This window comes from Arvicanthis niloticus, chromosome 24 (assembly GCF_011762505.2).
Source record: "Arvicanthis niloticus isolate mArvNil1 chromosome 24, mArvNil1.pat.X, whole genome shotgun sequence".
Taxonomy (NCBI): domain Eukaryota; kingdom Metazoa; phylum Chordata; class Mammalia; order Rodentia; family Muridae; genus Arvicanthis; species Arvicanthis niloticus.
Window position 1 is genome coordinate 31,354,818 of NC_133432.1, and position 139,650 is coordinate 31,494,467.

General features: G+C 52.8%; 4 protein-coding genes across 22 annotated transcripts; 2 read left to right on the forward strand and 2 right to left on the reverse strand.

Moving 5' to 3' along the window:
- The first annotated feature begins 26,797 nt into the window (after nt 1-26,797).
- On the forward strand, nt 26,798-34,974 carry Lfng (LFNG O-fucosylpeptide 3-beta-N-acetylglucosaminyltransferase). The gene is made up of 8 exons (XM_076923522.1): nt 26,798-27,313; nt 31,320-31,368; nt 31,713-31,812; nt 31,901-32,054; nt 32,141-32,226; nt 32,553-32,718; nt 33,636-33,721; nt 33,842-34,974. The coding sequence occupies exons 1-8, from the start codon at nt 26,885-26,887 to the stop codon at nt 33,906-33,908; spliced, it is 1,137 nt and encodes a 378-aa protein (XP_076779637.1). The 5' UTR covers nt 26,798-26,884; the 3' UTR covers nt 33,909-34,974.
- A 6,398-nt stretch (nt 34,975-41,372) lies between these two features.
- Ttyh3 (tweety family member 3) lies at nt 41,373-68,251 on the reverse strand. Of its 2 annotated transcripts, XM_076923523.1 has the most exons (15): nt 67,904-68,251; nt 55,343-55,512; nt 54,938-55,049; nt 54,606-54,826; nt 54,181-54,276; nt 52,995-53,067; nt 52,677-52,752; nt 51,594-51,649; nt 51,038-51,130; nt 48,889-48,981; nt 48,563-48,699; nt 46,388-46,561; nt 45,701-45,776; nt 44,440-44,540; nt 41,373-42,990 (listed from the first exon to the last, which is right to left on the reverse strand). In XM_076923523.1, the coding sequence occupies exons 1-14, from the start codon at nt 68,024-68,026 to the stop codon at nt 44,460-44,462; spliced, it is 1,581 nt and encodes a 526-aa protein (XP_076779638.1). In that variant the 5' UTR covers nt 68,027-68,251; the 3' UTR covers nt 41,373-42,990; nt 44,440-44,459. The 2 variants fall into 2 exon arrangements, with proteins under 2 accessions (XP_076779638.1, XP_076779640.1); XM_076923525.1 differs by lacking the exon at nt 44,440-44,540 and having other exon boundaries at nt 67,904-68,249.
- A 2,450-nt stretch (nt 68,252-70,701) lies between these two features.
- Nucleotides 70,702-121,554, reverse strand: Iqce (IQ motif containing E). Of its 17 annotated transcripts, XR_013107139.1 has the most exons (27): nt 121,400-121,553; nt 119,416-119,463; nt 116,874-116,919; nt 113,921-114,049; nt 113,285-113,419; nt 112,058-112,128; nt 109,497-109,610; nt 109,340-109,390; nt 107,517-107,587; nt 105,578-105,650; nt 105,198-105,247; nt 102,917-103,080; nt 101,503-101,558; nt 99,837-100,066; nt 96,997-97,101; nt 96,307-96,397; nt 94,266-94,436; nt 93,218-93,241; nt 90,581-90,700; nt 90,112-90,233; nt 89,295-89,395; nt 87,747-87,830; nt 84,882-85,082; nt 84,185-84,333; nt 81,205-81,343; nt 74,202-74,897; nt 70,702-72,199 (listed from the first exon to the last, which is right to left on the reverse strand). XR_013107139.1 is itself a non-coding variant. In XM_076923528.1 (25 exons), the coding sequence occupies exons 1-24, from the start codon at nt 121,433-121,435 to the stop codon at nt 84,206-84,208; spliced, it is 2,421 nt and encodes an 806-aa protein (XP_076779643.1). In that variant the 5' UTR covers nt 121,436-121,553; the 3' UTR covers nt 80,542-81,343; nt 84,185-84,205. The 17 variants fall into 17 exon arrangements, 8 of the variants coding, with proteins under 8 accessions (XP_076779643.1, XP_076779646.1, XP_076779644.1 ...); XR_013107138.1 differs by having other exon boundaries at nt 70,702-74,897; XR_013107140.1 differs by lacking the exons at nt 70,702-72,199; nt 74,202-74,897 and adding an exon at nt 80,542-80,724.
- A 2,137-nt stretch (nt 121,555-123,691) lies between these two features.
- Nucleotides 123,692-138,837, forward strand: Brat1 (BRCA1 associated ATM activator 1). Of its 2 annotated transcripts, none has more exons than XM_076923526.1 (14): nt 123,692-123,847; nt 124,590-124,733; nt 128,948-129,102; nt 130,658-130,805; nt 131,697-132,093; nt 132,247-132,366; nt 133,984-134,075; nt 134,262-134,380; nt 134,454-134,640; nt 134,831-134,904; nt 136,162-136,264; nt 136,398-136,496; nt 136,708-136,883; nt 137,550-138,837. In XM_076923526.1, the coding sequence occupies exons 2-14, from the start codon at nt 124,607-124,609 to the stop codon at nt 138,243-138,245; spliced, it is 2,493 nt and encodes an 830-aa protein (XP_076779641.1). In that variant the 5' UTR covers nt 123,692-123,847; nt 124,590-124,606; the 3' UTR covers nt 138,246-138,837. The 2 variants fall into 2 exon arrangements, with proteins under 2 accessions (XP_076779641.1, XP_076779642.1); XM_076923527.1 differs by lacking the exon at nt 123,692-123,847 and adding an exon at nt 123,854-123,999.
- The last annotated feature ends 813 nt before the right edge of the window (nt 138,838-139,650 follow it).

Consider the following 139,650-nt stretch of genomic DNA (forward strand, 5'->3'; position numbering starts at 1 on the left):
GCTCTCACCACAGTTCTAAGTCTTTAGTCCCCAACAGCTTCCAAACTAGCACAAAGCTCTGTGTGTGTACCTGTGTGTACCCAAGGAAGGATAGAATTCCAGGGCTGTGGAGCCTGAAGCTGGGTTGGAGAACCCCAGGTCTCTGTCCTGGGGTAGCTTTTGTCTCTGTCAGAGCATACATTTGCAAGAAAAACTTTTGTGGCTGTGGTACACACCTACAATCCCAACACTGGGCGACTGGGCGGTAGAGACAGGAGAATCAGAATATCAGAATAGACTTCAAGGCCCCATGTGAAGAATACAGGGAGTAAATAAGACCCTGTCTCAAAGAGGAAAAAAAAAGGAAGATGTCTCAGTAGGTAGTTCACGGAGAGAACTGACCCCTGACCTTTATATGTGTGCAAGGCACTCATCACACATATTATGCACAATAAAAATATTTTTAAGTGGCACTAATCTACCATTGCCCTTGGGCCTCAGTTTCCCCACAAGGACACAGCTTCTGGCAGAGAGCCATGACCACAGTTGTCAAGGTTTCTTTTGCTCCCACAAGAGCCTCTGCCCTCCTCCAACTCACGAAAGAAAGCATCCACCTAGAGGTCCCAACAGAGGCTACTGCTGACCCAGCCTGGCTCTCCACACCTCGGATGCTCAGCTCTCGCCATTCGGAGACTGAACTGCTACAGCTCTCCCAGCCTTGCCTGGTGGCTTTCCAGAGCCAGGAGGGAGGGACTCTGACCGGAGATACAGCCAGATGGCTGTAATCCTGCATCAACAGGGGCTTAGACACCTGCTTGGCTCCTTCCCTGTCACTCTGGCCTACCAAAGCATTCCAGGGCATCTCAACTTGCAAGGGGCTTTCCCCAGCACCGCAGTGGAGCCTCAGGGCTCTGTCCCTCCCCCACTGGTGTGCATACCATGCAACCTCAGAATAAGGTTTCGAGGCCCGACCTGTTGCCATCCCCCCAACCTGGTCCTGGTCTGTTCCTCTTGCACTCTTGTGAGAGTGCTTTCCCTAGACACGCTTAGGGCTGGAGATGGCAGTTTGGAGTGACCTGCTTGGGTAGAATAGGAAAGCTGAAAAAAAAAAAAATCAGAAATGCTACCAAATTCCTGAAGTATGGTAGGGGACAAGGGGCTTGGGAAGGGTTTCTGTGAGGCGGGGGGGGGGGGGGGGGGGGGAAAGCATGGCTGGGCCGTGGGAGGGTTACAGATGGGGGCTGGGCAGAAAGAACAGGTGCGAGGAGGAAGAGGGGAGGGTAGCCATCTGGGTGGGAGAGTCAGCCTCCCGTGTAGACAGGCTGGGGCCAGAGGCACAGCAGGGCTTAGAGTTAGAGACACAACCGAGAAGGAAGGGACAATTTCAAAGTCATTAGGGTAAGGTTGGCTTCGGGGTACCAGCACAGATTGTCCATTTCTTTCTTACCCTACTCCATGGAGCTAACATCCAAGCATCTCCGCTGACAGATCTTTCACCTCTAGAGCCCACCCCACTGCCCTCCTCAGGACCCTCACTAATCCCATGTTTTGTGGGTGTCAAGCCAGACACCCCTAGGTTCCATAAAGCCTGGGCTGCTCACTGCGCATGAACAGAGTAGCTCTCCAGGACACATGGCTGTGCAGGGTACTATGAGGATGTGGGTCAGGCAAGAAGGTAAGACTTTTCCCTCTGCCCCAGCACCTACCCATCACCTCCCACTCCCTCAGCTCCAAAGCCCATATTTCCATGTGAATGGCCGCCCTCAGCCTACTAAGCTGGTTAACAAGCCCCCAGCCCCACAGAGGCAGACGGAGGGTGTTAACACAGGCCTATTGTCCCAGCTCAGGCTCCAGGTTGCCATGGCACCTGCCAGGCCTTTGGGCTTGGACTAATCCTTTCTCTGGGCCTTTCATTGCCCTTGTCCCACCCCCAGGCTGGTCTCTGTGACTTGGCTGTGCCCAACAAGTCTAGTTTCTCTACTGGGGTCAGGAGAGGCCATAAGTCCAACCCCCAGGGCCCCTGGACCCAGCTCTTTGTCCCTGGCATTGTCCCTGTGTCCCTAGCCCTCCAGTTCGCTGGGAACTACAGTGGCTTGGCGGGATTTGGACTCAACCAGGTGGTCAGTTTCTCCTATTGTGGAGAAGAGTCCTCAGTCCTGTTCTCTCTGGCGGGCCCTCTGCTCTTCAAGTATGCCAGACAAGTCCTACAACCACTGAGCTAAACTCCCAGACAGCCTCTTTTCTAAGCTTTTGTTGTTGTTTGTTTGTGTGTGTGTGTGTGAGAGAGTGTCATTATGTAACTCAAGCTGCCCTCAAATCCATGGTGTCCCCTCTGGTGTTGAGAACTGCACTACCCCACGTTTGGGGGCCAAAATGTCTCGGACTGTTCTGTCAATGTTGGACCCGCACTGCCAAAAAGCCTTGGGGACTAACTTGTGAGCCCGCACTGCCCCAGGATGCTCTGGTCCACGGGTTGGGTTTCAGCAAGAGAGAGAGTGAGGATGGACATGACGAATGGAGACCAGACAGAGTGTGATCAATCCTGTTTATTCTTCAGTCTCTCTTCTTCTCTCCAAGTCCCTAGTCTTGAGTTCCTAGTCCCTAGTTCCTAGTCCCTAGTGCCTCCAAGTTCCAAGTTACTTCTTCCAAGTGCTAAGTGCCTAATGTCTAATTCCAAGTTCTTCCTCCAAGTGCCAAGTGCCTACTACCTAATAATTCTTCTTCCTCAGTGCCTAATTCCTACTCCAAGTTGTACTCTCTATCCTAATTCTTAGTTCCATGTTGTACTGTGTCTGTTGTACTCTAAGTTGTCTCCAAATTGTTCTCTTCTGAAGTGTCTGATTCTCTGTTCCTCCAAATTGTTCTGAATTCTCCAGTCAGTAAAATGCTGGCCATACAAGCATGAAGATCTGAGTTCAGATCCCCTGAACCCATTCGAAAAGCCAGGCATGGCGGAGCATGCTTGTAACCTCAGCCTTGGTGTCTGGGGTGTGGAAGAGTGACAGGAGGTTCCCTGAAGCTCACTGGCCAGTCATCCTGGCTGAATCAGTGAGCCCCAAGTTCAATTGGAGATCTCCTCTCAAAATAATCAAGACGGAAGCCAGTTGGTGGCAGCACACATCTTTGATCCCAGCACTCGGTAGGCAGAGGCAGGTGGATTTCTGAGTTCGAGGCCAGCCTGGTCTACAGAGTGAGTTCCAGGACAGCCAGGGCTACACAGAGAAACCCTGTCTCGAAAAACAAAAAAAAAAAAAAAAAAAAAAAAGAATGAGGAGAGAGGAGAGCGGCTGAGGAAAGACATGCTACACTTGTGGTGGTTTGAACATGCTTGGCCCAAGGGAAGTGGTACTATTAGGAGGTGTGGCCTTATTGGAGGAGGCGTGGCCTTGTTAGAGGAAGTGTGTCACTGTGGAGGCGGGGCTTTAAGGTCTCATATATATATGCTCAAGTCTGGCCAGTGTGATCCAGAGCCTCTTCCTGGCTGCCTTCAGATCAAGATGTAGAACTCTCAGCTCCTCCAGCACCATGTCTGCCTTCATGTTGCCATGTTCCCGCCATGATGATAATGGACTGAACCTCTGAAACTGTAAGCCAGCTCCAATTAAATGTTTGCCTTTATAAGAGTTGCCTTGGGGCTGGAGAGATGGCTCAGCGGTTAAGAGCATTGACTGCTCTTCCAGAGGTCCTGAGTTCACTTCCCAGCAACCTCATGGTGGCTCACAACCATCTGTCATGGGATCCAGTGGCCTCTTCTGGTGTGTCTGAGGACACCAACAGTGTGCTCACATACATTAAATAAATAAATAAATAAATCTTAAAAAAAAAAAAAAAAAAAAAAGAGCTGCCTTGGTCATGATGTCTCTTCACTGCAATAAAACCCAGACTAAGACGTCACCCTTCTTCGGCTTCCACACACGTGAACACACATGTGATCACGCCACAACTCCCACACATACACAAAACCACACACACACACACACACATATGAACATACACTAAAACAAATTTTTATACTAGTGAGACATATATATTTGTTATTTTATATAAAATCTTAACCAAATATTTCAGAGTTTATCAATATTGATTTTTTTTTTATGGTCAGTGTTGAGAAGGTCACTTTATACAAACAGATCATACAAAATGGTAGAAGCATGTTTAGCATCATTCAGAAACTGCTAGAAATTCTGCCCTAAATCATAAGCCAAGGTTCATTAACAGTTTTCCATGAATCTCCAGTTGGCTGCTTCAATAGGAATTTTAAAACCAAACATTTCAACACAACACCAGGATATGCTAACTTGTTACTTCTATACCAAGGAATAGCCATAGGGAAACATTTTTTAAACCATTATGCTCCAGGAAAACCAGATAATTTTATATGTACGTTCGGATAATGCAGTCCATAACGTAACGTACAATGACATGTTTGCAGTCTCCCACTCCCTTCCATTCAGTTAAGCACAGGACTTCCAGCTTCCAGCACATCCACGGATTCCAGCTGCTCCCCCCAGCCCCCATTGCTAGCCTCTGCTTACTTGCCTCCAGTGTTGGGGAGCTCACTCCCGGACAGTTCTCAGGGGAGAATGTACCAGTTCTGAGCTCTTATCCAGGTGGCTAGAAAGCAGAGCTCACACGGACCACTGGCCTGTCCCATGCTTTTAGCCATTCAGCTCTCAGTTCCAGGAGGGACTGTTGACTGAGTGGTGCTGGTGAGTACCCAGGCTTCATCTGTGGCCTCTGCCACTGAATGAGAGCCACATGAAGTGGGGGACATGTGCACATGCTTGTCTACTGTTGGGGGTCCTTGCACCTACCAATTACTAGGGAACGAAAGATGTTACACATGGAGGGGCTCTAAGAATTCAGAGCTAGCCTCAGCTACATAAGGAGTTCTGAGTCATCTAGGCTTACTTGAGACCCTGTGCTTTAAAAAAAAAATAACAATAATAACAAGTGGGTCAGGGATGGTGGGTCATGCCTGGAATGGGAGGTGGAGGAAGGAAATTTATGAATCTTAACAAACATTTCAGAGTCATCTTTGGCTAAGTAGTCTACTCCCAGCCTGGGCTACAGGAGTCTGTGTCAGAAAGAAAGAGAGAAGTTGGGGAATGAGGAGAGGGAGAGAAGAGATAGAGATGAGGTACCCCCTGCAATACCTGTACTCGTGAGGCTGGGGCTAGCCTGGGTTACAAAGCTAAACTCTGTGTCAAAAACAAAAGTAAAATCAAGCCATGTTGGGAAAAAAAAAAAAAAAGAGTTAAAACAAAACCACAAGTCCTTCTTCCTTCACACCACGTCTCCTAAGCACGTTTGGAGTGGTTTCATCTGGCTTGCTTTGTTTGGGGCTTGGTGTTTTGTTTGATTTTCAGGGCTCAGAAGTGACTCTGTCCACCAAACCCAAGTGCAACTCATAGGAAGGACCCTGGGGTGGCTCAGAGGAGAGGCAGGAACCAGGACAGCTCAGACTTTCATTCTGAAACACAATGGCTCAGCTGCTGCTGCTGCCCTGGCCGCCAGGCTGAGTCTTTGCAATTTGGAATTTAACTTCCCAGGAGAGCCTGAGATGTGGGTCTGGGTAAGATGCCTGTGACCCTGTCTGTTTTCTTCCCTGCCTCCTCTCTATCTAATCTGTCCTACTTTCTCTTCTTTCCCCTCTCTCCCCTTTCCCCCCTTCTCTTTCTAAAACATTTGACCTTCTCACATGATTTCTTCATATTAGTTCCTATGTGTACAAAGTTGCAGAGCCGTAGCTCTGAATATCTTGATTTTATGGATCTTAATAAAACATTTCAATAATTGCACAAAATGTTATGTTTCAAAGGATTAAAAAAGACCCACGTGAATCCATCCTCTCACCTAAGGTCTTGACTGACCCTTTTTCAGTGAGAGGACCTGGTTTCTCTAACCCCTATAATTTCTATTTAAATAAATTTTTTCTTACCTTCTCTGAGGGTTGTGGGCCACGTATTGGGCGTCACTTCAAGGAGACCCAGTAGGTGTCCATGTAGGAAAGTGAGCCTACAAAGAGATGAGGATGACGATTTGGTTCAGATGGACTTTGTCAACCTGGATCAGACTTGAGGGAGTCTAATGCCAGGGGAATCATTGTCAGCTTTGTTTGCTTGTTTGTTTTTGAGACAGGATTTCTCTATGTAGCTCTGGCTGTCCTGGAACTCACTCTGTAGACCAGGCTGGCCTGGAACTCAGAGATCAGCCTGCCTCTGCCTCCCAAGTGCTGGGATTAAAGGCGTGCACCATCATCACTCAGCATTGTTAGCATGTTTACAGCATAGGGCAGTGGTGGCGCATGCCTTTAATCCCAGCACTTGGGAGGCAGAGGCAGGCGGATCTCTGAGTTCCAGGCCAGCCTGGTCTACAGAGTGAGTTCCAGGACAGCCAGGACTACACAGAGAAACCCTGTCTCAAAAACAAAACAAAACAAAACAAAACAAAACAAAAACCCAAAAACAAACAAACAAACAAAAAGATTAAAATATGGCATATTTAAATACATATTTAAAATTGGGGGAAAATTTCCCAGGAAACAATCATTCCAATTCCAGGTGCACAATAAAGCTTGAGGTGTGACTACATAGAAACCACCTTACAACATACATGTGACCATGACGGTGAGTTCTACAGCTTAAAGGTCTAGAATCTAGTGTGGTCTCTGACTGATAGCACAGAGGTAGCAGGACATAAGGTACATGTGACATCTCTCCTCAGGATGAGTAATGATCTAGGGAGAGAAGAGTCTGGGATAATCATTCTGGAGGATTTGGGTCTGCCTCTACAGATAGCAAAATGGTCGCCAGATTGTTAACAGAACCTACTACTCCCAGCCTTCTGAGTGGAAAACAGATAATTCTTCCACCGAGCAGAGGTCTCCGTGTGTTTAACATTCCTGGTTCCCTAGTGATCTATGTGTATAAAGACATAGTTAGGGTTTAATTGATGTGAAGAGGCACTATTACCATGGCAACTCTTAAAAAAGTGAACATTTAACTGGGGCTAGCTTACAGTTTCAGAGGTTCAGTTCGCGCCTTTAATCCCAGCACTTGGGAGACAGAGGCAGGCGGATTTCTGAGTTCGACGCCAGCCTGGTCTACAGAGTGAGCTCCAGGACAGCCAGGGCTACACAGAAACCCTGTCTCAAAAAAACAAAAAACAAAACAAACAAAAAAAAAAAAACCCCAAAAAACCAAAACAAAAACCAGAGGTTCAGTCCGTTGGCATCATGGCGGGAACACGGCAGTGTGTAGGCAGACACGGTGCTAGAGGAGCTGAGAGTTCTACATCTTGATTCAAAGGCAGCCAGGAGACTGACTCTTCTCCACTGGGGGAAGCTTAAGCACTAGGGGCCCTCAACGTCAGCCTACATTGTGATGTACTTCCCTCAACAAGGCCACACCTCCTAACAGTAGCATTTCCCATAAGCTAAGCATATTCAAACCACTCCAAGGACCTATGTGCCCCTTGCAATATACAGCTGCAATCACTGTTTGAAATGTCACGGTGAGTCAGCCTTGGTGGTCCAGCTCCTTAATCCCAGAAGGTGGGAGTCAGAGGCAACTGGAACCCTTTTGAATTTGATGTCTATGTACAGAGTACCAGGACTTTGTAGAGAACTATCATGATTTTGAGAGGCAGAGCCTGATTTCTGACCCCAGAACCTTTGCCTGACCTTCTGGCCAGAGAGAGGTGTCTTGTTGCCTCTCAGTGATTCGGTTCACACCTCCTGTGCCTTTGTGAGGGGACACTGGGTAAATTATGGGTGAGGTGGCTCATTGGTAAAGACTTGGCATGAGAAGACCTGAATTCCGTTTCCAGAGCCTGTGCAGAATAGCTGAATGCCATGGCAAGTGGCTATGTTCCTGTTTTTGGACTCGAGGTCACAGCCTGAGCCCCATCAAACCAGGTTCAGCTACCCGTCCTCTACAAGCCAATTAAAACATCCAAACTGATAGTTAAAAAGCAGGAAAAGGAGGTTTATTCAATGGTGGCTACACTGAGAAGATGGACAAAGAGATCCTGGTGACTCACCCTCCCCCTGCCCCAAGTCCACGTGAGTCCTGAAGTGAGACAGAGGAGTCACTAGAGGGCCAGAGTTACGCAGAGCTTAGCAGGCCTGGTCAAGGTGTACTCCCACCCAGCCGTACCTGCCTCTCCTATCAGGTGATCTACAAAGGTCCCAGACTCTTCCTAGGAGAAAAGTGTCGGTATCCCACTGGCCCAGGCTTTTGGCTTCTCTTCTCTCAGCGTGAAATTCCTGGGAGAATCCTGTTTTCTTGGGGTCTGTCATTTCTTTTTTTCTTTTTCTTTCTTTTTTTTTTTTTTTTTTTTTTTTTTTTTTTGAGACAGGGTTTCTTTGTATAGCCCGGGCTGTCCTGGAACTCACTCTGTAGGCCAGGCTGGCCTCAAACTCAGAAATCCGCCTGCCTCTGCCTCCCAAGTGCTGGGATTAAAGGTGTGTGCCACCACCGCCTGGCATGGGGTCTGTCATTTCAATAACGTGATAGTTTGGAGAGAAAGGCACAAGTATCTCTTTAGAATATCTTCATCCAGGGCTGGAGCCGTGGCTCAGTGGCCAAGTGTGCACTCTTATCTTCCAGAGGACCAGAGTTCAGTTCTTAGCCCTCACAGATTGTATAACTCCAGCCTCCAGCTCAGGCCCAGAGGGTCTGAGGTTCTCTTTGGGCCTCAACTGCATTCATGTGCACATACTCCCCCCCAACACCACATAATCGTAAAAATAAAAAATTACGAATCATAATATCATTATCTTTTATAGACCAGTTATAATCCGAGCAATGAGGTGGTAAGGACAGGAAGCTTCCTGGGGCTCACTGGCCTGCCAGGTTAGCCTACTAGTCAGATCTTGTCTAATGAGTGTGTCTTAAAGGCGGTGAACAGCATTCCTGTGGTGACACCTCAGGTTGCCCTCTTGTCTCCACGTATGTACACATACACCCACATACATATTTTCTCTCTCCCTCTCCTTCTCTCTCTCTTTCTCATATGTCTGTGCATAAGTGTATACATGTGCATTTAAAAAAGAAGAAGAAAGATGAAAAAGAAGATGAGGGTTCAGGTTGGGCAGATCCCAACTGAGAAGTAGTGCCTGGCTTCACAGGACTCCTCAGGGACCCAGAAGCAACCCCTCTCCTCCCCTCCATACTCTAACATGGGAAGGGGCTATCAGCTGCTCTCCTTGAGAAGGAGCTGGGAAGGAGCAGACAGAGGAGCTTCTTCCGGCAGCGCATGGGCAAGGGCAAGATTCCAACACTCTCTAGGGAAGCCAAAGATTCAACCTGGAAGCCACAGTGTTGGGGCCTGTGGTCCCCTCCACTCTGCACTTCCTGTCTGTCCCCAGCCAGCTATGGAGGTAAGATTCCTTGGGAGCCCTCACAGTCCAGAGAGGATAATAGATTCTGTCAAGGCTGCACAGATCCATCCCTCTGGTGTCTGCAAAGTGCACGCACGCATGCAATGCATGCATGAATGAATAGATGGATGTATGAGTGGGTATTAGTGAATGAACACAAGTCAGTGAATAAGTGAATGAATGAATGTTTAGTGAGGGAGGGCTATGGCTTTCTTGGGTGTCCTCTCATAGGTGGCAGAGGACAAACAGCCTTTGCCCTTGAGCCCCCTCCCATGTGGTGGAGCCAGGCAGCCTCCCATGAGGCAGAGGCCTCTCTGGGCCCATGGATCTGCTGTGTGTGTGGGCGTCTGGGCACAGAACGGAGCCAGTCTGCGAGTTGGAGCAGGCCCACACTTTGGGAGCCTACACAGCTTCCCGCCTGTAGCATCTGGAAGTCCCCACTCTCAGTTACGCCTCTTGCTTCTCCCTGTGGCCCGGGAACCCTGGAGCAAAGACACTGCAACTTTGGATAGAGGGTCTGCTTTCTCTGAGCTTCGGTTTCTCAGCCCACATCATTGCTGTGGATAAAAGCAGACATGTGGGGTTCTGGCTGGCCCCGACCCAGGAACCCCGTATGGAACACAGACTAGGGGTTCTCCAGAGAATAAGGCAGTCCAGGGGGATACAGTTGAGGTGGGACAAAGCCGGCCTCAAACTCCTGCCCACAGGCTCTGGGCTCTGGAGGTCAACAGGGCTTGCCACACGCCAGGTGTGGCTGACTCCTGCACCCAGCGGTGTGAGTGTGGGCCTCGGTCTCACAGTGTCCTCCCGACATTTTTGTTTCTGTTTAGAGTTGAAGATGCTGAGGCATTGCCCACTCACCTAACGTCATCCAGCACATAACTACCAAAGCTAAAGTTGGGATTTTTTTTTTTTTTCTTTTTTAAAAAGCCAGGATCTCATGTAGCCTGAGCTGGCCTCTCATTTGCTGTCTACTCAAGGATGCATCCTTTTAACTCCTGATCCTCCTGCTTCTACCTCCCAAATGCTAGTCTTACAGGTGTTAATCACCACATCTGGTTAATGAGGTCCCAGGGAGAGAACCCAGTGCTTTGTGCATGCTGGGCAAGCCCTCTATCAACTGAGCCACATCCCCAGCCTGATTTAACCTTGGTAGTTTGAGTCCAAGAAGCCTATGGCTAAGAGATGGTCTCCCTGAAGCACTGGGATCCAGGATCAAACCCAAGGCAGGCATGGATTCCGCAGGAACAGCTTGAGGGGTGTGGGGTGGTGCATCCTCCTAACAATGAGGGTCTTTTCTTTACTACACAAAATAGGGTCACAACCCTGGCTCCGCAAGGCAAAGAGAGTGCCAGAGGACAGGGAGAGCTCACTCTGTCAGGCATGGTGGCCCTGGGGGTGGGGTGGGCACAGGGGTCGTGGGAAGGGGCCTCAAGATACACCTGGGCGGCCTCTCCTCTCAAGGGACTGAGAGATGGCATCAGGTCTGGCTGGGCTTACCTGCCGCCAGACGGCCACCCCACCTGTCCACTGTCCCTGAAGGCGGGGCCAGAGCTGCTTGTGGCCCCTGGGGAGTGACCTTCCCTGGCTTCTGGGCAAGAGGCAGAGGAACCGGCTGTGTGAGACACCTGAGCTCGCTGACCAGGCCTCCCAGGGGGGGACAGCCTGGGGGCTGGGAGGCCAAGTAAAGGCTGGTTCCCACCGCTTCCCCAGACAAAGCCACGGAGGAAGAATCGGGTCAGCAGGTGGTGGGGCAAACTGCGGCTTGAGCCTACCCAAGCCACATCTGCTGGGCAAGGGTCTTGAAACCTCTCTGCCATGGAGCATTGAATGGGGCTGTGGTTCCGTTACTAGTGGGCTTATCTAGTGTGCACGGAGACCTGCACTCCATCCCCAACAGGACATTAACAAGGCGGGGGGGGGGGACACACCTGTAATGGATGAGATGGGAGATGACCCAGGTTATGCCCAGCATGGATGAGTCTGTGGATGAAGATGCTGGGACATTCCCAGGGAGCCTGACCTCACTCCAGAAGACTAGTGGCCTCCTGCCCAACCCTCAAGCCTGGACTTGAGGTCTGGGTGTGAGAAGACCGTGCATAGAGTCCTCAACAAGCCTCAGAGTGAAAGGTCATGCATATATTTGTCTCTTAAATCAGGCTCTCCCCTAGTGTCCTCAGAGTGAACAGGGGTACAGGGACATTTGGTCTGTCTACCATCTAGGGTGTAACTGCTGGTCAACAGGCAGGGCTTCTGAGTTGGTACATCAGTCTCCCACAGGAGAAGACTTCACCCCTGATTCCTGGGGCAGGAGAGCTAACTTAGCATCGAGGGAAGAGCTGGCCTCTCAGGACCTCTTGTTGTTTTTGTTTTGCATTTTATTTGTTTTGTTTTGTTGGTTTTGAGACAAGGTTTCTCTGTGTAGTCATGGTTGTCCTAGAACTCCTCTGTAGATCAGGCTAGCCTCGAAATCACAGAGACTCACCTGCCTCTGCCTCTCAAGACTGAGATTAAAAGGTGTGCTACCATCGCCCTGCTGAGGTCCTGCCTTTTATAGTTGGATGGCTAACAGCACCCCGAACATAACTGACGTTCTTGCTCCAAGAAGGGGATCGCTGAATGAAGGCACTAGCCACCAAGCATGACTACCGGATTCTAATCTCCGGGACTCACATGGTGGAAAGAGAAAACTGACTCCTGCCAGTTGTCCCCTGACCTCTATAGGTGCTCCATGAGTGCCCACTATCACACATACACAATAAAGAAATGCAAACAAACAAACAAAACACTTTTTTTTTTAATAAAAGAAAGGGACCTTCATTGAGGTTCCCGTGAGAACCTGGCAAAGTCTCCATGAGGGACTTGGAAATGGAGGGAAGGACCTAACTCCTGATCAGTGGATCTCAACTTTCCTAATGCCGAGACCCTTTAATACAGTACCTCACGCTGTGGTGAACTCCCAACTATAAAATTGTTTTTCTTGTTACTTCATAACTGTAAATTTTGCTACTGTTATGAATTGCCATATAAATGTCTAATATGCGACTCCCCGAGGGGTCGCGACCCACAGATTGAGAACCACTGCTCTTGCTCAACTTCAGGGCCTTTTACACTTAAGATGTCCTATCCAGAATGATGTTCCTGGGGCCCTGAGGTCACACTCTGTGTTTCGGTCTGAGTGTCAGCTTGTCTGGGGACAGATGGTGACTCCTCCAAAAATCAGAGCTGTCACCTTGACCTTGGGAACTGGGAGGGAATCAATCAGTTCTTGGTAAATCCACTCAGCTGGAACACACCTTTACAGCAGCTCCAAGCTTATCTTCCAGTGCCTGGGAGGGTATGAACTGGGGGCCCACCAGGTATCACATGGGCAAAGTGCAACCTTCCACGGATGAGACGGACTTAAGCTGAAGCTCAGGTTTTAAATCATTATCAGTCCAGGAAAGCTATGGGTCACTGCAGGACACATCTGGGCTAATGAGAACTCTTGGCTTATTCTAGAATCTAGCTAGGCTGGGGAAAGGATCTGTCTCCATGCAGCCTGGACAGCTTCAGTATGTGCATTCAGGGGACAGGTACACACCTGCACACAGCCAGATCACATGTGCGCCTCGCAGCTCAACATGTCCAACAGGCTCAGATAAGTGTGCGTGAGCACGGGAGTAGAGGGAGCTCTAGAAAACGGACACCTGCTCACCCTTCCACACTGAATGTGTGCTTACCAACAGAGGCACAGCTCCACTAGACGCCCAGGAGCCTGTAACTATCCCAGCATGTCCAGGAGTGGCTAACATCAGTGCTCCCTTGTGCTCCCATAACTAACGCAATTCAGAGACTGGACAATGTAGCTCAGCAGTTGGAAGACCTGCCCAGAATCCCCCAGTGAGGGGCTGGGGCGTGGCTCAGTGGTAGAGCCCCTGCCTAGACCCCCCCAGTGAGGGGCTGGGGTGGTGGCTCAGTGGTAGAGCACTTGCCTAGACTCCCCCAGTGAGGGGCTGGGGTGTGGCTCAGTGGTAGAGCCCCTGCCTAGAATCCCCCAGTGAGGGGCTGGGGTGTGGCTCAGTGGTAGAGCCCCTGCCTAGAATCCCCCAGTGAAGGGCTGGGGGCGTGGCTCAGTGGTAGAGCCCCTGCCTAGAATCCCCCAGTGAGGGGCTGGGGTGTGGCTCAGTGGTAGAGCCCCTGCCTAGAATCCCCCAGTGAGGGGCTGGGGTGTGGCTCAGTGGTAGAGTGCAAGGCCCTAGGTTCCATACTCAATACTTAACTTATCCCAGTTTCATGCGTGTGTGTGTGTGTGTGTGTGTGTGTGTGTGTGTGTGTGTGTGTCCAAGAGAAGCCAGCTAGGCTTTCTGTGAGGCCAATAAGCTTGTCCTCTACCTTCAGCTGGGGTAGGAAAGATGGTCTTGCTACCTAAGCAGGCATGAGTGGGTGGGTGGGGACACTGACAAAGAGGGTAAGAAAGGCTGAAAAGTGTTGAGATCAGGGAAGCGGGACTGAGCCCTGTCAGGGCTTCTCTACACTGTGTAGGTTGCACACTGGCCAAGGTCACACATTGGATGTCCAGTTACACCATGTGCAACCACAAAGAAGCCATTCCTTCCCTGAAAAGCAGTGGCCCGGGACAACAGACAAAGTCTGTGACAGACCTGAGGGTCCATGTCATCCTCTGTGCTCACTCTAGCTGTGGGTGTTGCTCTCACCCCTGGCTGTTCAAATAGCACCGAAGATGCTGGGACCCAGTCTGGAGTCTAGGCTCCAGGGGCAGGCAGCCCAGGCTCTGTCTGGCTGGGAGGCCTTGGTTCCCAGGCCATCACAATGGCCACACAACAAGGGTCCCCCGGGAGGGAACCTAATCTTGGGCTATTGAAGACCTGAAAGCCATGGTCCCTGCCCCAGCAGGCAGACGCGCCTGCCTGCCCCACCTGGGACACCTGATCCTCCATTGGACCTGCCTCAAAGAGGGACACTGTCCCCCCAGGGTCTCCTGCCCCCAGGCACAGACAAGGAGGGAAACTGGGTCGTGGGGATAGAGTAACAGCAATGGCTGTATTGGATGAGACAGGAGGGAGGGGTAGCCCAGTGCAGGACAAAGCATCGAGGCTGGGTCAGTCTGGAAGAAGACCTTTGGGGTGTGGGGGGTGACATAAGATGGCTAATGTGAGGCCCCAAGACTAGACTGACACTACAGACCATACTGTAGAGTGGACTGGGGAGTCAAACCTATGCATAGCTGCTTTCAAACATGGTCCCAAGATGTACAGCAATTCCTGTGTGTGTCCTCAGGATGTCCTTCCCCTCTACCCTCACGCTTCCCATCTGTGAAATGGGATCCTATCCAGGAAACCCTCCTCTGTGTTTGGGTGGCTGCAACTATCAAGCACCAGACTGTGTACAGGGCTGGAGAGGGGACAGGGGTAAAGGAGGGGGGACAGAGGAGTAGGGCAATCCCAGAATTCCTGCAGGAGACAGAAACTGAGCAGGGAGGAGGAACCTTCCTGGTAGAGGTGGAGTGGGGAGTGGAAAGATTCCAGAAGACACGTAAGGTGGCCAAGTACAGGGTTTTAGGCAGCAAATGAAATTGGGGCTCAAACCATAATGGCTTCCCAAAGAGGGAGACAGACCAGAGCCCATCCCTAGGATCCTGGAGTCAGCCTTCCTTGTTCACCAAAGCCCACTGCACTCCAGCTCAGAATAAGAAATGCGAGACGCTGACCATGGGTCTGCAATGGATGTCTGGTCTAGGGAGAAGCATCAGAGGGCAGGGGAGTAGCCTCGTTCCAACGAGAGACTCTCCGGTATCAAGACGTCTGCCAGGGGCAGGTGAGGGACCATTAAGACACCTATAGAGCCAGACATCTCTGCCACATGAAGTAACTGTCTAGCATGACCCCTGAGGTGGCCTCTCCTCCCCACCAGCACCTGAAACCATCCCCTTGCCTCCTAGCCTGCTTCCTCTGGGATGTATGTGCAGTGCCAGCTGCCCCTCCAATGTACTAGCTCCGGTCCATCTTCCCTCCAAGTGGACCAGACAAGACAGGGGGACTCTCTGGGATCCAACCCTCTGCTGGGCAGATTGTGTGTGTGTGTAAACAGAGCCACACCCAGATATGCTTGAGATGGCCCCCACTCATGCTGTTATGACCCAGGTTGGCTCACTTCCCGCTCTGAGCCCCTGTGGTTTCCTTATTTATAAAATGAGGCTGGGTGGGGGGGCTCTCCCTTCCTCATGCCTGGAGAACCCACCTCCTATCCCCATCCTGGAGCTTGCAAAGCCCGGAGAGGTATTTAATCCTGAGGTGTGATGGGGGGGTGGGGGGGCGCTGCCGGAAGCTGGGCACACCAGCGGTCTGTGGTGGGGGCTGTGAGGAGGTCCCTGCACGAGGCAGGAGGGGCTGAGGAGCTGAACCTGGCAAGCCTGAGGCCCAGTTCCGTCGGTGGCTGAGGCTTGTGTCAATACAAGCCTTCCTGTTTTGGAGATTAAACCTTTAGCTGAGCAAACAGCTGCTCCAGGCCCCTCCCACCACTGGGTCCTCAGCATGCTCCACCTGGAAGCCCTGGGGGTGCCAGGGACAGGTGGGAGATGGCTTTTTCCCGTCTGTCCTCTTCAAGCCCTTGTTTAGACCCTCAACTGCCTGGCTCCTGTCCCAGCGTTCCCAATCCATCAAGGCCACTACCTGCGGAAGCCCCCAGTGCGATCCTTCCGCTCTTGGCGGCCACATGTCCTGACTGCAGCTACATCCTCTGCCCTCCAATGACCTCCTGCGAGAAGGCCCGAGAAAGCAAATCCTGGGCCTACGCTGTCGGGCACATGCTCAGCTTACGAGGAGCCAGGCATGGCAGGAAAGCCACCCTGGAGAGTCCCTAAGGGGAGCCCCCAGAGCCCCCCCCCTCCCCCCCCCCCCCCCCCCCCCCCCCCCCCGCTTCTCAGCAGCTGCATTGTGGGTGAGACGCTGTGGGATCCCATGTCCTGTACGACCTGGGTGGTTTATCAGCAACCTGGTTTCTCCTCAACGCTCAGCATACACCTCTTTCTCCTGAGCTGTGTGTGCTGACTGTTGCCATGTTAAGGAGGGTCTGTGAGGAGGTCCGGAGCTACAGGGAGTCTAGGCAGGGGCACTGAGCCACACCCCCAGCCCCTCACTGGGGTATTCTAGGCAGGGGCTCTACCACTGAGCTACACCCCAGCCCCTCACTGAGGGATTCTAGGCAGGGCTCTACCACTGAGCTACACCCCAGCCCCTCACTGGGGGATTCTAGGCAGGGGCTCTACCACTGAGCCACGCCCCCAGCCCCTCACTGGGGGATTCTAGGCAGATGCTCTACCACTGAGCCACACCCCAGCCCCTCACTGGGGGATTCTAGGCAGGGGCTCTACCACTGAACCACAACCCCAGCCCCTCACTGGGGGATTCTAGGCAGGGGCTCTACCACTGAGCCACGCCCCCAGGCCCTCACTGGAGGATTCTAGGCAGGGGCTCTACCACTGAGCCACACCCCAGCCCCTCACTGGGGGATTCTAGGCAGGGGCTCTACCACTGAGCCGCGCCCCCAGCCCCTCACTGGGGGATTCTAGGCAGATGCTCTACCACTGAGCCACACCCCAGCCCCTCACTGGGGGATTCTAGGCAGGGGCTCTACCACTGAGTAATGCCTCAACACATTTCTGCTCAATTGTGGGAACCCAAACTGTCTTGGCATTCATTGTCAGATGTCCAGGGCCCAAATCATCTTGAATGAAACCCTCTGGGCCATAGTTTCTGCAAACTGTAAGGAACAAAGTGGACCTGGCCAGAGGGGGGTGGGGTGGGCTTTAGAAGCCCGTTTCCCCTCCATGCTAGCCTCAGTTGGTCTCTTGTCACTCTGGAGCCTCCTGCACCCTCCCTTGGTGAAACCCTGAGTTACCTGGCAATACCTACTCCGACAGTGCCCACACCCCTGCAACATTAAGCTCTCCCTCTGGTTAATGCCTCCTGAGGAAGCAAGGAAAGACAGCAAAGGCTGGTCCAGGCTGTCTCCAAGCCCCTCCCAGCTTTCTCCATCTTGAGACTCGAAGGACACACAGACCTAGAGTCTCGGGATGACCACACTCACCAACATGGACTCTGTTCTTCATTTGTTTTGTTCGCTGCACCTCCCTTGGGCTCGCAAACCTGCTGTGGCTCCCTACGCTCTCCCAAGTGGCATCACGGGCCTGAGCTTTAGCCTCCAGCTAGCTCATCCTAGTTCTCTCTTCCATCGGGCGCTACCCTCACCCATGCCTAAGCATACAACCCTTCCAGACAGGATCCCTCCTCCTGCCCAAAGTGTCTAGTACCCATGCTGGGTCAGCAAGATGACTCCGTGGGTTAAAGTGCTTGCTGCCATGCTTGATGACCTGAGTTTGAGCTCTGGGACCAACATGGTGGGAGGAGAGAACTGACTCCTGCAAGTTGTCCTCCGATCTCTACATACTATTGATGGCCGCGCACACAGTACAAAAAGAGATCTAAAAAACAAAAACAAAACAAAAACAAACAAACCAACCAAACAAAATTTTTTTCAATTTACCACACTAAGCCAACAACAGTGGTTCCTACCTGTGATGAAGCTAACCCATCACTCAGGCTTCCCAATATGAGGCAAAAGGATTGCTTCAAATTTTAGGCTAGCCTGGGGTACATCTGGAGATCCTATATTTGAGTTATGTTAATAGGAGCTCAGGAGTTGGCATGGATAAAATGGCTGCCGTGAAGGTGTCAGAGCGTCAACCCAGATCCCTAGCCTGGTAGGGTGGCTTCTGGCTCACCTGTTACCCTCAGGCTGAGGGATGTACAGGATGGTCCCTGGAGCTTGCTGATCAGCAATTCTAGCCCAACTGGTAAGCTCTAAGTTTAGTGAGAGCCCCTGCCTCAAAAAGTAAGGGGCTGAAGGACAGACAAAGACAATTGATATAGATGGCTGGTCCTCCACACGGAAACTCACAGATGAGTAGGCACACACGCTCACACACATACCGACAAATACAAAAGCTAAATAAATCCACCCATGCTAAGCAAAGTTGAGAAAAGGAAAAATTTAGGGACTATGTTGGATGAATGGGTGAAGCAGGAGGGAGTGTGGGTAGACAGTCAGGCAGACCGGGGAAAATGAGAAGTGAGCAGAGGCAGACACTGACTCTCTGAGGCAGTGTTGTAGCTCATCTCCTTGGAGGTGTGGTCATCGTTCTGGTACAGAGCCCCCAGCCCTTTCCACACCAGCCTGGATGATCTCAGATGCCATTTCTATCTCATCCTTAGGCAAGTGAAGAAAGTTGGCCTAGTGGTGAAAAGCTGACATTCCAGTTACTTCGGAGAGATGGAGGCAGGAGGATTGCCAGTTTGGGAAACAGTGAGATTCTGTCTCAAAATAAAACATTGATAAGAGAGCTGGAGGTGTGGCTCAGTGGTAGAGCACCTGCCTAGAATCCCCCAGTGAGGGGCTGGGGTGTGGCTCAGTGGTAGAGCCCCTGCCTAGAATCCCCCAGTGAGGGGCTGGGGTGTGGCTCAGTGGTAGAGCCCCTGCCTAGAATCCCCCAGTGAGGGGCTGGGGTGTGGCTCAGTGGTAGAGCCCCTGCCTAGAATCCCCCAGTGAGGGGCTGGGGTGTGGCTCAGTGGTAGAGCCCCTGCCTAGAATCCCCCAGTGAGGGGCTGGGGTGTGGCTCAGTGGTAGAGCCCCTGCCTAGAATCCCCCAGTGAGGGGCTGGGGTGTGGCTCAGTGGTAGAGCCCCTGCCTAGAATCCCCCAGTGAGGGGCTGGGGGCGTGGCTCAGTGGTAGAGCCCCTGCCTAGAATCCCCCAGTGAGGGGCTGGGGTGTGGCTCAGTGGTAGAGCCCCTGCCTAGAATCCCCCAGTGAGGGGCTGGGGTGTGGCTCAGTGGTAGAGCCCCTGCCTAGAATCCCCCAGTGAGGGGCTGGGGTGTGGCTCAGTGGTAGAGCCCCTGCCTAGAATCCCCCAGTGAGGGGCTGGGGGCGTGGCTCAGTGGTAGAGCCCCTGCCTAGAATCCCCCAGTGAGGGGCTGGGGTGTGGCTCAGTGGTAGAGCCCCTGCCTAGAATCCCCCAGTGAGGGGCTGGGGTGTGGCTCAGTGGTAGAGTATCTACTTAGCATGTGGACATGTGGACAGCTTAAATTCAATCTCTATTATTTAGTAGTACTAAATAATATACAAATAAAATAAGAGAAACATCAGATTACTTTCCTGAGGAAGAGCTGACAGGCAGAGAGAGACTCCATCACTCAGTCTGCAGTGTCCCATTTGAGACTCTGACCTCTGCTACCCAGGCCAGAGCCTCCTCCCACTGTTTCTGAGATCCCATCCCACTGCCTTGGCATGGGGTCATGACCAGGAGGCTCCAGAAGCACCGCGCCCACCCCTGCCTGCCTGTGGCCGCTGCACAAGCTGGGCATTCTTGAAGAAACAAAGGCTGGCTGGGTTGCGGTGGCTCTGGCGTCTCCCTGGAGGGTGTCTGGCCTCTGCAGGATGTCAGGAAGTGGATCTGGGTGGTGGTCGAACTCTGTCACTGGGTATCCCAAATCACATTAAGACAGCCCTTCACCCCTCCTCCCAGCCCAGCTGCCCTCCTATGGTCATAGGAAGCTCAGTCATCAGCTTAGGCAGGGATGCTTTCCTTTCCAGGCAGATGAGCTCTGCCCCTGCTGCGGGGCATTCCTCCTATTTTCTCTCAGCCCCTTGAAAACCAGCCGTGGCACTGCTGTAGAGTACCTGAAACCTAGTACTGGTCCCATCTGCCTCCTTGAGATCTATGCCCTGGGCCAGCTCGGAGACACCCCTTCTTAATCCCAAGAGCCATGGTTTGGAGGATGGGGGTGGAGCAGAATGACTCCTCACCTCACTGCATGTGGGCATGTGTGCTCTCCCACCTGACCCCTGACCCCTGACCCCTGACCCCTGACGCCTGTCCACTACTCCCATAGTAGATGCCAGGCTCTGCTTTAGGCATGGGCTGATCCTTGATGGTTTCTGTTCTCGTGGAACTGGCAGGAGACACTCGTGTGACACCTTCACAGACATCCATACATCCTTCCTGGAGTCTATTTATTCATCCACACCATTTACACATCCTCTTACTACTCATCCATCCATCCATCTATCCGACACCCCATCTGTCCCTCCATCCTCCCACCCATCCACCCACACCATTTGCACACTTTCCCGTCCAGCAGACTGCCCATCCATGCATTTATCCTTCTGTCTGTCCGTTCAGCCACTTTGCCTACCCACCCATCCCTTCCATTCACCTCCCCACTCCATCCATCCCCCATCACCTAATTGTCCATTCATCTATTCACACACCACCCACCTGGCCACCCCATTCACGCACCCACAGTCTGTCTGTCCATCCTCACAGTCTGTCTGTCCATCCTCGGCCCCCTGTACAACATGCTCACTGAGCCCTACTTTGTAGCAGACCTGGATGGGGAGTAAAATGTTTCCTGCCTTCAGGGAGAGCGGCAGGTAAGCGGGCTATTCTTGCTTATGTGGTAAGTACCAAGAGGAGGGGTGACAAGGGCTGAGAAAGGGAAGCCATTTGGGGCTTATCAGAGTGTCCCTTTATTACAGTGCCCCTGAAACTTTGCCCAGACACTTAATCAAAGGAACCAGGCTCTAACTAACCCACACTGGGATCTAGGATCAATCCAGCAACTGGGTCCATTGAACTGTGCCTGTAAACACCAGGGCGGAAGGCGCCAGCCACGTCCATATTACAGAGTAGAGTGAAGCCCTCAGCCTACAGGGAGCCGGGAGCTGGCCCAGGACCACACAGAATGTGGGCAGTGGTGAGGGGTGCTGGGCAGAGCGGGCAGATGGGTGGATCTGGATGGGGCGACTGTCTCTTGCAGCTGGAGTCTGTCTAATCTGTTCTTGGGTAGTGCTCACCCCTGTGCCCACCCCAGTTGATGGGAGTCATCTGCTGTGTTAATTCTACCCTTGTATTCTTTCATGCCTATGCCCCTGGCCTCCCCACTCCCTGCCCCGCTGGAGCTGGCTCTGCTGAGCTCCTAGCCAACCCCTACCCTTCCCCCTCTGCCAGGAGTGACAGAACCTGCACTGTGCCTCAGTGGGCCATTTTGATTGAGCCCCATCTCTGCTGTATGTGTACCAGATTAAAAAAAAAAAAAAGTCCCAGCCCTAACTCGTGCTGCCGTCCTGTGGCTTCAGAGACACGCGTGCGCGAGTGCGTGTGTGCGTGTGCGTGTGCGTGTGTGTATCTACCCTTGAGCGTGTATCCGTGTATGTATGGCACACAGTCACACATGTGCCAGTAGAGGCTGGAGGTCTCAACTTCGAACTTTGGTGGGGTTTTTTGTTGTTGTTGTTGTTGTTTTGTTTTGAGACAGGGTCTCTCACTGGCCTGAATCAGTTCAACAGGTAAGCGAGGGTGGCTGCCAGTGAACTCCAGGAAGCTGCTTGTCTCTATGTCCCCAGTGCGAGGATTACAAGCACAGACCATCATGCCCGGCTTGTTATGTGGCGGCTGGAGACTGAACTCAAGTCCTTGTAAACACTTTGCTAACTGAGCTCTCTCCTCTGCCCCCTATTTCTGGTGTTTCTGAAACAGGATTTCATGTAGCTGAGGCTAGCCTTGTACTCCTGAGTCTCCGGCCTCTGCCTTTTAAGTGCTGGGATTACAGGTGTGCACCGCCATACCCAGCCTCCCTGGCCTCCGCTGCCCTGCTCAGGCAGGCTGGTTCCCACAACAGTGGTGGGAGTGGGCTGCTTTGGCTGGTTTCCTGCTGGGTTAATGGCTCACTTATTCGGTCTCCATAGATCTTCCCAGGACCCTGCATGGGAGGGCAGGCTACTGCTGGGGCCTCAAGACACCAGGAGGAGGGTGGGAGGCAGATGGTAGGTTCCAACTGTACCCAAGAGACTAGTGGGACAAGAGAAGGCCCTGTGTCCTCAGGACTTCAACTGGCGAGCCCCTGACTCAGTCTACAGGGGTACTGTGGTCAATGGGGCTAGCTCAGTTTCTCAGCCCATTGATTTCGACAGCCACTTGGGCATCTACTGACCAGGGACTGACAGAGCAGTTCAGGATGCAAAAGCTATGCAAAAGTCTAAGGGCCAGGCTGGCACTCTTACCTGCTCTCCCACAAAAAAGCCAGGGGACCCAACTATGTCCCTGATGTCAATAAATAAGGAAAAGTTAATTTTGGTCGCTTGAAATGAAAGTTGTGACTCTTATCTCATTAGGGAACATCAAATGCACAGTATTCAAGACCTGCTCAGTGAGTGTGGGGAGACAAGTGTGGGTGTGGGTATACAGGTTCAGATCATAGAGGGGAAGGTTGACGTGGAAAATAAAGGGACCAAGGAGATAGGTACCCAGTAGAAAGACAACTGTGAATGTCTCAATATGCCTCCTAGCATGACAGGTAAATAAAGAGTTTCTCTGGAATGCAAATGGTAATATGATGGTCAGAACCTTGATGGTCTCTTGTTCTTTCTCCCTCTCCTTCATCTTTGGTTTTTTTGAGACAGGGTTTTTCTATGCAGTCCTGGCTGTCCTGCAAGCCTCTATATAGACCAGGTTGGCCTTGAACTCACAGAGATCTGACTGCCTCTGCCTCCCAAGTGCTGGGGTTAAAGGTGTGCATGACCACACTGGGCCCTATATCATCTGTGGTTCACTAGCCTTCTCTCCAGCTTCAAGGTCAGCAAAATCCCAGGACTGTAAGGAAAAGGAATGAAACTGAGGCCCAAGAACTCAGCCTCAGAGAGAAAGAGAGGGAGAGAGAGGGAGAGGAGAGGGGGAGGGGGAGGGGGAGGGGGAGGGGGAGGGAGAGGGAGAGGGAGAGGGAGAGGGAGATGGAGAGGGAGAGGGAGAGGGAGAGGGAGTATGTGCTAGGGGTTTGGCTTAGCACTAAAACACTTGCCTAGGATCTCTAAGTGAGCTCAGTGGTAGAGCCCCTGCCTAGAATCCCCCAGTCAGTGAGGGGCTGGGGCGTGGCTCAGTGGTAGAGCATCTGCCTAGAGTCCCCCAGTAAGGAGCTGGGGTGTGGCTCAGTGGTAGAGCCCCTGCCTAGAATCCCCCAGTCAGTGAGGGGCTGGGGCGTGGCTCAGTGGTAGAGCATCTGCCTAGAATCCCCCAGTGAGGGGTTGGGGTGTGGCTCAGTGGTAAAGCCCCTGCCTAGAATCCCCCAGTCAGTGAGGGGCTGGGGCGTGGCTCAGTGGTAGAGCACCTGCCTAGAATCCCCCAGTGAGGGGCTGGGGTGTGGCTCAGTGGTAGAGCATCTGCTTAGAGTCCCCCAGTAAGGAGCTGGGGTGTGGCTCAGTGGTAGAGCATCTGCCTAGAATCCCCCAGGGAGGGGCTTGGGACATGGCTCAGTTTAGTGTTCATTATGCTCCTGCCTAGACCTGGGTCCTAGTATTTCCCCTCACAGAACTTTTTTCTGAGGACCCCAGGGGCTTCATGAATATTCTGGTTTCCCTCTACAGCCCCTCATTTCCTGTCCTGGGATGAGTGTCCTACCCTCCCATGCACAGTGGTTCCCTGCAGGGGGCCTTAGAGGAAGATTGTACCTCAGGCTCAAGCTCAGTCAGGAAGCAACAGGGAGGGGAGTTGGTCATGTCTCCCTTTGGTTTTCAGACCTCAAGGAGTAACCACGAAATTCCAATCTCCTGACAGCAAAGAAACTGAATCACTCTTGCTGGAGCCTGCAGCCCCCACAAGAATGCTGTAAGGCTTTGACCTGCCATTCTCAGATCTGCCACCACAGCCAGAGCTGTGTTCCTCACTCCCCTTCAGCTTCGTGGACATGGGCCACTGGGTCTCCCCTGCGTAGCTGCTCCATACCGGCACACTGCACCAGCCCCTCTCCAGGCTTCAGGCTGCTTTCTTTACAAGAGGAACTTGAGGACTTGGTGGTAGGAGCCTGAGGGAGTTCCAGGCTTGGGATGGAGGCTCACAGAGACTGACATCCAGCTAGGACTTCGTCAGGTTGGTGTGGAAGGAAGACATAGGTATTTCCCATTTCTTCTCCTTCTCTCACAGACTTGATGAATGCCCACTAAGGAATCTTCCCTTTGGTTTAAATTGAAACCATGCAGAAAGTTAGGTAGTTTGGAAAATTAAGACAGTGTGTGGGGGTTTGGGGGGGAGGAGGGAGCTAGGACCACCACAAGACATGTGGATACCAGGAGAGTCTTGAATTCATAGGTGACAGCAGGGTGCCAAGGTATAGTCTATTCTGAGACAGAGACAGAGACACACCGGGAGACAGACTAGGAGGCTATCAAGTGGTCCAGGAGAGAGGAGTCAGGGAAGAGCCTCAGATCTAAAATACTTGGGACAGCACATAGGTTGGTGGGAACTTATCAGCTCCTGAGGCTGAGGCTGAAACTGGGATGGGTTCATGTTTGGATAGCAGGTAGGACTTTTTCCTTGTCCTTGAGGGACTGGGCTCTGGCAGGAGGGGGAGGGGTTTATAGCAGGAGGTGACGCCATGGGAGACTTGTCACTCGGGCACAGCCAGCACCATCTGCTTAGGCATCTGCCTACCAGAGGTGGTGCCTCCTAATTACCTGGGGGGAGGGGTCAGGAAGAAGCCTGGGAACCACCATATCCCACTCCCTCCCACCACCGAGGGGTTGTGTTGTCCCACGGGGCCCTCAGAGCAAATGGACCACAGATCCACTCCTGGGGTGGGGCGAGAGGGTGGTGGAGGAGCCTGGCTACACATCAATCCAATGTCATTTTATTTTATTTTATTTTTGTGATAAGGTCTTATGTAACTCAGGCCAGACTCAAACTCAATATTTGCCGAGGAAGATCTCAATCGCTGACTTTACCAAGCGCTGGGCTCACCGGCCCGGGCCACCATACCAGCTTTTACTTGGTGCTGAGATGGGACCGAGACCGTCATGCACGCTAGGCAAGCACGTTACTCACTTTGCCAGACGAGCTACATCTCGGGCTTCTTTTCCCACGGTAGCAGAGGCTGGCCCGATATTCCCTCCGTAACTCATGCTGTCTTTAAATGCTCAGCAATCTTCCAGCTTGTTACAAGGGCTATTCGTGTCTGTCTGCTTTTTGAAAAGAATGTTGTTGAAAGCAGGTGTGTGTGTGTGTGTGTGTGTGTACGCGCGTGCACGCGGGCGTGCGTGTGTTGCTCAGGCCAAGTTGCACGTGCAGAGGTCAGAGGACAGCATTCTGTTGATTCTTTCTTACCATGTGGGACCTGGGAATTAAATTCAAATCCAAGGCCTAGGTGGCAGTTTACCCACTGAACCATCTACAGTAAGTCTTTACCTGATCCAGCCTGATGCCTTCTTTTAACATTCTAAGAGAGGGACGGACATTAACAGAGTGTAGTAGAGAAATAAGTAGAAATGGTACCCTGGTCTAAAATATAAACGCTAGGGAATCGGCGACAGAAGGAACAGCAGTTTATCCGTGGTGACAGGGTGGGCTCAGACTTCCTTTGAAGGGGGACGCGGAAACCGAAGCCAACCAGACCCAGGGGCAGCCAGGCGGAGAGCCGCCCCCAGCTGCGCTCCCGGAAGATGCGGCAGGCTTGGGCTCGGACCCTGCTCCCACTCCAGGGACCCTTGGCCATTTCCGGACCCGCAGCCTCTCACCCTACCATCAGGCGCGCATTCCTGCCGCCCCCGCTCGTGCTAGGCACAGGCAAGGCCCCCGCCCGTGGGAAGGGGGCCGTGTGCCGGGGAGGCGGGGCTGGGATGGCGCACAGCTGGGTCACATCTGGTGGGAGTGCGGAGGAACCAAATGGAACAGAAGGTAGCCTTTCATCCCGCGAGGGAAGAGGCTGCTTAAGTGTCTCCTCGCTACGGGGCGCCTGAGGTTTTCGGGGACCAACCCTCCCCATTTAGGAACATGATGCCAAGACAGGCTTGCCTGGGGGAGGGGGAAGGATGGACCGACGGAGGGACATAGAATTTGGTCCCTGATACCTTCTTGCCTGACCCTCATGTCCATACCTAAGACATCTAACAGTAAGGGCATCTCAAAGTTAATCGCTCAGGACACACTGCTGGCTACCACTTTGGCTCAGTCAGCACGGTCCCCAGGGAAGGAAGCCCGCTCGGGGACAGGAAATGCACAGCGAGAAGCCAAGGATGTCGCCCGCGGAGGAGCACTAGCCCTATCACCCAGGTCCCAGCGCCGGGGGCGCGTCCCTCCACGTGCAGCCGTGGCGGACGTTGGTCAGCCTGGGTGTCGCCCAGAGCAACTCCGGAGGGTGACTCGGCGCAGGCGGGACAGGCTCGTGCACAAAGGGGGCGGGTGCCGTGGGTGCCCCAGCTGGGTGGTTCCCAGTCCCCCCCCCCCCGTCGGTGTCCCACGTGGGAACAAGAGATCGCCCTAGAGGTTACGCCCCAAGGCTAGCAGCCAATAAGCGCCTGGGGGCGTGGCGGGCAGGGGAGGTTTAAGAGCTGGTGAAGCTAGAGGCGCGCAGCTGGACCGGGAGCCTCGGGCGGCCGGACCAGTTGGCACTGGGACGATATTACGTGCGGCCGCCGGCCACCATGCTCCAGCGGTGCGGCCGGCGCCTGCTGCTGGCGCTGGTGGGCGCGCTGCTGGCTTGTCTCTTGGTGCTCACGGCCGACCCGCCGCCGACTCCGGTGCCCGCTGAGCGCGGACGGCGAGCTCTGCGTAGCCTGGCGGGCTCCTCTGGGGCGGCTCCGGGTCCAGGGTCCAGAGCGGCCGTGGATCCCGGAGTCCTCGCCCGCGAGGTGCACAGCCTCTCCGAGTACTTCAGTCTACTTACCCGCGCGCGCAGAGACGCGGATCCACCGCCCGGGGTCGCTTCTCGCCAGGGCGACGGCCATCCGCGTCCCCCCGCTGAGGTTCTGTCCCCTCGCGACGTCTTTATCGCCGTCAAGACCACCAGAAAGTTTCACCGCGCGCGGCTCGACCTGCTGTTCGAGACCTGGATCTCGCGCCACAAGGAGATGGTGAGACCCCGCGCGGTCTGGGCAGGAGGATGAAGTGGGGATCACCCTCTGGTCCAACTCGTGACTGACGGTAGCGATAGCGGCTTCTGCTACTTAGCTTTGGGTCTATCTGGGAAACGATGACTCTGATAAATCCCATCACAACCCCGCATGGCTGCTGGGGCTCACTTTGCCTTACAATCCTGGAAGTTGCTTTCCGTGTTGCCCAGGGTCACCCCAGCCACATGCTCTATGTCGGGATGAGTAGCCTCCAGCTTAGGGCTGGTCCTGTAACACTTCTCTGAAACACTGGAGTGAATGGCCATAATTGTTCCCAAACTTTTCCAAGTTGAATCAGTTCCATCCTGGGTCTCCTCCACTCAGAACGAACCCCTTCTTCCCAGGTGGAAGGTACTACCCTTGAAAGTGAAATGGGGGGGGAGGCATAGCACCCCTGGACTAGGCATAGTGAAAGGAATGGGTGCTGGTTCTCCAGGCTTGCTTAGAACCTTGTCTTCAGTAGCTCAGCTCCCCCCAACCCCCACTTAGACCAACTTCATACACATAATAAAAAGACACACCCCACTTTGAAAATATCCCTGGAGGCTACAACAAGACCGTTGGGGCGGGAGAGCAGAATGCACTGCATGTGTGTGTGTGTGTGGGGGGGGGGGTGCTGGGTATTTGGTGTGAAGAGGACGGCTGACTTTCCTTCTGTTCCAGCCCCAGCGAGCTGGGCCATCAAGCTTGGCTAGACTCCTGTTTTAGGACAGTTGAGGTTAAGAGGACAGGCTCCTATCTAATCTTGGTCAGAGAGGGGCCCTGAGAACCCCATGGTAGCCTCCTGAGAATGAGGCGTCCCTTTCCCAGGGGCTCAGCAGGCCTTCGGGAGGGGGCAGCGGGGGGCCATGGGTTTTGTTTGGCTGCAGTGCCGTTAGGATTCCCAGCGCTAGGCTGCTCTCACGCCGGCCCCTTGGGCAAGGCAACAAAGCCCCTTTCTCCAGCCGAGAAAGGCGTCGGCCTCTTGTGTACAGCTATGCACTCCATGGGAACCGTTGGCTGGCGTGCTGGCCACTCAGGTTGCCTGGTGATGAGGGGGCCTCTGTGTCCTCCCCCCAGCCCTGAATGACAGCCCTCGTGGGGCACGATCCCTGAGCCAGGGCACTCCCCCACTCCTTCATTCAGCCTTCCTGCTGTGTGATATTGGACAGCATCTATCCCCCTCTGGGCCACCATCGGTTCTGAGAAACTCTCATTTGAGGATTTGGTAGCTTTGTTTGGCACAGAGGACTCAAAACCAAGTCCCAGTTGGACTGTGTGATCTGGTGAAAAGCCTAGGGTCTCTCTGACCCTCTCTTGCTCTCAAAAATGGAAATACTATCTTCTAATGAGGTATTATAAAGCGGACTGTATAACTTTAGGGGAGGTTCTTGGTGATCCCAGCAGTCATTCCGAGTAAGGGTCCCCCCCCCAACCAGGAAGCGCATGCTCACCTCCTGTGCACATGACAGACAAAGCCCCCCTCTTGTGTGCTATGAGCAAGGGCCCTTGGAACCTGTAGCAAAGGGCCTGGTCTCTTGTCTGTCCAGGGTGGCTGCAGTCCGATGGAAGGTGAGAGAGTTGCATTAGCCTGGGTTGAGTATGAATGGATGGACGGCTTCCTGGAGGAAGACGCCATCTGCATCAGAGTCCTATGGTTCAGGAAGAGCAGCCTTGGCATCGGGCATGATTGTGGGGTTGTACAAAGAAATCAGGCAAGCTCTGAGAGGTGGAGAGGCTGGTCAGTGAGGGGCAGGCAGAGCGCCTGGCCTCTGGCCCGTTTGCTCCTCCCCCACCACTAAGGAGCGCGCCAGGCTGCAGGCTGCCACCGCCACAGCCACAATGGCTGGGGCAGAACTTGGCATCCTGTGTTTCTTTGAATCTCAGTTCCAGGAACAATGCTGCTTCCTGTGTGTCTCTCCCCCACCCCCTTGCTTGCCCTCACCAGCTCTGCTGCCCTGCTCTGCCCTGTCCATCCTCCTTAGGGGAAGTTGGTGGGACGGGGAGAGACTGGAGATCTGGGCCTTCCATTATTTCTTCCTGAGTGTAGACACAGGCTAGGGTCCTCTCTGGTCTCTTTACTATATGCCAAGAAGAAAAGAAGATGGTACTCCCCTCCCAGGGACACTTGGGAGAGGAGAGTCCATTCCTAGCACTTGACTCTGCACAGGAGAGCTGTGTTGTGCCCATTTTACAGAGTTTCTGGGGACTAAGTAATACCCACAGGTACCCCTCCCCCCTCCTGATTGCCTTGTATTGGAGAGACAGCAGGCAGAATACCTCACACTCCCGTCTCTGGGCCTCCTTGCCCCCCCCACCCCCAACTGAACAAAGGTGACTTTAATCTCCATAGCCTTGGGCTGGGTTTTTAGGACACCATCGAAGCGCGGGAGAACAGGCCTCTCTCTTGATCTCATTAAGAAAGCATTTTCCTTTTAATCCAGCATCAGCGTCTGCACAGGCCGGCCCGCTGTACCTCCCACGGCATTCCTGGGCTGAGATGCTGGGGTGCAGGGGGGGGGGGGGCTGGATGCGAGTCTGTGCGTGTGGGCTGCCCCGGGTGTCTGCAGAGACCTGGAAAGAGGGGGTGCATACTTGCAGATGATAGCGATCCCAATTTTTGCTCTCCTAACCTGGCCCTCACTGGAGTGAGCATCTGGGCATGGGGTCAGCCTGAATAAAGAAGTAGGACTGCCCTGGGCACGATATGCCACCCCTGCAGGCTTGAGGTAGTTAGTTCCTTGGGTGACCTGTGACCTCCAGGTTTGCATGCGCACACCCAGGTTTCCTTGGGACCCTTTTGTGCACAAAAGCAAAGTGAAGGCTGGTGGTTGTAGGGTAGCCTGCTGCTCCTGCTGTGAGCAGCCCCCACCCGCCCTGGGGTTGCACTCTGCAATGCCAGGGTGCGGCAGGCGGCACGCGCTGGGCGGGCCGGCGGAGGAAGGAACATTCCTTCCCGTGTGCCGACGGGCCCAGGCGGGCGCCGGCAGCTCCTGGCTCCGCCCCGGCGCCCCCCTCCTCTTCCGTAGTGCAATCCTGCCAGGGGGTGGCCCAGCTCCTGGCCAGGTGGAGTCTTGGTTGTGGCCTTGGGCAAGGCCTTCTGTGAGTGGGGAAGAGTTTTTCCTTTCGGAAACTGCACCAGCTGCTCAGGTGCCCTGCTGTGGGTCTGGGGACACGAATCCTTTTCTGCTACCACCCTGTTGACCACTGGTGACCTCCTAGAACCTGGCTGGGTGTTATGGCAGAGGAAACCTGCTCTGTAGGGCACAGGAGGAAGTCCAGGCCAGAGTCACGCATGGCCTTACCCATACTCCCATGCACAGGACCTCTCGCCCAGCCGGCCCAGTTAACCAGGCCAGCTGTATGGAAATGACAGCCCGGCCACTCCTGCTTAACTCGGCAGAGTTAAGGCTGGCCCAGCCCAGGACAAAGCTGGCGGACAATGGCTGGTGATTCATCCTCCCTCCGGGGCCCTTTGTCTGCCAGGGCTTGGCAGCAGCCCAGCAGAGGCCTTTGTCCCCGACCCGAGTGAGTGAGGCTCAGCTTCCCAAAGCCGACCTCCACCTCCTCCTCCTCCTGTCCCCCACCCCTCCCACAGTTTGGAAAGCCTGCAGGCTGGGCGGGCTGGCTAGCTGTGTCAATAAGGGTGTGTGCCCCGCCAGGTGCACAGGTTGGCGGGAGGGTTGGTTGAAGCCCGTTTGCCTGGCTGGTGGGTGGGGCATCCCACCTGGCTCGTGCCTCCCAGCTGCCTATGGTGACCTTGAGCCCACCTGTCGAAAGTTGGAGAGTGAGCCCACCTCCCCCAGTCATCCCAGCTGCCAATTCCGCCTGGGCGCTTGAGCACGCATTCTATGTGCAGTGTTGAATTCAGGACGTTCAGTGCAGGCGGGGGGCGGAGTCTAGACCTGCAGCTGAGGGCACTTGACGGTTGGGGACCCCTGGTAGGGGACTTGGAGCCGAAGGCTCAAGATCCCGTCTCTTCTTCCAGACGTTCATCTTCACGGACGGGGAGGACGAAGCTCTGGCCAAGCTCACAGGTTGGTCCCAGGCTTGGGAGTGGGGGTGGGGGAGCTGATCCCAAGCAACTTCTTCCCCTGAGGCTGTGAGGTCACCGGCTGCTGCTGCGGGGCTAAGAGGCCAGTTCATTCGGCTTGTTTGCCTCATGCCCCGCCCACTACTCCTGGGCCCCTGATTCTTATGCAGAGGAGACCCTTTCAGTCCTCGGGGGACCCTTTGAGTCCCGCTTAGCAGCAACAGGTGGCCCGTAGTAGGGAAAAGCTGGCTGAGTGAATGGGCAGGGGTAGCTACCCTGGGGAGGGGGCTGGGCTGGGGTTTAGGTCTGGCGCAATGAGAAATGCCTACTGCTCTCCCCTGTCCACAGGCAATGTGGTACTCACCAACTGCTCTGCGGCTCACAGCCGCCAGGCTCTGTCCTGCAAGATGGCTGTGGAGTATGACCGGTTCATTGAGTCAGGGAAGAAGTGAGTTTCTACCTTTCCCACTGTGCCCCGTCCGTGCCCCTTCCCTGGCAGCCTGGCGGTCCCTGACACCATCCCGCCTTGTGTTCAGGTGGTTCTGTCACGTGGATGACGACAACTATGTCAACCTCCGGGCGCTGTTGCGGCTGCTGGCCAGCTATCCCCACACCCAAGATGTGTACATCGGCAAGCCCAGCCTGGACAGGCCCATCCAGGCCACGGAACGGATCAGCGAGCACAAAGTGGTGAGTGTCTCCCAGCGCTGTCTCCCAGGGCTGCACACACCCTGAGGAATCGGGGAGTCTCCTGACAACCATTTCACTTCATCCAGAGACCTGTCCACTTCTGGTTTGCCACCGGAGGAGCTGGCTTCTGCATCAGCCGAGGGCTGGCCCTAAAGATGGGCCCATGGGCCAGGTGAGTGTCCCCTGCATGTCTGCTACTACCCACAAGAGCAGAGTGGTCCTGGTGTTCCTGGGCCTGGGAGCCTTGCTGCAGGGTCAGGCTTGGGCTATTTTTTCCCAGATACCCACTCCTCTCCCAGCTGGTGCTTTCTGCTATTCTCCCTACCTCTGCTCTGGCTAGAACACCCTTGGTTGATAAACCCTTCGGCATGGGAAGACTGTGGTTCATGGTGGGGGTGGGGCATAGTGTACTTCGTCTCTTTGAGCCCAGGTTGGCAAGGTCTCGTCTGCTCGCTGGCCATCTGCTAACTTCAGCCTCTGCTTACCCTTCCCTTGCAGCGGGGGACACTTCATGAGCACGGCAGAGCGCATCCGGCTCCCCGACGATTGCACCATTGGCTATATTGTAGAAGCACTGCTGGGTGTGCCCCTCATCCGGAGCGGCCTCTTCCACTCCCACCTGGAGAACCTGCAGCAAGTGCCCACCACCGAGCTCCATGAGCAGGTGCGTGTGTGTCCCCCAGGCCTGGGTGGCCAAGCAGGGAACTCAAGAGTCGAGGGACAGAAGGGAGAGGGTGCCTCCAAGGAAGAGACAATTTTTATCTACTTATTTAGGTATTTGTTGGTTTATTTTAGTTTTCCGAGACAAGGTTTCTCTGTGTAGCCCTGGTTGTCTAGAACTATCTCTGTAGACCAGACTAGCCTTGAACTCAAGAGATCCACCTGCCTCTGCCTCAGTGCTGTATTAAAGGAGTGTGCCACCACCCCCAGGCTTATTTATTTACTTTTGGGTTATTGAAACAAGACTTCACTATGTAGCCCAGGCTAGCCTTGATCCTCTTGCTTCAGCGTCCCATATGCTGGGAATCAGTTATGTGCCACCATACCCAATTCAGAGTCATTTGGGGGTGGGGGTGTATGTATGTTTTCATTTATTTGCTTATTTACTTAGAGATGGGTCTCTTGTAGCCCAGGATAGCCCTGAAGTTGGTATGTAGTTGAGAATGACCTCGAATTCCTGATTCTCCTGACTCCACCTTCCTGGGCTAGGATTGCAGGAGTGCACCACTACACCCAGTTTATGCATGCTAGACAAGCACTCTGTCAGTTGAGCTAGCCTGGGGTCACTGTTTTAAATAGAGATATCAGAGATACCCCATTCTCAGGTGTCACAGTCTATACCGAGCTGCTGGTCCACATAAGGTACCCCAGTTTCACTCTCTAGCTCCTCACAAGAAAAGTAAAATCGATTGTTCTAAGTTGCTGATCCTGCCCTTTGAGGGGACACATCTGCTCTGAGTTGTTCATGGTCGTAGGCCCCGCCAAGGTGGGCTGAGCAGGTGTCCTTGGTCTAAGAGAGCAGCAGGAATTGCCAGGCAGGACTGCCACCTCTCCAGCATCTTTCCGTTGCCCCCAATGCAGGTGACCCTAAGCTATGGCATGTTTGAAAACAAGAGGAACGCAGTGCACATCAAGGGACCGTTCTCGGTGGAGGCTGACCCATCCAGGTAAGAACGTGCAGAGGGCCACCAAATACCTGCTTATGACCTCCCCAGGAACCCCATGGTTGGGACTGCCCGAGGGTGCATGGCACACCACACAGACCGGTCTTTACTGTGTCCCCACAGGTTCCGCTCTGTCCACTGCCTCCTGTACCCGGACACACCCTGGTGTCCCCGCACCACTGTCTTCTAGCAGCTGTGGTTGAGACCCTGTCCCTGGGTGCCCCTGGTATCCAAAGGGCCCAGGGACCCCTGTTGTATGTCCTGGCCTTGGTGTATGAGGCTCTTTAGGGCTTTGTGTATGTGTGTGTGTGTCTATATTTGTGTGTTAGTGTGGCATGCCCACCCGTGTTGCAGACTGCTGGGCAGTCGTGTTCTTCAGGGAGTGGCAGGTCTGTTCCTAACTACTCTACCCTCTGAGAGTCACTCCAAGGTCAGTTCTGTGGGATCTGTGTTTGGATCTCTGCAGTGGGGGGTGGGCAAGAGGCCTCAGGGCTCCCCTCGGGGGTCCATGGGTGCTGACTTGTAGCACAGTCTCTTATGTTGGGGTACTAGCACCTCCATGGGCCTTCCCCGTCAGCTGAGCTGTGCCCAGTGCTGGGGAAGCCGGTTTGGGTAGTGAAAGGCCTGGGCCTCTCATGAGCTCTGGCCTGGACGCTGCCTGTGGCCATTTGGGTGAACAGTGCTCCCCTCCCTGCCCTCCAGGGTGGAGGTGAAGTCTTCAGTCCCACCCTCTGATGTCCTATCTTTGTCTCCCACACCAGTGGGGTTCAGAGCTATGAATTTTATCTCCTCTCCAAAGTAGAGAGAAAGTCGCCCATAGTGGGTGTGCCTGTACATATTGTGACAGTATTTTTTTACTGTGCTGTTTCTTGAAAGGGGAGGGGTGGGTGTGAAAGAGGGGGGGCAGTTGTTTTTTGGGATGGGCTGGAGAGGGTCTTATTTTATCTTTTCTGTGGATCAGAAAAACATGGAAGCCAGACAGGCTTGGTCTCTGGCAAGCTTGACCATGAGCGCCTTCCTACTGTATTTATGCCTTCCAGTATCTGGAATCCTCCCCCTGCTATCCTCCCCAGCACCCCAAGGCTCACCTCACCCTGCCCCCACCCCACCCCTACCCCATGGGCTGTATTCTGTGTTCTTTTTGCAAAGACCTTAGCTAGGCAAGCTAATGATGATAAAGAAAAAGCTCTCAGGGAATTGATGTGTTGTTACCATGGTGACGTCCGTCCACTGAATAAAGGTGCTCTTTGCAGCAACCCAAGGGGCTCTAGTCTTCCTTGGGAGTTGGGGCTAAGCCACCTGTCCATCAAGGTAACTCCAGGGGCCTTTGAGATGAGGCAGGGGAGACCGGGTCATGACATGGAGAAGAAGGTAATTGGTAGGAAGCCAACTTACTACTTGGGAGGGAAACGTAGTGTTAAAATAGATGAAGTGTGACCAGCTCAGTGTAGATTTGTCTCTGATGGGTTGGTACCATGTTGGGAGGTGGGGGTTGGACAGGGCTTCATTGGCTGCTTGATCAGGTCACACCCTGTGTCAACATCACTTATGATCGATAAGGAGTCCAGACCTTCCTGGAGGAAGAGCGGTTACTGGGGACTGGCCAGAGACCCATTTTGCAGACAGGAAAATCGAGCCAGTCCCCAAAGCAGGGTAAATCAGGATGACCTAAGTCAGGTAGCCAGGCTGCTGAGATGGATGACCCCCTAGATCTTGGTTCCCTATCAACTCTGCTGACCTGGCCTCTCATCTGTCCTGAGAAACTTAGAGGTATCCTCTGAAAATGGGCGGTACCCAGGCTGTTCACTCGTGGGTAGGTCTGGCAAGGACTCAGCTCTTTCTGAGGTGCTTCAGGGACCTTCCTCAGATCCAGCCACAGAGGGTGGCTGATCAGGGGGATCCCTGATCACACCCCCTTCCTGTGGTCAGTCTCCTTGTCTCCTCTTCTTTACAGCGAAGCTTCTCGGAGCTGGCAGGCTAGCACTGCCCACCTGCTGCCCCTCTGTAGTGCCTGCCTGTTCTGACCCGACTCTGGAGTGACCTGGGGCTCTGTGTCCTCATTACCTGCCACCTGTGTCCTTTGCCGCCTTTGCCACACCATTTGATGAGAGAGCTGCCCCTCCTAACTCTACCAGACATTGTTCACAATCACGGGTTCAGCACCCCAGGTGGACTGGGCATGGCCCCTGCTGGTAACGACTGGCCAGGCTTTTCAGTTTGGCTTTTTAAGGCCTGGGGCAGCTGCCTGGGATTTTTCAGAGTAGGGGAACCTCTGTGGTGGCCATTGTCTTCAGCGTACAAGGCCTGGTGGCAGTGGCTCAGGGCCCTACTCGTGGATGAGGAAGCTGACATTTGCTAGGGGGTGGAAAGGTCGTGATGGAACAGTCTGCACACAGGCTGTGGGCCTCCTTCCTGTCTGGATGAGTCAGAGGCCTGCTACCCTCTGCTCTGGTCGGCACAAAGCTTGGAGCTGGCATCAGCCTACCCACAGGGCTGAGGTACGGCTGCACCAACCTCACAGGCTTGGAGTCGGGCCCCCAGCCAGATTGGGGTTCCCATTGGGATTGGAACCAAAGCACCTCATGGTGGTCTAAATAGCCCTGAGCCTGGAGGGACATATAACCTCAGCATGGAGCAGGAGGGGAACCCAGGGAGGTGGCATAGATCTCTAACCTAGTATTCACAAGGCTGCTGAGGCAGGAGGATTGTGAGGATTGTGAGATCAGGGCCAGCATGGGTTACCAAGTGAGATAAAAAAATCATTTGAGAAACGGAACCCAAGTAGAAAGGGTCCAGGAAGGGTATGGGCAGTGGCTTCAACTACTCCCAGGTATAGTGGGCCGGGAGAGTTTCTCTTGAGAAGGGAGGCAAGCTGACTGATTTTTTTTCTAGGCAGGGTTTCTCTCTGGAAACCCTGGAAGCCCTGGGCTTCTCAGGAAGCCCTGGCTGTCCTGGAATTCTGTAGACCAGGCTGGTCTCAAACTCAGAGATCCACCTACTTGCTTCTGCCTCCTGAGTGCTGGGATTAAAGACATGCAACACCAGTGATTGGCTGCCTGTCTGCTTCAATGAGGGTCTAAGCAAGGAACCCTCTCTGATCAATTAATTCAGTCAGGTGTCCTGTCCCAAACCACCCATCACTGTGAGGCTTTCAAAAAGTTTATAAAATGCCAGGTACCCTGATGCCCCATGTCTGTAAATCTCAGCAATTGGGAGGCAGAGGCAGGAGGATTGCCAAGAGTTCAAGGCTAGCCTAGGCCACCTACAGAATGATGCTCCTTCTCTCCTCAGCCCCCAGTAAAAGTAAAACTGCAAATGCAAGCTATAGGGTATCAGGGAGGGTGCAGAAACAGAGAGGTTCCCAGCTTCCTCTCTCGAGCTGAGTGCTAGGTTATGGTGGTCAGGACTAGCTGAGCTGAGCTGAGCTGAGCTGAGCTGAGCTGAGCTGGGAGAGGGTGGCAGGGTAGGGTTGCAGTTTTCAACTTCCCTCTCTGAACTTCCCTCCTCTCTGGGGTCAGCAGGGCTGACTTCCTGGAAGAGGTGTCTCACTGCTGGAGCCGGAAGGCCAAAACCACAGAGTGTGAGCACAAGTCAGCATGGGTCTGTGTGGGTGCTCCTGCTTGACACAGCCCAGACAAAGGCACCCCAGGGTGGGGTTTGGAGGGGCCTGGTTAGGAGAAGGCTGGGAAGGGCAGTGAATAAAGGCACTGAGTCTTCGGTCTCTCCCTGTGGACAGACCTCTGATGGCAGAAGTCAGACTCCTCTGGGTGGCTTCACCCTGCTCTCTCTGTATTCTGGGCCTGAGGTCTCAGGAGGAAGCAGAAGGCCCTGGGTAGACACAGCAGTTTATCAGACCCATTGGCCTAGCCTGTGGCACATTCTCCTAGGGCCACCTGCTCACCTGACCCCAGCCTTGACCTCTTCCCCCACCAAAAATAAAAAAGCCAAACCAAACCAAAATAAAACAAGTACATTTTTTTCCTTTTGATGCTTGGGATTTAATTTTTTTTTTTTTTTAAAGTTGGGGCTGGAGATACGGCTCCATGGTCAAGAGCGATGGCTGCTCTTGGAGAGGAAGGACCCAGGTTCGATTCCCAGCATCCACATGGCTGCCCACAACTGTCTCCAATCATAGGGGATATAACACAGTCTTCTGGCCTCTACAGACAGCAGGCATGAATGGTGCACATACAGGCAAACGCCTATACACATAATTTTTTTTAAAGGTTGAAAATAATTGTCTTTATGTGTCACAGTGCACATGTACAAGTTAGGTCGTTAGTCTTAACAGTAAGTACCTTAACCAGTTGTGTCATCTCACTGGTCTTTCAGCTGTTTTTTTTTTTTTATTGGGGTGCATTTCCATTGTATACAGTCATTAGTTTCATTAAGATGGCTCTATTCATCACGTGCTCTGACCTATTTAATCATCCCCTCTACCTTCTGTCCCCTCTAAGACAGTTGTCTTTCTGAGGTAGTCCACGTGTATTTTCATCACACATGCACACACATGCACACACGCACGCACACTTACCAAGCTTGAACCAAGTCCTGGGTTCAAACGAGCATTATATGGACATCCTTGGATAAATAGAAGTCAAGGCCAGCCTGGACTTCATCTTGAAAAATAAGTAAGACTTGGAGAGAGAGAGTGTCAGTGGTTAAGTGCACTGGCTGTTGTTTTTCCTGAGGATCTGGGGTTCGAATCCCAGCATCTCTATGGTGGCTTAGAACTGGCTTAACGCCCTCTACTGGCCTCTGCTGGTACTGCATGCATGTGATGCCAAGATATACATGCAGGCAAAATACTCATACATATTAAAATAGTAAAGTAAGTAAAATAAGAGAAGGGGGAAATGTATAAAAACTAACCAGTCCTGCTTCCTATCCAACTACATATGTAAAGACACTTGATAAATCCCTAGAAAGAACCCTAGGACCAAGAGGCACCCCATATTGGATGCTAGAGGCTGCGGTCATGAGTTTAGAGGACTTAGAGGTCCTGTTCAGGGATCCACCGCCACAACCCACCGTGGTCCTTGGGTGCCGCCTGGTGGCCACAGTTGATGACTTCTCACCCTGGGACTCCCACTGTGAGTCCCAGCTTTCCAGAGACCCTCCCCCAGATCTAGGGGCTACAACCAGGAAGAACTAAATATATTTAATAAATATAAACATATAAATATATTTCCTTCTGATTTGTTCAGTTTTCCCTCTTGGTAGTGTTGAGAATTGAACCATGGGTCTCACATATGCTAGGTGAGTGCTCGAAGTCCTGAGTACATCCCTGGCCTTCTAATGTCTGACTTATGCAGTCTGGGTGGCTCATGAGTGGTCTTGGCCTGGCTATCAGTGTGGCTCAAGGTGCCAGCATGAGCCTTCTCTGCAGAACCACTGTCTGCTCCCCTCCTCCTCAACATAAACGTCCCACTGGAACCTCTGGGCATTGGTGGATACAGTATTCTGCTGAGGGGAAACCAGCGCCTCCTGCTGGACCCTTGCTTCCCATGAACCTTGTTCCAGCTTTCACATAGAACTCCCTCACTCAGGGCCACTACGCAGGTGCTTTACTACTGTCCACACCCCAGCCCCTCATGGGGGATTCTAGACAGGGGCTCTACCTCTGAGCCACGCCCCAGCCCCTCATGGGGGATTCTAGGCAGGGGCTCTACCACTGAGCCACACCCCAGCCCCTCACTGGGGGATTCTAGGCAGGGGCTCTACCTCTGAGCCACACCCCAGGCCCTCACTGGGGGATTCTAGGCAGGGGCTCTACCACTGAGCCACACCCCAGCCCCTCACTGGGGGATTCTAGGCAGGGGCTCTACCTCTGAGCCACACCCCAGCCCCTCACTGGGGGATTCTAGGCAGATGCTCTACCACTGAGCCACGCCCCAGCCCCTCACTGGGGGATCCTAGGCAGGGGCTCTACCACTGAGCCACACCCCAGCCCCTCACTGGGGGATCCTAGGCAGGGGCTCTACCTCTGAGCCACACTCCAGCCCCTCACTGAGGGATCCTAGGCAGGGGCTCTACCACTGAGCCACACCCCAGCCCCTCCGTGGAGCCATGCTCCAGTACAGAGATTTGATTGGTCCCCAGCTTCTGTCCTTCCTCTGTCCCTTCCTGACTAGCAGTCAGAGCAATGCAGTAGAAATGAATACTAGATAGTGTCACTCTCTATGGCTCTCTCTCCATCAATGGGGTCCTGCTCTTCTGTCCATCGAAAACAGTGTTCCCATAGACCTCATTTCGCACCCCTAGCCTGAGGTACAAGCAACTACCCTGTGTACAGCCTATGGTTCTGGATTTGTTAGCCAGTTCAGGAGATAAGTCGGGGGGTTGGGGGGAGGAAAGAGAGGCCTGTTTTTTTTTTTTTTAAATTGTTTATTTTAAAACATGAAACTCAAGCTGAATAGAGACCACAGAAATTACATGGACAAGAACTTTAGTTATTTGCCAAGAAAAATAAAGTTCCCCAAAGAAATAAAAAATCAAACCCCAAACCCAGTTTAAAAAAATGAAAGCACAGCAACAGGAACACACAGCCATGGCCCTACGGAGGCTGGAGGGGAACTTGGGGTTGGCTCAATTCAGATGACACTGTCCACTGGGGGCAAATGCAGGCAAAGGGACAGGAACTGGGAGGTAAACCCCACAAAATCATACACAGGAAGAAGGGTGCAGCACACCACCATTGTGATTACAACAAAGGAAGAGACCCTGGTCACCTGTGGCCCCGGAGCTAACCACCTGGCCCGGGCAGAGCTGGGAGCTTGTAGAGCGGGCATTGGAGCTGGGGTCAGGAATTGCATAGTGATATAGGGCGGGAGGGCGGGCACTGGGGGAAGGTTGTGAAGGATGCTCCAGGCCAGGGTCTTCTGCTCCTTACACCAACCAGGGCATGTTTGTTAGTGGTGGTAGTCTCTAGCCCTATCGCTTTTCCCAGCCAGATCCCTCCTTCTGGCTCTGCTAGGAATATGGCTCTGGTTTGGTGGCTCAGGCCTCCTTGTTACCCACCAGAGCTGTAGGGTCCCATGGGGTGAGAGGGACTGGGACCAATCACAGGCAGCTGGCACCGGACTGCTCACCCCCTGGGGATGTGGGGAGACCACTGGGATTGAGTAGGTAAGTGGCACCCCAGAAATCAGGAAAGGAAATGAAACAAAGCACAGTGGTAAGGAGCCGTCTCCTCCGCAGAGGTCAGGGTGAGAACCCCCTTTTTGTTTCCCCTCGCTTCTTCAGCCTCAGTGAGTGAAACATCACAGATGGGGGCACGCACGCACATGACGGTCAGGACTCCCAAGACAGCACAAGTTCACAGCCACGTCCGGGCAGTGCCCGCCTCTCATGCTATACACATTCACCTGTGGCCAGCTCACGGCCAGGGGGGCAGCATTTGTGCTTCTGAGAGGCCCAGGGCACACCCAGGTGGGGGTGCTCCAAGCCTCCCTTTGAACCTCAGGCCAGGAACATACCCATAGCGGGCAGACTGGCTGCAGCTGGTCCTCTATGGCCCTGGAGGTTCCTGGCACCAGGCCAGTTGGAGCCAAGAGCAGGGTCCCCTGCACTGGACACGCTCAGGAGCTGCAGATGCCCAGCCTGGGATCCCTAGGCCCCCTGAGTCCTCTGCCCACTCCTTTTGGTCCCAGACACCAGCACAAAGAAAGGGATTGTTGGGGAAGGAAAGCAATGTGGAGCTTCTCCCTCTGGGGAGGGGGAGCTGAAGCCCCGGGAGTGGGGGGGGGGTGTTTCTGGGATCCATAGCTGCCAGGTTGCTCCAGGAGGGCCACAGGTCTGTAAACCAACTACCACAGGGTCCCAGGCTTGTCCCGGCCACCACATGCTGCTCCACTGGCCCATAGCTGCCCGTCCCACAGGGGCTCACACTGGCTGGCTGGGCCAGGGTAGAGGCTCCAGGTCGATGTGGAAGCTAATTCATCCCCTCACAGCAGGAAGCACAGCAAACATCACACACTAAAGCCAAAAGCACCTTAGGCAAGCAGTGTTCCGGGTGGGGAGCTGACTTCAGTCCCCAGTTCCCAGGACATGCTCCTCCTGGGGCAGCACCTGCCTGGGGAGGGGTCTCTAGGCCCTTTGAGTAGCCTGTGGGTCTGGCCCCTCCCTGGCAGCACCCCACAAAGAAATGACCACTCTAGCCCTGGCTCCAGGCTAGACTTAGGGTCACGCTTGCTGGCTCAGGGTCAGCCAGGAGTGCCTATGGCAGCTGAGAGTGAGGTTAGTGGTTAGTCCCAACGGGGGCCTTCTGAGGCTGGGGGCACATTCACAGCCATCACAGGTCCAGCCCCCAAGGTTGGGCTCCAGAGGGCACTGCCGCTTGTCCTGGGTGAGAAGGAAACTGGGAGGATAGTGGGCAGTGTCCTGTGTCACCTATGTCCCAGACAGCCCTGGAGATGACAAATATGGTCAGTGCAAAAAAACAAAGGAGACGAAGAAGCTGCCACTCTTCGGGAATGAATGGGAAAGAGGTTTTGGCACCAAGAAGGTGGCCAGCATTGAGAGGCCAGGGGGTGACCTGGACTCTGCATGGCCCCTGCTGTCTGGGAGGGCTGGCTGGGTGTGGAGGGAGAGCCCCACCCTGGAGGCAGCTGAGAACCGACAGGAAGAGCTGAGCAAGCTGGGTGGATAAGGGAAGGCAGGTGCCGGACAGTGCAAAGATGAGAGTGTGTGAAGGGGCCGCTCAGTGATGAGTAGGTGGGCGCTAGGCACAGGGTCCAGTGCCTGTGAATGGAGAACCGGTCCTCGGAAGTGTCAGCGGCTAGCGCAGTACCAGAGAAGGCTTGGTGCAGCTGGAGGGAGGGGAGCGCCCAGAGTGCTCGGGCCAGCGTGAAGGGTCACCTGTGGAAGGAACATGGGGTGGAAGCACCTGGCATAGAGCAGGGCACAGGGAACCCAAGAGGACAGAAGAGCAGGGGAGACGGAGGCAGGCAGGGTCAGGTTGTTGGTGGCAGCGTCTGTCCAGGCGAGTGCCCCAGAAGCCTCACTTCTCAGGCTGGCCCGGAGCTCATGCTGGGCACCTCCATGCCTCCTGCAGGGTGGGTATAGCGGGACCTTCAGGAGTGCCTAGGGCTGGCCCGGTGCGGCTTGCGGAGGGTCCGGCAGGGCGGAAGCAGCAGTGCTGGCATAGGAAGGGTGGGGCATTGGCACGTGGGGGCAGATGCTGGCCGGTGCGCGGTCTAGTGCCCGCTGCTGCTGGAGTCGGGGCGAGGCTGGCTCGTGGCGAGGTATTTGGCTCTCATGCTGGAGGCGTACTGGAGGAGAGAGGGAAGGAGGGACCAGGCTCAGGTGGGTTCCCAGCCAGGGCTGAGCAGCCAGCAGCCTCTTTGATGTGGTCCTTGGCAGGGTGACCCACAGCCAACCCTTGGGGGGCAGAATACAGCAGTGAAGAGCATGGTTGGCAGAATCCTAAGAGACCACTGGCCCAGGCTGCACCAAGGACCGAGTGCAGGTTAGGAAGTGGTGATATCTAGAGGACGAAGGTCAGCCTCTGTATCCAAGGCTGGACCACAGAGGCAAGCTCCCTTCCCAGTGAAGTACATCCAGTCCCGAAAGCCACTTTCAGAGTTCCAGTCAGACCCTTGCCTCCGCTGATAACTCAGCTCAAAGGCTCTGACTGCATCACACAAGCCGAGAACAGGAAGGCCACACAAGCCCCACCCCTACACCTCTGCCTCAGAGCTGTGCCCTGGGTCAAGGCAAGGGCTTCAAGGGCAGGCTCACAGGAAATGAAGCCACAGAGCACAGCTGCTGAGTCCACGGCCCCAGCCTTTCGTCTCCACCCTCCGCCCTCAGGAGATGGGGGCACTTCAGGCTAGAGTGGCTCTGCCCCACCCCTTGGATGGAAAAACTAAAAGATGTGTGACTCGGGACAGAGGTAACTGCCTGGTTCTGCCTATACATCTTGGCCACTTTAACACCACAGGCGTGAAGGTTTGGGCAGTGTGTGCATACATGCGTGCGTCTGTGTTTGTCTGTCTGTGTCTGTTTGCAGAGGAACACGCCTCCAAGCATGTGCCAAGGCCAGGCAGTGTGCAATGAGTTTGCATGCCTGAGACAGCGACAAACGTCACCAGCACTCAGAAGACCAGGCAGGTCGACCCCCACCCACCCCACCCCAGGGAGCACAGGCTGGCTCCACAGTTCCCAGATGAGAGGGACAATGCTCCCAGGGTCCTGAGTGCCTTCCTGAAACATTCTAAGTTAAGGCTGCAAGCAGCCATGAGGCGGCCATGGTGCAGGGGTGGGAAGAGCAGGGGCCCAGAGCTGTGTCATTCCATGGACATGCAGAGGTGACAAGGAATAGAGGGTTGGAATGGGACAACTGGTGGGTGGGACGGGAGGTGGTAGACCAGAGAGGCCTGGAGGAGCCCAAGCAGGCATGGGGACAGGGGGCAGAAGTTCGCACCCATGAGCACATCTGTGTGTCCCCTGTGCATGGGTCAACATGCAGGACCACATACCCAGGGACCCAGCTCTGTATCCACAGGGGCCTAGATGGAAGTGACAAGATGGACTGGGCCACCTGCAGTTGATGAGGGAGTCAAGCCTGGAACGGGGTTCCCTGTGACATCAGTGGGCTCAGGACCACTTCAGAGGCCTCCAGACCCCCACACAGTGGGTGGAGAACGGTGAGCAGAGGGTGCAAGGCATGGAGGTACAGGCGGACAGCCGTGCGGGATGGGGGCTGGGCGGGTCAGTACCTGTCACTCTGAGGGAACAGCTACCACAGTGTTCGGGCGCTGTCCATGGGTTTAAATTGCCAGCCTGCATGGCTGCCAGAGTCCAGGGCAGCCAGGTAGCGCTAGGAGGGCCCAGGGTGGGAGGGATGCAGGAGAGAGAGAGAGAGAGGGGTGTCCTCAACGCCAGGCGTGGCTGGCCCCAAGTGGACCATGAGACCAGAGGGCCAAGGGTGAGGGCAGTCGAATGTGACACAGAGGCCTGACAGTCCCTGGTCCAGGTCCTGGGCATCCCAGCCCCGCCCTGTGCTAGGGGATATTGGGCAATGTGACTGACACATGGTGGGTGTTCCTAGAGCAGTGGACTTCAGCCTCTTAGGCCCTCACAGCCCAGCCCTCAGGGAAGACCCAGGGCCCCACATTTCCAACAGCACCTCTTTGACACCAAATCCACCCTGATCCTTCTTTCTACATCTCATTCTAGGGGCTTGGAAAGGACATCATGCCTGGGCTACAACAGCCTGGGGCTGAGACATGGGTGGATGTTTAGGGAGACAAAGGAAGCAAGGCAGGGAGGGGAAAAGGAAAGAAGGAAGGGAGGGAGGGAGGAGAAAAACAGAAGGAAGGAAAGAGAATCGAGGACAGAGACAGAAGGAAGAGTGAGGGGAGGGAAGAGGAAGAAGAATGGAGGAGGGTGAAAAGAAGGAGGAGGAGTGTGAGGAGGGAGGATGAGTGTGAGAGGAGGGAAGAGGGAGAAGAAAGGAGGAGGGTAAGAGGAAGAGGGAGGAGGGTGAGAGGAGGGAAGAAGAGGAGAGGAGGGTGAGAAGAGGAGGAGAGAGGAAGAGGAGGGAGAAGTAAGAGGAGGAGGGAAGAGGAGGAGAGTGAGGGGAAGGAAGAGGAGTGTGAGAGGAGGGAGGAGGAGGGAGGGAGAAAGGGAGGAGGCAAGGCTAGCTTTAATGGTGAAGCTGCCAGGCCAAGGCATTGAAAAGTCCAGGGGAAAGGTGGGAAGAGAGTTCTGGGGTCCTGCTGGCTGCCTGCTCATCTTGAGAAAGAACCAAGGGCTGAGCTGCTGGGCAGCAGGACCCAGAGGCTCTCCACATTGACCCCCAGGCTCCTCGAGGCTGGCACAAGCTGCAGGACACACCCAGCCCCATTTATTTAGGCCCATAGCTTTCTCAAGAGCCCAGGCAGTCTGTGAGGGCCATCCCAGAGTACCGTGGCGGCAGACAGGCAGAGCCCTCAAGCCCAAGAGTCTCCCCATCCACCCTCCTGCCCTGAGACTTACTGAGGGCGGTGGGGACTCGCGCCCAATGAGGGGGGTGTTCTCACAGCGGGGATTCTGGAAATTGGCATTCTGGCTCCTGAGTGGGATGGGAGAGAGAGCACATGAACAGTCAGGGCCACATGGTCCTTACTCTGGGGGAAAGGGCCCATCTTTTTGTTGTTGCTTTGGGGGTATTTGTTATTGGTTTGGTTTGGTTTAGATAGGGTCTCATGTAGCCCAGGCTGGCCTTATGTTGCCAAGGATGCCCTTAACCTCCTGATCGAGTGATGGGATCACATATGTGAATAAATACCGCAGAGCCAGACAGGTCCCAGGCCTGACCAGCTCTGCCAACGCTATCTTTACAGTATCAAGCTCAGAACAGTCCTCAGTGCATGCCAGCCTCCCTGGCACAGTCAGAGCCTACCTCCCACCAGGTTCCCAGCACACCCTCCACCTGGCCATGTGCCTTCCCCCCCATGGCTTTTGACTGGGTTCACCTAGTCACAGGTTAGTGCCAGGCCATTCCACTTGAAGCCCTGGCTGCCCAGCCTTGATGAAGCCACCGTACCCCCCACCCCCACACCCCCCAGCACCTCTGTGCAGCTATGCAGACCCTGCACCTGCCTCCCCATCCACCAAGCCTGACAGTGTGCAGGCTACCCAAGGAGTCTGTGCATGGTCCCTGTCCTGACCTCTACAACTCACATGTACTCGGTGACCGGGGCATTGCTGACAGTGTGGGCAGCGGCTGGGATGCTGGCTTCACTGCCGTAGCTGCTTCCGCAGCTGTACAAACTGGGCATGTGCACTCGGTAAAGGCTGTCATGTGCCTGCCGCGGCCCTGGGGCCGTCTCCTCTTCTCCATCCTCGTCAGGGCCTCTGCAGGGAGGGACAGCAGAGGCTCAGCGTCTTTAGTGTGGGGCATGGATGCACGGCAGGGTTATGGGCTGGTCATCTTTGTCCTCTGAGATGGCATCCAGCACCTTTGCTTGGGCTAGGGTGTTCTCTTCTGGTTTTGCAGGGCCTGTCCTCAACCTTGGGTGGCCTGAGGTGACCTGCTCGCCCCCTCCCCCCGCTGGCTTCCCACCCTCTACTCTATGTTAGTGGCTGTGGGCCATGCTTATGTTATTCTGGAGAACCCTGTGCTCTGCCAGCCCACACAGAATGCAAGTCTGGGCTACTGGGCAGATAGGAAGCACTCAGAGGAGGGGCAGTGTGAGCTGCTGGCGTGGTCACACCTGAGTCAGGCAGGAACCTCACACACAGCTCTCACCTGACTCCCAATATGTGGCCCTTTAAAAAGAGGGTAATTTTTACTTTTAATTCTGTGCACTTGTGTGGGGAGGGAATCTGTGCACATGTGTGCAGGTACTCGTGGAGACCAGTAAAGGGCTCTGGATCCTTAGGAGCCAGAGTTCAAGCAATTGTTAGCTGACCAACATGGGTGCTTGGAACTAAACATGGGTCCTCTGTAAGAAGCCGTGTGCACTCTTCACCCCAAGCCACTGCTCCAGCTCCACATACCCTATCCTCACTATCGCTGTGATGTTGCCATGGCCCCCAGCATCTCCATTGTAACCAAAATCACATCACAACTGTAAACATTACCACCACCAGAATCACCACTCACCATCCTTGTCATCACTATGACCACCACCCTTGTCATTCTGTCTTCATCATCATCACCATCACCACCATCATCAGGCTGTTATCAACAATGCTACCATTGCCACTGCCACAACTGCTACCATGGCCACCACCACAGTCCCCAGCACGTCCCCTCTGCCTTCACGGGAATAATTACTGCCCCGTAACCACCCTCATTTCATAAGCAGCAGTGGTGCTATCCTCGCTTCTGCATGCATCCACAGCCACCTCAAACATCATCCTCAGAATCAGCACCACAGACCGACCCCCCATCCTCACCCCCCCGCCCTGTTTTTGTTTTTCCTTTTGGGTTTTTTTGGTTGGTTGGTTAGTTGAGTTGGTTTTTAGAGACAGGGTTTCTCTGTGTAGCTCTGGCTATCCTGGAACTCACTCTACTGACCGAGGTGGCCTCAAAGTCAGAGATCCCCCTGCCTCTGCACAAACGCATGCCACCACCATCCAGCAGTTTCTCTGTATTTTGAGGTAAATTCTCTCTTTATAGTCCTGGTTGTCCTAGAATTAACTCTATGCAGTTCAGGCCGGCCTCAAACTCACAGAGATCCCCCTGCCTCTGCCTCCCGAGTGCTGGGATTAAAGGTGTGCGTCACCACGTCCAGCCATCACAACCCTCCTCAGCATCACTGATTCCATTCCCATCAAAGGAAAGGAACAGAAGACCAGCACAGGCACCGGGGACAAGCCTGAGCTGACATACTTGTCATCTGAGCTGGGCCACAAACAGCACCCATGGTCCCAGTGGAAGGAGGGGAGAGGTCTGGGAGCTGCATCATGGAAGGAAGCCTGACTCTCCATCTCCTCAACCTAGTTTTATGCTGAGGAAAATGAGGCGGGGCCATGAGGACTCCTGACTTCAAAGACAAAAAACGCAGGAGCGCCATCTGGGTCCCCAGTAGGATATGGCCACCGGAACTTCCTACTGCAGAAGCCAAGTCCTTGCCGCCCACAGCTGTGCACATCTGTCCCTGGGATTGTGGAAGACAGGCCCTGCTGCAGTCTTCAGGGTGTAGGACATAAAGCTAACACAAGGAGGCAGGAGAGGCTGGCTTTATTCTTGCCTGCGCTGGATGGACACCCGTCTCCATCATTACTACCATCACCACAGGTTCACCTCACAGCAGGCAGCCGCCAAGGTGCTTCAGAGGCCTGGAAAGTATTAGGTGAGGAAATGCACACCTCTCACCTCCAAGCCCTGGACCCCAGAGAAAACCTTACCTCTTCTGTTGCCAAGTGTGTGGGGTGCTGCAGACGATGGAGCTGAACATGAGGGCTGTGACAAAGGAAAACAGGGCCAGGTAGATGAGACCCTCCACACCATCGTAGCAGAAGCCCGTCAGTGCCTGCACATAGTCCTGAGCAGGAGAAAAGGACACAAAACCGGGGACAGGAGAATTGAGGACAGGTGGTGAGAACTACTTGCTAGGCCACACCGGATGTCCCTTACATGAGGTGGGGTAGAAGACCCAGCAGCATCCCAAGGACCACCCATCTCTTTCTGGTGGCTCCCCTCCTCCCTGCCCCCAGCTGCCCAGTGGCCTTACCAGGTGCAAGCTGCGGCAGTCCACCAGGGCGGTGAGATGCTGCAGATTCACTTCTGTGCCATTTAGCACCTCCTGGACTCGGAGCAAGGGATCCTGGGGAGGAGAGTTCAAGCATCACTTGGTGTTAGCATAATGACTGGGAAGACCCCAAGGAGCTATGGTCCCCCCGACCCCACGGTACTTCCATCTCAGAACTAGGAAACCATCTTCTGAACCTGTCCCTATACAGCCCCACTAGGGTTTTCAGAAATGGCAAGTCTGGTTCCCATGCCTAGGAAACAGAGGGACCAGGGAACCTACAGATACGTGTCCAATGTGGTCACTACTAAGAAGACATTTAATTACTTTTGTTAAGAGTCTTGCTGCCGGGCGGTGGTAGTGCACGCCTTTAATCCCAGCACTTGGGAGGGAGAGGCAGGTGGATTTCTGAGTTCGAGGCCAGCCTGGTCTACAGAGTGAGTTCCAGGACAGCCAGGACTACACAGAGAAACCCTGTCTAAAAAAAAAAAAAAAAAGTCTTGCTATACTGTAAGTGGTTTCAAATTCATAATCCTCCTGCCTCAGCCTCTTCAGTACCAGGATTGGAGGTGCATAGTATCATATAGTACCATACCTGGCTAGATTTGCCTCACTGACAGAGAAAAAAACTCACTCACTATGTGTCACTGACTGGGCCATTCTACTCTTAAAAATCTTATTTTAGGCAGAGCAGTGGTGACGCACGCCTTTAATCCCAGCACTTGGGAGGCAGAGGCAGGTGGATTTCTGAGTTCGAGGCCAGCCTGGTCTACAGACTGAGTTCCAGGACAGCCAGGGCTACACAGAGAAACCCTGTCTCGAAAAACCAAAAAAAAAAAAAAAAAAAAAAAAAAAATCTTATTTTAGGAGGCAGAAAAAAAAATGGCTCAACAGTTAAGAGCACTGGCTGCCCTTCTAGAGAACTCAGGTTGGATTTTCAGCACCTACATGGTACCTCACAATTGTCTGTGACTCTAGTTCTAGAGGATCTGATGTCCTCTGGCCTGTATAGAAACCAAGTACACACACACACACACACACACACACACACACAGAGAGAAAGAGAGAGAGAGAGAGAGAGAGGCAAAACACCCATGCACATAAAATTAAAACTAAATTTTACAAAAGCCCTATTTTAGGCTGGTTGGTTTCCTATTTTAGGTTGGTGCTGGTTGGTCCCAGCACCCCTCAGAAGTACACGCAGGAGGATTACTGTGTAGTAAGTCTTCCCTGTTTTTAAAGATAGGGTCTTACTATGTAGCCCTGGCTATCCCTGAACTCACAAAGTTCCACCTGATCCTGCCTCTTGAGTGCTGGCACTAAAGGAACGTACCACCTCACCTATGATCAGGGAGTTCGTGCTAGGGAAACAGAAAGGCCTAAAGTGATGGACTGAATTGTGTCCACCATGAGCTAAAGGCCCAACCCAGAACCTCAGAGTCACAGTTCAGAGGGAAAGCTTTTCTTTTTTGCAGTGTGGGATGGAATCCAGTGCCCGACATATGCCTGGCAAGCACTTTATCACCAAGCTAGTGAGTCATAGGGTCTCACTGGAGTCCAGGCTAGACTCTTTCTCTCTATGCAGCTAAGACTGACCTGGAAGGCCAGATCCTTCCCTAGGGTTCACCAAGAGTCAGGTGTGTGCCACAATACCCAGCTAGGTCTTGCTTTTTTGAGATGGGGTTTGGCCATGTAGCCCAGGTTAGCCAGGAATTCAAGATCTTGCCTCAGCCTCCTGAGTCCTATGATTACAGCCATGTCACTATGCCAAGGTTGTATTACTTTTTGATATACGGAACAAAAACATTTTATTACACTTTCTGTGGTATGTGTGTGTGCTGTGTGTATAAGCCACACATGAAGCCACACATGAAGCCCACATGAAGGTCAAAAGACAACATGTAGGAATTACTTCTTTCTGTCCATCATGTGGGTCTCTGGGACTGAACTCAGGTTGTAAGGCTGGGAGGTAGGGACCCTTTCCATTCTGAGCCACCTCACCAGCCTCTCAAATATTTTATAAATCTGTGGGAAATGTCCAGGGAAAAGGAGGGAGGGTGAGAAGAAGGGGAGCAAGCCAGACCCCTGGGTTCCCAGCAGTTGGGGCTACCCTTGCCCACAGCCCCCTCACCTTAGTGGCTGGGTGCTCCCGGGGGACACTTCTCAGCAGCTCAGCGACGACATCTTGCATTTCCACCAGGGCCTTGTGGCTGCCCGACAGCTTCTGCTCCACAGAGAAGTGTGGAATCCAGTGTCTGCCAGCTGCTCCTCCTGCCCCAGCCCTCCCAACATGGGCAGCCCTCAAGGCCCCAAGTGGGCCAGTTATGCCTGACTTCCCCCTGCAGACTATAGGACACCCTCTCTGAAGGTGCCAACACAGGGGACAAAATACACACCCGAGGTGGTAACAAAGGCCTGCCCTCACTTGAGAGAGCAAAACAAAGCATTCTCAATGGAAATGTATCTTCAGGATGCAAGAGTACCCTCACTCCACGAACGTAACAGGGGGTACAGGACATGGCTAGCTTGGAGTGCCAAACTCTTCAAATGCCATCACTGAGATGGCATTCTACAGGTGTCCCCCAGGGCTCCTCCCTTACCCACGCATATCCACCAGTCAGCTAGCCTCTGTCCTGCAGGGCCCTGTGACCCTGGCCTTGGCCACGCAGGACCAGCTTGGCTCTCACCTGCTGGAAAGGGTTGGTGGCACGGGGCGAGCAAGCCAAGTAGTATTGCAAAATGTCTGTGAAGAGAGGGAGGGGGCTGAGCGAGCACAGGTCCCGGCTATGTCTGCATGCAACTGCATGCATTCCCACTGTCCTCAAGTGTGCCTGCTTGTGTCTGGGTGTCTGTCTACATGTGCCAAAAGCTTGCAAATGGTACATGTCTGCATGCATGTGCACCTGCATACTTGTATGTAAATACATTTGCACACACAGGAATGTGTGTTTGCATGTGTGTGAGGCTGAGCCAAGACCCTGTCCTGGGGGGGGGGGGGGGCGGTTTCTTCCTGCTCTGAAGCTCTGGGTGGAATAAGGTCCCAGAACCCACACTCAGCCATAGGCTCTGCATCCCATTAGGTTTCTAGAGATGCAGGGGCTGCAGGACGGGGCCATGGCTCCTCACTCTCTCCTTGCAGCCAATGCTCAGAAGTCCTGCTGGTCCCACCTCAAGGGAATGTCCCTGCCCATTTCCACCTGTTCAAGCCTCCACTGTCTGGGGCCTGTGGTTCTCCAACAGCTTCTTCCTTCCTTCTTGTCAGCCAGCAGCCTCGGGATGTTTTTGTTTATTTTATGCTTTTGTGGTTTTTGAGATAGTCTCACCCAGGTTGAGCCTGGATCTCAAGATCCTACGGCTATCACCTCCTGAATCCTAGGATTCCGGTGTGTGCTGTGCCCAACCTCAGGACGCGTTTACAAGGATACCACATGATGACTTGGGCCTGTCCCTTTCTTCCCCGCCACATGAAAGCCACTATACTCCCAGCTGTGGCTCAGCCTTCAGCTTCCCACCCTCTCTGTTCCCAATCAGGTGCTTCTCAAACACAGCTGGGGCTTCTGTCTGGGACATCCACTAGAAGTGTAGCCTCCTGTTTAGCAAGTGTGTCTTCCCCCTCACTGCTTACTAGGAAGTAGCCTGGGACACTGGCTTTCTGGCCTGCACCATGCCTCCCTAAGGTCCAGGACCTGGGAGGGCGAGAGGTCCTCAGCCTTTTCCACCTTGCTGTCTGCCCTAGTTCATTCCAGTCCCACACATAGCCACAGACTCACCTCCACTCAGTACTGAGTGCTCCTCCACCATCTTGGTCACGAAGGTGTCAGGGTCTACGCAGAAGTCGCTGGAGCCCTGAGGTAGGGAAGGCAAGAAAGGGCTGGTGATCCAATTAGGCCTCAGAGGGAAGCCAGGCCCACCCAGAGTTCTCAGGGAGACTCTGTTCCCCAGGGCACGACATTTGTTCAGGGGACAGAGTGCAATATAGGAAACATGGATTTGTGTGACCCAGGGCAAGATGAGAGTTTATGAGTATGGCTTCCTCTCCTCCCCACTAAAGCCCATCGGATGATAATTCCTGGGCCCCCGCCACTCACCACAGACACAGCCAGCTCCAAGCCCAGCGCACCCCAGCTGATGACCAGGGCCAAGACACCCAGCAAGCAGACCCTTATGGGGCAAAGAAGGCCAGTCAGGCTGGGAATAGGTGACATGCCACACACACAGCTGCAGTACAGACTGCCAGGCCCCCAGAGCCTGGGCCTGAGGGGTCCGATACACACAGGGCAGTACGTTCTATGGCCCGGTCTCGGAGCTACTCAAGGCCCAGGACCTGGACAAATGTTCTTCCTGGCTGAGATGGGACTCAACCCATACCTGCAGACAAGTGAGCAGCCTGGGCTTAGCTAGAAGATCCAGGGACACCCTGGGTACATCTATTTATAAGAAATCATAATCATACCAAGTCCTACAACTATGCCAACAGCACCTGCTCCTTTGCACGGCTGGCTCCTCCCTCCCTCAGGCCTACTCCAGCCACACCGGGCCTCTCCGCTCTTCTCTCCACTACCCAACTGCAGGCCTGCACGCTAACTCGCTAACACGCTAACACGCACTTCCTCCCCCAGTGTCGAAGCATCCGTTACTCTGGTGGGCCTGTCCCTTCTCCTGGAGCTCCGAGGGTGCGTCGCACATTGAAGAATGCTCTGCCTCTGCCTCTGCCTCAGCATTGTCAGCCTGACCCTGAGCTTCAGTGCAGCTATCCTTGAGAGGCTTGTAGGTGACACTGGCAGGGGCTGGAGGGTTCTCGGGGCCCAGCAGTGCCAGATGCATACAGTGACAAAGAGGTGACTGCTCAGGCAGAACAGTGATGTCACCCTGCAGCCTTCCCACTGGTAAGCTGTCATCCTTTCAGAGGAGATGGGTTTAGCACCCGTGGGTCACTTGCTCAAGGTGGCTGACATGGTAAACAGCAGAGCTGGAATCCAGCCAGGATGCCTGGTGTCCCCTCCACCACTTCAAGACCTGGACAGGTGGCCTATAAGTACCCTGTGTGGACTCTAAGGGAGGTGCACATCTAATGACCATAAACAGGAAAGTGGTTCGTGACACTGGTCACAGTAGTATGGCATTTCAGGGAGGGGAAGGCTGCTCTTAGAGAGATGCTCATGGCCAGAGCTTCGGGAGTCTCATCATCGGAGCGGAGACAGGGCTATGCTATCCCACCTCATCTCATCCCTCTACCCTTGGGTCCACAGGAGCCCACCTTCCCCTCTGACTCACCCGACCAAGATACCCTTGGAGCTTCGGATGAGGCCCACCAGCACCAGGAGGCAGATGATGACGTCAAGCAACAGCAGGCCCAGGTACCCCAGCCACCTGTGGACACACACAGGCTAAGCCAGGCATGGATATAGGTAAATAGCCTGGGACTTGTGTCTTTTTTGGCAGGGTCTTGCTATTTAGCCCAGGCTGGCCTGGTGCTCCCAACTCCTTGGCCTTAGCTGCCCCAGTGATTACAGCTGTACACCACCAAGCCTGACTTGACGTCAGTTCATGAAGAAGACAGCACCTCCTCTCATGAGGATTATTGCTATGACTGTCAACCTATAAGGCCTCAGGGACTAGGTAGAAAGTAGCTAGGAGGAGGATGCTCTCCCCAGGTGGGGTGGACCGTGACAGGAAGGCGGGGAAGAAGCTTGGCGCACCTATACCAGTCATAGAGGTCCACTTGTTCAGCTAGCACCTCCAGCGACACTCCAGGGTTCCTCCAAAAGGGGATGGCAGCGGTGTAGCCCAGCAGTGTCCCCAGCAGGGTCTGCAGCCGCTGCACAGCCCTCAGTGGCTCCTGCCGCCCAGCCAGCTGCCTCTCCAGGCTCTGCAGGTTGGGCTCCGCTGTACGGTTCAGGGCCGCAGCCGTGTCCCACACCTTCGAGAGGAGCAATAAAAGCTGGGGCCAGGTGCAGAGCTGTCACCTGTACTACCAGATGCACACAGAAGGTTCTAGAACACACAGGACGCTCCCCAGCCAGCTACTCACGCGGTCCTGGACCCCTGCCACTGTGCGGTTGGCATGGCGGAGTGAGTAGGTGGCTCGATGAACGCCATCACTGGTCTCCCCGTTGCCGTAGAATCCCACTGCGATGCCCGCGCTAGGGAAGGCAGAACCATTGGATGCGGAGCTTACAGGCGAGCCTTCTCATCAGCCCAGGCGTGGCCCCCAATCTCCTTACCTCTACCCCACATTCTACAGTTTTATTGTCTCTGCTTCTTTCCTGACCCTACCCTGTCCCCCAAGCCCTGGGTCCCACCTATCTTCTGGCCCCGCCCAGGCCCTCCCATCCTCTAGTTTCCCTAACCCCGCCCTCACCTGACTCCACGTGGAGCTCTCCAGCCCCTCCCTCTGGAACAAGTCTCAGGCCTGGTGAAGGCCTCTCCAGCTCACCTGCAGACCAATGTGGCTATGATGACGCACCAGGCCGTGCAGCAACAGTCTGCCTCAAGGTGCTCATCTGTCTTCCTCCTCCGGCAGCATAGCCAGAAGGAATAGAAGAGCAGGAAGAGGAGGTCTAGGGCCAGACAGGCCAGGGCGGTGGCCCCCAGCAGCAGCAACGCCTGGAGCGGGCCGGGAGATAGAAGCACACTGGAGGATATGGGCTGGGGCACAGTCCCATGTCAGCCCCTCTTCCCAGTGGCTCTGCTTTTTTTTTTTTTTTTTTTTTTTTTTTAAGTCTGCCTGCTTTAAGTTTTAAAGAAACTTAAGAAGCTATGTATCGTGTCAGTTGGCACATATCTGTAAGCCCAGAACCTGGGAGGCTGAAGCAGGAGAGTTCCTATGAGTTGGCGTCCAGTCTGAGCTACAAAGTAAGTTCAAAGCTATGGAATACAGAACAGAACTCAATTTCAAAAAAAACAACAAAAAAAAAAAGCTAGGACTACAGAGATGGCTCAATGGTCAAGCGCACTAGATGCTCTTCCAAACGACAAGGGCTCAACACAGCACCCACATGGAAGCTAGCGACTGTCTGAGACAACAAGCAGAAGGAGATCTAGCGCCCCCTACTGGCCTCTGGGGGTATGAAGCATGCATATGGTACACAGACACATGCACACAAACACCCACGCATATAAAATAAAAACAAATCTTATTTTAAAAACAAACAAAAAAATCTGGGTCTGTGGGATAGCTCAATAGATAAAGGTGTCTGTACCAAGACAACCTGAATTTAATCCCAGGACCCACATGGTGGAGGTTGAGAACACCCCTGATCCGGGAAGTACTCTGACGTCCACAGTGCACCATGTAATGTGTCCTCCCCCTTTATTCACATGCACGTGTGCGCGCGCACACACACGTTAGAGAAGTGGACAGGAAGGACATGCCAGTAAGCAGGTTCTCTTAGTAGAGGAAGGGTGCTGTCTGCTCACTTCCTGTGCAGGGTACAGGAGCAGAGTGGTGCTGAGCATCCATTACAGAGCAGCTGGGGCAGCAGAGACGATAGATGGTTACTCTACTCAGACAGTCCCCAGGCTCCATGACTCTGAGCCTCTCCTGGACGCACCCCAACCTCTCCTCATCCTCCCCAGTCAGAGAGGGATTGCTGATGGTACCTTGGACAAGTGTGTCCTCTTTGGGGCCAGTCAGAGGAGCTATGGAGGCAGAGCGACTCTGCCCAGCTCCCTGGGGACCACAGGCTGTTCCATCAACAGCCCTGGCAACCCAGTGGGCCATTTCCCAGGAGACAGTTGCCAAGCAGCGAAAGGATGGCGCTCCCTGCCCTCCCAGAAGCCAGCTGGCTCCCACACCTGGAGACAGGCCTCTGCACTGTTCATCTGGACAAGAAGGTGCCACCTTCACGTTCAGTTAACGTGGGCCAAGAGCACGATGCTGCCCTGAAGTCTAAGGGGACAGGGGAGCCTGGGCTTCTGCTTGTGGCACAATGCAGAAAAACCCTCAGGCAAAGGCCAGAGCTCCACCAGGATACCACACACAGCCCATCCCCCACCAGCTTCACCTTGTCCCTCTACACTGTACCCTGTAGCTACCTGCAGTCTGGATGCAGCAAGACACTGGAGGTAGGTATCGTGCTATGTTTGCACTGTACAATATAAAGGTCCACCATCCTTGCACAGAGGGGAAGTGGTACAGTGGGGGTGTGCCAGAGCCATCCTGTGAGCCCCAGAGCTTACATCAGAAAGTCCTCCAAAACCCAGGAGGGCTGACCCAGGAGTGCACAGACAGGTGGAGACAGAAGCAGGCCAGCTTGAAGCAGGCAACGGAGACAGAATCCAGGACCTGCCTGTAGACCACAGGCCAGTCACAGTGGCCATCAGTAGACACCAGCCTGCGTGAACTTACCATCTCCTAGATTCTCTCTGAATCTGTTGTCAACCTGTTCACGTCTAGACATGGACAAAAGGTACCAATCCTCTGTAGGTCTCCCCACATTTTACAGGCAAAGGACTGTATAGGCCTGTGAGAGCGACTGGCCACTCTCTCCCTGGGTGCCAAAGGACGACCCTAGGACTCCCCAGGTCAACCAGCCCCATTTGGGCCCATATGTCTAGAATGTACCCCTCCTCACGGGAAGGGAGCTAGGGATGAATCCCAGAAACAGCAGGCACCAGGCTTTGGTTCTGTGGCAGGGCAGACCTGTGCACCCAGTGGTTCCTTGGTTGGACCACATCCTCCCATTTGCTAGAAAACATGTTTTGTAAGGTATGTCCCATGACAGGATCTGGGGGCGGGGGGTAAGAATCCTGTTTATAAATGGTACTGCTGCATTGCAGAGGGATGCTCACAAAATGCCATAAGACGACAGGGACTCACAGGGACCCAGCAGATGACAGCCTTTGCACAAGGAGGTAATATTGGTACTGAGTTTACAGAAAGGAATGAGAGGGCCCTGGAGAGACGAACACACTGGCCTGTGAGATGGCTCAGCAGGCTCTTGCCATCAAACCTGAAGACCCGAGTTCGATCCTCAGGACCCACAGGGCAGAAGGAAAGAACCAACTCCTACATGTTGATCTCTGACCTTCGCATGCTTGCTACGGCATGTATATGGGTGCACACACACACACACACACACACACACACACACACACACGTACACACATAAATGGAAAAGATAGGCAGGGATGTTAGCCAATCTGCAGGCAAAGAGCAGACAAGGGCAACAGAGTCGGCATCACTGGGGGGAGGGGCCTTGGGAAAAGACACAAGCTGACGGGAACACAGGCTTTGAAGTCTACCTTTGTGGGGAGCCCTAGAAAATGCTACATGTCTTCAGAGGGGTGTGGGGAAGTCACCTAGACTGAGGTCTACAGCCAGGGAAAGCACACACCCTTGTCCACATACAGACAGTCTGTGTTCATACATTTGCGCACAGTTTTACTCACACATACTAGTATCAGTAAGTGTGGCCTTGTGAGTCCCAGGGCTCCTGTGTTCTTATGGGGTGGTGGAGCACTGGGGAGGCAGAGGTGGGCAGAGCTCTGTGAGTTTGAGGCCAGCCTGGTCTACACAGTGAGATCCTGTCTAAGGAAAAAGTTGAGAGAGAGAGAGAGAGAGAGAGAGAGAGAGAGAGAGAGAGAGAGAGCGCCTTAAGAAACCCCATGGTAACAGGCAGTGGTGGCACACTCTTTTACTCCCTTGGGAGCACTTGGGAGGCAGAGGCAGGTGGATCTCTGTGAGCTGCAGCCTCTACAGAGAATTCCAGGGCATTCAGCACTATTACACAAAGAAAACCTATCTCAAAAAACAAAAAGAAAGAAAGAAATCCCACGGATACTCAATATAACTGGTACCCTGGGGCTCAAAGAAAGGATGTCATGCAAAAATCTCAAAGCTAGTCAAGACCTATATAGGTAGTGACAGTCACATCAGGTGCCTGGCGTTCTCAACTCCTTATTCTCAGGGGAGCCAAGTGTCCACAGTTGCTCCCCTCCCCCATCCTGGTTTGGCCTGTTCTAGGGAACTCCTTCTGACCACATTTCTAGCCCATGTCTCGGGCTTAGTTTTCACATCACCAATGGGATGCTAGAACATGATGCCAGGCTCATGCAGGGGATGGGATGCTGCTACCATCTGTAGCATCCAATCTACCCAGGACCTGTGCCCAGAAACCATAGCAGGAATACACTGAGAACCCCCTCCTCCAAATCACAAGAAGCTGGGGGAACTTTCTGGCATGTCCTATTCCTTCCAGATGGGGCCAGCTGTAATAAAAGCTCACAGTCAGTCTCGGTCAGTCTCCGAAGCCAGGGACAGCCAGTAGAAACTGAGCCCCAGGAATGGAAGGGATGGCACCTTCTGGTTTACACTTAGTGAAAGCATGTCAGCACAGACACTTTGAGGCCCTGTGGGATGGCTGGCTGAGACAGCATGACTTTCTTCCCAGGTCTCTGAGGCTAGATCCCAGAGGACATGCTTCCATGGGGGCACTAGGCCAATGTACTCAATGACAGAGCAGCCACCACTGCCCACAGGCCATTGAGAATGATAATAGGAAATGCCACTCAGCATCTAGGCTCTGACCACATGGAATTTTCCGTCTGTGGTAAAAGTGATCTAGAGGCTCAGTCGGGTGGGGCAGGCACTCATCCCTGTCCTGGGCTACTGGCCACAGTGTGGGCTGCAGGAACCAGGCTCCTAGCAAAGGTGGGCAGGAGGCAGCACAGTCCCCAGCTCCCAGCAGTCCCCTATTGTGACTCTCTCAGCCCCCACCCCCACTCCCAGGTGCAATACCCACAAGCCACATTACATATGCAGCTCTCATACATGTAAACAGCCAGGAGCAGATCTCCAGGTGGGCATCTGCCTTAAGTTAGGGCTTTTATTACCGTGACTAAAAAGCAAGTTGGGGAGGAAAGAGTTTATTCAGCGTATATTTTCAGATCACAGTCCTTCATTGGTGGAAGTCAGGACAGGAACTCAAGTAGGGCTGGAACCTGTGGGCAGGAGCTGATACAGAGACCATGGATGCTGCTGCTTACCAGCTTGCTTCCCATGGCTTGCCCAGCCTACTTTCCTAGAGAACCCACAACCAGCAGCCTAGGGGATGGAACTGCCCACAATGGGCTGGGCCTTCCCCAATCAATAACTAACTAAGAAAACACCTTACAGCCAGAGCTTAGGAAGGCATTTCCTCACTTTAGGTCCCCTCCTTTTAGATACCTTTAGTTTGTATGTCAAGTTGACAGAAGACCAGCCAGCACAGCACTGTTGAGGCTCTGGGCCCACCAGTGTGGAAGCATCTGGACAGTCATCTAGAGGGAACATAAAGCCACAACCTTCCTGGATAGAGAAGAACCACCAGAGTCCCATCTGTCTGCCTGGATTTATCTGGGATAAATCACCAGAGAGTAGACTAAGGATGTAGGCACTCCTTAGAGTGCATTCTTCCTGAGCCACCGGAGAGCTCAAAAGACCCCAACAGCACAGTTTAGAGGCCATGGGAAACAGGAAGTAGAAGTGGGTCATGTAGACTACCACCGTGGGGTCATGGGTTCCTGGCTGGGGACTATAAGAGAGCCAGGGCTCAAAGACGGCCCTGTGATATAGAGGCCAGGAAGGGGTCAGGGAGCAGAAAGGGATCCAGGGCACAAGAATGGGCATGGACAGGAGGCATGAGAGAAGGCAGGGAAGTGGTACCCTCTTCCTTGTGCAGAAAGCTTCCAACGATAACCCTATATCTGCCAGAGGAAAGAGATAAAATATGAGGTGCGTGGAGGGAGGAGGCTATTATCCTGAAAGCTGGCTGGGTCAGGCTAAGATTCCACATGTGTCTTGAGCCAGAGTGAGGAAAGGGGAGGGTCCACCAGACTGAGCCCATGCCCAGGAATCACGAGGGACAAAGTAGCTGAGCGTGCATACAGCTGGCTCAGCATGTATGAGCCACAGACCAGACTCCCTGAGGCTGAGGTTTGGGGGTCCCCAGACTACTAAGTGGAGCCAACCCATCTGTGCCTTCAGACATCCAGTGCTGGCCAGGAACCCCACTCTCAGCCCCATGGTGGGGATCCAGGGTCCTCCACCTGATGGGCTGCCAGGGTGCTGAGCTGGCTGCCTGACCATGGGCCCCCAACCCCCAACACACTGGGCTGAGGAACCAGTGATGCTGGCCAGAAATTAAAAACAGATTTTCCATCGGGCCAGGCTTGGGTTTCACAAATTCCATGACAGTGAGTTCGTGGCAGGGCCAAGAGAGAATGAGTTAGTTGACGGCTGCTATGCGGAGCCAGGGGAAGGGGGAAATGGGGGCCCAACTTACTAACAGTGTTCTCCCAGCCTGAGATTTTAAGTTGGGGTACCCAGAAGCTATGCAGTCATACACTAGTGTCCCTCGGGCCTCACTGTAGAAGCATCTACTGTCAGGTCCCTCCTTGAACCTCAGCTCAGGGAAGCCTCAGGAAAGTGTCCCTGTGTCTCCATCTCCAGCAGAGCAAGTAGCTCCCAGCCCTGGGACACAGTCCCCAGGATGTCCATCACAGCTGCTCCATTCTGAGCGGCAGCAGCCACCCAATCTGGACCAAGAACACCAGAAACCACTAATAGATACATGCATCTCAGTTTGTCAGAGCTATACAAGGGACTTCAAGTCTAGTATGGTCATATATCTAATCCCTGTGACCATGTGAGCTACTTACTTCCCATCTCCCTGACCCTAAGGCCCTGGCTCCAGAGCAAGGTTCCTCTTTTGGGCCTTCCCAGAACTGCCTTGGGTGAAGGGTAACAGAAGAACATTCCCCACAGTGGCTCCAAAGCTGGGTCCTGTACAGGGAGAGGCCAGGAGCCCCAATCCATGTGTCCATCCCAAGGGCCTCTGCCTCGAGAGGACAAAAATGTCCAACTCTAATACGACTTGGGGAAGTATCTCCCCTAGCAAAGAGTTTAGAAATGAACACTGTAAACACCTTGAGCAAGGCAGGTGGTGCCTAGGGGTCAGGGCAACAGAGCACACAGCTCCCCAGAGTATGACCAAGAGTATGACCAGGTAGCAGCCAAATGACCTAGCATTGGCCCCAGGTAACAAGGTGCCACACTGGGTGAGGCAGGAGTGGGAGCAGGAGGGAAAGGGTTGGCAGAGGGTCTCATGGCCAGCTGATAGAGGGAAGCCAGAGGGAATAGCATCCCTGGAGAAAGCTCAGAATGGCCTTGGGGAAGTCTGACCCCAACCTCTACCCAGGAACCTTTGGATTTGATTTGTTTGTTTCTTTGTTTGTCAGGAGACATAGGCCAGGTTGGCCTCAAACTCCCTATACAGGGGAGAGTAGCCTTGACTTCCTGATCCACTGTTTCCACCTTAAGTGCCGGAATTACAGGTATGCACCACCACCCTGGGTTATGTGAGCTAAACTTTGTTACAGGCTAGGCAAAGGTGCTACCAACTGAGCAAGCTACAAAACACAATTTGTTCTTTTAATTTTATCGCCACATTTAAATTTATTATGGGGGGGGCATGTTTGTCACTATACACTGTAGAAGTCAGAGGGCAACCTCATGAGGCTGGGTTTTCCTTCCCCTTTACCTGGGATCTGGAGTCTGAATTCAGGTCTTCAGGCTTGTGCACCAAGCGCTTTACCCACGGAACCATCTCATGGTCTACTTGCTTGCTCCTGAGACTGGATATGCAGCCATGCTGGCCTCAAACTCATGATATTTCTGCCTCAGCCTCTCAAGTGCTAGGACTACAGACATGTACCACTACACCTTGCTAGCAGAAGCCTTCTTCATTTTTCCTTTCAAGACAGGATTTCTCTGTGTAGCCCTGGCTGTCCTGAACTTGACCAGGCTGGCCTTGAACTCAGAGATCCACCTGCATCTGGGATCAAAGGCATGTGCCACCACTGCCTGGCTAGAGGCCTTCTTAAAGATTCTTCTTGGGACTTCTGGAGGACCCAAGACTGCATGGCCAGAGATTGGTCGCAGGGCTGATGGTGGTACTGTCAGAGGCTCCTACAGCAGAAGCCATAGCATAGCTGAACACAGGGCCTAATCAAGTGGCACAGCATTTTCCAGATCTAGGCAGTGTGGCCCTGGCCACCCACCCCAAACAGAGAGGATGCTATGGTCCAGGGTCTTACCATCCCTGGCCATAAGTAAGTACTGACTCAGACCTGGTCCATGATACTCCCCTGGGACTCAGTAATTACCCATAATGCACAAGCGCGCACAGCAGAGCAGGTCTGGTAGGGACTTGCCTGCCTCCGTTAAAACAGGGCCCCCGTTCCTTGTACTATCATCTCCCACCCAGGGATGGCTTGAGACGCTTCCACCCAGCTCTAGTCTTGTGGGGGAGAGCAGAGTGGTGGTGTAGAAGGGTTCTGTGAGGGGCCATCTCTCACTTGCAACCTCAGAGCTCTGGTCAGCACTATGAGACACTGGGAAGCACCTAGAAGTACTGAGAATCTAAAGAAAGGCTGGAGATGTAGCTCAGCTGGTCGAGCACTTGCCTAGAATGTGTCAAGTCTGGGTTCCGTCTACAGGGCCTTGTACCATCATCTCCACCCGGAGGTGGCTCTAGGAGCCTCCACTTAGCTCCAGTCGGGGTGGAGTATCATGGGGTACTGATGCAGTAGAGACAAACTCATCTTTAACATCCTGGGTTCAAAGCCAGCCCTTACATGAGATGATGGTTCAGTGGGTACAACACTTCTGAGTAACAACTTGAGGTCAGATATCCAGAACCGAGATAAAGTTGAATTCGGTAGTGTGCATCCGAAATCCTAGCACTCCAGTGGATTGTGAGATGGGAGGCACAGACAGGAGAATCTCCAGAAGCTCGCCAGCTAGCTAGCCTGGCACATGCATGGGCAAACAAGAAACTCCTACCTCAAACAAGGCGCAAGGACAGGAATGTGCACACATACATATCATACACACAACACGCTACACACACACATATTCAAAAACAAAGCAAACAATTTTTAAAAACCAGACAAAGCTTAGGGAGTGCCTCAGTGGCAGACATGTGCCTAGTGCGCACGAGGCTCTGGGTTTGATCTCCAGCACTGGGGTGGGGAAGGAAGGAAAAGATGAAGAAACATGGCAGGATGCAATACAACTCTGGTTTCTAGTGGCGTCATCCCAGAAATGCAAATGCATGGACGAACTCCAGCTGGATGGTTCCTTTATCTTCACATGGCGCCCCCAGCAGAGTGTCCCACAGATGCACACAGCCTGTGTAAGCTGGAAGCAGGCGATAAGGCTGCCTCCCCAGACAGAGCTCACTTCCTGAGGAGTCAGGAGGGTGACAATGAAGCCAGCCCTGCCCAGAGGACACAGCCAAGCTGCCAACCTGCCTGCCACGCTGCTGACCTTGTACACTGAGGGGCCCAGCTCTTATGAACCAGCTGCAAGCTCTGGGAGCAGACCCTTGATCCCAAGGGCTATGCAACAACAGCCTAAATAGTAGTGGCCTGTGACACGGCACCCAGTGCCTCCGAGACAGCACGTCCCCTGTGCCATGTGGACAGAGGGTCTCTGAGCTGACACCTGGGCTTCTCTGCCTCATGCCTTAGCCTACTTTGTTTCCGTTATTTAGGGCTCTTTCTCGAGCCCTGACTACACCGCCTAGGTCCCTCTCTTCCTTTTAATTGATGTTGCCGCAGATCAAACCCAGAGCTAGGCAAGCGCTAAGCTGCATCCCGCCCCCACCCCCACCCCCGTCCTTCATCCCCTTTTAAAAGATAGGAGCTGCTAAATTGCTGGGTCTGAACTCATCCTGCAGGCCTGGATGGCCTTGAACTTGCCTCCTGAGTAGCTGGGATGATAGGTTTGCAACGCCATGCCTGGCTTCCTGTAAGTCTCCTCAGGCATCTGAGCCTCAGGACTGATGGGAAATGGTCCCACAGGCTGGCTAAATAGCAACCAAGTGCTACCAGCTATCTGGATGGCTAGTGTGCTGCTGGCCCTCTGTATACCAGGACTGGGCTGGTGCACAGTGAGTCAGAGAGAAAGCTGGTGAATCCCAAGTCACTATGGCAGGCTAGGTAGTATCTCCTCCAGGAAGCCTTCTCAGATTGCCAGGCCCCACAGCCCCTGCTCTTGATCCTATCATTAGCAATAACAACTCTCCATCAGCAAACAGCTCCGGACCTGCCTTGAACTGACAGAGACAGTGAACCAGACAGAGAGAGACTGGACGCAAAGGGCATGAATTGGATAGAAGCAGGCTCATGACGGCTGATAGAGGATAAGTAAGCAGATATTTACCCCACACCAGAACGAGGTCAGAGGGTGTCAATATTCTACTCTGAGAGGGGTCTGATGTCCAAGCCTAGGGACTACAGGCAGCCGGAACAGGCCCAACTGAAAATCAAGACTTGAGTCTGTGGGCCATGTCAGGTCCTAGAGTCTGTCGGGTCCTGCTCTATCTACTGGTAGGACTTCAGTTCCTCCCATGATGTGAATGCACCACCCACACAGATGCTTCTGAAATCCAGGTACCCCAGTGAAATGGGGAAACTAAGGAATGCTGGGGATGTCTCAACTCCGGAGGAGCCTAAAGAACAGCTCCTGGGGACTGCCTGGTAAGAAACTGGTATAGAACCGGACCAGACTGGCAGAGCCCCGTCCATCATGAAGATGCCACAAGCTTCCACCAGGTTGACTGGCTCTGGGTGGTCCTTCCACTCGGTACTGTTACAGGCTTCTAAGAGCGGACCAATCGTGCTCAGAGACATGCAGTTTCAACGCTATAGTTTGCAACCTCCCCCCATCACCTGGGTAAAAGCTGCACGGCATGCTAATGCTCTATGCTGGTTCTATATAAATACACTGGTTCTGTACTGGTTTCTCACCAGTCTAGGTAGCAGCAGGGTCTGAGACACCCTTACAACAGCCAGTCTACCCCTGCTGTGGGCCCCAGGAGGTATGGGTAAAAGGTCTCCCTCAATGCTCCCTAATTGAAGCTAAGCCTTAGTGTGTACAATACAGACAGCTGCACAGCCCCATGTGAAAGGAGGCAAGAACAGGCAGTTCCACACAGGGCTAGACTGAGGTCTAATTGTGGGTTCCATCAGGTTCCAGACAGTGGGCCATGAGTGCAAAGGAGAGCAAAAGACAAGCCTGGTATCCCCATCCTGGGAGGTATAGCAGCTTTCTTCCCTAGAGAGTCACAGTTCAGGTATGGGCAGGGTGGCTTGCTGAGAGGGTACCCCAGGACAGGACAACCACCCTGACATGCATGTGTATGCAACCACACACACAGAGTTAGCAATACCTCACCAGGGAAGACGGGATGGAGCCTGTGAGAAACCATTACCCACCCACCCAGAATGGGAGCTCCTGCCTTTCTCCTTACAGGTGACCCTGCAAAACCATCAATTCCAATTCCAAGATGAAGTGATGAAGCCCAGAGACACCGAGTGGGTTCCCTAAAGCACTAGCTCCTTAAAGAGGGCAGGGGCACCATGCACATCCACAGCCCTGGCTTCGGAGCGGAGGCAGTGGAGGATGGAGCCAGGCTGGGTTCCACACCGTGAATTATTCAGTGGCTAATTCTGCTCCTGGGAGAGGAGGCAGGAGGGAGAGTGAGTCAGAGGCCTCCCACAGCGGAGCAGCAAAAGCAGGGAAGACCAGGCTCAACTGGGGCCACAGAGCTATGAGCCCATAGATCTAAAGACCTATAGAGCTGGGCCTGAACACTACCTTCAGATTCCCAAGAGCTGCAGGACTGAATCCTCACCCTTTCCTTGTCACAATTGTGCCAGAAAAGTGACAGCAAGTTCCTCCTGCAGCAGGAGCAGGTGGCAGCCCACCGACCTCAGGAAATGCTACCTGACTGCCCCATGTGCCAGGGGACCATCAAAACTGATGATCAGGCAAACCCTAGGTAGGCAACTTTCCAAGAATAGCTCATACAGTTCTTCCAGGAAAGAGCATAACAATACCACCACACAGTAAAGAAAACCACACGTGTCCCTCCACCCCCACTTGGGGGTGGTCTTCCCCCAAAATCCCCAGGTGAGGTCCTGGTCTTACATCTTGCTGTCTCTCAAGGCTCAGCCTTTGCCCTAACCCTCACACCTGTTCTAATCTGCTCAGGGACACCGGCTGCTGGAGCTGGGATCAGGTAGGCAGAGAGTGGAAGCAGGGGCAACCCTGTACTCTCTCACCCTCAACTTCAGTAAGATGAGGGTGGCGGCAGAGATATCTGGCACAGCCCCAGGAGGACTTAATTCCCAGGCTACTGTCCCAGGACCTCCTGGACAGAAACTCTGAAGTGCTCGGTGACCATGTGGGCTGATCATTCTTTCTTTTTTTTTTTTTCCTGGAATCTGGAGCAGGAAGGAGAAGCCCATAGCCCTGGTCCCCCTGCTCTGCACTCAAATGACAGTGGTTCAGTAGTGGGGGTGGTGCTGGGATTTGGCAGGACGCCAGACTTAGGGCTTCGAGGGGAGAGGGCTGCCAAGTGCCCCATGGCCCCCAGCCCAGACGGAGGCCCACTCACCCCACTTCAGCCAGGCCTCATTTTCCACCCTGGGTTGAGAGACTGCTGGCACCCTGTTTTCCCACAACCACGCGACACCCTGTGTACATCCCACAGCCTGACCGTGAAGCAAGGGGTCATTAGCAGCCACAGAAGGCTGGCTATGGCCCAGGCTCCTCACCCACCAACATTCTGGCAACGGGATTCCCTAGCTGGGGGAAGAGGACGAGGAATACCCTCCTGCCTGAGCCCAGGGATCCAGCCTCGGCTAGCAGGGGCTCTGCTGGGGAGCAGCTGACTTCCCAAAGGATAAAGATGGGCCTGCCAGAAACCCATAGGCTCAGAGGGGGTCTAACAGGGGAGGGAGGCAGCTCTGTCAATCCGGATAGGAGGCCCTGGTGACATAGAGGGGCTGAACACCTTCCAGGGGGCGTTTGACGTTAATCCCTGGAAAGGTTATTAGTGAACCGGAGGCGACCCCCAGAATAAAAGGGGATGGGGAAGCTCCAGTCCCTTGGGAGGGGCCATGACCCGGGGCTCCTGACCCTGCACCCAGGGGCGCGCGTCACCTGCTGGTAGTCGGCGTCCTCCGGCCGGAATTGGCTGCTGGTGGCCTCCCACCGCAGGTCGAAGTGCGGCAGCCGGTGCAGGAGGCTCACCCACCAGGGCGCCGCGTAGCTGACCCCGGCCATGGCGGGCGGGCGGCCCCGGGCGCTGCGCCGGGCTTCCCTCGCTGCCGGATGCGCGGGGCTCAGGGACCCGCCGACCCCTGCTCAGCTGCCCTCATCCTGCCTGCTACTAGGGACACCGGCCCGGCCCGGCTCGGCCCGGCTCGGCCCGGCTCGGCTGCGCTCGGCTCCGCTCGGCCGCCCGCGCCCGCCGCCTCTTTGTTCACCGCCGCTGCCGCCGCCCCCTCCGCGCACCCACCCGCTCGCCCTCAGGCCCCACCCCCACACCGCCATAGGCCTGCCGCCCTTAGGCCCCACCCCAGCCGTCCTCCCGGTCCTTAAGCTCTGCCCCCACACTGCTATTGGCCAGCACTCCGCAGGCCCCGCCCATGCCAGGGCAGTCTCTGCCCCCGGGCTGCCATTGGCATTTCTCCCACAGGCCCTGCCCCCTACATTGCCATTGGTCTTTTCTCCTACTAGTCACACCTCTCGGCTTAGGCAGGACCCTCAACCTCTTCGGCCATTTCTTCCCTGTAGACCACGAAGGCTGGAATCCGAGCCTCACGTGTAGCTTCCTCTCCGTTCCATGCCTTTGCTCTCTGGTTTGATCTGGTTTCCACGCGGCCCTCGGAGGGGCCTGCCAGGGAACCAGTGGCCTGTCTATAAGATGGACATGATCTGCGTTCGGGAGCTGCAGCTATGTGATCTTGGATGAATGACGTAGCTTCTCCACATCAGTGTTCGAGACTGAGAAAAGGCGTTGCGGAGATAAAAACGAGTGTGAAGTGCTCAGAACAAAGTCTGGCGCATAAGCCATAAAGCCGTGTGTAAGGCGATGATGGGCGGGTAGATTGAATACCCACCTGCTTTAATTTTAGTTATCAAACCAGGGCCTTAAGCGTGGAAGGCAGGCATTCTATCGCCGTCCTAAACCCCCAATCCCGGTTTACTTTTTCTGTCACAGGATCTCCGTAAGTTGGTCAGCCTAGCCTCAAATTTGGCAATCCTCTTGCTTCAGCCTCCCAGGTAGTGGGATAACAGGTCTGAACCACCACACTCCATTGGGTTGCATCATTCTAAAGATAAAAAAGGAAGTTCCCTGTCTCCCATCTTGGAAACGAAGCTACTGGTCAGGACACAGCCTATAGAAACGGGAGGTTTGGGAGCAGGGCACAGTTCTTGCTCTTCTCTCGGGAGTGGCCTACATATCCACTTGGCTCTGTCCACTCACAACCCTGGGGCCTTATGTTCTTAGAAACAAGACACATCAGCTTCTCTAAGGCTAGGTAGCCCCACTCCTGACCCGCTAGGCAGTGGCTTCCTGACAGACCTGTCTTTCAGTTCGTGTAACTGCGTGAGGCATCTCCTGCTTTGCACTATGGCCCAAGGGCAGAGGCCCTTCCAGAGCTGCAGGTTTCAGTGCTCTGGATGGCTGGAGGAAGCCACCTAGTTGGGAAACAGCCTGGAGGGGTAGGTGAGACGTTCTTAGGCTTCTTACTCCAGGGTCAAATGGCAATGAGTGCCCCCCCCCCTCGCCTCGACCCCAGGCGGCTGAGCTTTCATGCCTGTGGAAGTCAGTGCAGCAGGTAAGATGCCCACTCCAGTGGACCTGGCTAGGCTGTTTGCTTGACTCTCCTGTAGAGTGGGGACTAGCCCTGCCCCCAGCTCTGCCTTAGGGTTCTGTAGTTCCAAAGGTGAACGGTCACATCAGAGAGTGTCATCAACCAACAGGCTGGGAAAGTTACTGGCCTCTATTGCAGCACCTTCCACAGAGAGCCCTGGATCCTTGCTTGTCCCAGCAATAGTCATGATGGGCAGGGTTCATACACATTGGTATGAGGTCTAGGAGGTCCCTCTCCCATTACCAGAAGCTTAGTCAAATTGGAGATATGCTTTTTTTTTTTTTTTTCTTCGAGACAGGGTTTCTCTGTGTAGCCCTAGCTGTCCTGGAACTCACTCTGTAGACCAGTCTGGCCTCGAACTCAAAAATCCGCCTGCCTCTGCCTCCTAAGTGCTGGGATTAAAGGTGTTCGCCACCACTGCCCAGCATGGAGATATGCTTCTGATAAGGCCACAACACCTGTGCATTCTGTATTCATTATGATGGACAGCTTGTATACCCCAAAAGATATATGCAAAAGCCAGGTATGAAGTCATACACTGGGGAAGCTGATCACAAGTTTGAAGCCTGGCACACACTGCAAATTCGAAGTCAGCCTGGGCTAAGTTGTAAGACCTTATCTAAAAAAGGAAGCAGAGGGGGAAGGGGACAGGAAATGTGATATTTTTGATTAAATTAGTAGTATGTTTGGTCAGTGAAACCCTTACCTGGGGGGAGTTCTTGAAGGAAAAGTTACAAGGGGTGTCTAAATGGAAAAAGCAGGGAGGGAGGGTGAGCAGGTAAGGTGCTTGCGGCCAAGCTTGAGGACCTGAGTTCAACCCCATCCTCCACATGGTCCATGAGAGACTCCACAAGTTCTTCCTCTGGCCATCAAGTGCGCACTGCGCACAGAGTAAAAATTTAATTGTAGGGGCTGGAGAGATGGCTCAGCAGTTGCAAACGCTGACTGTCTTTCCAGAGGACTCGGGGTTCAATCCCCAGAACACACATGGCAGCTCACAACTGTCTGTAGCTTCAGTTCCAGGGAATCCGACGAGCTCACACCAGCATGCGTGTAGACCAAAGACCAATGCACACAGAAAAAAAAAAGTTTTTAATGTAATAGAGAGAAGGTACCCTTATACACAGTGTCGAACAGGACAGACAGCACGTCCCTGGGGGAGCTGAGACCCCACCCTAATGCTGCTCAGAGAGTTACTGCAGAGAGGAACCTCAGGAAATTGGCAGCCTGTCTCCTGGGAGAATGGGAGTTAAAGGAGGGAATGCCAAGTAGTGGCTGTGGGCACAGGGCAGGCAGGAAGGAAGGCCCTCCACCCTGCCCAGCTTGGCCAGCACTGTCTGGTCAGAGCTGTCGTTGTTCTTCCTGCCCATGGGAGTACAATGATGTCTGGAAGCTGGACCTTTGACCACTCTCTAGGAAGAGGAACTGAGGCCCAGGTCCCACCATTGTCTAGAAAAACCAGAGAATCAACCGTCAATCACGAACCACCACAGATTGGTATCAGGCCACCAACCCTTCCCTCACCAGCCCTTCATCAAATTGGAGATTTTCTTACAATAAAGGCCACGATGCCTGCGCATTATGTAATAACTCATAATGACAGACAATTTGTGTTCCCCAGAAGATATGTGCAAAAGCCAGGTATGAAGTCACACACCTGGGCAGCAGATCACGAGTGTGACACATTGCAAATTTGAAGTCGGCTAAGTTGTAAGACCTTACCTAGAAAAGGAGGCAGAGATCCGCCTGCCTCTTCCCCTCACTCTGCTCTCCTTACCTCTCTCCCTCTCTTCCTTCATTTGACTCAAGTAGGGTTTGCGAGACAGAGACAGAGCTAAGGGGCTGGGGCGATCACTCAGTGTGTAAAGTGCTTCCAGGGAAACGTGAGGACCTGAGTGTGAAGCCCCATTAACTCTTGCGTACAGGCCCGGCATAGTGACATGCATCTGTAACCCCAGCATCGGAGGGAGGAGGCAAAGATGACTGGATCTGGGGACCTGCTAGCCAGCCAGTCTAGCCAATTGGTGAGCTCCAAGTTAGGTGAGAGATATCCTCATCTCAAAAATAACGTGGAAATGATAGAGGAAATGACATGAGTTGACCTCTGGCCTCTATACCCATATATGTAAGTGAATGAGCTTGCACACAATGTACATATGTACAAATACCACCTGTTTGATCTTTTTAAAGGTAGAAATAAAAAAGTCTATGTGAGCTGAACATGGTGGCACATACCTTTAATTGCAGCACTTGGGGGAGGGGGGGTGGGCAGAGGCAGGTAGATCTGAGTTCAAGGCCAGCCTGGTCTACAGAGCAAGTTCCAGGAGAGCCCAAGCTATGAAGAGAAACCCTGTCTTGATGGAAAAGAAAAAGAGAGTGTGTGGAGCCAACACTGAGGACTGAGAACTGGAAGGGAGCATCTCACAACTGGAAGGGAGCACCTTGCAACTGGAAGGGAGCACCTCGCAGAAACATTTGAAACAGAGGACCCAGGGACTGAGGTCAGGCGTCCTTCGGGGGTTATCCCTCTAGGAAGAGAGGTGGTTGTGCCGAGGCTCCTGAGAAGTCCTAAGACCTGCAACCAGTGGGAGAAAGCCAGAAGCCAGCTGTACATGTCCAGCCTGGGCCCAGCCCCCAGATGCTGTGGCCGCAGCCAGAACAATGGAATTCCCTTTGTTTGGATCCCATCCAGTGAGGTTCACAGTTTCCGTAGTCAGCCCTCACCAGCACTAGGAGGGAAGAGGAGAGGGCTGGAGGCCCAGACTCCCCCTGTACGGATTGATGTGCTGCAGGGTGACACTTGGGCCACACAACCGTCGGGAGTACCTAGTTTCCCTGAAACACCCCAGGACAGCAGATGCATCCTGACCACAGAATAGCCACAGGGACATTTCTTTTTAATCTAGCCATGTGGCTTGGTGGACTTTGGAGAGATGCCAGCCAGACAACACTGTCTTCAGAGGCCTGTGGAGCCATCACAATACAACCTGAGCCAGCAATGACAGGTGACAGTCTCATCTATCCTTCAGAAAGTCAGTGAGAACCAGTAAATCAGCAGGAGGCCTCTGAACCCCGAGAGGGCTGACTCAATCCTGTCAGCCCAGGAACACATTCCCCTCCATGCAGAGAGCAGACCTAAGGTAGAGAAAGCTTGGTGCTGGCCCTGGGGCCACACATGCAGCATCTTAGCCACTCAGGAGGCTGAGGGAGGAAGATCACAGTTTTGTTCAAGAGATGCCTGGACTTTAGAGTAAGTTCAAAGGCAACTAGGGTAACTTAGTGAGATCCTTCTTAAAATAAAATAGGAAAAGAGAAGCCAGTTAGTGGTGGCGCGTGCCTTTAATCCCAGCACTCAGGAGGCAAAGGCAGGCGAATCTCTGAGTTTGAGGCCAGCCTGGTCTCTCAAGCATAGCTTGGAGCCCTTACTTAGAACATGCAAGGCCCTGATTTCAATTCCCATTTCAACAACACACAGACACACACACAGACACACACACACACAGACACACACACACACATACACACACACACGGAGGAAGGAAAGGCAAAGATATGCTTTCCCGTTGTCTTGGTAAACTGGGGTTTTTTTGGGAGTAAGGAATTCTCCCAGGCCTTGCTCCCTGTGTCAGTATATTGGAAAATGGAACCTCACCCTCTGTGAGTCTGAGGGAAGTAAGAGGTTCTAGGGGACTTTAGATGAACCGGCCTGGCCAAAATAGGGGGTTCTGGAACCCTGGCCTCCACCTGACAAAACCAAACCAAAACAAAAAAAACTGACGCACTGCATTTAAGCTGTCCTTGCCTCTGTGTGTGAGGGAAAGATTTCTCTCTCCTGGCTTTGAACCCAGAGGGTGCTACCCCCAAGACAGAATGAGAGGCAGGGCTCCCAGGAACCTGGGTTAAAAGTAGCTCCCAGGCTGGCTGTGGAGTGCAGCCCCAAGTTGAGCCCTTCTCCTTCCTGTGCAGTACTTGTGGGGAAGGTTCTGGAAGCTGCCTTGAGGGGTAGCATTCCTACTCATCTTACTCAGAATGAACTGTAGGGCAGGGAGGTGGGGCCCTTTATTGATCAGTTTGGGGCCCTTGGGCTTTAAGAGAGAACCTCTAGTGGCGCCTACCCCTGAGGTTCCCTGTCTGTACACCCAGCACCAGCCATGGTGAAGAAGCAGCTTCCAGATCCATCTGAGTCTGGCCTCAGTCTCACGGGCTAATGCCTGGACTCTGAAAAAGGAAGGCCTTTTCAAGGTCAAGGCCAAGGTCCTCCAGAGCACCGGCAGGGAAGGCCATGCTCTTTCTCTGCCCCTCCCTTGATAGCCTTTCTATGACCTTGCAGGGCCTCCTGACCAAGTCCAAAGTCCCCAGAACCAGCCTCATCTCTGACAGGCCCTGCCTTTCCCCAGGAGGAGCAGGCAGTAATTGATGAATACTGGGTAAGGCCAGATGTGTATGTTTCTAGAACACCTGTGGCAGCACAGGCACCACCACCCCCACTCCCAGCTGCTTGCTCACAGGCATCCAGAGACACACCAGGGCACACTTCCTGGTTTACAGATGGAAAACCTGAGGCTCACTTAACTCACCTGCTCTGGCTGCTCCGGCCAGGTGGGTCCACACCTAAACTCTTCTGCGTGTGGGTCCTTTCTCCCATAGTGAGCTGGCTATGAAGACAAGAGCTTCTCTTCATCTAGGGTGAAGTTGGTCACGGTGCTGGCTAGTTTTATGCCAACTTGCCACAAGGTAAAAGTTATGTGAAAGGAAGAACCCCAGTTGAGAAAGTGTTTCCATAAAATCCAGCTGTAGGGCATTTCCTTAACTAGTGATTCATGGGGGAGGGCCCAGCCCATTGTGGGTGGGGCCATCCCTGGGCTTGGTGGTCCTGGGTTCTATAAGAAAGCAGGCTGAGCAAGCCAGTAAGCAGCACCCTCCATGGCCTCTGCATCAGCTCCTACCCCAGGTTCCTGCCTTGCTTGAGGTCCTGCCCTCACTGTGTTTGATGATGATCTGTTGTTGGATGGAACTCTGAGTAACCCTTTCCTCCCCAGGTTGCTTTTGGTCGTGGTGTTTCATCACAGCAACAGTAACCGTAACTAAGACAGACACGTTGGTGCACACCATCATGCCCGCATTTGGGAGGATCAGAAGTCTGGGCTGTGGAAGAGCCTGTACAAACAGCTGGAGTGGAGGTGCTCTCTGAGGTCCCACTCCAGCCTCTGTAGATCTTGCCACACCTTTCTGCTTCTCCCGGCCTCTGTGAGCCACTGGTGGGACAGACGGCTCTGGAAGAAATCACAGAAGAGAGATGCACAGAAAATCCATCCATTTGGAGCTGGGCATTGCAATGTAGTCATCATTCACACCATCCCCCACCCTGCTCGTTCATTCTCTCTAAACAGTGGACTCTATCATATCTTTAATCCCAGCACCCAGGAGGCAGAGGTAGGGGAATCTTGCTTAAGGCTAGCCTGGTCTACATACTGAGATGCAGGCCAGCCAAGGGTACATTGTGAACTGCTGTCTCAAAAAAAAATTTTTTTTTAAAAATTTAATTTTATAAAGTTCTCAGCCTGGCAGTGGTAGCACAGGCCTTTAATCCCAGCACTTAGGAGGCAGGAGGATCTCTGTGAGTTCAAGGCCAGCCTGGTCTACAGATCTAGTTCCAGGACACACAAAGAAACCCTGTCTTGAAAAACAAAACAAAAAATGTTCTCTCATCTGAAGCTGCTTCCTCGATTAGGCCTCTCCCCATCTCAGCCAGCAGCCTGGCTGCACCCCGCCCCCATGCTGGGGAGTCTTAGGGTGACATTGAGCTGTCATTAGTGGGGCTCCAGTGGGCACTGGGGGTGGTCATCATTCACACTATCCCTCACTCTGCTCATTCATTCTCTCTAAACAGTGGACTCTATCATTCTGCCGGCACTCTCTGTTCCCACATCTTTTGGGGGCTGGTCCAAGCTCCCCAGCAAGATTCCTCAACACAAGGGCTCCCCACACAACCTCCTTCCTGAACCCCAGAGCCACACTGTGTTCATCCACCATCTATATGCATATCCCTTTCTCTGTTCCCCTTCACCCCTATTCCCTGCAGAATAAAAGTACCCTGTAGTGGGTCACAGGGCTCAGATAGGGAGTAGAACTCACTTGGTGTTAGAATAGGGGGTGGGGGTGGGGGAGATCCACACACAGCACAAATCTGAAAACATCACACACAAGAAGACCTGAGATACACGGCTTCAGTAATGTTGTAACACAGCAAGAGGCCAGGAGAAACCTGAACACAGGCACACCACCACACTCTTGGAGACTTGTGTGGACAGAATTCCAACAGTCTCCCCCACCCCACCACCACCACCACCCCCAGCTCTCTTTTCATTAGTTTGGTTGAAGAAAATGCAAATGCCATGTTTTAAGTTTTCAAACAGCACAAATTGCAATTCACACTCGCGTGACAGTTTTGAATAGTGTTTACCTGTCTACTCTCCACCCCATTCCTTCCCTTCCAGCCACACACACATCTATTGTCCAGCTGTCCAGCCACTCCGCTGTCAGTCCATCCATCCAACCATGCACCTATCCATCCATCTCTACATGTACCCACCCACCCATCTCTCCTGTCCATCAGCCAGCCTGTCATCTTCCCTCCCTCCCTCCTTTTATCCATATCTCCAACCATCCTCCTTCACCCACTTCTCATCTTTGTTTCACAGTCTTTCATCCATCCACACATCCCTTTATTCATCTACCTTTATGCCCACCCTTCATCCATCTCTATCCATACACGCATCCATCTGCCCCAGGCATCTTTACATCCACCCTCCCCATCCACTCTTCCTTCATCCACCTCTCTTCTTCCATGCACCCATACAAAGCGAAGATTACAGGAAACAGCAATAGTAATCATTTAAACTTTTCAGTTTTGTATTTTTATGTGTGTTTCATCAGCATGTGTGTGTGTGTGCACTACATACATGCCTGGTGCCTGCCAGAGAGCACCAGCTGGAGTTACAGACTGGTGTGAGGCACCATGTGGGTGGTCCTCTGAACCACTGACCTGCCTTAGGCCCTTCCAAGGGATTCCAGAGCATACAATGGCTGGCTAGTTGCTTCTCTCAGTCACGCACACACAGCATCTTGGAAAGTTGGAGGAACAGAGCCTGGAAACAGTGCTTCCAGACGTGTCAGCAGGATCAGCTAACAGCAGGTGAACTCAGAATGGAATGGAAACAAAAGGTAGTCCTGGCTGTCCTGGAATTCCCTCTGTAGACCAGGCTGGCCTCAAACTCAGAGTTCCACCTTGCCTCTGCCTCCCTGAGTGCTGGGATTAAAGGGGTGTGCCACCAACACTCGGGTCTCCCCACCCCCCAAACCAAAGGAACTGCAGATATATTTGCATCTGAGTATTTGTGTACATGTGTGTATGCATGTATGTGTGTGCATGCATGTGTGCATGTGTGTGCATGTGTGTACATGGGGAAGCCAGAGGTCAACTTCACCATCCACCTTATTTTTTTGTTGTTGGTTTTTGTTTTGTTTTGTTTTGTTTTTTTGAGACAGGATCTCTTACTAGCCTCGAGCTGGCCAGGCTGGCTGGCTAATAAGCCTCAGCTTGCCTTCCCCTCCCCAGCACTTGGACTGCATGTGTGTGCTGCTTAGAGTTTTGTTTTATTTTTGGAGACAGTGTCTCACTATGTAGCCTTGGCTGGTCTGGAACTACGTAGACCAGGCTGTTCTCAAAATCACAGTGATCTGCCTCCCTCTGCCTTCCAAGTGCTGGAATTTAGGGCATGATCCACTGTGCCTGGCTAGTTTTGTTGTTGTTGTTGTATTTTAATATACATTCTAGGAATCGAACTTAGGGCCTCCTGCTTGCTTGGCAAACAACCTACTCAGGCATCTCCTCAGCCTGCATGTATTTTTATGTATTTTTGTATATACATGTGCTTCCATGTTTTTTGTTTTGTTTTTTGGTTTTTTTTTGTTTTGTTTTTTCTTTTATTTTTTATTTATTTTTTTATTTTTCAAGACAGGGTTTCTCTGTATAGCCCTGGCTATCCTGGAACTCACTCTGTAGACCAGACTGGCCTCAAACTCAGAAATCTGCCTGCCTCTGCTTCCCAAGTGCTGGGATTAAAGGCGTGTGCCACCACTGCCTGGCTGTGTTTTCATGTTTGTACTGTATTTGTGCGTGTACACTACAGTTTTGTGACCATATACCCATCTGTGTGCACACATGCATTTGTATGTCTGTATGCCATGTGCATATGTCGACTTGTACATTTGTGTCTGTGTGTTACACGTCTTGTGTGAACATGGCAGGTCAACCTCTTCAGGAACTGGGTCTTGCCCTGGGGCCTACAGGGAGAATTTCTCGGCTCTCCTCTCTAAGTGCTTGTGTGGCGGCATGGCTGAGGGCTGCAGAGGCAGTAGACCACATGACCTGACACTGTGGGATCGTTTTAGAGGTAGCCGCAAACGGGTGACCTCAAGTTCTGGTAGGGTCCACCATGTGGCTTGCTATGCCATTCACAGGATCAAGAGCAGCAGGCTTGGGGCCTAGGTCAAGCCAAGTTTGACTACTGTATGTAATGAAAACCCCCCAGGTATCCAGAGGGGCAGATGCTGGGGACAGCACCTGAAACACCTCACTGAACAGATGAAGAAGTGGAGTGGAGTGGTAGTGCAGGCGGCAGGGAGGTACGCGATGAGGCAGGACTTCAGGTGGGTCAGCCCTGGCTCGTCAGCCAGCCCTGTCCAAGGGAAGCATCACATATGCCAAGGGAGGGAGTGGGCACTGGCAGGGAACAGCCTCTCTCATGTATTATGTCAGCGGTGCCCCGTCCCCGCCTACACCACAGCCTCTCTGCTTTCATCTCTTAGAAGCCGGCCTGGGAAGAGAGGAGCTGAGAGGAAGGAATCCGCAGGCTGGGTCCCATGAATGGCCCCCAGGAGCCCTGGCACACACTGGACTGTTCTTTGAATCCTGGCTGTTCTGGGCTTAATTAACGAGTAGCTCAGGGGCACCCCTTTCTCCTTATTCAGAGAGCCCCAGCACCATGGAAACCTTTTCCAGGGTCCTCAGGCAGGCACTGACTAATAGGGCCATCCCTCCAGCTGTAACTGGGTCCAACTTGAGGGAGCCCATGGGAAGGCATGGCTATTAGTGGGTGCCTGTGCAGACAGGCCAGCCTGTTCCCGTCCTCATCATTGGTATTCTGAACCTGACAGCGCTGCCAAAGGGAACGAGGATTCAAATTCTTTTTTCTGTGTTCCCCGAGGACTTGGGGAAATCGCATATTTAAAACTATCCTGGTCAGTCAGTTCCCCAGACTTTAAGAAGGCATGTATGAGCCAGGCTGGGTGGTGCAGGCTCTATTCCTAGCTCCTTGGGAAGTTGAGGCAAAAAGGTCCCTCATTCAAGGCGTGTCTTAGGCTACAGGCTGGGTTCAAGACCGACCTGGGTGACTTAACATTGTGGTTTGTTGTTTTTTTCCCATTAAAGAGCCAGGAAGTGGCCGTAATAAGGCTCAACGGGTTAAGGTTTTGCTGCCAAGCCTCGAGACCTGAGATCAATTCCCTGCTATCAACACAGCAGAAGAAATGAACTGGCTCCTGCAACCTTTCTTTTGATCTCCACAGGATGCTGTGGTCCATGCACACCCCCATACACATACACCCACAAAATTATACTTTTACAAAAGGCCTGGGGCATGGCTAGGTAGCGAAAGAGCTTGCCATGGAAACCTGAGGACCCGAGTTCAGATTGCCAACCTCAACTGGTTTGGTGAGGCAGCACCCGTGTGAAACACCCAGTGTGGGAAGGACAGACAGGCTGATTCCTGGATGTGTTAGCCAGCCAGTGTAACTGATTCAGGGGGATCCAGGTCCATGAAAGACTGTCTCTAAAGGTCCAGTGGAGCCTGGACAGATGGCTCAGTGTGAATAAGAGCACCTCTTGTTCTGGCAGGGGACTGAGGTTCAATTCCCAGCACCCACATGGTGGTTCACAATTGTCTGTAACTCCAGGTTCCAGGGGATCCGATGCTCCCTTATGACCTCTGAGAGTACCATATGTGCAAGCAAAACACACATTCACACACACTTGAATATCCTCACAAACATGAACAAGTACATATACATATAAACATACATACATACAAAAATTTAAATGTTCTCATTATTTTCCCGCTTCCCTTCTCTCCCTTTTGCTCCAGTCCAGTTATTATTATTATTTGTAAGTACACTGTAGCTGTCTTCAGACACCCCATAAGAGGGCATCAGGCCCCATTATGAATGGTTGTGAGCCACCATGTGGTTGCTGGGATTTGAACTCATGTCCTCCGAAGAGCAGTCAGTGCTCTTAACCACTGAGTCCAAATGTTCTCATTGTCACACACACACACACACACACACACACACACACACACACACACACGCACCATGACATGCATACACATGTATACACATGTCAGAAGACAATTTGTGGTTCTCTCTTCCACCCTGTGGGTGAAGACTGAACTCAGGTTTTCAGGCATGATACCAAGAAGTGCCTTTATCTACTGAGCCATCGTACTGGCTATAAATCACAATAATTTTTTTAGCTGGGTGTGGTGGTGCATGCTTTTAACCCCATACCAGTAAGTCACTGGCCTGAGCTGCTTTGAGTTTTATTTCCCAGCTTCTTGATGCAGGTGCTTTGACAGGTGCTTGCCCAGCCATGGCTTGCACTAGACAGGTTAGTTGGTTACAGTTATGGCTGCTATATGCAGACCCCTGTGAACCTCGGGTAGGTAGAATCCTCAAGAAAGGGCCAGCCTGGCTCCATGTCAGTCATCTGTGTTTGCCAAGTCTCTGGCCCTCAGAGCTTCTAAGCTACACGGGAACGGAAACGGACACTGCCTCCCCTCCCCAAGGAGGAGTTTGCAATTAGTTTGACCAGGATATACTGGAATTTTTATTTAGACCTCAGAAGTTGAGATCGCATTCCCGGGAAGGTATTTATAGGTTTAAAGACATCTGTTCTGCGCTTAACTTCCCTCTTTCTCTAATGATTGGGCTCTTCACACAGAGGGCTCTGGCTCTGCGAGACTGAAGCCACAGTCCTCACTCCTTCCTCGGGAGACAAAAATAGACATTTATCAGACGGAATCCAGCCGGCACCTGCAGTCAGGGGCATTCAGGCACAGTCACTCCTTGATGCTGAAATGAGTGGACCTACAAAAAGCTCCTGACCTGCTGTGGGACTTTACACAAACGCCAGGCACAGGGCCCTGGCAATTTAGTTCTGGTCACCCATCAAAAGGTCTACAGGGTCTGTGGTCTTGGCGGCTTCTAAGGCCCCTCTGAATGCTGCATGCCCCTGTGGTCATACTGCATTAAGCATGCGGTCATGCTGGAGGTGTGGCTCAGAAATAGAGCATTTGCCTAGCATATAGGACGACCTCAGCCCCAGCCCCAGCCCCAGCCCCAGCCCCATCCCCAGCACCGTACAAAAGCTCACTGAATTCAATCTCCACAGGTTTGCTCCCACCCACACACAGCTCACTGCTGTCTGTTTTGCTAGTTTTGGGAAGCCTGGTTTGTACCAACCCCCTCTCTGTGCTTCCTCCTCAGCTGCATCTGGTGGGTGGAGGTGAAGCAAGGAGAGCAGAGAGATGTGGTGTTTCCTGGATCTTGCTTTTTCACAGGGATGGCGTCTTCAAGGAGGGTGGTTCCAGTCTGTTCCTGGCTTTTGAGGTAAGAGGAACAGCATCTCATAAGGTCCCTGCAAGCACCATGCTCCAAGCCCAGCTGGCTTCCTGTGCACTCTCCAGAGCTGCCCAGGGCCTCCAGCAAGCATGTGAGTGTGAGTGGTGTGAGGAGCCATTCACTTTTTCAGCTGTCCACACAGGTCAGCTGCAGCAGTGTGGCGGTCAGCAGGCAGATGCCACCCACGGGGCAGGGTCACCGTCTACTTTTTCTTGTGTCAGTGCTTGCTTAAAGAGTGGGTCACAGAGAGAGCACAGGCTCTTTTAGAGATGAACTACCTACCAGCCTACACAGAAGGCTCACTCCTGTTCTTTAAGCCTCAAGGTGATGTGGAGGTGGTGCTATGGGGCACAGTGACGTCACTTACCCGTTTCAGTGCACATACCTGGGCCCGCTTTGGTTCTGAATACTGAGGTCTAAGGCCCTCAGAAATGTCTCCATTCCTACTACCCCCAGGGATAAATTGTGCTGCTTCCTAAGGCCCCACTTACAGTTCACAGGCCACAGCTGACTGTGTCCCAGACTAGTCACACTCTCAGAAGGCTTGGCCCAGCCACGGCCTCTGCTCCTCCCCCGATCCTACCATAGTCCCTGGCGGTTGGCATAGACCTCATCCCTCTGTAGTTTTGGTTTTGTCAATGGCCCTAGCCGGCCAGTCAGGCGTGGGAAACTTTACCTACAAAACCAAGCCAAGCACATGGACTCTGTCTTACATATCAGGTGAGGTTCAGGCCGGCAGGACTTCCAGTTCCCACATCAGCTCCTGGAGAGGTCAGGGGGAGCTCACTGCACTGCCCCCAGACCCCAGACAGGCTACCATGCCCCTCCCCCAGGCGCTTTCTCTGATTCAGATAAGCCAGGGGCAATCTGCTCTGGCAATGGCGCGTGGGTGGAGTGCAGAGGACACAGGACACCTGCCAAAGCCAGAGGCTTCAGGCACCCACATTTACTGGGGCAGCTTTAAGACAGGGTTGGCCTTTAATAGATTGGCTGCTGCACCAAAGCACAGGAGGGTTACAGCTTCCCTGTTTTTCAGAGGCATGTTCTCAGAAAACCCAGGTGCAGGGGCTGATCAGACCTCACTACCTACTAGCCAGGCTGGGTGTACAGGTTGGTCCTGCCCTGCAGCTGGGGTGCCATCTTGCATAGCCCCTTTTCCTGAGGTGGAGCACTCCCTTGGGTGAAGGTGCAGACACCCCACCCCAACTTGTGACTGCTTGCTCACTCAGAACACTCAGTGCACAAATGGCTGCTGTTAAACAAGGGAGGGGGGCAGGGGGCGGTATGCAGACCCCTGCTGGCCCCAGGGAAGGTACAGGCACACGAGGGCCACCTGTAGCCGCTGTCTTAGGTCTTAGAGGGTGGGATCTGAAGCTTCAAGTGGTGGCATCAATCACAGGGAACAGAGCCAAATTCTGACATGGAAGCAGATCTACAAGGGCTCCAGTCGGCTGCCATGTGAGTAAAGTAGCCATCAGTTCACTGAGAAACTAACTTGGCAGGCAGCCTACAGGCCAAAAGAGCCAGCCAGGGTCCTGGCTGAGTTGTTTTTTTGCCCCCTGGTGGAGAAAAATGGGTAGGCAGCTGCCCCTGGTCCCATCACAATATTAGGGGTACTTAAACCTTCCAGGAAGCAGGTAGACAAAGCTGGGCCCCCTTCCTGGTCACTAACTGCCAAGTCCAGCTCACTTCCTGGGTCTCCCATGCCCAGCCTGCTGTGTGCCATATCAGGCAGGTGTTTTGTGGAGAAGGAGGCCAGGAATTAAATGGTCCCTAAAAGCAAACCTTTTGGGTGTTCCCACTGTCTAGTTCAAGAAGGAACCTTATAACATTAGGTCTTTCCTGAGACAAATGCCAGTTCTATGGAACCCGGAAGTTCCATCTCCAGTGACCTATGGAGAAAACCAGTGGCCAGTCCAACAGGCACTCTCCAGGGCACACTTGGGCAGCAGGCCTAAGCTACATGGAACCCTACCCCAACTCATGACTGCTCACTCTGGGTACTTCTAAAACCCTGCCCAAGCCCGAAGTCCCTCATTCTCACCCACTGACAGGAGCTAATTTCACAGACAAGGGGCCAACACCTCAAGCTGCTGAATGATTCGTGGGCCAGATGGCACTGGTGGTCTGCAGGTACCTCTGCACTACCAGTGACAGGCTCGGACTGGAATTTGTCCTTCCCTGAGACATTATCTCCTCTGGGACAATGGGCTGCCTCCCGGCCCTGCTGTCTGCCTTGTGTCTGGGTGACCTGAGCCATCCTCGGGCCGCTTCTCATTAGTGGCTGTACCATTCTGTGTTGCTGCTGCCTGGTACTCTTCCCAGAGTTCATGCTCCTGGGGTGGGGGTGGAGGTGGTGGGGGATAAGAACAGGAGGAATAAGGAGCCCATGTGACAGGGACTCAGTTGGGAGCCCTGATGTCCACAGCTTCTTGCTGGCTCTCCTATGACTGCATCCTGCTGTGGGCAAGGGAGACTTAGCTGTAGCACCTGTTAAGGCACTGGGCAGCAGCGGACCAGGAAGGCTAGGCCTACATGGCAGCTGACAGTGCCAAGGTTGAGGGCAAGTTCTCATCTTTGCAGGACTCGCCGCTGCCCTGGGAGGCCAGACATGGAAGTGGGAGGTAGCCACCCTCCCTCCTTCCGTTCTTCCCTCCATCCCCAGAGAGCACAGAGCCACCAGGATCCCTCAAAGGCACGGGCACGACACATAAGAAAATGGATGGCTGAGGTGTTCCCGAGCGAGGCAGGGCTCTTCCCCAGCAAGATAGCCATCTTCTTAGAGTCAGAGTTCTCTAACTTGTCCCCACAGCCACCTCACCTGGAGGCAATGACTGGGGTCCTAGAATGGGGAGGGGCTTTTCTTCCTGGGCAGAAATGGCGAAAAGATAATGTCATCTGAGTCATCCGAGCAGACGTCCTCCACGGGTGGCGGTGACAAGGGCTGCAGTCTTGGGGGACAGGGCTCAGCTGAAAGGAACCAGAGAGGGAAGTCAGCCACTGAGAGTCAGTCACAGGGTGTAGACGGGCTACACACACGGCCATCTGCAGTTCCTGGCACTCAAGACTGAAGGCTCTCCCACACAGCCACGGGCCCACCTTCAGAGCCCCTGCAAATGACACTATGGAGCCTCTTGCTGGCTCCTGCCCTTGAGATAGTCTGGCAGCTGCTGATATTAAAACACTTGCAAGCCTACTGGGTGATACACCCGGAGAGCTAAAGGGGCAGTAGGGGAAGGAGGAAGAAGAGGAGGGGAAGGATCACACATTTGGGGCTAGCTTGGGTCATACAGTGAGTTTGAGGCCAGTCTGGACTACAGAGTAGTCCTACAGACTAAGATTAGCTCAGAAAACAAGCCCATGCAAAGGGATTCAGAACTGAGTGGCCCTGTGTATAGCAGGTCCTGGCTGCACAGCTCCCCAACCCCCAGCCTGCCCTGCTTGGTGTGGAGTGGAGATGAGGCCGGGGGACGGGACAGGGGACGGGATGGGGGGGCTGGGGGGGGGACGGGACTTACCCAGGGACGGCCCTGCACTTCCACTGCTGCTGCTCCTTTCCTCACACATCACCTCCTTCACACTGGGCACAGCCTCCAGACTGGATGGGGACAGGCAGTCCCCGCAGCCCCCTCGGGTGGAGTTGGGGACTGAGGGAGCAGGTTCAAATGTGACCGTCTCCCTCTGCTCCTCCTCGGCATAGAGCCCCACACCGATTGCTCCTAACAACGAAGGCGGGGATGATCGGTTACAGTTTTGAGATTTAAAAAGAACAAGAAGATTCCAACCCAACAGTGAAACAGATGACATGGCTGTCCAGCTCTTCCTCAACAGCTCCCACCACAGTTCATGTACACTGCAGCCGCAGAAAGCTTAATGGCCGTCCCCAGGTCTTCTTTTACTGTATTTCATACTCTCTCAGTGTAGGCACCGTGTACCATGGTGTGGACGAAGAGGGCCAAGGACAACCGGAGTTGGGGTCCTCACCTCCCAGCTTGTCTGCCTCAGGGTCCCTCTGCTGTTTGCTGCTGGTCTCTCCCTCCTCCATCTGTCTCCTCACAGGAGTTCTAGGGTTAGCATATGACTGACTGCACCTGGCTTTACCAGTGCCTCCCTAGCCATTTTTTGGGGGGCACATTATTTTTGAGATAGGGCCTTTTTTTTTTGTTTTGTTTTTTGTTTTTTTGAGGCAGGGTTTCTCTGTGTAGTCCTGGCTGTCCTGGAACTCACTCTGTAGACCAGGCAGAGATAGGGTCTTACTATGTAGCCCTGGCTAAGCCTTAACTTATGATCCTCCTGCCTCAGCTTCTGGATTCCTGGGACTTTGGCCTGCGGCATTAGTCTTTATTTTAATTTTTCTTTCTCATTCCTTCTGCTCTCTCACCCCTTTCCTCTTTCCCTTTCTCTTAAAAAAGGGGGAGTTTTGTTTTGATTCCATGTGGTGGTGGCGCACGCCTTTAATTACAGCACTCAGGAGGCAGAGGCAGTGGATCTCTGAGGTCGAGGCCAGCCTTGGCTACATAATGAGTTCCAGAACAGCCAGGGCTACACAGAGAGACCCTGTCTTGAAAAACAAAAAGAAGAAAAAAAGTTTTATTTTTATGTGCATAGGTGTTTTGCCTGCATGTATGTCTATGCACCACCATGTGTCCATTGTAGTTACAGAGTTGTGAGCTACCATGTGGGTGCTGGGAACTGAACCCAGGCTCTCGGGAAGAGCAGCCAGTGTTCTGAACTAACAAGCCACCTTTCCAATCCCCTGCCTTTCTTTTATGAGACAGGATCTCATAACCTCAGGCTAGCCTCAGTCTTTCTTGACTGCTCTGGGGCACCTTATCCTCTTGCCTCCCAGGACTGAAGGCAGGCACCACTGTATTCAATGTTCTTTAAAAGCACAGCCAAGGGCTGGGTGTGGCTCTTATGCTTGCATTGCCTGGGATGCCTTGCCTTGGGAGGCACAGGCAGGAAGCGGTCAGGTAAAGGCTACCCTGGGCCATGGACTGAGAGCCTGTTGCAACAACAAACCAACCAATGCCCAGCCCCAACACAATCAGCTCAAAGGAAGCAGTCATTCACTTTTCTCACATGGACACTGATCCTGGGGTCGGGACGGCTCAGCAGTGGATGCTTCTGGGCCAGTCTACACAGTGACAAATCTGCCACTTTAAAATTTCATTTGACAAGAGGAGGAAAGAGCAGCATAAACAAACGTCTCAGCCCCAACTAAACAGTTTAAAGGTCACCAGACACCGGACCCGCTGAAATCAGCACAGACAGCTTTTTGGAGAACGGGCTAAAGCCTCTGGGAGCCTAGGGGACTGCAGGCTGGCGGTGGCTCTGGGGTTCTGGTGTCTGTGTGCCTGCTTTCTCTGAAATCCCAGGGCTCACTGCGCTCTGCAGACAGGGTTTGAAGAGAACAGTAAAGCTCTGACAAAGCTTGGAGAGTGACTGCTGAGGTAGAAGTGAGTTTCAACTGTGACACAGGTTACTCATGGTGTGACAGTCCTCCTAAACCAGCTCCTATGGGGCTGCTGGGAATTAAAGGGGAATGACGGTTCCAGTTAAAACTAGCTAAGGGTTGGAAATATGACTCAGCTTACAGTATGTGTCTACAAACCCCCAACTCTGCCCCACGAAGGACTGATACATAAGGGTAGAGCATCCCTTACTGTGGGGCTGGGGGTGTGGCTCAGTGGTAGAGCCCCTGCCTAGAATCCCCCAGGGAGGGGCTGGGGTGTGGCTCAGTGGTAGAGCCCCTGCCTAGAATCCCCCAGTGAGGGGCTGGGGTGTGGCTCAGTGGTAGAACCCCTGCCTAGAATCCCCCAGTGAGGGGCTGGGGTGTGGCTCAGTGGTAGAGCCCCTGCCTAGAATCCCCCAGTGAGGGGCTGGGGTGTGGCTCAGTGGTAGAGCCCCTGCCTAGAATCCCCCAGTGAGGGCCTGGGGGCGTGGCTCAGTGGTAGAGCCCCTGCCTAGAATCCCCCAGTGAGGGGCTGGGGTGTGGCTCAGTGGTAGAACCCCTGCCTAGAATCCCCCAGTGAGGGGCTGGGGTGTGGCTCAGTGGTAGAGCCCCTGCCTAGAATCCCCCAGTGAGGGGCTGGGGTGTGGCTCAGTGGTAGAGCCCCTGCCTAGAATCCCCCAGTGAGGGCCTGGGGGCGTGGCTCAACTGCATTTCTTTAGCTTGTATAAGGCCTTGGGTTTTATTGCAAGTGAGACAACAAAAACTGCAGGGTGAGCACTAGCTGGACTGAAGACCAGCTAGCCAGGTCTTTGGGTGAGGTGGGAGTCAGCATTATGACCCTGTCTTCACTGTGTGCTCCTTCTGCTGTCTGAGTTGGGGGCTTGTTTGGGAAGGTGCTGCTCTGACCACCGCTGCCACACACATTTACCTGAGTAGGGCTGCAGGTCTGGCGGCTCCTCTGCCTCATCTTCATCCTCAGCAGCCTCCCCACCGCTCGCCTCGCTGCCCTCTCCTGATGGATCCCATTCAGTATAAGGCATGTCAGTCTTGGGCAGGGCCAGCCAACCTACCTGGTTATCCCAGCAACCACCCACCTCCTGTCCCTGGCAGCCAGCTCTTGTCGGACCCTGCCAGCCTTTCTTGGTTCTACCCGACACTCAGGGACTCAGGGGCTCAGCACAGAGATGTCTGGGAAGCACCAGTGACTCAGATCCCTGGGCCGTCATACGCATGGGCAGAAACTCAGCTGAACTTCTACATCTAACATGACCCAACGCCCCCAACAGCCTCCTTGCTTCTCCTTGTCCACCTCAGGCACAGGAAGCCACTGCTGTAGCTGAGGAGGGGTTGCGGGCCAATCCACCGAACAGTGGAGCCCATGGACTAGTGGACTGCACTGGGCTGTTTTGCTCAGGTCTTTGCTCGTGAAGAGAGATGCCCCACAGGCAGGGGCCCTACAGGGACTACACCTCAGTGTGGGCCAGCCCTCATAGCTGGGGACAGAGACTGCCTGTGCCCTGGGCTTGCTTTTTATATGTGTGTATATACCTGTACATGTGTGTATGTGTGTATGCATACGTGTTTGCATATGTTGTTCACGTGTGGGTTAATCTTGGCATCGTCTCTCAGATGCTGCTCATTTTTTCTTTTCTTTTTTAGGACAGGGGGTCTCACTGGCCAGAAACTTGCTCATTTGGCTAAGCCAGCTGGCCGATGAGCCCCAGGGACCTTCCTGTCTCTTCCTCTCTGGTACTGACATTACAAGCATGCATCACCATGCCCAGGGGGGTTAAGATGTGGGGCCTGGGAACTGAACTTGGATCCTTCTATTGCCCTGAAGGCAAGTTTACCAACCAAGCAACACCCCTGCTCCCCTGCCAGCTCTGGGCTTCTTTACCCAATTTTTTTCCCCCAGACAGGGTTTCTGTGTAGTCCTGGCTGTCCTGGAACTTGCTCTATAGACCATGCTGACCTTGAACTCAGAGATCTGCCTGCCTCTGCCTCCTGAGCGATGGGATTGAGGGTGTGCGCCACCAGCGCTCGGCTTGTTGTTCTCAATGGAACCAGGGCCTCACAGGCACTGCCGTGTTCTATCACTAAGCTAGATCTTCAACCAGCTTTGGGGCTTTCATGGAGTAGAAAAGGAAATAAAAAGTGTTTCCCTAAACAAGCAGTCAGGAGAAACCCTGGCCCAAGGAGCCCTGGAGAGGTGAAAGCCAGGTAAGGTCTGACTGCACAGTTTTGCAGGGGACACATGGGCACAGGACCAAGACCACTGCCACCAACTGCCTCAACCCCCAGCTGTAGTCCCAGCAGCAATGGAGGGTGAGTCTGGGGTCTCTGGCATACGTTATGAACTTAGGTCGAGGTAGCTGACACTGGGGACAAGCCACTGGGGACTCAGCCTTCTTTTGGCTTAAACCTTGGATTGGATGGCTGCCTCCCCCTTGTGTCAGGACCAAGTGAATGACATTACCTGGAGAAGCTGCGAGGGAGGGTGGGGAGGCAGACTCTGAGGGTGTCACTGAAACAGCTCCCCTCTGAGAGGACACGGCTATCTTTCGGCAGCAGTTGGCACTGGAAGACAGAAAGCTCTGGCTGAGCCAGGGGATGGAGAACGCAGACCACCCTGGCCTGCCTGCTCCAGCACTCAGGCCCATGGGGCAGCTTCTTCCACAGGTGAGACACTGTGGACATGTGCCAAGGACTGTGGACATGTGCCAAGGGCCCTGACACTGCTGGCCCTGAGTCTGTGCCCTTGGTTCATGTCCTCAAAGCTCACCAGTCCCCTCCTCCCCCATTGAGCTCTGGATGGTCAGAGTCTTACTGGTTTGTCTTTTTGAGACCCTCTGGATAAATAACCTAGGTTGGCCACAAACTCACTCTGTAGCCGGCTGCTTAGAACTCACCATATAGCTCAGGCTAAATCAGAATTTTTTATGTAGCCCAAGTCAATCTCAGCCTCCTGCGTGCTAGGATTACAGGTGGGCCATGGTCACTATGTGAGCTCAGGCCCTCAGCACCCACACACTTATGGGCCCTCTTCCATAAGGTGTCCACACATTTACTTGCTGCCTTCAATCTACCATGGAGATGCATCCTAGAAAGTCTTCTCCAGAGGGCAAGAGCCTATGGCCTCCCCTAACAGTTGCTATGGTGAACTGCCAGGCCATGGCTCACACAGAGTGCCATGACAACACATGCCATGTCCTACTGGAGTCCTAGTTGGCCCTAAATTGGGTATCAACCACCCCTGAAGTAACTCAGCACAGAGGTGCCTTTGGCCTACTCACATGAACCTGGCCTGGGCCAGGTATCCACGGAGGATGGACTGGATGACGACAATGGCCTCCTCCTGTGCTGGGTTGTCCTCAGCTGGGGAGACGGGGCTTGGGACACGGGGAGTAGGAGAGCTCTGCAGTCAATGACAAGGGGGGAGAGGGTTGTCTGGGGCCACCTTGTCTCCAAATGTACCAGGCAAATATCACCCCCGGGGGCTTCCCAGCTGACTCCTAACAGTGTCCTCCCTCACTCCCCTCCTGCATTCACTGGGAGGAGTGCTGGTTCAGACTTCAATGCTAAACTCGCCCGAGACATGTCAAAGGGGCCGCTGGGGGCTGTCCCACCACGGGATGGGCAGAGCACCAGGCTCATCTCAGCCGGGAAGGCTAGCGGCCTGTAAGGGGCTTGAGATTCCTCTGTTGAAGAACGCAAGAGGGGCTGAGGCAGGGCTGAGGAGTGTCCATCCATTCCCACAGTTACCTGGTTAAGAGGGCTAGGAGGGCCCGGCAGGCTCGGAGACCTGCAGTCTGGGGCTTTGCTTCGTACAAGCTTTGAACGAGCTAGATGTCCCCTGAAGGCCGCCTGGAGCACAGTCGCTGCCTGGCAGGAAAGAAGGAAGGACTCAGAACACGGCACTGGGTGAAGATGAAAGAGTTATGGAGAAAACTCCTCTTACTGCTGTGTAACCTCAGGGCCATGTCACAGTGCCTCCCTCTGCCTCCTCTTAACCCCCCATGCTGATGCGTGTGCTGGCCCCTCAGGGAGAGAAAGGCACATGCTGGCTGTCCTCCACCCCCAGCCCCCGCAAACCAATCCTGAACACAGTTGAACTAGTTGCTAAGCACAGTTATACTAGCTGCTAATAATAGTTCAGACTTTACATGTTACTTGGGCTTTTCCAGTCAGGGTGTTGCTGCATAGCTCTGGAAGACCTCAAATGTGTGCTGAACCTCATGTTTTTGACACCCCTGAGTGCTGGGATTGTAGATGTGCACCACAGTGTCTGTCCTGGAGACCTCACGTACTGGTATGTCTCCACAGCGGGGCTGATCTGTCTTATAGACTTCCTTTCAAACACATCCTTCCTAGTCACAAAGCTACAGCAAGATATGTTTCTGGTTTTTGAGTGTTGGTGTCTGAACCCAGGGCCTCCTGCACTCTGGACAAGCACTTTACTACTGAGCCACACCCCAGCCCCTCACTGGGGGGTTCTAGGCAGGGGCTCTACCACTGAGCCACACCCCAGCCCCTCACTGGGGGATTCTAGGCAGGGGCTCATCACTGAGCCATGTTCCCAACCCTTGTGCAGATTTGATGCCATGAAGTTGCTGGCCATGCCTGCTTGTCTTAGCTCTTGGGGTGAATGGATGACCCCTGTACACAATGACCAATGAGCCAAAGTAAAGAGCAGTCAGTAACTGAGGCTAGAGACATCTAGTCTCAGATGGAGGCTGAGCTCTGAGCCCGGCTTAAGTTAGAACACCTAATGGCTGCACAGTGTCCAGGCTGAAGCCGAGCACCAGGTGAGCTAACCTAACTGGCAAGCCCCAGAGCAAGAAGGGACATCTAGGCAGGAAGAACCACAAGGAAGAGGGCTTGACAGTGCAGGCCTGCTATCTCAGCTACTTAAGATTGAAGTTGGAGAAAGGAGAATCACAAACAAGTTCAAGGCCAGCCTGGACAATGTGGCAAAACTTCCTCTCAAAATAAAAATACAGGGAAGGCTACAAGCTTGGTTTAGCAGTAGAGCCCCTGCCTAGAATCCCCCAGTGAGGGGCTGGGGTGTGGCTCAGTGGTAGAGCCCCTGCCTAGAATCCCCCAGTGAGGGGCTGGGGTGTGGCTCAGCGGTAGAGCCCCTGCCTAGAATCCCCCAGTGAGGGGCTGGGGTGTGGCTCAGTGGTAGAACCCCTGCCTAGAATCCCCCAGTGAGGGGCTGGGGTGTGGCTCAGTGGTAGTGGCACATCTAGCATCTAGGAGGTCCCAGTAACAAATATCAGTATCTTACTCTAATCTCACTGTCACCATAACCTGCTTCTTTCTGCTATCTCTCCTGTTGGGACAACCCTGTGTCCTTTCCCATCTATCCCATGGGGACAACAAGGCTCTAGTGCTCAACACTCCCTGAGTCACAGCACGCGTGTCCTGGCGTCTGTGGCTGAGCATGTGGGAACGGTCAGCTCAGAACTGAACATGGGAATGGAGGAAAGGCTGTGTAAAAGAATTTTTAAAATGCGAAGTTACTCGGGTGTTCCATTTTATGCTTCTGTTACTAGTGTATTTTAAACTTCATTTCAGAGTTTGAATTAATTTCCCAACAAGTCAGGACTTAAAGAAACTCCTTCAAGGGGCTGGGGAGATAGCTCAGTGATTAAGAGCACTGACTGCTCTTCCTGAGGTACTAAGTTCAATTCCCAGCAAGCACATGGTGGCTCACAACCATCTGTAATGAGATCCAATGCCCTCTTCTGGTGTGGCTGAAGATAGCTACAGTGTACTGATAGAAAGAAAAGAAAAGAAAAGAAAAGAAAAGAAAAGAAAAGAAAAGAAAAGAAAAGAAAAAAGAAAAGAAGCCTTTAACTAGCCCTTGGCTGGGCTGGAGAGATGGCTCAGAGGTTAAGAGCATTTTCTTTGCAAGCTTAAAGACCTAAATTTGAATCCTCAGCCCTCTACGGGTAGATACAGCTGTAGTCAGCAAGTTCAATGATGGGCCCTGCCTCCCCGTCTCAGGGGGGTACCCTAAAAGTATAGAGCAGGCTCTGCCTTCTTCCTCTGACCTCCATGCACACAGGCACAGGTGTCCCTGCACAAGTGCGTGCATATTATCCGCCCACACCCTCTACATGCCTCCACGATCCTAAGTTACTTTATACCACAGTCAAACCACGGTTTTTTTGTTTTGTTTTTTTGTTTTTTGTTTGTTTGTTTGTTTTGGGGGGGGTTCGAGACAGGGTTTCTCTGTGTAGTCCTGGCTGTCCTGGAACTCACTCTGTAGACCAGGCTGGCCTTGAACTCAGAAATCCACCTGCCTCTGCCTCCCAAGTGGTGGGATTAAAGGCGTGCGCCACCACTGCCGGGCAAACCAGGGGTTTTGAAATGGGTGGAACCGACCTGGCTTACCTCATCCAAAGCTGCTTTTCTTTTCTGAAATAAGGAACCGAGAAATGAGTTAGTGTGGTCTCCTCAGTGGACACCGTGAGTCCCCTTCCTTAGAAGACTGTTCATCAGTGTGTGTGACGGTTTATCTTCACTGACAACTTGAGCCTGGGAGAGGCTTTCTAGGCTGACTGAACTGGGTGGGAGGACTACTGTAAGGGTGGTTACCACGCCATGGACTTCAGTCCTCAATACCCAGAAAGGAGAACAGAGTTGGGCACCCACAGTTATGTCTCTCTGCCTGATTCTGTTTGCAGACTGGCTTGGGAATCTTTCATCAAAAATCAGTGACATGCTTGGTAAGACCACAGCCAGAGGCCAGGGAAAGTGACACGTTTGGTAAGACCACAGCTTGCTAAGACCACAGCCAGAGGCCAGGGAAAGTGACACGCTTGGTAAGACCACAGCTTGCTAAGACCACAGCCAGAGGCCAGGGAAAGAGGCTCTTGGGACCATATCTGGGACAACTTGAATATTAAAGAGAATAATGATTGTAACTAAATTTTTTAAAGATTCAATAAATAAAAGAATCTGAGCCTATATTAACTCTCTTCCCATGAGGGATAGCGGGGAGGGAGGGCAGAGTGTGCGCCTGTGTTCTGCTAGAGCGGGAATAATCCAACCATTCCTTGCTCTGAAACTGGTTTCTACCTAGAAGAAAAGGCTTGCCCTATCTCCTCAGGAGCACCTGGACACATGTCCACTGCTGAATAAATGCTGTTTACACCAGGGAGACTGATACAGACGCAACGAGAAGCACAGTCCTGTGGCCATCCAAGATGGCTGTGGTCAGGTCACTGACTATTACCAGATGGCCTCTTGGAGTTTAGGATGACCCTGAACTCCTGATACTCTCTGGCACTGGGATTACAGGTGTGCGCCACTTGTCTTTTCGAGACGCCAGAGTTACCAGCCTCGCCTTCTGCTAGCCATCCGCTCTGAAATACACTGGGTAATGGAGCACGCAAACACCAAATGCTATCTGCAGCTAGACACAGGCTGGGAAGTTCACCTTGTGCCTATGGGCCTTCCACTGGGCCTGCAGAGTCCTGATGGCAGCCTCTCTCCTCTCTTCGGAGCACAGGGCAGGGGGTTGGGAGCTGCCTTCCTCACCAGCACTGTTGTCGGAGTGTGGCTCTGAGTGCTTGCTGCAGGTTGAGGGTGCTTGGAGTTCTGGGTGAGCCTGCAGGAAATGAAAGGGGCCAGCTGCTATAGAGATGTCAGCAGCAGGCAAGCGGACAGGATATTAACCAGGATATTACCCCATGGGACAGCAGGCCTCGCTCATCAGACAGCAGACTTAATAAAACAAAGTCTGAACCTGGCGCAGTGGCGGTCTTTTTGAGGGATCTCTTTAAAGATTAATGTGGTATAAGAGTGGGATTTGGGAAATTGAAGTGGAGACACTGCCGCTGGACTTTTGGTAGGAAGAGGCGGGGCTGTACCACTGAGACGCCGCTGACTCCTAGGAAGTGCTCTTCAAGTCTGCTGCCTACCAGGGCTCTTCTCAATAAAGTTAAAATTACTGGGAAAATTATTTCCTCCCATCAGAAGGCAGGATCAAGGCCAGGGAGATGGCTCAGTCAGGAAGGCGCTTGCTGAGCAAGCATGGGGACCTGAGTTTGATCTTAGCATCGATGTAAGAGCCAGGTGTGGCAGCATGTGCTTGTAATCCCAGAACCAGGGAGGCAGAAACAGGGACACCCCTGGGGCTCGATCACAAGCCAGCCTCTCCTTCCTGCACATGTGTGCGCCATCGCACACACACTAAAGGCAGGTCCAGTGGAGAAGCACTCTGCAACAACAGCCTTCAGCCACCTGAGAGGTGTGCACATTCAGATGGGAGCTGATGACACAGCGGTGCCAGTCAGCACCGAAGCCGAGATTTTTTTTTATTTGCTCTACTTTAAAGTTTTTTGACATGTGTGTCTTGGCTGCTCCTGGGCAGATGGGACAGAGCCCAGGACAAGAAGCATGCTCCTAAGAGGGAGGTCACAGGCCCAGCCCCACCCCCTCTGTGTAATCTTCATATACCAAGTCCATCACCCAGGACCTGGCAGCCAGCAACCAGGATGCTCTGTGGCTCGGAGGTCACAACCGTTCAAACCAGCCAACCTCATGGTGAGCCATGCGCTCTTCACGTCCTGTCCTGATCACGGTGGAGGCCTGAGGAGGACACCAGGTGTCCTGCTCTGTCACTCGCTGCCTCCCTCACTGGATCTGCAGCTAGGCTGGTAGCAAGCAAGCTCCAGCTATCCTCTGGTCTCTGTCCCTAGCGCGGCTTCACGCCTGTGTAGCAAGAGTGCTTTTACCTGCTGAGTCAGCTCCAAGCCCCCAGGCTGCTCTCGGACTCTCTGTCCTCTTGTCTCTGCCTCGTGAATGTTGGGATCACGGTCTTACACCACCATGTATGGCCCCCGAAGGTTTATTATGCGTTCATGTAACGGGCCCCTCTGGAGTAAAGAGTGGCCTCAGGAATTTAGTCCCTAAGGAACTAATTTCCACCTGTGCTTATGTCAGGGGACCACATGTGGGACAGATTAGCAAGGGGGTTCATCTATCTCCTGGATACGCAGGTGTCGGCAGCTTAGAGAACAGGGACCAGAGGGCCTCTCTGACCTTTGGAAGTAGAGAATACCCAAGTGACCTTCACAACCTCGCCTGAAAGCAAGTCCTGAGACTTCCCTAGAAAAATAAAAGAGAAGCCTGAAGGGACAGGCCTGTAATTCCAACACCAAAGAAGCAGAGGCAGGAGGATCATAAGTTCAAGGCCAGCCTAGGTAACTGGGTGAACCCCACGTCTATGCTCCCTAGGTGTGAGCTGTTCCTCCTCCTCTCCTTTCTGAGCTTCTCTCCTCCTCAAGCTGCACCTACCACATCTAAACCACATGAGACCCAAGACCAGCCTGAGGCTTCAACACACATCACCCAAGTTACTGAGATCATTAGGGCAGGTGACAGGCAGTGGGTGATCCTGGAGAAGATGAACGTGAAGAAATGGTTACAAGCCCCACCATGCCTGAAGTCGAGGGAACATCCCTGCCACACCGTACCTCATGAGTCATTGCTATGAAGGAGTCTCTTTCTTGTCTCTTAGCTTCTTCCAGTTCTTGACACTTTTTGGTGAGTGCTTCAATTTCCTCCCTAAAGTGCAGAGGGAAACGAGGACACTCAGTCGTGACCTGACCACACAGTGGCATGGGCAGCACTGCATAGGGAGGCTCCAGGAACTACAGACCAGTCCTGGGAACTGATGACCACCAGGAGAGCCACTGCCGGGGCTGAGCTGTCACCTGTGCTCACCCTGAGAGCCTGCAAGGGCAGGGCTGAGGATGCTGGGTCCTGCATCATTCCTAAAATGTCATCGGAGATGGCAAAGGAGACAGGACGTGGGTCTGTGGTAGAGTGCTTGCCTAACATGCAGGAAGGCCTGAGGTCCATCTCCAGTACTGCACAGCACAGCGTGCTAACACACCAAGCAAGCACAGCATTTTGGAGATACAAAGCTCAAGGTCATTTTGGCTCCAAAACAAGTTCGAAGCCAGAGTCAGGCGCATGAAACCTGGTCACAGACAAACCCGGGATATTTGGGGTGGGGGCTCACACTTGTGAACAAACGTGGTTCTCACAGCTGAGAGGCTGTAGGTGGAAAACTGTAAATCGAGGCCAGTTTGCACGACGCAGGGAGATCCTGGGTCAGACAAAATAGGTCAAAATGCTACTTAGCACTCCGTGTACCTTACCTCCAAGCCTGCTCCTGCTCCTGCCTCCTCTTCACGCTTTCCCTAGCTGTCTCCAGCTCCTGCTCTAGGTCGACCTTGTACTGTAGCAGCTGTTTCATCTCCAGGCTGAGAGACACAAGTGAGGAGGTCTCCGTGGTCATGAGGCCCAAGGCTAGCACGTGCTGCATAATGACATTGCTTGGATCACATGACACTGCTTCCTTCCTCAGGCAGTGGACCTTGACAGGCCCTTGACAGGTCCTTGGTTCTAATGACAGTGCCTGGGCATTTATGAGGGTGCTGACTGTGCTGCAGAGGCCACTGTGTAGAGGGACTGTCATGGATGCGGTCAACAGGAACAAAAGCAGGTAAGATCCTACCCTGATATAGAGACCTCAAGGACACTTAAGTGACACAGTGTCTGAGCCCAGGAAGGACCCGCTTTGCTCTGGCCTAACCTGGGCTCTGGCCTAACCTGGGACATTGCTTATACCGAGTCCCTGGCAGGTGCTGGACCAAGATATGGGTGGCGCCCACCGGGGCCATGAACTCAGCCCTGGGGGTGACTGTCTAAAACCCAGATCTGCCACTTCATGTTGGTGACCCCACTTCTCCAGGTTCTTGCTAATCTCTGTATTAACTGAGCTCCTTGTTGAGTGTTTGGCGGGATGACTGTCACATAGCCAGTGGTAGCTATTGTGACACACCTCAGAATGTGAACTGCAGTTCTCACACCCGCGTTAGAACTTTAAAAGATTTGTTTGTATTTTGTGTGTATGAATGTTTGCCTCACTCAAGGTTGGAAGTGGGTGTCAGATACCTTGGAACTGGAATTATGGATGGTTATGAGCTGCCATGTGGGTGCTGGGAATCAAACCCAGGTCCTGTGCAAGAGCGACAAACGTTGTTAACTGCTGAGCCTGTTCCAGTCCCTGTGTTAAACATTTGACCAGCTAGAACTTTTGTGAGTGTGAGGGGTCGCAACGTTACAGGTTCAGAGTCAAATTACCCTGAGCTCCCGTTGGTCCTAACACCCATTCCTGCTTACCTCTGGGTGTGACTCTACATCCATGTGACTTTAGGCAGATCCTTTCAGAAGGTACAGATGGCCCTTTGGCTTCCCACCCGCAGGCTAAGAAAGTCCTTAGACAGCACCTGAAGCTGTGATTTCCCTGCTCTCTAAAATCTGCCTACCTGCGGTTTCCACCCATATATTTTTGGTTGGCTTTACTTAGGGGTTTCTCTCTTCTGTGATTTTAACAACCTCATGACTGTTACCACAGTGGAACATGGTATTTGAGGTAACCGTGGTCACTCGTATCTGGCCATGGAATAAACTGCTAACCCCTTGAGGTGATAGCTTTGGGTTTTTTCTTTCTTTTTGGTCTTAGTTTGAATTGATGACAACGAGACAGAAAATGCAGACGTTACCTACTTCAGAATGTCCAATGTAATTGAAATATATCTATATCTATATCTATATATATATATATATATATATATATATATATATATATATATTGTGTGTGTGTGCACTCACACTTGCACATATGCATGGTACATATATGGCGGTCAGAGGAAACCGTGTGGGAGCTGTCTTTCTCCTCCCACCGTGTGGGTCCCAGAACCTAAGGCAAGCCATCAGACTTGGTGGCAGGTGCCTTTATCTCATGATCTATCTCTCAGGCCCACCATCATAACTTAAAAATCTTTCTATGAAATGCTGGTTTTTACAAGGAACCCATCATCAGCTCTCAGCAATGCATATAAAAGTAGGTCACGAGGGACGGAGTTTGGAGGGTCTGGCAGCTCTCAACTTTTATATCTGTTTGCCTTCCCCCATCCCATGTTTCTAGGGCTTCAATTTAAGGTAGCCCACATGCTCGGCATGTGCTATACCACTGAATCACAGCCCACGTGCTCGGCATGTGCTGTACCACTGAATCACAGCCCACGTGCTCAGCATGTGCTGTACCACTGAATCACAGCCCACGTGCTCGGCAAGTACTGTACCACAGAACTATATCCCACGTTTGGTAAGTATTGTACCACTGACTTGCACCCTCACATGCTAGGTGAGTACTGTGCCACTGAATTACAGCCCACATACTTGGCAAGTACCGTACCACTGAATTATGTCCCCAGATTTGGGGTTTTGAGTTTCTCTATGTAGCCAGGCTTAACTCAAACTCGAGATCCTCCTGCCTCAGCCTCCTATGTGCTGGGAATACTGGTGCATGCCAGACCTGGTGAGGAGCTGCTTCTTTACCCCTTGGGGCCTTGGGTCTTCCATCCCTAACTTCTCCTAATGGCTGAGCTTCAAACACTGCAACCCTACTCAGCACTGGCGCAGGTAGGACCTGAGGCCCTTGCATCCCCATCAGCTCCCAGATAGTCAGGGCTGAGGCCCTTCATGCAAGTTAGCTCCCAAGTGGGACCAGTTCAGCAGCCCTCAGGAGCTCATGAGTGGGTGGAGCCTGAGGCCTTGCATCTCCCAACCAGCTCTCAAAAGGACAGGGCCAGGGCAAGGCAAGACTGGGTGGTAGGGGTGGGTGGGGGGTGGAGGATGTTTGGGAGAAGGGTTGTGGGGGAGGGGCAGGCACAAGGCCTGTATTCCCAATCAGCACCCAGATGGGTGGGGCCTGATCCGTCATCTGCAACAGGTTTCAGGGTGGGCAGGGCCAACGGCCTTGGTCATGGCTTTATCACAGTTTAAAAGTAAGTAAGACACAGAGGCTGGTCTTGAACTGCCCAAACACCTCCAAGTGCAGAGATCAAAGGCAAGTTCTATCCTACCTGTGATGTAGATGTTTAGAGCCCCGAAATGTGGATGGACTACCTCACAGAGGCCTGGCACTTACTCTTTCTCCAGCAGTTGCTCCTGCAGTGCACTCAGCTCCTCTTTCAGGCTCTTCAGGGCTCCTTGGAGATGCTCTTGGTCCTCAGACGGATCCACTTTGGGCTGGTCCTCTTTGGACTGGTCCTCTTTTGGCTGTTTTTGCACTGAGACGTTGGATGGGGAGCGGACCAAGGGATTTGGCTTGCCCAGCTCTGAAGCAGACTGCTTTGGGCTTTCTGAGGAACTCACTTTCTGGAGGCAATGGAAGCATTTGTTAACATTCCCTCTGCTTGCGAGGCTCAAGGGCAGCCCATCTTTGGTGTATGGGGGAAGCTTCACAGCAGGGCTGAGTCAGCAGGGCGCTGCTCTGGAAAGATGCTCTTCCCAGCAGCCAAAACCCAAAGCGGGAGAGTGCTGGCCAGGCCCAGAGGCAGGACTGAGTCAGAGCTACCAACACTACCACAGAGGCTGCCAGGGAGGTAGGCAGGCAAGGATACAGACATTGGAATGTGGGAGATTTCCAACCCTGGTGATGGACCTTCAGCCAACAGTTCTGTCTGAAAGTAACTCCTGTCTCCCCAGGCCTTGCCTAATGGGTCTCGGGATGTACCTGGGTTTTCTGAATTTCCCAGCATGCTTTACATATAAAGTATTTCCACAATACAGAAACTTCTTTTGCTTTCTACTTTGTCGTATGTGACTGCATTTAAAATATTCTCCCTTGGTCTTTGCACAGCTCTGCCAAACACCTGGGGGACTTAGGTTCACAGCTCTTTTTTCAATACTTGGAATACAACTCATGCCAGGGAAGCCCCTGTACCAAGTCACACACTCAATCCTTCAACAGTAGATTCATTCTAGGAAGGTACTCTGGTGCTGAGCCACGGCCCCAGCCTCACTGGGGGATTCTAGGCAGGGGTTCCACCACTGAGCCACACCCCCAGCCCCTCTCACTGGGGGATTCTAGGCAGGGGCTCTACCACTGAGCCACACCCCCAGCCCCTCACTGGGGGATTCTAGGCAGGGGCTCTACCACTGAGCCACACCCCAGCCCCTCACTGGGGGATTCTAGGCAGGGGCTCTACCACTGAGCCACACTCCAGCCCCTCACTGTACCCCTCACAGGTACTCTGCCACTGCCCTTCCCCTTACCTACAGTTTAGGTAGGAACTGTATCTCTAGGTTACATCCCTGTCATACAATCTCAAGATCCTAACTGGATGGACAAGTTTCCCAGAATCAGACACCTCTGTGGGGCTGGTGTGGGGTGGGGGATGAGGAAATGCTAGCTAGCCTCCCAGGTTTCCTGGTCAGCAGTGTAGATGAAGAGATTGCTAAGAGTCTGAACATTATATAAAAGCGTGGGCTTTGTGGACGTATGCACGCACCAGGCGAGACCACAGGCACTTCATGGTCATACACGTCCACTTGTTGCTACAAGAAGGCCAGTGATGGGTTCTTGGGCCTGGCCCTCCATAAAATGAGGGCTGCGCATGACATAACCTTGCATCTTGCCCAGACCTGCAGAGTATAGTCTTTCCTGTGTGTACTTGGTAAGGTCTGCAGAGCACCCTACGTGTGTGTTGACTGACTTATCTCACGCTGCAGCTGTGTCTCCCACTGAACCAGAGAGTAGCTGCTCCCTGGCCTGAGTAGACCGAGTGATCAGACATTAGACCCACACTTACCTTTTCTAGCTCTGCGATGCGTCTCAGCAGCCGGGGCTTGCTCCAGTCCACGTAACCTAAGAGCAATAGAGTTTACAAGACAGTGTCTGTGGGCTACTGTAGTAGGATCACTCCTCTCAGGCGTGGACTCACAGCCTCCCCAGACTGACAGAGAAGCCACAGACCCCAGTGGGGCAAGGGCTTGCCCCCTGAGGGTTTCTCATATAGGCCAGGCCAGTTTTTAACTTACTATCTAACTGAGCAGGTCCTTGAACTTCTGACATTTCTGTCTCCATCTCCTATGTACTGGGATGCATGCACTGTCATGCTAGGTCATGTAGTCATGGGGCTCGAACTCAGGGCTCCATGCATGCTAGGCAAGCACTCTCCCAAGTGAGCTACATCCCCCAGCCCAATGATTTTCCCTTTGGTAAACTCCAAATTCTAACCTCACTCTCCACACCTGAGACCCTCACGCCTGGCTTCCACCCGTCTCTCTGCCACTGCTGACCATATGTTACTAGCTGGCCCTCATTGCCCAGCTTTCTAAATGGCCCCAGGCTTAAGGCTCAGCTCTGCTCTTCTCCAATGGCCATCTTGCAGGCTGCCTTAACCTGAGTCTGTCTACCTGCCAGGGACAAGCATATCCAGTTCTCCAGCATGGCCTGCACCTGCCTCAGATCTCAGCCACTCTTCCTCCTCCTCCTCCTCCTCCTCCTCCTTATCTTCTTCTTCCTCCTCCTCCTCTTCCTTCTCTTTTTCCTCCTCCTCTTTCTCTTTTTCTTCCTCCTCTTCTTCCTCCTCTTCCTCTTCTTCCTCCTCCTCCTCCTCCTCCTGTTCCTTCTGCTTGCTATGTCAACTCCATCCCCTCCATAGCTCAGACAAAAAGCCCTGGGTCCTAGGGCCTGGGCTGCATCTCAGCAGCAGCATTTCCTAGTCCACATTAGACCCAGGGCTCCATCCCTGGTACTGCAAAACAAAGCAAGAGACCCAGAGCTGCAGCTCTCCTAGTGTTTCCAGGCTACTGGGACTCTCCATGGACCCTTGTGGAGCATCCATCCACTGAAAATCCTTTCCTACAGGTAAGGAGATGTGTCTGCAAGGAGGCTTGTTTGGTCGTGTGCGCGTGTGTGAAGGCGTGTGCACCTTCTTTCACCATGGAACACGCCTGTGTCCTCAACGCCCCCTCTGTGAGTGGCCCACGGCCTGTGTCCTCATGCCCCCTCTGTGAGTGGCCCACGGCCTGTGTCCTCACGCCCTCTCTGTGAGTGGCCCACGGCCTTTGTCCTCACACCCTCTCTGTGAGTGGCCCACAGCCCGTGTCCTCACGCCCCCTCTGTGAGTGGCCCACGGCCTTTGTCCTCACGCCCCCTCTGTGAGTGGCCCACGGCCTGTGTCCTCAAGCCCCCTTTGTGAGTGGCCCACAGGCAGATACCCTTTATTTTGGAGACGGTGGGGGAGTTACTCAGCATGCGGTCCAGGTCCTCCTTCAGGCTCTGGTTCTCCTCCGTCAGCTCCTGCACGCTCCGGGTTAAGTTGAGCAGGGCACTGCTCATCTTCTTCTGCCTCTTCACACCCAACTTCTTCTCCACCATGGGCCTGGGGGTAAGCAAGTGACAGACAGGCTGAGGATCACACTTCCAGGCAGACTCAGCAACATCCCACCCAGAAACGTAGCTCCTTACCAGGTTCTGAGGTCAAAATGGCTCATACACAGGAATATTAACAATCAGAGAGGAAACTAAGATGATCCCCAGAGTGGTGAAATGGTAACTCCAGCAGCAGAATCAATTCCACTTTTTTTTTTTTTTTTTTTTTTTTGACTCAGGGTTTCCCTTATCTGAGGTTATCCTTGAGCTCACTATGTAGCAGAGAATGACTCTGAGCCTCTGATCCTTCTGCCTTGACCTCCTCAGTGCTGGGATTGTAGGTGTACATCACCATGAGCAGTCATGCAGTGCTGGCACAGAACCCAGGGTTCCTGAATGGCAGGCAAGTGCTCTACCAACGGTCAAGATCCCCAGTGCCCCCCACTTCTGAGACTGGGTCTCCACATGTATCCCAGGTTGTCCTGGAACTCGGGATCCCCACTGCCCCCACTTCCTGCATGTTGCATTGATATGGGTGTTACCAGGCCCACCTCTATTTTATTTCTGTGTATTCTGTGCTGGTGTATAATGTGGCCCTGGGATGGGTTGGGGATGTAGCTCAATTGGTAGAATTCTTACCAGCATGCACCCTAGGTTCCTTTCCCAGGAGCATCATGTATTTATTTAAATACACACATAAACAGATAAGGCACTAAAAGTGGTCCTTTACAACTAACCTGGACCCTTAGGGGCCACCAGAGACTGAACTACCAACCAAAGACAGAGTCCAGAGTAGACTAGGCCCCCTGCACACATGTAACAGATGTGCAGCTTTGTCTTCATGCAGGTCCCCCAACGACCAGAGTGGGGGGCTGTCCCTGAACCTGTTGCCTGCCTGCCTGTGGATCCCCTAACTGAGCCACCTTGCCTGGCTTTGGTGGAAGAGGATACACCTAGTCCTGTAGTGATCTGATGTGCCATGGGAGGGGAGGTGCCGTGTGTGAGAGGATGAGGAGGGAGGAGGATCTGCTTCAGGGGGTATTGGGAAGAGGGAGGGGGGCTGATACTGGAATGAAAAATGAATGAACGAATGAATCAAATATTTTAAAAGTGGTCCTAAGCACGGTGCCAAGCGCCCCCTAGTGTGCACAAGGCTGTGGTGCTGCTCTGTTGGCCTCTATGTTAGAGACTCACTATTCCTTATACTGACAAGTGAACATAGGAGCCTCAGCCTGAATCCACGGGGCCAGGAGCCACAGGTCAGTACCGACTAATTCACTATCCCCAGAACGTCACAGGGCATTTACTTTGTGAAAATAACAGAACCGATCCCACTTATTTGGTTTTTGTGTGTACAGGTGTGTTGGGTGTACAGGGATTCCAGGTCTGGAGGATGCCACATGTCCTGTTCTACCACTTACTCCCTGGAGACAGGGTCTCTCATTGAACCTGGAGCTAAGCTGGCGGCCAACAACAAGTGTCATGGATCTTTCTACTGAGTAATTCTCTGTCCCCTCCAGATGCCATGCCCAGCCCTATGCAGCCATGCCTGGCTTTGTTTTGTAAGACATACTAGTATTTTACCATGAAGCTACCTCCTCAGCCCTGTTCTCTTTAAGAAAATGTTTTCCAGCTACTGTCTGGAGTGATTGAAGCCACAGCTGGTGCTGGGAGTTTGCACAGAGGCCTACGTTATGGACAGGCCTTTTATGAACAAAATATATTATATATAAGCACTGGGGAGACACTGACAGGAGGATACGGGGCCTCTAGGTTCACTGAGAGACTCTGTTTCAGGAAATAAGGTGGAAGAGCTATCAGTATCGGAAGATAGTGTTGACAGGTGGTCTCCATATGTGCACACATGTTCCTACACATGCAAATGTGTACATATGGATTTAACTGTTTGGTTTCCCAATAAACCTGTCTTTAATATATTCTAATCTGGCTTGAATTGTCTCATTTCACCGGTGCAGAAATAACCTATCAGTAACACCCCTCCCCACCCATCCATAAGTGTTGCACAGCTCCCCGCAAAAGGGAGAGGCAGACAGTGGCAGGCAAAGACCACCAGCCCTTCAGAGCAGCCACAGAGACACAGGAGACAGGCCCCACATGAGATCATACTTCTTTCCTGTGGCTTCAGAACTCGCCAGGAGGGTCTGCAGACGATGGATCTGTGAGGATCCAAAGAGAAGGTATCAGACACACGGCAGAAAGGGAAGGCAGCTTCCCTGCATCTACAGTCGGCAGCTCCCCTGCATCTACAGTCGGCAGCTCCCCTGCATCTACAGTCGGCAGCTCCCCTGCATCTACAGTCGGCAGCTCCCCTGCATCTACAGTCGGCTTCTCAGTTCTGGCTTTGTGCAGGGAGGGAAACCTACACTGGCTGTGGCTGCTGCAGCCTCAGCACGAGGCTGCGCTGAACCTGAGAGCACACTCAGCTGCGGGTTTCAGAGGGCCAGCACCAGCCTCCTCCCCATCCACGCGCTCCAGGGTGCACACACCTCTTCGTAGTATGTCTCCATGGCGATGCGCATCTCTTCCAGGTTGGTGGTCTTCATATCCGTCTGCAGTTTGCTGGAAACCCAAACCCAGAGTTAGCACGATGGAACCAGCACCCCAGGGGCATGCAGAGGAGGAACTCCCGGAAGTCAGGGAGGGGATGACAATGGGAAAGAAAGGCAGGCCTTGACCTTGACCACAGGAAGTCATGCCTGCAGAGTGTCCTACAGAGTGGCAGCAGCCACTCCTCCAGTGAGGCCACAAGCCATCGACAGGTGGTTCCTCTAAGAAAGGCTGCCCTGGAGACTAGGTGGACAGTACCAAAGGACCTCCTTCAGAGAAGAGCAGCCAGCTTTATAAAGAATTGGAGCGCCAGGTGGGGTGACATGGGAACGTCATCCCAGCATTCGGGAGGCTGGTGCAAAAGGACTGTTAATTCAGCTCAGCCTGGGCTACATAGCATATGGAAACAAGACCAAGAAAAATAAAGCAAATCCTCTGCTTCCCTGCCACCATCAGTACTGTCATCTTGCCCTTAATGTGTCACAGGTTTCAGAAAGAAAGCACAGAAGAAAGCGGAGCTAAGGGTACCAAAGAGAAAGTCAGCATGCAACCAGACTCATGTGGCCAAATTTCATCAAGAAACAAGTTAAGGGTGGTAATGCCACAGCAGCAGGGTCACAGGTGCACAAGGCTGCTTTAGTTTTCCTGAAATCAACTATATCCCTTATCCTAGGGAGACCAGAAAGAAGCAGCAAGAACTGTCCGTGTGTGTGTGTGTGTGTGTGTGTGTGTGTGTGTGTGTCTGTGCACATGTGTGCGTGCATACATATGTGCATGGGAGTGCCTGCATGTGTGTGTGCCTGCATGTGTGTGTGTGTGCCACGTGCAAGCACAGTGTCTCCTGAGAGGCCTTGGAATCCCGACCCAGAATGTTCACACTGGACACTGAGGGTGACCTGCAAACCGATAGGATGAGGACAGGAGGAAAACGTTCAAGAGAGATGCCGATTCCTAATGAAATGTGGAAGGAAGTCAAACTAAAGAGAAAGCTAACCCTCAAGATGCTGTCCTATCAAACAGGCTCCTTGGGACCCGAGACAGGAGGTTTGAAAGTCCAATACCTATCTGCCTGGTCAATTTAAGGAAATGCTATCTCAAAATAAAAAGAGAAAACAGGACTGGGGTGTGGCTCAGTGGTAGAACACCTGCCTAGAATCCCCCAGTGAGGGGCTAGGGTGTGGCTCAGTGGCAGAGCCCCTGCCTAGAATCCCCCAGTGAGGGGCTGGGGTGTGGCTCAGTGGCAGAGCCCCTGCCTAGAATCCCCCAGTGAGGGGATGGGGTGTGGCTCAGTGGCAGAGCCCCTGCCTAGAATCCCCCAGTGAGGGGCTAGGGTGTGGCTCAGTGGCAGAGCCCCTGCCTAGAATCCCCCAGTGAGGGGCTGGGGTGTGGCTCAGTGGCAGAGCCCCTGCCTAGAATCCCCCAGTGAGGGGATGGGGTGTGGCTCAGTGGCAGAGCCCCTGCCTAGAATCCCCGAGTGAGGGGCTGGGGTGTGGCTCAGTGGCAGAGCCCCTGCCTAGAATCCCCCAGTGAGGGACTGGGGTGTGGTTCAGTGGTAGAGCCCCTGCCTAGAATCCCCCAGTGAGGGGCTGGGGTGTGGTTCAGTGGCAGAGCCTCTGCCTAGAATCCCCCAGTGAGGGGCTGGGGTGTGGCTCAAGAGGTACAGCCCTACTAGGGGTAGACTGCTTGCCCCTGCAACCCTCCCCCCAACTTCACTAACCATGACAGACAGGGGAGGGAGGAAGAAGATTTCTCATGGTTTTAGGTTGGAACAGTGATATGGAAGAAGGCAGAACAAAGCCAATAGCAGATGGAGGAAATGGGAGATGAGATGCTAGCCCAGCGCCCATCAGACCTCCGAGCAGCCCCCTCGGGTCATACTTGATAGTGTTGTCCTTCTCCTTGCACTGCTGCTCCAGCCTGAAGATCCTTTGCTTGAGGCCCGTGATGACCTGCCAGCAGAGGGCCAACACCTTAGTACCAGCTCAGCGCTCGGCCTTCCTGGTCCTCAGGATACTTGGGAATCCTCTCCTAGGTGACCTACAGACTCTGAGCTTCTCTGCCAGGACTCTTACACACACACACCCTCCTTTCTTCCTTAGCACACGCCAGTGATGACTGAGGGGCCCCAACCTGTTCCTCACTGAGTAGTGCTGAACCCGTGACCAGGAGAGCAAGATGGCAGGCGGCAGCTTCCTGGAATGCACAGGGTGGAAGAAGTGAACTGACTCCCACAAGCCTGTGCACCCTGGGATGTGAGTGCCGCCTCCCAAGAAATAGATAAATATAAAAATGCTTCCTTTTAACTAACAGAAACGTTTTTGAGGTTGATATGAATCACTTTGAATGGCTTTGCACATTGCTGACCTGGGTGGATTTATAATCATCCCTGGTCGGGTGGACAGGAGAGTGAGTCTATCAAGAGCAGTGTGACAGAGCAGATGTGGTTGTGTGGATCCCGCTGGGCAGGGCTTGCCAGCATGGTGAGTAGGTTTGAGTGCTCCTGCTTTTATCTGGGCCTTGCCAAATCTGGTCTACACCATTTCTGCTAATCTTGTTGCTTTGTAGTGTAAGGTTTTACTCAGAGTAACTTAAAATAATGTCTTTTCCTGGCAGTACACAGTGCTGGCGAGATGAGACAGCAAGTCAGCCACAACCAGCATCCATCCCTGCCTCGTGTGAGCCAGCCGAGGAGTAGCAGGGAGGGGCTGGATTGGGATACATCTCACTTTCTTGCTTTTAAAATGGAGGGCAGGGGGCTGGGGTGCTGGGGAGACGGCTCAGCAGCTCAGGGGCTTGTACATAAACATGGGAATCTCAATCTGGATCTCTGGCACCCACATAAGACCCAGCGGTGTCACTGAATGCCTATCATCTCAGCCCAAGGGAGGCGGAGACTGGAGCACGCTGGCATCACACACGCAAACACACATGCAAGCATGCACAGGCAAACTCATACACACACTACGCATACACACACACTGTGCACGCACACACACCCAGACACACACAAGCACACACCTGTGCACGCACAGGCAAAATCTTTAGTGATCATCACAGATATTCTGCATATCTCTGCCGGATGTACCCTAAGTCTCCCCTTCTGAGGCATTCTTTCTGTACCCCTCTAGTCTGAAGGCTTTGCTACATTTCTCTCCATGCCACCAAGCCCATTAACCCTGTTGTCCAATTCCTTGCACTTCCTCCACTCATGGGATGGCAATGACATATTCCATACTCCCACCTCACCCTCATTTTAAAGTAGAAACTGTGGTTTGGATGTGATCCCCAAGTTGTACACTGAGGTTGTCTTTTTGTGTGTTAGGGGTTTTGTCATTGTTGTTTTGTTTTGGTATTCTGAGACAGGGTCTCATGCAGCCCACGCTAAGGTAGAGGCTGTTCTTAAACTCCCAAGTGACTGCATGTATTTATCTGCTTACTCACTCATTTATTAAAGTTGTGTTCCCTCCCTAGCCCTGTTCTGTAGATTGAAACTAGCGGTCCATACACTCTCGTCCTCAGGCTTCTCTAGGACTGCCTGACATTTGGTTTACCTTTTTTTGGCCTCTACTAAACCTGCCGACCCCTGAAATACTATCGTGTAATCCCTATGGCTCTATGCACAACAGTCTAGAAAGTTCTGAGCCCATGCCCCTTCCCACAGTTCTATGAAGGCTCTCCTTGGAGCAGGAGGCTCTACTCACCCAGCCAGTGTCAGGCTTCTTCTCTGCCAAGGTTCGCACGAAGTCGGGGCCCTGTGGGAAGGCGGGAGAGGAGACAGTAAGCCTGGGAAAGCCCTGGTGGCTCTTCCTCCCTTTGCTTCCCACAGCCCCAGGAAGCTTCTCTGGGCCCGGGACTTACTCGACCTGGATCCAGAAGCTGTTCGATCTGCCGATCCTTTCTGCTGTTCTCCTCTTCCAAGCGCCGAAGTTTTGTTCTCATCAGATCCACATCACTTTTCTGCATATGTAAGGACTAGAGGAGAGGAGGAGGGTCCGTGAGATGGCTCAGTGGGTAAAGGCGCGCGCGCACACACACACAGACACATAGGAATGAGAGAACCATCTCCCTCAAGTTGTCCTCTGACCTTTATGTACACACAAAATAAATAAATGTAAAAACAAAACAAAAAACTAAGCAAAGACTGCATATAGTAAATCCCCAAGTGGTGGAAGTTCTCCCCTCCCTGCCCCTTTTCTTTAGAGGCTTACTCTGCAATCCAGGGCAGCCTAGGTCTTGCAGCAATCTTCCTGCCTCAGCTTCCCAACTGGTGGAATTACAGCCACACTTGACTTTAAAAGAAGTTTTAAAAAGCCCCAGGTGTCATGTGGGCTGGAGAGATGGCTCCATGGTTAACAGCACTGGCTGCTCTTCCAGAGATCCCAAGTCCAATTCCCAGCACCCACATGCTGGCTTACAACCTTCTATGGGATCTGATGCCTTCTTCTGATCTACAGATTACATGCAAACAAAACACTGATATGCATAAAATAAATAAACCTGTGGGAAAAAACCCGAAAAAGTCCCAAGTATTATGTAGTGGGGAGGTCTGGCAGTGAGGGATACAGAGGCTAATCTCAACACTGGGGGTGCAGGAAAAGCCCACGCACCTGAGACCTCGCCCGTTACAATGCCAATGGTGACCAGATGACAAACACTTTTAAGGTTGTCAACTCTGGAAACTCCAGGGGCTTCCATCCATTATACTACATGACACAGACTGATGCTCCTTAGAGATACTTGCCAGAGGGCTGAAGAGACACTTAGCAGTTAAGAGCACATTTTGCTCTCCGGAGGACCTGAGCTGGGTCCCCAGCACCCCCAGTGGGAGACTTAAGACTGCCCGTCACTCCAGTTCCAGTGGATCCTCTTCTGATCTCTCCAGGCACACAGGCAAGTGCACACATACAAACTCATCATTAAAAAATAAATTATGGCTGGAGAGATGGCTCAGCAGCTAAGAGCACTGACTGCTCTTCCAGAGGTCCTGAGGTCAATTCCCAGCAACCACATGGTGGCTCACAACCATCTGTAATGGGATCTGATGCCCTTTTCGGGTGTGTCTGAAGACAGCTACAGTGTACTGATATAAATAAATAAACAAACAAATTAAAAAATATAAAATAAATAAATACATAAATAAGGGAGGGAGGGAGGAAGGGAGGGACAGAGGGAGGGAGGGAGGGCGGGACGGAGGGAGGGAGGAAGGAAGGAAGGACGGAAGGAAGGAAGGAAGGAAGGAAAGAAGGAAGGCAGGCAGGCAGGCAGGCAGGCAGGCAGGCAGGCAGGCCAGTCTTCTGCTGTGACTGGGCAGAGACACACCCAACATCCACCTGTGGATGGTTTTTTTTTTCCCAAGTGTTGGTAGGCCAAGGGGAAACAGATTCCATAGTCAACTCTTACGTAATTGTTTTGCAATTCTGCAATTGAACCTAGAGCTTTTTGTGTATTCAGTTGGCATGCTATTACTGAGCCACACCCCAGCCCCTCACTGGGAGACTCTAGGCAGGGGATCTACCACTGAGCCACACCCCAGCCCCTCACTGGGGGATTCTAGGCAGGGGCTCTACCACTGAGCCACACCCCAGCCCCTCACTGGGGGATTCTAGGCAGGGGCTCTACCACTGAGCCACACCCCAGCCCCTCACTGGGGGATTCTAGGCAGGGGCTCTACCACTGAGCCACACCCCAGCCCCTCACTGGGGGATTCTAGGCAGGGGCTCTACCACTGAGCCACATGCCAGCTCCTCACTGGGGGATTGATTCCATGCAGCACTCTGCTATTCTATGATGGAACACTGGGCCATACACATTCTAGAAAACTGTCTACTACTGTGTCTTCAGTCCCCTCAGGCAGATCTCCCAAAAACTTACAATGATGAGTTTGAATAGTCAGGGTCATTTTCCTAGAGGCCTTTTCTAAGCTCCCCAAAATATGGCTCCCAGGTACCACCTGTAACAGTGATTTGTTGCTGGGGGCTCTCTGCATCTGCTGAGTAGTCTCAGGCTGAGTGGGAACCCCTCTACACTGCCTCCAAAGGCCATGGACTTGGCTGCAGTCTTCTTCAGTGGGTCCTTCACTATTGTGAAGCTGGCTTGTTTGCATTTTGGACACAGGGTCTCACGCTGCCCTGGCTATCCATAAATTTACTATGTTCCCCAGTGGGCTTTATACTCTGTTCCCCTGCCTCTCTCTCCTCAGTGCTGGGATGATGGGCGTGTACCACCATGTCTGGCAAGTCTACTGCCTCTTTTGTAGCTGACCAGGATTTCCCTTCAGCTGGGGTGGCCAGCTCCTACAGTACGGTACCAGGGCATGGAGTCCAGGGGCCTGACAATTCCCAGCATAACACCAACTTTTGGTCACGTTAGAGAAAGGCAATCACTGCCAATCAGAAAGGAGCAGAGCAGACAGACCCTACCTTCTTCAACTCGATGATCTCATCGTACATGTCCTCTTTCTCTCTGTAGACGGAAGTCCCAGAGACGTGACCTGGAGGGAGATACGCATGCCTCTTAGGACATCGTGGGACAGTAGAAAGGACCCCTGATTATGCCTGAAGGGAAACCTGTGAGTTAATAAAACTGTACTTATTTGCTTGCTTGTTCTCTAAGATAGATGAATCTCAATCTGTAGCCCGATCACCTGGAGTCCAAGATGCTCCGGCCTTCTGAGTGCTGGGGAGACGAGGGGGTGCTCTTCATCCTGGTTTACTGAGGGTGTGCAAGTGTATGTGTGTGTGTGTGCGTGTGTGTGTGTGTGTGTGTCTGTGTGTGTGCAAACATGTACGCACACATATGTGTGTTGTGAGCTGTGTTCATGCAGAGGCCAAAAGGGGACATTGGGAATCCTACTTTCTCTGCCTTATTCCCTTGAGACCAGGTCTCTCACTGAACCTAAAGCCAGGCTGGCAGGCAGTAAGCCCTGGTGATCTTCCTGTCTGCCTACCACAGTACTGGGGTACTGGGATCACATCTGGCTTTCTGCATGAATGCTGAGATCTGAACTCAGGTCTTTGTTTGCATGGCAAACGCTCTTACCCGCTAAGCCACCTCTCCACTTACAGAGGTTTTAATGACACTTAACAGGTTATAAGTCCAAAATAACCAAATAGGCCTAAATCATAACCCTAATGTATATTTAATTCTCAGGGTCATGGAGGGACATTGAGCTGGCTGTCACCATGTGTCTTTGCTAAGGCCCAGAGATGCCAACAGACCCCATGGGCAAAGAGTAGTATGGAACATAGAAAGAACAGACAAAGACCCAGCGAGGCGGTTTGGCAGGTAGAAACTCCTGTCAGCAAGCCTGAAGAGCCTGACTTCAATCCCAAGGACCCACAAGGTGGTAGGAGGGAGGTGACATCTCAAGTTGTCTTCTGACCTCCACATGCGTCCCACGGCACAGGCACAGCCTACCCACACATATGGAATTTTAGATGAAGATTCTATTTAATGGGAGGGCATATGACACAATGGCTTGTCTATGAGATACTTTTCATGAATCACTGTCTCTCAGAACATTCTAGAATGTCCTAATGACGGATCTTGTGCATAAAGCCAAAAAAAAAAAAAAAAAAATCTCACCCCTCAATTGCTAGAGGCTTTCCTTTCTGCTCTCCTGGCCTTCTCCCCGGGAGCATGCTCACCATGGCTGCCGGAACGCCTGAGGTCTGCCCTCTTCACTCTCACGGCCTCGGTCAAGTAGTCGGGAGTGCAGCTGGGGGGGTGGGTCCACGCGTGCTCCGAGGTAAGCGTGGAGCTCGGGGGTTGGGCCACACTTCCTGGTTTGAATGTGCATGGGTTTAACAGGACAGGTACAAGTATACAGTCTGGCAAGTTCTGCCCCTCAGCAAGCTTCAGGGCTTTAAGGATGCCAGCAGACTGGGTGGGGTTGGGGGTGGGAGTGGTGGGATAGGAGTGCACTGCTAAATGCCTGACAAGCACGTCAGAGGTCACTCAGGGAGCCCTGTGTGCCCATTTCCCTGGTGTAAACATTCCCACTTCAGGTTTCTAGTGTGACCAAGATCAGCTCACGGAAACATTAATAGTTGTCTCCTGCGAGCTGGTAGCAACTGGCTCCATCACACCTCTGGCACAGGGTGGCACTTAGATAACCCTAGGGTGGGGCTGGGAAAGCCACGCCCACCAATGACACGTTCAATGTCTTTGAGAGGATCACAGGCAAGCTAACTGAAACCAGCTGCGTCAGACCTGCCATCTCAAATCGTTTCCCGTACTGTGTCTCAAGCCAAAGCACCCTCCTCCACAGGAGAGCCACATACCTTGTTTCGAGGTTCCCAGCCACAGCTTCTGTGGGGTCAAGGACATTCTGCTACTCAGAGGCATGCTCCCTGCTGTCTTCAGAGATCGCCAGGAGGTCACTTTTTTGGGCTTGGAGTAGTAAGGCGACTCTAGGAAGGCAACGTAAGGTTTAGAGCTGTGGAATTGCTGTACTCAGTACCCTCCCTATATAAAGACAAAGATCAGTCAAATGCAACACTGCAGGGGTGTGTGCACCCGGGAGGCACACACTCTGGCAAACATGGAGAAGGTCAATACTTTTACTTACTGACTGGCTTACTTAGAGATGAGGTCTTACTATATATTGCTAGCACAGGCTAGGCTAGAAACCCCAGAGCTTAAGACAACCTCTATTTTTGTGTGTGTTTTTAAGATGTTATTTTAAATTGTGTGTAGGTGTGTGTGTCTGTGTGTGGGTGAGTGTAGGTAGCCACAGCCAGTGGCAGAGGCATCAGCTCCCCTGGAGTTGGAGCTACCTTTCAGGGAACCAGTATTCTAAGGAATACCAGCAACTACTTTTAATCACTGGGTTCTCTATCCACCGCTTCAGGAGATTTCCTTTTCTAAACGTCTTGAAACAGTTCTTTTATTAAAATCAGGGATGGAACCAAAGGCCTTATATATGTCAAACAATAAACTACATCCCCAGCCCCTCACTGGGGGATTCTAGGCAGGGGCTCTACCACTGAGCCATGCCCCAGCCCTTCACTGGGGGATTCTAGGCAGGGGCTCTACCACTGAGCCACGCCCCAGCCCTTCACTGGGGGATTCTAGGCAGGGGCTCTACCACTGAGCCACGCCCCAGCCCTTCACTGGGGGATTCTAGGCAAGGGCTCTACCACTGAGCTACAACCCAGCTCCTCATTGAAGGATTCTAGGCAGGTGCACTACCACTGAGTGGTATCTGTGGTCTAGCCTAGTGTATTTAGCCAAAACTATAGATGTTAAGTCATTATACCTGGTTTTACATCCAAGTAAGTAAGTGTAAAGCATTGTTTTGTTTTGTTTTAGAAGAAAGGGAAATTTGAAAATCTGAAAAATTTGTACTGAAGATGTAATTTTGCCATGCTATGACACGTAATGTCCAGTTAAACTTTCCTCAGAAACATGATTTTTGTATAGCCCTGACTATAGTGGGTACACGGTTTTACTCCTTAAGAACTGAGTTTCACCAGGCAGTGGTGGCACATGCCTTTAATCCCAGCACTTGGGAGGCAGAGGCAGGCGGATTTCTGTGTGTGCGAGGCCAGCCTGCTCTACAGAAGTGAGTAGCCAGGGCTACACTGAGAACCCCGTCTTGAAAAACCAAAATAAACTTTAAAAAATATAAAAATATTATAGCATTATATTCGGTCGTGAGTCTGGCTGAGGCATCTCTTCAGCTCAACATTTTAATCTTTATAGAGAAGAAATGAGAAATAAAATTCCTAGGGCATTTGTTATAATGAAGGAAATGTTCTAAAATTATATCTTTAAAATTTTTATATAATTTATTACTTTATTTTATGTGCATTGGTGTTATGCTTGTATGTATATTTGTGTGAGGGTGATGAATCCCCCTGGAAATGGGGTTAGAGACAGTTGTGAGCTTTCCTGTGGTGATAGGAACAGAATCTGGTCCTCTGGGAGAGCAGGCAGAAATCTTGCCTTCTGAGACATCTCTCCAGTGCCTGAAACTTTTTATTGAGACTTTCACATCTTTAATTATGTAAGAAAGGACAAATTCATGAAAAAGATAAAGGTATTCATTTAACATTGTAACATTTCCCCATATTTAAAGGAATACTATCAGCCCTGCTAAGGGTCTGGCTAAGGCGGGAAGATCAGGAGTTCAGTCAACCACAGCCTGGGCTATGAGACTGTCTCAACAACAACAACAACAAAAAAGAGATCACATGGGGCCGGGCAGTGGTGGCACACGCCTTTAATCGCAGCACTTGGGAGGCAGAGGCAGGTGAATTTCTGAGTTCGAGGCCAGCCTGGTCTACAGAGTGAGTTCCAGGACAGCCAGGGCTACACAGAGAAACCCTGTCTCAAAAAACAAACAAAAAACAACAACAAAAAGATCACATGCACACACATGCACACACATGCATGCAGACACACTCACGTGTGCACACTCAGGAACAGGTCAGGTCCCTATAGGTTTGGGGGCAACAAGTGTAGGACTTCACATTTGTCACAGAGACTCCTATACAGGCTGACACATGAGCCACCGGGCCCTAGAGCGCTGTGACACTGACAGACAACACCAGACAGCCTTGCAGGTACTGGAACCAACTCTATTTAAGTGCTGTTGCCCTGATAAATAAATGCTGTCTCCTTCAGTCACAGCTAGAGACCGAAAGCAGTCTTCGTCCTTCTGAGGAGAAGGAAGAGAAGGGCCTCCGTAGCAGAATGAACTCAGATCCTATGGGAATGAAAGGCACACGCCCATCTGCTCCATCTGGGGATATACACCCCTCCCCAGCAAGGGCCTACGTGCTGCTGGAAGAGCAAATCCCAGTTCAGAAGCATCCTTTTACGGGGCCTGGGTGAGGGCTCAGTCAGGAAAGTTCTTGTCTCACCAGGACAAAGACCTGAGTTTGCTCAAGCCCATACGGGGCCTGGGTGAGGGCTCAGTCAGGAAAGTTCTTGTCTCACCAGGACAAAGACCTGAGTTTGCTCAAGCCCATACAGAAGCCAGGCATGGTGACACATGTCTGCAATCCCGCTTATGGGAAGCTCAGTGGGGTGGTGTCCTGGATAGTGCTCTGGGACAGCAGTCCCAAAAAATGAAACGTAATCCTGAGCCACTGAGCCACCTCTTCCAACTGCATCCAAAAAGCAACATCTTTCACTTTCTCCAGGACACAGGGGAAGGGCCATTCCTGTTACATACCGCAGAGTTGACGTGGGGATAAGGGAATAGAGAATCCCTCCAGTCATACTTACTTGGTGATGTAGAAGGAGGTTTGTGGAAATTTTTTCTTTTTGTTTTCTGAAAGAAAGAAGAAGCAATGAAGCATATCAGAATTCCTAAGAGCTGTTGGAAAACCTCACCATACTCAAGAGGTCAAAGATCAAGAGACCCTGGCCAGGAGACCTCGCAGAAGTCTGAGGCACGCCAAAGTGTAGATCCAATACATGGTAGGCAGCTGAGGCTTCTCGTGCTGGGAGTCAGGAAGATCACTCTCCCTGGTTGTGAGCACTCAGGAGGCACAGGCAGGCAGATCTCTGAGTTCAAGGCTAGCTTAGTCTACAGAGGGTTTTCCAGGACAGCCCAGGCTACACAGAGAAACCTCTTCTTGAAAGATCAAAAAAGCCGGGCGGTGGTGGCACATGCCTTTAATCCCAGCACTCGGGAGGCAGAGGCAGGTGGATTTCTGAGTTCAAGGCCAGCCTGAACAGACTACAGAGTGAGTTCCAGGACAGCCAGGACAGCCAGGACTACACAGAGAAACCCTGTCTCGAAAAACCAAAAAAAAAAAAGAAAAGAAAAAAGAAAGACCAAAAAAAAAAAAAAAGGGAAAGGTCTACCATATGTCCTGTGCTTGCTCTGGTTACAAGTGAGCACCTGTGGGCTCACAGTAGATGCACAAAGATGAACCACTTGTAAGAAAGTCCATGGCAGATCCCCACTAAGGAAGAGGACCCTGTATGAAAAACCGTCTCCATAGCAAACAGACGCCCATGCAGTCCAGTGGGAACGTGGTCCTGCAGCTTCTAGGATGAGCCATGACCTGCCTTTCCAAGTGCTTAGCAAAAGGCTGCGTGTGAGGGCTGCAGCATGTGGCAGGTCCTTGCTCCCCTCTGGTAGAAACACTGTCCTCTATGCCCCAGAGAGATTTGGACTCTGTTTGGGCTTGTTAGGTGGCTCCTTCCCCAGCCCGTGGTGTTAGGATCGCATCTCATGGCCCTGGCTGTGGGACACTTGTCACAAAACAGTTTCCTTCCAGATTGAAAGATTCAGTCCTGCAGGGTTGGTCCTTAAGCATGAAGGTAAACAACTTAATAGCCCCAGGAAGTCCCTCAAACTGACCAGGCTCCCAGTTTTGTGAACTGTCACCCATGCCTGGGTATGCCTTGGTCATGCAGCTGTCTTTGAGTCATTGGTCCTTAAGTAACCCCCTCGCCAATACTCCTCTGAGCAACTTCTTCACCGAGCTGCACTTTGGTCTATAGTGGGATCCCAATCTGGGGTGAGTTGTTTCGTCTCCCCAGGAAAAGTTTTGTCATACAATAGCAGCAACCCCTCCTTGGGGACTGTGGGGATGTGAGGTCTCCTAAGGGCAACTGAGGCGTCTCGTGTTGGGTCCCTTCAGAGCTCATGTACAGATGGAATCAAGTAACTTCCTGGGCTATCCAAGCGAGCATTGAGCTCACTTCCCTTTGCCACTCAGGACAAGTTACAGAGAACCTGAGATGCTGGCTAATTCCCAGGGGGCACTGGAAGTGTTTTTCCAATGTAGAGAGCCTGCCTAGAATCCCCCAGTGAGGGGCTGGGGGCCTGGCTCAGTGGTAGAGCCCCTGCCTAGAATCCTACAGTGAGGGGCTGGGGTGTGGCTCAGTGGTAGAGCCCCTGACTAGAATCCCCCAGTGAGGGGCTGGGGCGTGGCTCAGTGGTAGAGCCCCTGCCTAGAATCCCCCAGTGAGGGGCTGGGGTGTGGCTCAGTGGTAGAGCCCCTGACTAGAATCCCCCAGTGAGGGGCTGGAGTGTGGCTCAGTGGTAGAGCCCCTGCCTAGAATCCCCCAGTGAGGGGCTGGGGTGTGGCTCAGTGGTAGAACCCCTGCCTAGAATCCCCCAGTGAGGGGCTGGGGGCTTGGCTCAGTGGTAGAGCACCTGCCTAGAATCCCCCAGGGAGGGAATAGGACATGGCTCAACAGTGCACCCTAGTTCCCGACACTCTGGGGATTCAATGTGAGCAGCTATGTGGACACAGGGCATTTCATCTGTGTACTTTGCAAGAGCACCAAGTGTCAAAGAGCCATCTCTCTAGACCTTCACAATTAATTTCTAAAACTAGCTTTAAAGTGATATTCATTTGTTGTTGCTGCCACTATTGTATGAGACAGGGTCTTATGTAGCCCAGGGCTAGTCCTGAACACAAGCAGAAGATAACCTTAAACTGGTCCCCATGCCTCTGCCTCTCAAACGCTAGGATTACAGGCATGGGACACAGTTCCCAGTTTACACAGCGCAGCGTCAGAAGTGCAACCCAGGACTTCACACCTCCTAGGTAAGTATTCTACCAAGAAAGCTGCATCCCCAGCCCTTGAAACTGATTTCTAATCAATAAATAAACAAATAAATAAGCAAACAAAGTCTTAAAGTGATAATCTCAATTATTTAGATTCAGCTAACAGGCTGAAACTTCGACACCAGAAGCAGCTCCGGACACCCGTGCTCTGGGTCTAGTGGCGTCTGGGAGACACTGCTTTACACACAACATCCAAGGACACTGACGTGGGGACTACCACCCCTGCCTGTACTCACCGACTCAACGTCAGAATCAAAGGTAATAGCAGACAGACTGTCATCTCCCTGGAAGAAATGCACACAAGGTCACTGGGAGGCAGCTGCTCAGGTGTGTCAGTCCTAGTAGCACACTGCCTGTCCGAGCTGCTGCAACACACCCCAGTGGACAGGCACGAGGAAAACTTGGGGCATCTCCATCCTGCAGCAACGGTGTGCCCTGATAGTCAGAGAGGAGGATGTGGGAGCAAGGGGGTTTCCAGTCAGCAAGAGGACCTGGATTCCATCCAGATCCAGTGCTGGCGGGGAAACACAGGTGAATCTCTAGGGCTCCCTGACCAGCTAGCCTAAGCCTACTTAAAGGGTTCTAGGCTACCCCCTCAACAAAAGGGGGGCGTGACACTCCTCCGGCCTCATTCACAAACACACACACAGGAAGAGGAGGGAGGTTGGAGTCGGGGTGAATGAACAGGTTCTGCGTGGCTGGGGGAGTCCATACCCACAGAAGTACGGTGGGTTCTCAGGTCAACTGTGTGCCTGCCTTTGGTAAGAGTTTTCAAGTCAGAAGAAGCAAGCCGGTTTTCACTGTTTCAGCATCCCGAGTTACTCTGCTTCTATTCAAAGGATGCTGAGTCTCTGCCCATCTCCGGGCAGAGCAGTTCTGCATATATACCTTTCAATCTCATGCTTTCTATTTAAAGACATGTAAACTTTATTTGTGTGTACCTGTACATGTGCACATGTATGCAGCTGCCTGGTGGGTGCTGTAAGAGGGTGCAGGATCCCCTGGAGGTGGCCTTCCAGGCAATTGTGAACAGTGAACAGTGCTGGGAACAGAACTCCGGGGCTCTATCTGGCTGCTCATTTGTGTATGTGTGCCTGTGTGTGCATGCTTGTGGAGGTCTGAAACAGACTGTGTCTTCCTTCAGACCTTTCCACTTTGACCTAGGCTCTCTTGCTAAACCCAGAGCTCATGAGTGTGGCTAGCCAGCTTGCCCTGCCTTCAGTTCCTGAGCGTTAGGATTACAGGCCATCCCCACATGGCTTTGATGAGGCTTTCGGAAGTGCAGGCAAGCATTTTATCCACTGAGCCCATTAATTAATTTATTAGTTTATTAGTTTACTAACATCCCGTTAGCCTGACATGAGTGTTTAAGTCCCCAGTAGCACCCAGAAAACAGAGATGAGGGCAGTTACTGAAGGCGGTGTTGAGAGAGTGAGCTCCGAAACCAGGCAGATCTTGGAAAGTTTCTCGTGCAGAGACAAATAGGAAATTCCAGCTGCTATCCGCTGACCAAAAGCTCAGTCCCTCAGTCTATTGTGGAACCTTCCATGGGTGTCCCTTGCACCCTTGAAAACCATATTTCACCCTGGCCAGGTCCCTGCCTACCTCCCTCAGTACCCTTCTAAATCTCAACCCCAAGAGTTTGCTTTCCGGCGTGCTACTTTCTCCGTCCTTGCGGCCTTTACATTTGATGTTCCCGGTGGCTCTAAACCTGTTCCAAACTGCTCCCTACTTCTCTCTGAGATTGGGGACATCAGCCTATTGTCTTGTCCTATAACCACCGCTCCTCCTGCCCTCCCCCGGAAAGCACAAAGTTCACTTGGTACCGACACGCACTCGGAGAGCGAGAGAGGCACGCCTCTTCCAGAGATGCCTCTCGGACCCGTGCAGGACTAGCATGGGGGACAGTGGGGGCAGGCCTTCCCCCTGGCTCGGGATCGCTCCGGGGCGTCGCCGGACGGCAGCCTACCGCAACACTTACGAGATGAGCTTATCGCCGGTCGGCCTTGGCCTCAGACCCGCAGCGCGTGCGGGAGGGCGCAGTCCCGGGGGCTTCCTGGAAGTAGTGGCTTCCGCGAGCGCAGGCGGGAGCTAGAGGCTGCTGGGGCGCGGGCACGGTGGCGGCCGACGCCCGGAGCTGGCTCTTGTGCGGTAACAATCGGCCTGCCGGAGCTGGCTGCCACCGTGCGCCCTTCCTCCCTCCGCCCCAGGTCTCCTTACCGTCTCCGAGGCCAGATCTGTGGTGCCCAGGCTCATAGCGGCAGCGCTGCGCGGCCTCCCCAATCCTGCGAGCTCGGCCCTCAGCTTGGGAGGCCTGCCAGCCGCCCTGGTACCATGGCAACCGTGCCGCGGCCACAGGGCCCCGGATGTGATCCCTCCTCCGGAGCCCGACGAATCCTGTGCACGCGCAGAGTGTGCGCGAGCGAGGGGCCAACCAAGCGCTCTCACGGGGTTGTACTGTGCAATCGCACCTTGTCTCTTGTTTGCTTGTTTTATTTTGGGTTTTTTGTTTAGTTATTTTTGGTTTCTCAGGTGTGCTGGAATTGAATTTTTGGCCTCCTGCAGGCAAGGCTAACTTTCTACCTCGGAGCCATGCTCTTAGATCCAACTTCAGTAGCCGGAGTTGGATTTCCACCAACAGTGGCTGCAACTATGTAGTCCCGTGGGTAAAGGTTCCGACGGTCGCCATGCTGAGTGGAAGCAGAGGACACAGCCTAAGGCACCATCCTTAATGATAGGCAAGATTTGAGATTGAGGACATCAGTCTATTTACACGTTTGTTTTTCCTCTAAAGAAACTGAGGTGTTCTAAAGAAGCCAAGGTGCCTCTTAATTGTTAGACCTGGGGCCTGGAGCCTTGAGGATGAGACTGCCCATGGGCCAGCACCAACTGCTTTAAACCCTCAGCTGATGGTTTGTTATCACAAGCCTCTCTGAGCTCTCCAGGATCCTGTGGCTTTTCCTACCCAGGCTAGATGGGGAGCACTTCCCTGGTGGCCCAGCAGGCCAGTGATTGATCATTTGCCGTGGTGTGTGTGTGTGTGTGTGAGAGAGAGAGAGATCGAGAGGAGAGAGAGAGAGAGAGAGAGAGAGAGAGAGTGAGAGAGAGAGAGAGAGTGAGAGAGACAATGAGAATGAATATCTTGTCTGTCTTCTCAGTTCTGGGGTTACAAATATATACCGCTATACCCATAGTTTATTCTTTCACCCCATCCCATTTCCTCCATGGGTTCTGGCAACTGAAGTCAGGTCCTTAGGCTTACTATTCCCCAGCACGTGTTCAGTTTTTGAGTAAACAGCTCTCTGCAACTGAGTGGCATTGCAACATTAAGCTCAATACAAGGTTTCTCCTGGGAGGTTTTTTCCTTGTTTGTGTAAGGGCCCACGATTTTCCAAATAATAACCCGGACTCAAATAGTATGTAAACGCAAAGTGTTTTTTATTCTGCAGAAGTTCAGCATGCTGAGGTCTCCCATTATCAAGACAGAAAGAGACAGCCAAGTGAACTCGCAATGCCCGATTAGAGCATATTGGAAATCCAGGGTAGATGAGCGTCTTCTTTATCTCTAGGCATTCTGGAACCCTACCCCAAAAGATATTTTTATTTATGTGTGTTTTGTGTGTGTGAGTGACCTCGGGGCTGGGAACCAAACTCTGGTTCTCTGGAAGAGTAGGAGATATGCTTTACCACTGGCTCATCTCTCTAGTCCCCACTAATCTTTATCACTAGAAGAGCACGCTGAAGTTGTGAAGAGTTGGCAGCAATGGATGGCAGAGAGAAGGCAAGAGGGGAGAGAAGACTGGGGCTGTGAAGAGACACAGAAATGCAGGCTTTGGTCCTGACACTCTAGACCCAGGATAGCGCTGCTCGCTGGGGGGACCGAGGGTTTCAGCACTGGGGATTCCGTGCTGATCTGCCTGCTGCTGCCCAAACCATACACTAAAGCTGAAAGCAAGGGTTAGAGGAGCCCGCAGAAATCGGGGACCTTAAAAGCCTAGACACGTGGCGCAGGCCGCGCCTCCCAGCGAATAGCCACGCCCACACCGAGCCCGCCTCGTGGACGCTCCGCCCACTGCCTGCGTGGGCACGTACCATAGAGCGTCCTGGCGGGGGGGCCCGACAGTTCCGAGAGATTGGTACAGTGTAAAAACCCCAAACTGCACCCAATTGGAGTGGGTCTACATAGTTTGAACCTTAGAGGTGACAGGAATGGCAAGGTCATCACCAGCCTCCAAGTACGTCGACCCCGCTCTTTTGCTCTCCCCCCGTGTCTGTCATGTGGTACTGACTCAGGGCGGGGCCTGTGGAGACGGACCAGAACAGGGAGAGGAATCTGCGTCACTGGGGGGCGGAGCCTGTAGTAACGTGGAGATAAACTTCCGTCGGGGGCGGGGCCGTCGGGGGCGGGGCCTCGCTGCCCGCCTCGAAATCAGGTGGGGTGGAACTTGAAGCTGGAGGGGTGGAGCCAATTCCTGCTGCGGGGCAGGGCCTGTGCTGATGTGGGGCGGGGCTCGCGGTTGCGTGGAGCGAGCTCTGAAATGGCAGGACCTGGGGAGGGTGGGGCCTCAACCAGCGAGAAGCGGAATTTGCGGAGGCGAGGGCGGGGCCTGCCTTAGACACCGGAACCACAGCGGGTGAGGCTCACGCCAGCCGGGGGTCGTGATCCTGGTAAGGCGGAGTTCGAACTTCGGCCAGGCCGCCTAGTGGTGCATTTTGCACTCTCGGGCCTAGTTTCCTTAGCGGAGGGATGCGGGGGCGGGATTAGAACCCCAAGCCAACTCGCAGTCGCGGAGAGCGCACATCTTCCTCGGATTTGGGAGGTACGGACGATGGATGTCGGGGTCCAGACAGCTTTGTAGGGCCGACAGATACCGGAATCATTGCTCTCCAAGATGCATATTTCTGTCCTGAGGAGACACTTAGTTGGAGTACGCGGGATTGTCACGTGCAGTCTCTACCGACTTGAGCTGTGACACCCACCTTCCCGTGCCTGGAGGATTGTCTCATCCAGGTTTCTCTTGACCGTTGGGAACAGATTTTGGGATCAGGTGCCTGGATGAACAGTCTCCTGCACAGCTGTCTGATCCCCTGACTGTTCTCGAAGGTTAATAGGCAGCAGCACCCCTCTACCCCACTCCACCAAACCCCCAAGTTAACAGACTTGGACACCAAAGACCCTGTGGCTCTGATTAACCTGTCCTCACCCACGTGCAGCTGCCAGGACTCAATCCTCTCTCCCAGGTGCCCCTGGACTTGAGCTTAGCATGTTTGTCGACTCAAGAGTTCTGGTCCATGTGAAGTTGTCTGGACCCCTAGCCCCATCCTAACAGGCATTGAAGGCTGCCGCTTCTAACTAGGGTAGCTGGTGTCTGAAGCCAGATCTGAGGCTGACCTCTTGCTTCCTCTGTAGGAACTGCTGGCCTGATCATGGACCCTGAATGCTCCAGGCTCCTCCCAGCTCTCTGTGCTGTTTTAGCAGATTCCAGACAGCTGGTGGCAGATGACACCTGCTTGGAGAAACTGCTGGACTGGTTTAAAACAGTGACTGAGGCAGGTGAGGACATGGCGTGTAGAATTGTCCATCCACATGGTGTCTTTACTTCATCTCCTTGAGGCTCTGTGGCTGATGAGGGAGGCAGGAAATGGAGTCCTATGGCCTGACCTCAACTGTGGAGTTGGGTATTGAAAGTCCCATCTACTCCAACCACATTTCAGGCTTCCGCTGTCCTGTGCACACTAGGACTTTGTAGAGCACGAGCCCACGTTGTTTTGCTGTCTTCATTGTATTTTGCTTGTCTTGAAGAAGTTAGGTCTCTGGGTGGATATGGTGGGACATGTTGTCTAGAAGCCAAGACAAGAGGACCTTAACAGCCCTACATTTTCAGTTCAAGGCCAGAGAGAGTTAACATCCTTACTGTGTGGGAGTAAACCTTAATTTAATCAATGGCATTGTTGTATGTGTTTCCATCTCCCCACCCCTCCTCCTCGGTAACAGGGTTTCTCTGTATAGCCCTGGCTGTTCTGGAACTCACTTTGTAGACCAGGCTGGCCTGGAACTCAGAGATCTGCCAGCGTTTGGCTCCTGAGCACTGGGGGTTAAAGGCTTGTGCCGTCATACGTGAGTACCTGTGCAAATGGAAGTTTTCCTCTCCTGGTTGATTGGTTGATCATGGTCTTCAGGCAGGTTCCATAAGTCTTGTCTTGTCATTAATTCCTACCTTCATTTTTTTCTTTGGCTTATCCTGTTCTTTTTCTTTTCTTTTGAAGCTTGTTCTAATGTAGCCCAGGCTGTCCTCAAACACTATGTAGCCAAGTACGTGTGTGTATATATGGATGCTGGGATGGTAGGTGTGTACCATCACACCCTGTTTGTATTGGATGCTGAGGATGGAGCTATAACTGAGCTACAGCCCCAACCTTTTCCTTTTGTGTTTTGTCTCGCCTGTTTTCCAAGTTTTGGAATTTAAAATGATTTAAAGGTAACATGTTAGTTGAATCCTATAAGGTTTTCTGCATTGTATGTTTGGAATTAGGTTTTGTATTTGTTTATTTTGCTTTTTGAGACAGGGTTTCTCTTTGTATCCCTGGCTGTCCTTAGCTTTCTCTTTAGACCATGGTGGCCTCGAACCCTTGAACTTAGAGATCCTAACGCCTTTGCCTCCTGGGTGCTGTGATTAAAAGAGTGTGCCAGTACACCTGACCTAGTGTTTTTGTATATGTGTGTGTGTGTGTGTGTGTGTGTGTGTGTGTACATAGGAAGGTCAGAGCAGGACATTAGCCCCTTCTGCCATAAGTCTACAACCACCTTGCCTCAATTGCCTTGAGGCAAGGTCTGTTATTAAACCTGAAGTTACAGGAGACTGGGCTGGCCAGGAAGCTCTTGGGATTCACTAGTTAGGATGAGAGGCTTGCACAGCGATGCCCGGTCTTTTATATGAGTGCCGGGGATTTGAACGCAGGTCCTCATGGTTGAAGAGCAGGCACTGTTGTCCACTGAACCAGCTTGAGTTTTGGAGGCAGGGTTCAGCTGTGTAGCCCTGGCTGGCCTAGCCTCACTGTGTCGACCAGGTGGGCTTTGAACTCAGAGGTCTGCTTGCCTCTGCCTCCATGTGCTGTGTTTAAATGTGTGTGCCACCACATTTGACCTGCAAGTATTTCTAAACGGCTGTGTTGAGATATGGTTTACCTGTCACAGAGTCCACCCAGTTACGGTTTACCAGTTCAGCAGGGCATGGTGACACACATGTGTAATCTCAACACTTGGGAGGCCAAGACAGAGCTGGGTTGGTACATGTTTGAGGCCAGCCAAACATATGAGGCCAGCCATAGTTCACTATGAACTACATAGTGAGTTCAGGGCTAGCTTGGGCTTATATAGTTCAGGGTCAGCCTGGGTTACGGAAGGACACCCTATCTTGAAAATGTATATGAAATAAAATAAATGAATAGAAAATGAAGTCCACCAGTTGAGTGGGTTTTAGTCAACCTAGGGGATGTGCCGCCTTCTTGTGTAACAGCTTTGTTCCCAGCATAGCTAGGTGTCCATTGGCAGGCAGTTGTTCCTCTCCACTCTCTCCCGGTTTCCTGCAGTTTTTAAGATGTCCACCATGATAGAATTGAGACTCTTGGTGCAGGCTTGTTAACTCAGGTACTTGTGACTAAGGTAGGCGGATTGTGAGTTTATGGTCTGAGCTACACAGTGAGTTCAAGGCAACTTAGTAAAATCCTGTTGAAAGTAAGAGAGATAGGGCTGGCAGCCAGATATGGCAGAGCATTTGGGAGGCAAAGGTGAAGATTAGGAGTTTATGGCTAGCCTCAGTTACATGGCAAATTCAAGGCTAGCCTGGATTAGGAGATCAAAACAAACAAACAAACAAACAAAAACAAAAACAAATTCAAAATCAATAACGAAAAAAAGAAGGGCTGAGGTGTAGCTCAGTGGGTGAGCACTTGCCTACCAGGCATAAAGTCTTGAGTTCAGTCCCTAGCAACTGGTCCTTCCTCTCCCAATAAAAGAAAAAAGCCAGGACCAGGCTTGGTGGCACATGCCTTTAATTCCAGCACTCAGGAGGCAGAGGCAGGCTGGTCTCTGTGAGTTCCAGGCTAGCCTGGTCTATAGAGAAAGTCCTAGGACATCCAGGGGTACATAGAGAAACCCTGTCTTGAAAAACAAAAAGGAAAGGAAAAGAAAACACCTAGGCATGGGGCTACATGCCCATAATCTCCACATTTAGATTGTGGAGCAGGAGGCTCGGGAGTTCAAGGCCATCCTCAGCCACCTAACAAATTCAAGGATAACTTGGGGTACAGGTAAGCCTGCCTCAAAAGCCCAAAAATGTTGCACATGCTGAAAGGAACAGTTTTCCTGCTTGTTCATTAGACCGACTTTCACCGTTCACATCTGCTGGGTCATCTGTCCGGTAAGTGTTTCTCAGAGGTGTGTAAACATCTTGCCCTGAGACTGTAAATTCAGCTTGTTTTTGGTTTTGTTTTTGCAGCTTTGTCTTTAATGGCTCCTTATTTATTTCTTTTCTGTCTTTCTTTTGCCCTTCGTTTCTTTGGTGATACTAGAGGTTGACAAGTATTTTATTGCTGAGCCACGCCCCCAGCCCCTCACTGGGGGATTCTAGGCAGGGGCTCTACCACTGAGCCACACCCCAGCCCCTCACTGGGGGATTCTAGGCAGGGGCTCTACCACTGAGCCACGCCCCCAGCCCCTCACTGGGGGATTCTAGGCAGGGGCTCTACCACTGAGCCACACCCCAGCCCCTCACTAGGGGATTCTAGGCAGGGGCTCTACCACTGAGCCACACCCCAGCCCCTCACTAGGGGATTCTAGGCAGGGGCTCTACCACTGAGCCACACCCCAGCCCCTCACTGGGGGATTCTAAGCAGGGGCTCTACCACTGAGCCACACCCCAGCCCCTCACTGGGGATTCTAGGCAGGGGCTCTACCACTGAGCCACACCCCAGCCCCTCACTGGGGGATTCTAGGCAGGGGCTCTACCACTGAGCCACACCCCAGCCCCTCGTGGGGGAGTCTAGGCAGAGCCTCTGTGTAGAGTTACATCCCTAACTATTTACTGGTTCTTATCTTTATGGGCTATTATCTTTTATCTACTGTAAAGTTGAATTTACAGTCTCAGGGCAAGATTTTTACACACCTCTGAGAAACACCGGACAGATTGCCAAGGACACACACACACACACAGCAGATGTGAATGGTGAAAGCCATTCTAATGGGCAAGCATGAAAACTGCTTCTTCCAGCATGTGCAACACTTTAAAGACTTATTTGTTTTATATGTATGAATACATTGTCCCTGTCTTCAGATACACACCAGAAGAGGGCATCAGATCCCATTACAGATGGTTGTGAGCCACCATGTGGTTGCTGGGCATTGAACTCAGGACCTCTGGAAGAGCAGTCAGTGGTCTTAATTACTGAGCCGTCTCTATAGTCTCAAATTTTTTTTTTTTTTTTTTTGAGGCAGACTTACCTGTAACCCAACTTATCCTTGAATTTTTAAGGTAGGTGAGGATGGTAGGTGAGGGTGAGCCTCCTGCCTCTCCCTTCTAAATTCGGGGATCGTAGGCATGTAGCACCATACCCCGAGACATCTTTAATGAATTCAAGTTAGGAGCCATTTGTTGTAAATACCCCCTCTTTCTTGGACTCCTTAATCCTAAGGGAAAGAAAGGGATGTTGGAGCCGTTTCTAGAGATGCTATCATGGTCACTGCTCTCTTGGGATATCCTTTCTCCATAGAGTCCAGCCTCCAACTACTACAGGACCATCCCTGCCTAATGGAGCTACTGTCCCATGTGCTGAAGCCACAGGATGTGAGCCCCAGGGTCCTCTCCTTTGCTCTGCGCCTTGTTGGGGTCTTTGCAGCCCAGGAAGACTGTTTCCAGTACCTTCAGGTGAGCCTTTCTCTCCACCCCACCCACCCAACCACACACACACACACACACACACACACACACACACACACACACACCCCGTGCTTGTCGCCTAAAGGGTGGGCACCCTCTAGATAAGGCGCCAGCCATCTCAGTGCCTGGGTCTCAGTGGCTGTCCCTGCTCCTGTGTCTGGCCAGCATACCAGGATTCCTAACCCCAGTGTCATCCCACGTTGGTCCTGCTTAGAAACACTTGCCAGGGACGATGCTGGCGGGCTTCCTGTTCTTACCCGCTGTGTGAGCCCGGCCACGTTCTGAGTCTCTCTGATGGGCCAGTGTGACCCTAGGACACTCCAGATCCTTTGTCTGTAGCAAGGTCATGGATCTCGTGGGACAAGAACAGAGTGTTCTAGATGAAGCGACTCCCTGCCTGCAGCAGGGAACTCCATCTCCTGGGGATCTGACACCCTCCTCTGGCTTCCATGGGAGCCTGCATTCATGTACATATAGATCCACAGACACGTAATTAGAGAACTTTGAAATAAGAAAAGAAAGAAGGAGGAAAAGAAATGTGTTTTTCCTCCAACATCATTCCTGTCTCAGGAGGGCAGAGCGGTGGTGCTAGGGCCCCGGAACAGTTGCATGAAACCAATTGGTGCTTCCATTGGTCTTGTTGGTTTTTTGTTTTGTTGTTGGAGGTTTTAAAAAAATTTTTTTTTTTTTTTTTTGGTTTTTGACGCAGGGTTTCTCTGTGTAGTCCTGGCTGTCTTGGAACTCACTCTGTAGACCAGGCTGGCCTCGAACTCAGAAATCCGCCTGCCTCTGCCTCCCAAGTGCTGGGATTAAAGGCGTGCGCCACCACCGCCTGGCTAAAATTTTTTTATTATCATTTTGTTTTTTTGTTTTGGTGTTTTTTTTTTGTTTGTTTGTTTTTGTTTTTGTTTTGTTTTGTTTTGTTTTTTGACACAGTGTCTCTCTATATAGTCCTGGGTGTTTTGGAGCTTGCTATATAGACCAGGCTGGTCTTGAACTCACAGAGATCTGCCTGCCTTGCCTCCCAGGTGCTGGGATTAAAGGTATGCACCACCACACCTGGTGTTTTTTTTGTTTTGTTTTGTTTTCTTTTCTTTTCTTTTTTCTTTTTTTTTTTTTTTTTTTTTTCTTTTTTTTTTCTTTTTTTTTTTTTTTGTGTGTGTGTCTGTGGATGTTTTGCCTATGTCTATATCTCTGGACCACATGCATGCAGTTCCTGTGGAGGTCAGAAGAGGGCATCACATCCTGTGGAACTGGGATTTATACAGTTGTGAGCCACTGTGGGTACTGGGACCTGAGCCAGGTTTCTCTACTGGAGCAGTCAGTGCTCTGAAGCCTGGAGCCATCTCTCCATCCGCAGGTTTGAGATGAGGTCTCACCATGTATCCCTGGCTGACCTAGAATTCAAAGAGACTCACCTGCTTCTGCCTCTGAATGCCAGGACTAAAGGATGCACCATGAAGCCTGACTCTACCAGTCCTGAGAACCACCAACAATAAAACCCTTTTTTCCTCCACATTTTGATGCTTTCTTTGCTTCTTAGCAGGGGGAGTTGTTGCTGGGGCTCTTTGGGGAGTCAGGTGCCCTCAGCTGGGCAGCCTGGAGCATCCCCAGTGTGCGCAGCGGCTGGATCCAGGGCCTGTGCTCCCTGGCACACCACCCCAGCGCCCTGCACTTCCTGGCTGACAGTGGTGAGTGTAGCCCATGCCCTGCCCCAGTTCACCTACAGGGCCTCCTGCCTCTCTGCCCGTGCTGTGGTATCTCCAAGGAGCCCCGGGCAGTACCTCTCTGAATCCAGTCTTCTCAGCTGGGGAAGGGGTGGTGGTCCAGGCTTGCCAGTATAAGCACACAGTGACTGTAGGGAAATCGCGTCTTCCATTCCTAGAGTCTGGGGTGGTTCCTGCAATTGTGTTCTGTCAAGTAGTCACGAGTTTGTTCTGTAACACATTGGAACTGGCTAGAACCTGCATCGATGCCAGGCAGTGCTGGCGCATGCCTTTAATCCCAATGCTGGAAGGTGCAGAGGCAGGCAGGGTTCTGGGGTCAAAGGCAAATGTCGCTTTTTTTTTTTTCTCCAAATCCAACTTTGGCTGAAATAAAGTTAGGTATCAGTGCAGGGAGGAGATAGATATTCCTGTCTATGTACAAATTAGCTGTTTTGAGTGTCTGGGCTCAACTTAGTGTGGGACGCCTCTCTTCCTGCAGGCTTTTTTTTTTTTTTTTTTTTTTTTTTAATTTTGTGGTGTTGGCATAACTTTTAATCCCAGCACTCCACCTGGGAGGCAGAGGCAGAGTAAGTTCAAGTATGTAAGTTCAAGGCCAACCTGGTCTCCAGAGCGAATCCTAAGACAGCTATGGCTACATAGTGAAACCCTGTCTCAAAAACCGAAAGAAAAAAACAAAACAAAAGAAAAAAACAAAACAAAAGACAAACGAAGCGTTGGCTTTGAAGCCAGCATGTTAGAGGTTCATTTGGCTTTCCTTGTAAGCAGAGGGGAGTAGGTGCTTCCCTTGAGGCCTGAAGGGTATGATGGCTAGGTGTTCTCTGTGTGCTTCAGTCTGACCTTTGCTGCCCACTCCAGGTGCTGTGGACACCATCTTCTCCTTGCAGGGAGACCCCAGCCTGTTTGTAGCCTCAGCAGCCAGCCAGCTCCTAGTACACATCCTGGCTCTGTCCATGCAAGGTGGAGCATCTGGGTCCCCCATCCCCAAAGCTGATGCCTGGCCTGTTTGTGCCCAGAAGATTGTGAACCATGTGGAAGAGTCCTTGCATTCCAAAGCCACCCCACAGGTCACACAGGCCTTGAATGTCCTGACTACGACCTTTGGGCGCTGCCATAACCCCTGGACAGGGGCCCTCTGGGAGCGGCTGAGTCCCCCCGTCGCCCACCTGTTTGAGAGAGACCCCATTCCAGCCGTGCACTCACTCATGGACCTCCTTCTCAGTGTGGCCAGATCAGGTGGCTGCAGGGACACGGGGTGAGTGGTTGTTGTCTATGAAGTTTCAGAGCAACTGATGCTTCGTGGGGAGTGACCCTGAGAATGCCTCAGGGGACAGGGCATCTGCGGGACTGGGCACAATTGCAGCTGTCCAGTTAGACTCTGATGGAGGCATGATTTTTCTTTGTCCAGGTCTCCTGTGTTCAATTTTGCAGCCTGTGGCCTGTGGGAAATGCTGGCCCAGACTCTGAGCCGCCTTAGCCCTACACAAGCTGGGCCTCTCGCTCTGGGGACCCTAAAACTTCAGCACTGGTATGATTAGGGGAGCTGAAAGTGTCATAATAATGGTTGGGGGAAAGTGGAAAATCAGATGTGAGATGTGAATGGCCCAGGTGGGGGAGCAGCCATGTGGGGGAGCAGCCAGGTGAGGGAGCAGCCAGGTGGGGGAGCAGCCAGGTGGGATGAGCAGGTATTAAAGCACTGGTTGCCTCCTTCTGTCCCTCTATCCTATTCTCTTCTCCTTTGTATCTCTCCCTTCCTCAGTACTTGGTATGGAGCTTAGCATTTTATACATGCTAGTCAAAATGCTCTACCACTGAGCCACGCCCCCAGCCCCTCACTGGGGGATTCTAGGCAGGGGCTCTACCACTGAGCCACGCCCCCAGCTCCTCACTGGGAGATTCTAGGCAGGGGCTCTACCACTGAGCCACGCCCCCAGCCCCTCACTGGGGGATTCTAGGCAGGGGCTCTACCACTGAGCTACACCCCCAGCCCCTCACTGGGGGATTCTAGGCAGGGGCTCTACCACTGAGCCACGCCCCCAGCCCCTCACTGGGGGATTCTAGGCAGGGGCTCTACCACTGAGCCACGCCCCCAGCCCCTCACTGGGGGATTCTAGGCAGGGGCTCTACCACTGAGCCATACCCCAGCCCCTCACTGGGGGATTCTAGGCAGGGGCTCTACCACTGAGCCACGCCCCCAGCCCCTCACTGGGGGATTCTAGGCAGAGGCTCTACCACTGAGCCACACCCCAGCCCCTTACTGGGGGATTCTAGGCAGGGGCTCTACCACTGAGCCATGCCCCAGCCCCTCACTTTGTGAATTCTAGGCAGGGGCTTTACCACTGAGCCATGCCCCAGCCCCTCACTGGGGGATTCTAGGCAGGTGCTCTACCACTGAGCCACACTCCAGCCCCTCACTGGGGTATTCTAGGCAGGGCTGTGTCATAGAGCTGTATCCACAGTTCTCTTCTTCTTATGTTGAGACAGTCTTCACTGAATTGCCAGGCTGTCCTTGAACTTGCTCTTTAGGTCAAGCTGGCCTTGAACTTTACATTTCCACCTCAGCCTCCTAAGCAGCATAAGCCATACCACACTGAGCAAGAGACAGAACAATTTCACATAAAAGTCTGTGATGCCCCAGAGCTAAAGCTAACTTTCGTGCTCTCTGTGGCTGTCCTCTCACCTCCAATAAGGCTGAGGCAGGCTCCTGGAGCTCACAGTATATACCACATGGGGTGTGCAGAGGGTGGGCTGCTCAATGTGGGGTGCAGGGGGGAAGGGTGCTAAGGGTCTGAGCAGGTGCAGTTCCTCGGAGTGATCTATCTCATACTGTGAAAAAGGACACCTCAGGTAGTTGAACACAACATGAACAAGCTTGGGCACTGCTCTAGGAGCCAAGAGATTCCCAGTCACTCTGATCAAGGAGTGTACCCAGCTTTCTGGGGCCCTTGAGACCCAGCGACTGCTCCTGAAGACAGAAGGGCTGAACCTTGGTCATGCCTCTCCTATCCTGGTTCCTAACTAGTAGCTTACAGATGAACTGTTTCAGAGGAGCCTGAACCCTTGCCTGTGCTGAGCCACCATAGTAGACTCTAGGATGCTCAGATTGTGGCCAGAGTGTAACCCTCATCCTGTACTGTGTCCCCAGTCCCCAGGAACTGAGGACTCAGGCCTTTGGAGTCCTCCTCCAGCCACTGGCCTGTATCCTGAAAGCTACCACTCAGGCCCCTGGACCTCCAGGTATGCAGGGAGGGTGGAACCCTCCATTCTTAGGCAAAGAAGAGTGAGCTACCCTGGTCCCACTGAGACCTCCCCCAACTAAAAGTACACATGGACAGCATCCCTGACTAGCCCTGGCCCTGAACTTGAGACCTGGCCCTTGCGTGGATGGCGGTCACCAAGGGTGTGCTGTTGTCTTTGCCTTAGGCTTGCTGGACGGGGCAGTGGGTAGCTTGCTGACTGTGGATACACTCTTATCTTCAAAGTCGGCCTGTGTGGGACTCCTTTGCCAGACTCTGGCTCACCTGGAGGAGCTGCAGATGCTGGTAAGTGCAGCCATGACTTTTGTCACTGAGCCACATGACCCCAGGCGTCTGCTGAATTCCCTCCTTCCTGCAGCCCCAGTGCCCCTCCCCATGGCCACAGGTGCCTCTGCTGCGAGCTGCTGTGACTGTATTGCATCTCTGCGATGGCTCGGCGGATCCTGGCTCCAGTGCTGGAGGCCGCCTCTGTGGGACTCTACGTGGCTGTGTTCGTGTCCAGCGAGCAGCCCTTGACTTCTTGGGGACACTGTCTCAGGGGACCAGTGAGTGCTGTTTTCTTTTGCCCTAAGTTCCACTGTCTCTTCTCTTTCTTCTGGGAGATCCATTTTCCTCTCAGGTAGCCCTTGGGTAGCTTCTGACCCCTGCTTTCATAGGGTTTAGAATCCATGCTCCCTGGCAGGTGGCGAGCTCTTGGTAGACATTGGTTGATGTTTCCACTCCTGTCTGTTTCAGGCCCCTTGGAGTTGGTGCTAGAGGTATTTGCTGTCCTCCTGAAGACCCTGGAGAGCCCGGAGTCCAGCCCCATGGTACTGTAAATGGGTTCTGGGAGGCTTGCACAGCTGGAGGCCTTCTCACTTAAGAATGCTTCCAATAGAGGTTACCAAGCTACTGGCAGCGTGTAATGGTACACACCTGTAATTCCCCCCACCCCCCCACGTGGTAGAGACTGGAGGATCATGAGTTCAAGGCCAGTCTGGACTACAAAGACACCCTGATAAGCTGGGTATGGTCGTACATGCCTTTAGTTCCAGTACACAGGATGCCGAGGCAGGCAAATTTCTAGAGTTTGTTGCCAGCCTGGTCTACAAAAGGAGTTCCAGGACAGCCAAGGCCACATAGTAAGACTATGATGGGGCAGAGACTCTTGACATGAGTCAAAACTGGTAGCAATGGTTGCGTGGACCCAGGGCTGGGTCCATGCTGGTGAGGCTTACATTTAAAAGGACTTCTGTAGAAATAATAGTTTAAAAATTCTCGGTGCGGGGGTTTCTTCCCACCTTAGACTATTTATGTTCCCAGATGAAAGACACACACAGCCTTATAATGTTAAATATGCCTTAGGCAGCACAAGAGCCAGGCAGCTGCCTGCCCTCCATGCCACTTTCCTACTGATAACTCCGAGTCACTGCTTACTCATCTCTATGACCTGCTTGGGCTGCTCTTAATTCCGCTCGGCCAGCCGCGTGGCCACGTTTTTATAGCTCAGCTCTCCCATTGCGGCTTCCTTCTTCTTCCTGCGGTCTTCCTCTTCCATGATGGCTCCTTTCTGCTTCTTTCCTCTCCCTCACGGTCCCAAGCCCAGGAAACCTAAACCCCGCCTATGTCCCTTCTCCCCAGCTATTGGCTGCTGGCATCTTTCTTTACCCATCAGAAGTAACTGGGGGGCAGGGTCCCCCAGTGACTTACCCTGTCTTTGGGGCAGTTTCGGGGGGACCCAGATTAGCACTAGAGTACAGGCAGCATTGGGCTAACACACTACAGACTTCTCTGAAGCTATAGGGGAGCCAGGGATGGAGCTGGAGGTGGGGGCATGACTGATAACCCTAGGGAATTCTTTCTTGTCAGTGGCTTTTGTTTTTGTCTTTTTGAGGCAAGATGTTACTCTGTTGCCCAAGCTGGCCTTCACTTGGTATTCCTGCTTCTGAGGAGGGCATCCCATTGTCTTTGTCTCGCTGGGAGGCTAGTCTGCACTCACCTGCTTCTGTGTCTACAGGGGTGGCGCAGTGTAGGGATAGGGTCATGGGTAGCATGGCACTCCTACCCTCTAGCCTGTCCTATTCTAGGTCCTAAAGAAGGCCTTCCAGGCCACACTCAGATGGCTCCAGAACCCACACAAGACCCCCAGCAGCTCTGATCTCAGCCCCGATGCCCTGCTGTTCCTTGGAGGTAACCATAGCTCCTTGCAGAGCTGTATCCGGCTGGAGCAATGGGGTGGGGGCAGCTGGGAGCTGGGCAGGGTGTCCCTGTGGGAAGGCAGAATGTGACCCTAGAGGCCACTGACCACCCCTTCCTGGTACAGAGCTATTCCCCATACTACAGAAGCGTCTGTGCAGCCCGTGTTGGGAGGTGAGGGACTCAGCCCTGGAGTTCCTGACGCATCTGATCCGACACTGGGGAGGTGAGCACCCTGGGGACAGGAGTGTGTATGTTGTGTATGTTGTATATATATGTATATATACATATGTATATATATGTATATATATATGTATATACATATATATATATATGTATGCATATGTGTATGTATGTATATGTTGTCCTGCTGGCTCTGGGGCTCTCAGACTACCTGAGTGGCTTTGGATCACAGCTGTGTGGCATTTGACTCCCAGGGCAGGCTGACTTCAGAGAGGTGCTACATTCCTCAGAAGTACCCACACTTGCCCACCAGCTCCTCCAAGACCCTGAGAGTTATGTCCGAGCAAGTGCAGTGGGTGCCGCTGGGCAACTCTCCAGCCAGAGTCTGCAGGCCGCTCCCGCCAGCCCTGAGAACCCGCAGGCCCAGCAGGTAGGAGCCACTTGCTGTTGGCCCAGAGAGTCAGTAAGCAGCTAGCCAAATCTGTAGCAACTGCTCCTGAGAGCAGTGCCTGCTGGGGGACTGACCACCCAGGAGTGGGGGCAGTCAGGCGCAATGCCTGCACCCTTTCTGACACCCTGCCTTAACACTGTGACCCCGATAAGCAAGCAAGGGCAGGGCTGAAGGACAGTGTATGCAGAACACGGGGACGAGGGACCAGCACAGCACATGGCCCATGCCCAGGTGCCTGTGGACTTCCGTCTCCTGGGTTCTATCCTTCCTGGCTCATCAGCCATACTAATCGGAGTTCTTGCTGCTCTATCAAAGAACCTGAAGAAAGCAGGGGACAGTGTACGGAAGTGAGTACATTGGGGCTCACAGTTTGAGGGTGCAGTCCGTCGTGGTGGTGAACCGTGGAGGTAGGAGCCTGAGGCGGCTGGTTAATTTGCATCTGTAGTCAGGAAGTAGAGAGAGATGGATGCTGGGTCTCAGGTCATATTCTCCTTTTATTCAGTCCAGGACCCCAGTCTGTTCTCTGCATTTAGCCTTACCTAGGTGTTCCATCACAGTCCCTCAGAGACTTGTCTCATAGCTGAGTCTGGATCCTGTCAAGTTGTCAGTATCATGTTGACTTTTCTGGAACTCTCCAACCTGCAGGGCCTACTCATGGACCTCATGCATATCCTGTCCACGGACTCGGAGGGCTTCCCTCGCAGGGCTGTGGTGCGAGTCTTCACGGAGTGGCTGAGAGATGGCCATGCTGATGTGCTTCGAGACACTGAGTGGTTCGTGGCCACTGTTCTCCAGGCAGTAAGCCGGGATCTGGACTGGGAGGTCCGAGTGCAGGGCTTGGAGCTGGCACGGGTGTTTCTCATCCAGGGAATGGGTCAGCCCAGCCTCCACTGTCCCTATACAGTGGGCCTGCCTGGGGCCACCTCCCCTCGCCCACACCTGGAATTCTTGCAGACTCTCTGCCGTCTGCCACTCTTTGAGTTTGCCTTTTGTGCCTTGCTTGACTGTGACCGACCAGTGGCCCAAAAGGCCTGTGACCTGCTTCTCTTCTTGAGGGACAAGACTGTTCCCTGCAGTAGCCCTCAGGAGGCTGGGGACAGCCCCAACTTAGCCTCAGTGGAGGCTGCTCTGCAGAGATGGCGGGAAGGTGAGCAGGCCCAGCCCCTAGGGGACCTGGAGCCTGAGGCCATGCTAGCCATCCTCAGGTCCTTAGACCTGGAGGCCCTGCAGGGCAGGCTGGCCAAGAGCAGCGACCATGTGGAGAAGAGCCCACAGTCCCTGCTGCAGGACATGCTAGCCACGGTGGGCGTATTGGAGGAGAATGAAGCTGACTGCTACTGAGGCGTGTCCCCTCCTGTCCCCGTCTCCATCCCATGCCAGCAGGAGGACTCCAGCCCAGGTCAGCCACTCAAGAGACCCTGCAGGGAGTGGATCATAATTCCTACATTTTAAGCCGGGTATGATAACACACCTGTGGCTGCAGAGTTTAGAAGGCTGAGGGAGGAGAATGGGGAATTCCCAGCCAGTCTGGACTAGATAGCAACCCTATCTCAAGAAAAGTCAAGAAATCAAATCAAAACAAAACAAAACAAAATCTCCACCCTTTGTGTGCATGTGCATGCAGACCAGAGGTCAGCCTCAGGTGGTATTCCTCAGGTGCTGTCCACATTGTTTTTTGAGAAAAGGTCTCTCACTGGGACTTGGTACTCGATGAGACTTGCCAGTGAACTCAAGGGATCCCGCCACACCCTCCTTAGCACTGGGATTATAATACTGCATCCCCGTACCTGGGTCTGTACGTGGGTGCTGGGATTTGAACTCAGGTCCTCATGCTTGCATGGCAAGCACTTTACCCACTGAACCGTCTCCCCAGGCCCCACAGAATCCCAGTTTCCATGTGCTATTAAAGAAGTGGCTTGTTTTTTGCTCAGAACGGGTAGCATTGAAGTCTATAATCCTTCAGGTTAATTGTGTGTGTGGTTTGACAAAGTCTCACGTGTGTTCTGCATATGTCATTCCTCTCTCTGCTCCATCGACCAAAGTTTAAAGAATTCAGATACATTAGAAGTTCAAAGTTACAGCTGTGGGTCCTGTAGAATAAATTAAAAAAAAAAAAAAAAGATGTTATGTATTCTCTTTGAGGGTAGAACGACAGCACAGTTACAGTCAAAGCAAAACCAACATCCAGCAGTGTGACAAGTTTAGTGTCTGACGTCTAGAGCTCACCCATGATCTGAGCTCCAGAGGGCTTGGGCAGCTCCACTTCCCGGCTGTGCCGTCCACAGCGCACACAGCTGGGCTAGGCTCGGGCCTGCTTTACCTCACACCTGCTGGTCATCCACAGTCCTGGGGTCTCCACTACAACTGAAACTGCTCCTTTGCTATGGCTTCTCTTGGGTCCTCTCTATAACAGCTTTAATCCTGTAGCTTCTGCGTGACTAACCAGTACCACATGAGTTTTTAGTTTGTTTTTTCTTTTTCTTTTTTTTCTTTTTTTTAAACCAAGTTCAGTTGGCAGCTTGAGATGCTGCCTTTGCTTCCTCTGGATCACAGTTTCTGTGTTGATCCTGAAGAGTTCCTTCCCAGAAGATTTACTTCAGTGGTGCTGGTCCCTATTAATCACAGCTGATTCTTCAGCCCCAGCTGACCAGAACGATTCTGACTTTAAGTATGAATGGTCCTGGCAGTCTGCTTCCCTCCTAACACCTCACAAGCCAGGCCTCCATTATCTGCATTTCTCTAGACA

Bases quoted from the DNA above. Each gene is read 5' to 3' on its own strand.
- Iqce (XM_076923528.1), bottom strand. From the start codon at position 121,435: ATGAGCCTGGGCACCACAGATCTGGCCTCGGAGACG. The intron at 94,437-96,306 runs GTACGGTGTGGC...CATTTCCTGCAG, and splicing joins TCATAGCAATGACTCATGAG to GCTCACCCAGAACTCCAAGC. The intron at 85,083-87,746 runs GTAAATGTGTGT...CTTCGTTGTTAG, and splicing joins AGACCTGCAGCCCTACTCAG to GAGCAATCGGTGTGGGGCTC.
- Ttyh3 (XM_076923523.1), bottom strand. From the start codon at position 68,026: ATGGCCGGGGTCAGCTACGCGGCGCCCTGGTGGGTGAGCCTCCTGCAC. The intron at 51,650-52,676 runs GTGAGTCTGTGG...CTCTCTTCACAG, and splicing joins GCACTCAGTACTGAGTGGAG to ACATTTTGCAATACTACTTG. The intron at 48,700-48,888 runs GTAAGGCCACTG...TCTCCTGCTCAG, and splicing joins ACTGCCGCAGCTTGCACCTG to GACTATGTGCAGGCACTGAC.
- Lfng (XM_076923522.1), top strand. From the start codon at position 26,885: ATGCTCCAGCGGTGCGGCCGGCGCCTGCTGCTGGCGCTGGTGGGCGCG. The intron at 32,055-32,140 runs GTGAGTGTCTCC...CACTTCATCCAG, and splicing joins GGATCAGCGAGCACAAAGTG to AGACCTGTCCACTTCTGGTT. The intron at 33,722-33,841 runs GTAAGAACGTGC...GTGTCCCCACAG, and splicing joins GTGGAGGCTGACCCATCCAG to GTTCCGCTCTGTCCACTGCC.
- Brat1 (XM_076923526.1), top strand. From the start codon at position 124,607: ATGGACCCTGAATGCTCCAGGCTCCTCCCAGCTCTCTGTGCTGTTTTA. The intron at 124,734-128,947 runs GTGAGGACATGG...CTTTCTCCATAG, and splicing joins TAAAACAGTGACTGAGGCAG to AGTCCAGCCTCCAACTACTA. The intron at 134,381-134,453 runs GTAAGTGCAGCC...TCCTTCCTGCAG, and splicing joins TGGAGGAGCTGCAGATGCTG to CCCCAGTGCCCCTCCCCATG.